The sequence below is a fragment of the Eulemur rufifrons genome, chromosome 17 (assembly GCF_041146395.1).
Source record: "Eulemur rufifrons isolate Redbay chromosome 17, OSU_ERuf_1, whole genome shotgun sequence".
NCBI classification, from domain to species: Eukaryota; Metazoa; Chordata; class Mammalia; order Primates; family Lemuridae; genus Eulemur; species Eulemur rufifrons.
In genome coordinates this window covers 65,655,842-65,773,506 of record NC_090999.1, presented here as the reverse complement: position 1 = coordinate 65,773,506, position 117,665 = coordinate 65,655,842, and the positions used below count along the sequence as shown (strand labels likewise).

General features: G+C 42.0%; 2 protein-coding genes across 3 annotated transcripts; one reads left to right on the top strand and one right to left on the bottom strand.

Annotated features, from left to right (window-relative positions):
- Window positions 1-35,061: 35,061 nt before the first annotated feature.
- GLRX (glutaredoxin) lies at window positions 35,062-43,539 on the top strand. Of its 2 annotated transcripts, none has more exons than XM_069492157.1 (3): window positions 35,062-35,330; window positions 40,890-41,009; window positions 42,522-43,539. In XM_069492157.1, exons 1-2 carry the CDS (start codon window positions 35,124-35,126, stop codon window positions 41,001-41,003), a joined length of 321 nt encoding a protein of 106 aa, XP_069348258.1. In that variant the 5' UTR covers window positions 35,062-35,123; the 3' UTR covers window positions 41,004-41,009; window positions 42,522-43,539. The 2 variants fall into 2 exon arrangements, with proteins under 2 accessions (XP_069348258.1, XP_069348257.1); XM_069492156.1 differs by having other exon boundaries at window positions 42,517-43,539.
- A 15,586-nt stretch (window positions 43,540-59,125) lies between these two features.
- RHOBTB3 (Rho related BTB domain containing 3) lies at window positions 59,126-115,622 on the bottom strand. The gene is made up of 12 exons (XM_069492839.1): window positions 115,115-115,622; window positions 114,720-114,945; window positions 109,951-110,137; window positions 100,954-101,108; window positions 97,659-97,770; window positions 93,999-94,364; window positions 85,314-85,426; window positions 81,949-82,069; window positions 74,241-74,414; window positions 71,858-72,024; window positions 67,221-67,317; window positions 59,126-61,946 (listed from the first exon to the last, which is right to left on the bottom strand). Coding segments are annotated over exons 1-12 (1,836 nt in total). The 5' UTR covers window positions 115,117-115,622; the 3' UTR covers window positions 59,126-61,830.
- Window positions 115,623-117,665: the final 2,043 nt, after the last annotated feature.

Below are 117,665 nucleotides of genomic sequence, written 5' to 3'. Positions count from 1 at the left end.
GGGTCTATATATGCAACTGGGGAAAAGACCCATTTATTTATTCTCACTAACCTATAACTGAAGTTTAGCATTTCTTTCAATTATGAAGGTGGGTAACAAACCAAAGTAGTTACTTGTGACTTTGTCGTCAAGAATTGTTGCCAATGCCTCGAAATATCATTTACATTCATCACTATTTTGAAGGTATAATATTTATTAAACCCATCAGTACATATTATTTATTGTACCAATAAAGAAGCATCTATGTAACTATATCACGTATTTTTTAAAGTTTTGATAACTGTTCTTCAATATAATTGGTTTCCTTGGCATCCTATGTATTTTGTTTTATGCTTTTAAAAACATCATTCTTAGAAGGGGTCAAGGGCTCTACCAGACTTCTAATGGGGCCCATGCTTCAAAATCAAAGATTGAGATTCCCTGTACTAGGTTTCACAGATGAAGTTGAATTGCTGGTTATAAATTCATCAATCGTAATAGAAACATGGCAGATAATAATGATCAATGCTTACAGAATTTCATTTAGGTATAGGCTTCTGATACTGGTTCAACCCTCCTGGGCCAAGACACTTCAATGAAAGGGTGGAGAGAAAGAGAACCTATCGTCAGCAAAGCTTTCAGACCTGCAAGGCAAACGATTGCTTAACCATGGGCTGGATTCACTGGTTGGCCTCCTTTATTCAGCTTGTGAGATTATGATATTCTTGTCTTCAAGGATGATTATAGGTTACTAAGCCTGCAGGTTCAAAATTGCCCTCCACAGCTTTGGTAAATTCTTCTGACTATTTATTGCCCATTGAGTTCCCTGGTTCTTTGCCCTAGAAGTCATAGCTTATAACTTTGACTTAGGGTTTCATTTAGAACTTTACAATGAAAGAAGATTCTTTGCCTCCAACAGAAATTGACTCCATAGTGTCAGGTCCTATTGAACTTGAGGTTATTTTTCCATGAGTTTCAGCTGATTCATGTTCTCAATGGCTGACTCAGTCATGACTCAATAATGATGACATCATTTTAAAGTTATAAAATTTAAAGAGATCCATGGACGGAAATAGAAGGGGAAAACATGTGAAATGAATGATAGGAATAAAAAGAAAACATACCAAATTAATGACTACCAGTATTCCTTTGTCTTGGTATGAAATAGAAATTTTGCTAAAAATAACACATGATTAACATTTGAGTAGTGCTTTTATTTTGTTTGATGTCCATAACAACTCTGTGAGGTAAACAGTTGCAAAAGCTGAATTACAGAGACCTAAAAGACCAGCTGGAGGCCACAGACTAGAAAGTGGGACTTGAGTCAGGGCGGGGGTTAGGCCTTCTGTTCTCTGGGCATGGTCTTCTCCTCACAACACAAAATCTGAAGAGCCTGGAGCCCTCGAGGTTGCTGCTCTAGTAAAACTAAGTAAACAAGACAAACAAAGAAGAACTGTGTGCTGTTTGAAAACTAAATGAGCCTCAAGAGCAAAGTAGTAAACACGGGCACCATTCCCAGGTTTTCTGAGAGAGAGAGTTCTTCATGTTTGTAACACTCACAACGACAGCAAAGGGCAGAGAAGGATCACTGGCCATTCTAAGAAACAAATGATGATACACGTGGAAGACAGGATCCAGCAAAAGAAAACTGGAGGTCAGAAACAACTGAGAATCTGCCTTATGTTTCAATTTTCAACAAGTTTACTGCTGATCAATCATACGTTTGTTTTGACATATATATCATATATATATTATATATGTAAAATAAGTACTTATATAATACAGATATTTAATGAATTCCCCATGCTGCCATAGGCAGTATGATCTATGATACCAACAATAATGTCTTGGTCTTTTAAAATACATTTTCTATATAGTTTGTTGGATAATATCCAACAAAAAGTATTATCTAATTTGTTTAGTTCTATGTACAAATAAGTCAATAACTTCACTTTTGGTTGTTTTTTATTGCAGTGGGGACAGATTTTTGTTTAGTTTAGTTTTATTTTTAATGATCTCTTTCCCAACTATAGGGAAACCTTAGCTCTCATAAAAAGAAAAAGAGAAGAAAAAAAAAAAAAAAAGAGGCAGGAGGGCCCTGGCTGGTCTCTAAGCAATGTGCATGCGGGTGGTTGCTACACAAGTTTCCAGATCCTGATTTGAATCTCAGGGGCCAGAGCTGTGTGTGTTCCACAAAAGGCCCTTTGAAACTCCCTTCTCTTCCTGGTCTGACAAAGCCCTAGATGACTGACCTTTGAGGGACAGACGCATTGGTTTGGCTTGGCCTCTGATCTCTCATGAAGGACTGTGAGCCACACTCGTCTGTCCAGGATCTGCTGCCTACTTCCTCCATTATATTTAGCTCTCTGGTTATTTTCCTAATGAGCTGTCTGTTTGCCTCCAGCCTTCCAGCCAGAAGATGAATGTGTGCAAATCATAAACTAAGTTCCCCAGCACTCAGGACCCAAAAGGAGCCATTCCATACTTGTTGAAATCAACCCACCTGGAGCGTTTGCTGGGGCTGTCCCTTTATTCTGTTTGGCCCTTGGCCAGACAGGCCTGCCACCCTCTATCAAGAACTGTCCCCAGCCTTGCACTAACATTCTCTCAACTGACCACCCCCATAGCTGCTCTTCCCCACCTCCCCCTGCCTTGCCAGATGTGCTAAGGTAGCCAACAGGCAGACCGAGCACATGCTTAGGACAGTAGCAATTCACAGAGGGAAAGGGAAAATTAAAAATATTTTAACTAACCAGGTGGTTACCATGGGAGAATTTTTCATATTTACGTTGTGGCTTTGAATAGTCTTTAATTTGAGGGTGGGGTAGCAGAAAATGAATCTTAATATTTTGATTCATGGGGACTTTAAAGGTACTGCTTTCTAGAGTCCTACAGATTGGTTTTTGTTCCTCCCTGTTCCCCGGTGAATCTTCCACTCAAAGTTGACTCAGAGAGTTAAATCTTGCTGAAAATCTGGAACTTGTCAAGCCTCCATCTACCTTAACATGAAATATTTAGCTCCTACCACTCCATCCTTGCATGGCCCCAATTAATTAAGGCAATTGTAGAACCCAGTACTTTCACGGTCTTTAAAGCCAAATTATAAAGCTTCATACCGTAGTTTGTTGGTAGTTTGGAATCTTCATCTTCACAGAGTCAATGGACACTAACTACATATGGTAACTCTTCACATACATAAAAAAAATTTCATGAGCCCAATTTCTCATGTCTTCTAAAAAACTTATGTGCATATTTTAATTAGGTCCTATGTAGACCCACTATATAAAATGGGCATCAATATTTTTATTTTAACACCTAGGAGGTGCTATATAACCAAATTCTCCCTAAATTGTCAGAAGGAATTTGTACAGCAAGGGGAAGAGCCTGTGGACCATACGCCCATGGGAGTCAACTTGGGTGGGTACACATTTGCTGTGCAATGTGGTTGGACATTTCTGCTCTAGGCCATACCAGATTGGGAAAAAAAACCTCGAGAAGATGTGAGGTTGATTTAGCAGCGCTTAGGTATCACCAAATACTGTATGGGCACTTGATTTTAAAGAACTTTGATATATATAAATATATATATCTATAAATATATATAAATCTGCACAAAAAATAAACCAGGTGGAAAGTATATATCTTTTAAAAGAATCACAACAGCATTTTTAAAAACTACATTGCCGAGAGCATTTATAATACAGTATAGGTATTTTTTTTAGAAGTACAGGTATTTTTATTGTACAGCTTTATGAACTTTTGAAAAAAATAAAGCTGTGTGCAGAAGACCAATTCCTTTGGTTCAAAGTAAGAAGTTTAAAATTATATTTTCAGAGCCCAAGGGGACAGAAATTGCAAGATCGACTCAACATTCTGTACCTCCTCCTTTCCCTTCTGCCCTGGCAGGAAGAAATCATGGGGCCTGGAACTTTTGTAAACATGAGGTTCTTGCTCAATTCTCTGGGGAAGGTAAACCCCAAGCCCTGGCACAGGGGCAATCTCCTCCCAGTTTCTAAAACTGGACAGTCAGGCCTAGTGTGAACCATGGGATCCGGCAGCTCTGGAGCAAGCCTGTGTGGTCACACCGCGGCCACATCAAATCAAAGCACACACGAAATTTGGGTACATTTCCCCTGCAAGTTTTGGATGGAAAGGAGAGTGGGCGGAAAGGCCGTGAGAGCCCCAGCCTCTCACCCTCCAGGTTCCCTGTCACCGCCTTAGGACCTCCAGGATAAACTGCCTCACACGAGACAAAGAGTTTGTTTAGCCTCACACATGAATGAAGCACATATGGAGAAGCAAACCTCACTGACCACCGCTTCCCCAAGTGACTTCTCTCCCACGCCCCTCATGGAAAGCCCTACAAAGGGAAAATCAATCTTCTGGGCTTTAAACCTGCCTTCTGTCCCAGTCAGATGTTGCCAAGCACAAAGCTTTTCGGGGGCTCCTGTCACAAAGCAAACAGAGCCAGAGCGGCCGGAAGGAGAGATCTGCTCTTTAAAAGCTTTTAAATGCTGTTATATTTTTAAAACCACTTACAGAAGAGGGGAGTTATTTTCTACTCCTCCTTCCCCAGAAGCACAGACATTAAGGTTACCTAGAAACCTGTGCAGGAAGCATGTGGCAAATAGCAACCATGCAATAGAAACATCCGGATTTGTCATCTAATAGGAGATGGTATCAGCAAGGTCATATTTGGGTAGGGGTGGAATATGAAACTTAATTAGTTTGCATGTGCCGGCTATTTTGGGGGCCGTTCGTATGTGCTTCGGGGGAAGGAGACTGTGTTCTGCTTGGCTGGCAGGGCATTTGGCTGGTGTAAGCCGGAATTAAGATCTGACGGTGGATGCTGCTCACACTGAAGACCACCTGTGGGAAGGAACAAGCAGAAGGGGAAACTAAAAGACATTAGATGGGCTTTCCTTTACCCTGGGAGAGCTTCCAATCTGTTGGAGACATGACATACTCAGAGAATGGCCTGAGAACAGCACTTTTTTTTTTTTTAATTTCAGAAGTACAATAATATACCGGGAAGGACAAGAAGGGGACAAGAAGACTTCTCAGTGAAGGATATTTTTGAATAAGATCTCGAGAGACAGCGAGAACCGCAAAGACGACGGGAGAGGAGAAGGGATGGAGGTGCCTGGGGTGGAATGCTAGCAAGTCACGTGTGCTGCGGACACGGAACAAAACAACTGGAAGACACGTTGGTAGAACAAGAAATCTGCAATCCTGTTTACTTGATATTTTCATTTTCATTTTTGTAGGAGTGGGAAGGAGAGATGACTCCTCTGTGTCTTTATAATCCCAGTTCCAGACCCTTGAAAAACGCCTTCCTTTTATGAAAGCAGTTTTGCTGTTTCCAAAGAGCGTCTTCCTAATGTATATTTCATTTCCAACCTCCACCCTTTCTGTGTCAGCTGAGGTGATAATGTTTGTAATTGTAGAGCAGCAGCAAAGTTGTGACTCAGCTGTTTCCCCGTGCAGCCTTTGCTGCAGACGTGGGGCTTTGGGGAATCCAGCTGGCTCGAAAACAGTAGCAGGGAGCAACCGGCCACTGAAAAAAAACGACCTATGAATGTTTGCTTCACCCAGTTCCCTTTGTCTCTACCCCAGAAGATATCCTTTCCCCAATTCAGCAGGAAGAGGGGTGACTAGTGAAACCAGAATTCTGTAAGTTAAGCCATTACAAACTTATTGTGAAGAATCAGCACAAACCAACAGGGCAAGCTATGGGGCAATTCCTGGGCTTTCCACGCTGACTTCTCTCCATTCACTAGTCATCAGTTCTGTCGGGGCACCAGGGCATCTGTGTGAGTCAGTAAAACATGGCTGAAGGGACTTGAGCAACCAGGAAGAATTAGAGTCTCCATGTGACCTTCTGCATCCTTGAGTGCGGCCTTTGGACTAAATCCAAATTTCACGGACCAAATCATTTAATAAAGGGAAGTTTGAATTTGGTCGAGGGGCCACACTTGGGGATCTGGAAGGCCACAGGTGGCCTTAAGACCACAGATTCCCCACCCATGAATTAGACAGTAGAAATATAGACAGAAGTTTCCATGTGCCGACCATCCTCAGGAAGGAAAGAGGGGTGCGTGATAAAAGTCTGGCTGAAATTCTACACTCCCCTCAAATTACATATAACCAGTGCTGTCAACCTGAGAATACTGAGCAATATTCCGGCCATTCCTGTTGTGCGAGCTTCTCGAATCCTGGATTCATCAGGCAGTAGCACTCAGGCGTACAACACTCGCCTGAGAGCTGGGGAACGTGGTCATGGCCTTTTGGGCAAGACTTTGACTTGTACATGGCACCTGACCTAGCTCCTGTGAAAATGGAATGAGGCACTTTTCAGACCTGTCCCTGGTCTTCCCCAGGCACCCCGCAAAGGACAAGAGGCAGGAGTTTAAAGGCATGAATTAGAAGCTGAAAGGCTTGATTGCACTTCTGACATACCGTGGTCTCAGGAAATTCACTTAAGCCTTCTGTGAGCCTCAGTTCTCCCATCTCTAAAATGATGCGAATCTACCCTACCTGCTCTGCAAAGGTCAGATAGTAAAAAGTGCTCGACCAGAGCATGGTTCTCTGTGCGGGAGAGTGTGTGTGTGTGCGCGCTGATAACAGTGGCTTTCTCTTCTGGCCTTGCTGTTCTCTACCACCCTGATGTATCCAGATCAGTCATAATCTATTACTTAGCAAAGTTTTCGGTTGCACTTGTCTCCTCTCTCTCACATAAAACACACAAAGAATCAAAAATCTTTCATTGTCTTCAGCCCCAATGTTTGTCTGAGTGAGGAACAAAGGCGTAAAATTTACACAAGCCCAAAATTCCTCATGATATTGCATACATCCATGAGAACATTTTACGCATGTGAGCATCATTTCTCTGTGTGCTGGGGGTGGGGGTGGGGTGGGGGCATTTAGTTGGACAAAGCTAAGTTCTGCTGGACTTGGTTTGAAAGCTGTTTGGCTATTTTGTTTCTGTGTTTGCTTGCTTACTCACCTGGGACGTGCGAATCCTCGTGTCTGAAAGGTGTCCGGTGCGTACACTTGCCTGCTGCCCCTCAACCCTCACCCAGTTCCACTGCAGCCAGAGGTCAGCAAGGCAGCCAGAGAGGCCAGGAAGGAAAAGAAAGCTCATAAGAGGCCACCAGAAGGCTTCCTACCTTATCCAGTCCCCAGAGATTTTTTTTCCCCTGGAACCTAAAAGAACCGAACAATAAACAAGCACAAAAAATTCAACCTGGCATAGAGATTTCTGTAGTACAACTGGGGGGTGGGGGGAGGCAGTTTGATTTGAGATTTCACCAGTTAAGAAACGGGATTGAAAATCAGTAGAAAAATTCCCGGGGAACTAGGAATGGCGTGCAGGGAACCTCTTGGGGATGTATTTGCCCCTATGTAGGGGTAGCGGAGCAGCAGAAGCAGGGTGCTGGAGAGATGCACATACGAGAATCCCCCTCCCACAGCCCAGGCGAGCTACCTGGTGCACTTTCAAGTTCAGGCCAGCCGCTGTTTCTGTCCCCGTCCCAGAGATGAAAAGGTTCCCCTGCCCCTCCTGCTCCCAAGTTAATTCTCTCCAGGTGCTTCTCCTGACGGGCATCCAGGGTGTTATTAGCCAGGCTCCTTCTTGTTCTCTTGGCCAAATCCTTTCCAGCCCTCCCAGCTCTGCTGTTCCTAATTTCTAACCCTCATCTTTTCTCTTTCCCCCGATAATCTGCCATAATCCTCAAATCAACTGCTGTCGTCTCCATTTTTTTTTTCTAGGTGTCAGAAGCTTCTGGACTTTAGCTCCCTCCCCCTCAGCAGCCACCTGTCCTCCTAGTCTCCAGAACAATCCCCTCCGGGGCTTCCTTGCCAGAGAAATATCTTGCAAGTTTCACTTGAATTTCTACACAGCATACTTTTGAACACGTAAATAATATATAAGGAGCTAAGAGTGACAACAATCACACACTATGGCTCTGTCCCAAGTTGGTGTTGCCTTAAAAAAAAAAAAAGAAAAGAAAAGAAAAGAAAAAGAAAAAAAGAAAAGGAAGCTCTTATGAAATACTCAAATCTCTTTGGTTAGCACAAAAACAAATGGTGACCTAAAAATTCAAGTAATAGCCCAAAGTGAGGGGAAGTGTCACGTTGACTCTGGTTTACAGAAAGTGAATGTGAGTCACGGCCAGGTCCCGAAGTTTCACATGAACTCATTCTGCCTGTAAATGCCCTGGTGAGCAAACGTGCACTCTGGCCAGCCAGGCAGAAGCACTTTGTTTTCCATTGTGCGGTGACGCCAGATCCCCATTGCGTCTGACAAAGGCCCTCGTCAAGCCTGTGTGTCATCGTTTGCGTGCGCCGCAGCGGCAGCCGGGTGCGCAGACCCACTTCCCGGCGGCGCGGGAGCTCCGGGGCCTGCCCGGGGCGAGGCGGGCGGCCGGTGCGCGGGGGACAGCGCCACCTGCTGGACTGGGCGTGAAGGAGCCGCAGCCTGGCGTGGCGGCGGCGTCCAAGAAGTCGTTTGTGCCGGGGCCTTTGAGCCAGCAGCCAGGCCTGACTGCAAGGAGAGCAGACGCGCTAGCAGAAACGTGCACCCTTCATCCAAACCAGTCCTTAAAGCCACATCCTTTCCTCACTATAGAATGTGGTGTGGCGTGTATGTGCGCACAAGTATGTATGTGTGTGGCATGTGCGTGTGTGTGCATGTGCGTGCGTCTGTACATGACCTCTCAAAGGTAGGGACATGATGACATCATGGTCATCCTTGTCGGATTTGGAAGGAATTCTGCAGTTTGACAGAGACTTTTTTCCCCACTTAATTCCTCACTACTCCACACGAGTAGATAAAACAGTCTGAAGCGAATGAATTGCCAGTTCCCTGGCTCTCCCAGTAGAATTACTCATGACCTAACCACGTTGGAGGATGACAGCTAACTAATGATCTTTCCCTCTTTTCAAAAGACTTCATCCACATGGGAACAAAGCCTGTCACGCACGATCCCCTGGCCACGCAGAGCTGGCCATTGGCGCTGGGAGAAGTAAGATCCAGCCAGCTCTGGGGAGAAGCCTGAGACCAAACCCGGACGGCCTCCACGAGGCTGGCATGGGTGTCTCAGAAAACTCAGAGAAGTCTCCTGTTCAGGCTTTTGCCAGGCGCTCTGGCCCTTTAGAGATGTGCTCACGTGTCACCATCATAAGGAAACTTTCCCTGCCTAAACCCAGGGACCTGTCTTGAAGCAGGAGGCCCAAAAGACAAAAGTAAAGGTGTTCAGGGGCCCTGCTGTTTTGGCAATGGGAGGGTATTTCCTGGCAGTTCTAGGAATACCAGGGGCCCAACAGATTGGGTTCTCTGTATTTTCCTGGCTCCCGAATAATAAAAACCACAGTATCTTGAGGGCTAACTTATGCTAGGCAATAGGCTAAGTGCTTTACCTTTGTTTTTTCACAGAATCCTTGCAACTGCTCTATAACATATGTGCTGTGATCAGCCCTGCTTTACAGATGAGGAAACTGAGGCCCAGAGGGGTTAAGTCGCCTGCCTCAGGTTACACAGCTCAAAAGGTGTAACAGGAGGACTCAAGCCCAGGTCTCCGTGGCCCAAAGCCCGTGCTCCTAATGTTGAACCTACTGCCTTGCACTGTTAGTGCCCCGCTAGGCCCTGAACTACAGTCTGCTTCTGTTCCTCTTGGGGCCAGACTGACTCAGCAGCCACGTGACTGTCATTTTCACTGGCCCCCTGAGCCTGAAAGCGGGGTTGGAGGAAAGAGCCTGCCCTCGCTTAGTTTTGAGCCAGGACGACAGACTGGGGAATGGTTGGAACACATAGTTCTGGGTCAAAGGTCAGGGGACAGGCAAGACTCCGAGGGCAAAAACAAACAAGGCCTCTTGCCGTGGCTTTGGCTGTGTTGAGACCCACAGGCCGGGGCTGGCAAACCTGTCCCCAAATGGGACAGACTCTCTGAAGGGTGGCCCGGCCCGTTCTTAGGTGGCTGGGGCAGATGAGGAAAGCACTGTCCTGGATTCGGCTTCCAGTTCTGCCACATACCAGCTGCGGAACTGTAGGACAGACCTGAAGAGCCGCATATGACAGCGTCACCTCTCGAGAACTCCAGGGACTACAAGGCTTCTGACTGTCAAGTGGCAATAATGACAGCCACCACACAGAATTGTCGTGGGGTAATGAGTGGGAGCCAATGTATGAGAAAGTGCTGTTACACTCCAGGACTCTGCAGATAACGAGTTTTATGGTTCTCAGTTCCACGGCATAAAAAAAAGTAATATTATTCTCATTAATTCTGGTGTGCACTTACATGAGAAATAGCAAAGTGATATTCTGCTTGCAACCTTCTGCCCTCTGGTGCACACCTTCTGGACAATGACAGAGTTTGGTGTTTCTGTGACGCAGTTTGATCCAGTGGGTAATCAGGGTGACATGTTTTATTAAAACCTTCCTGCATAGCCTGAGTTCATGTCCACCAACACCAGTGCTATTCCCCCATTAAGCCAACGAATCCTAAGAGCAGAAGAAGATACTGTAGTTCAAGGTTTAGGTCTAAAGTGGGTGAGAGTGAGAGGAGAGTGAAGGCTGAAGCCTGGTCCTCCCTGCAGGAGCAGGGAAGCTAAGATGGAAGCCAGCACTGTCTCCCCCTGCCGCCTTCCCCCTGGGGCGCAGGGCAGCCACGCGGAAACTGGCACTCGCTAGACCAGTGCGGCTCAGGCCTCCAACCTTCGGACAAAAGCCTTTTGTCTGGGAGGTGCTGGGGGACGCCACACAGTGCTGTTTCTTTCTAAATTAATTTTTTTCCTCTGAATGCTATCTAGATCCTGGATAGCTTTCTCCATGAATTGATTTTGAAATACCCTGTATGATAAGTGAAAAGTTGCCAGCAGCGTGAATGTCCAACATTAGCGGGTTGGTTCAGTACAGGATGGTGTGTCCCCTGATGTGTATGAGAGTTTATAAACTTGTAGAGGAAGAGTGCAGTAGCATGAAGGAAGGCTTGTGTTAGGCTCCTGAGTGAAAAAGAAACTAAAAAAGCTGCATGCAGAAGTGCATTAAGGTAGGATCTGACAATATAAGAGATAAATGATGAAACTATTCAGTATGATACTGAAATGGTCGATACTGACCTGCTTTTGTCAAAACCTGTAGAACTGTGCAACACACAGGGTAAACCTTAATGTAAATTTCATTTGATAACAGTATATCAATATCAGTACATTAATTGTAACAAATGTACCACACGAATACCACCTGTTAACAAGAAGAGGGAACTGTGTGCAGGGAAGGAGGACATATGGGAAACAGCTGTACTATCTGCTCAATTTTACTATGAACCTAAAACTGTTCTTAAGAAAATGAAGTGTATTAATATTTTTTAAAACTAAAAATAAATAAATAATAAATAACCAGAAGGAAATAAATCAAAATGTTAATAGTACTGTTTTGGGATGGTGAGATTAGGACTAATTTCTTTTTTGTGTTTTTACTTTTCTAATTTTCTCCATTCTAATTTTATTTATGTATCACCTTATCAATCAGGTAAAACAAATGGAAAGTTTTAAAATATTGTCTGAGTGACTATTCTGTGAGGCAGGAACTGTGTTGGCTCAAAGCGGTCTGTTGTCTAGTTCCCTGAACACAGTGGGAACTTCATAGGTTTTGCTCATTGAGTGTGAGCACCTTTAAATATATCTTCAGGTCTGTCTGCCTAGTAGCCTGTAAACGTGTCACCTCATGGCCCAAGAAAGGGCAGTAGATTAAAGTGATTATTGTGATAGGACCATATCAGAGCATCTGAGGAGGATTGATGGGGTCATCGTAACTTGCAAATCTGTCCTTACATAGCTAGAGGCCTATGTGGGCATCTCAAGGAGCATCTATTAAATGGCATCCCTGGGTAGGTAGTGGTAGGTGCTGATATAAGATAGATCCCAATAGGACCTATTGGACCTTACTTAAGGCGACCTGAAGATATATTTGAGTTGCTGTGAGCTAGGCTGACGCCATGGTACTATAGCTCGGACAACAAAGCAAGACTCTTGTCTCAAAAGACAAGCAGCCACATAAATGTCATAATGAGTGCTGAAAACATATGCTCTTTGTTCCAGAACAGATATCTCCCGGGGTTCCTCCTAGTTAAGGTTTGTTTTGATAGAAGAGTAAAACAGGACATGGGGGAGGGCATGGATCGGTGACAAAGTCTCCTCATCAACATACCGCTAGATCTGGTTATCTAGAAGGTGTAAAGATGGAGCCCCTGACCCTTCCTTTTGAAGTTTAGCGTTCTTAGAACATCACAGTGGATAACAGCAGCCCGCTACGAGGCCAGCAGACTGGCAGCCACGCCAGGGGAGAGGCCCATGAGGGATGATGCAGTCTGGACCTGTGACCCAGGCTCAACCCTGAGGACAGGTCCTTCTCAAGGTGGACTTGTCCCAGCATGTGTCAGGGCTACAGACATCTCCTGACTCGATCATCTGGAACTGTGGGAATGCCTTGGGAAGAACGGCTCTGTGTGTGTTTGCATGCGTGTGCCCCAATGCAGAGATGCTAACTAAAATCTGCACACCAGTATCTTCAGCTGTGGTGTTGTGTAGAATGACCCAGCTGAGAGTAAAGGGTTGAGGAGAGGGGTCTTCTCTTCGTGCCCCACAGCACGAGCAGCCACTGCTAGACCAATCACAGGCCAAGCCTCAGGACTAATAGCACCTCTATGTCTCAACCCCCACAGCAGGGAGCGGGGACTCCCGGCTCAGGGCACAACCTGCAAGGCAGCAAGAGCCCCAGAGCAGTAAAGGGGCTCGGCTGGCGGGAAACTGATGGGACCAAGTGGTCTTTGAGGTTCCTTGGACTCATGATAGGAAGGGGAAATTCCAGAAGAGAAAAGAAGGACGTTCTCTTGACGGTAACATGAGGGCTCAAGCTATTTTATTTGAATATTTTTTTAAAAGCATGGCATTATTTTATACTCCAAGCTGGAGAAACAGGAAATATGTTGCATACTTTGTCCTCGAGTTGGAAGAAACCTTAGAGTGACGCACATGATGAACACTCTGTATACTTAGAACAGTGGTTCTCAAACAGGGTGATTTTGCCAATGTCTGGAGACGTTTTCAATTGTCACAACAAAGGCAGGGGGTCCTTCTGACATACAGTGAGTAGAAGTCAGGGACACTGCTAAACCCTACAGTGCACAGGACAGCTCCCCACAATAGAGAAACATTCATCCCAAAATGTTGATCTAAGGTTGAGAACCCTGACTTAGGGCGAAGGAGACAACTTCCATCTGGTCAAGACAAAAACCAAGGGAAAGACCAGAAATGTAGATGATACCATGTCAGGGAAATATGTTTTCTGGACTTGAAATGTTTAGGAATCGACATACTCTTGTCCGAGGACTTACTGATAAGGTGTTGCCATGATTACATGCTGTCAAGAAACAGTCAGTGAAACGTGAGCTGAAGAAATGAAACTATAGGCTCAAATAAAAGCACATGTGTTTAATGGAATGCTAGAAGGAGGGAAGCTGTGGCTACAGATACCACAAGGAATCCTTTTTTTTCCTGATGATTTGTATGAATTCTCTTCCCTTCCATATCATATGGATTGTTTTCCTCTTATGGCTTTGCCAAAAGCAAAACTATCCAACCCAACCACAGGCCACTTAAAGAAGAGGAGATTAACTTTTAGACAATACTAACTTTACTAAGGTAATTGATGACCCCCCCATCTCTTTCTTCCTCCTGCATTTGTTTATTTTATACTTGAAAACTTCCCCCCAAAGTGTTTTCAACGTGGGTCTTTGTGGCAAACTTTCTTTGAGGGAAAACCCTCCCATTCGAATGTGGCTGGAGTATAAGATTCTAAGTTGAAAGTGGGTTACTGCATTTGCTAATTATATCCAGTGCTCATGTGGGAGGTCCTCTGTCATCTGACTCGTGTTCCTTTACAAGATGATTGCCTTTTTTCTAGGAGCCTTTAGACTTTTCACTTTGTTTATGACACTCTTAATTTCTGTACAGCATATCTAGGCGAGAGTTTTTCTTGGTCTGTCTGTGGGGTTTTCCATGGGCCCATGCAATCTGAAAACTTTCAAAGTTCCTTAATTCTGGAAAATTTCCCTCCATCATTTCTTCAAATATTTCCTGTCTCAGTTTTTTGTTCTCTGTTTTTCTGTGATTCCTGTTATATGGATGTTGGCATTTCTCCTTTTATCCTTCTTATATCTTAGCTTTCTTTTTATATTTTCATCTCTTTATCCTTTCCTGCTCCCTTCTGGGAAAGTTCTTGTAGGCCTATCTTCCAACTTATTAATTTGTTCTTCAGCTGTATTTACCCTATCTCTCTTATCTATTGTGTCCTTTATTGCAATTATTTTAATACCTAATATTTCCACTTGGTTTTTTTTATGATTTCTTATTCTTGTTTCAAATAACTAATATAGTCTATGTTCTTCAGCATATATATAGATATGTATATATCTGTATTTATTTACTATATATTACATGTAGACACCTACATATATACAGTCAGCCCTCAGCATCCATGGGTTTCACATCTGTGGATTCAACTGACTGCAACTAGAAAATATTTTTTTAAATGGATGGTTGCATCTGCACTGAACACGTACAGACTTTTTTCTTGTCGTTCCCTAAATGATACAGTATAATAAATATTTACATAGCATTTGCATCACATTGGGTATTATAAGTAATCTAGAGATGATTTAAAGTATATGGGAGGATGTGCACAGATTATATGCAAATACTACATCATTTTGTGTAAGGGATTTGAGCATTCATGGATTTTGGTATCCGAGGGGGGTCCCGGAACCAATCTCCCATGGATACTGAGGGACGTTGGCATATATGTCATACATACACAGATATATATGTATAGATACACACACGCATATCTCAAACTTACTTTAAATCCTTGGTCTGTTTGTTCTAATACTTTTGCTTTTGGTGGTATGTATTGTGCCGTCTTGGTCTTTCTTTTAGTATACGTTTGCTCCTCGAGTGCTGAATTGTTCTCTCCTGTGAGCTCATGCTGAAAGGGGGCATTGGCTACTCTGTGGCTCTCTGCACCAGGAAGGGGGTTGGAGGAGGAGAGCGATGAGCCCCAAGCAGTAGAACCGCTGTTCCTATTCCTGTTTGCCAACATGCCCTTTTGCAACTGCTCTGGCCAGGATTCACCTTCACCCTCAGGAAGAAGAACAATGAAGGTAGGTGGTTTGTTGTCAATTTCTAGAATCCATGTTTCCTTCTTGCTTCTTTGGTTTCTTCATTGTTGGTTTTCAGGAAGGAGCTGCAGCCATGCCAGTCGGACAATTGGCAGGAAGTGGAGATTCTAAATAAATGATTAATTTCAACTAAAGGGACAATTAGAAGAGGACTAACTCTTGCGTGTGAAGCAGAGCTGGGTCCCTGTTTGTGATGGCCTGGGTGGTTGGCTCTCTCAGTGATCCTGCTGTCATCCCTGCTAGTCTTCCGCCCGACCTCCAGAAGCTGATGCTCTGACTGTGAGGCAGGGGCATCTAGAATCCCTGACCTCAGGGACCCCATTCATGTCTGTGTTTCAAGTTTCTGCAGACAGAACATGAAGGCTGACTCAAAATTGCCCGAGACCCTTCTTCATTGTTAGGTTCAAACATGTGCTATGACTGCCTAAGCAAGTAGGAAGGGAAGGTGGACATCAGCTATGGGTTGGACTTCACCAAGGTTATCAGCTGGGCTGGACTCACCAAGGAAGGCCTGGAATGGCAGCTGCCACCATAACTGTGATTGGCTAGAGGGGCAGGGACGGGACCCAGAGCTTCAGGTTGCAGAACAGCAGGTCTTGGCCAGGTACAGTGGCTCACGCTTGTAATCCTAGCACTCTGGGAGGCCGAGGTGGGTGGATCTCTGCAGGTCAGGAGTTTGAGACCAGCCTGAGCAAGAGCGAGACCCCGTCTCTACTAAAAATAGAAAGAAATGATCTGGACAGCTAAAAATATATATAGAAAAAAAATTAGCCAGGCATGGTGGTGCATGCCTGTAGTCCCAGCTACTCGGGAGGCTGAGGCAGGAGGATTGCTTAAACCCAGGAGTTTGAGGTTGCTGTGAGCTTGACGCCATGGCACGCTAGCCCGGGCAACAGAGCGAGACTCTGTCTCAAAAAAAAAAAAAAACAACAGCAGGTCTGGGAACAATACAGCCTGTTCTGTGGGACTTATGGAGAAGTGTCCTCAGTATCTCTTTCCTCTGAAAAGCAAAGCCATTTCCTCAGCAACAAAAGCTCACACTTGTGTGCTGTGCAAAAATGTTACAGTGCAAGGCCAAGGCTGAGCTTTGAAACAGGCCGTGCAGATGCCAACAAACTACCTTTCGACCCTGTTTCCTTAATGAATAAGAGTTATAATTTTCAAAAGCTTATAAGTTAGACAGAATCAGAGTAAATAGTCTTTTAAACTTCAAAGTCTCTCACCCTGAACGTAGGCCTGACTATACCAGCCTCTTTCTCACTATCGAGGCTCAAAATCTTCCCAGCCATGTCTCTAGAAGCTAAATATTGTATCCCTGAACACCACGTCAGTACTTAAGACTTGGGTTAGAGACATTCTATTACTGAGGTTTATGTATTACTATTTACATATACTTCTATAGAGATATAATTAACATATTTCAGTGACATGTTATTCTTCTAATATATACAAGATACCAGTGAATGAATAGATAAGAGCTATCACTTGTCAGTGCTTAGCATGTACTAAGTTGTAAGTGATTTACATATAACCATTTATTTAGGCCTGTCAACAGATAAAACAAAGACAAACAGAACTAATAAATAACTAGAGACGGGTGGATGAATGAATAGATGGGCAGGTAGGCAATCGGTGATAATAGACTAGATAGATCGATTAAAATTAAAAGCTGAGCCTATTGTCTTGCCAGACACAGGAACACAGGCCAGGGAAGAAATGCACTGAGTTCAGTTTTTGCTCACTGAGAGGGAACACTCAGACTTACTAAAGCACTCGCCAGAGGAGGTTCCTGTGGTTATTGCTAACTGAGGATTGACATCTAGTACTCTGGGGAGAGCCGCTGTTCCCATTCCCATTCGCTAACATTCCTTTTGGCAACTCCTCCAGTCAGGATTCACCTTCACCCTCAGGGAGAAAAGCAAAGGCCTAAACACAGTGGCTTAAGACAAAGCCCGTTGCTCACTGTTGAAGAAAGAATCTTCAGTTGGGACCAGGGAGAGTCTAGGGTCCCACGATCACTTCAAGTGCGTGACCCTCTATCGGCTTCTGCTGGTGTAGAGCTGGCCTTGAGAAACACAGTAGCCAACTGTGATCTCTCCTCAGCAAATGCTGCTGTGAGCAGAAAATGTTCTTTTCCATTCCTTGCAATGACCTTTTAAGGGGGTGAAATTATTATCATCCTCATTCTACAGAGCTGGGGACTAAGGCACAGAGATGGCATCTAATTCAAACCTGGAGGGTCAAACCCACACTCTTAACCCCTCCTATCAGCCAGCAGGCACAGATCTAAAACCAACTATTGATGGATGTTGCTTATTTAAAATAATTCAAGTTATTAAATTATACTTATGAAGTTATTTTTAATTTCAACTAAATTAAATGAACAAATGTTAATTCAAAGAGTACTATGATTAGTACTTTGAACATTAGGTAAACCTGAGATCTGACTTTAATCTTTGTAAACTGCTTGGTAAGTGTTGGATATTTTATGAAGAAAATAAAAGAATATATTTGCCTGTTGTTTTTTTACATGTTCTATTGTCATAGCAAACACCTCTGTCCCTCTATAATCGTACACACTATACCAAAACCAACCTGAAGGAATGAGTCTTTACAAAGTCCCCCGTGCAGAGCCCTTCTCATTTTCAGCACTTCCGCTCCCCCGAGTCTTAACTTCCACGTCACTTTAAAACTCTTCTAATTGGAAATTAGAGGAACGATTTCTGATTGGAAATTAATTGCACTTGTTTGCCCATTGCCCTCTCTCTCCTTTTATCTGCAGACCATACAAAGGGTGTCACCTTCAAAAGTAAAACATATGCTAGAGTTTGAGAGAACGGTGACATACTGCAAAATTTGTGGCCATTGTCTTCTCATCTTTTAGGGAGATTTAATTTTTAGAAATAGGTACTATCTGATAAATCTGATAACTAAGAAAGTTGACCGAGCTGTATAGTGCTGTTTTGAATTACAAAGGAGTAGGACCCAATGTAATACGATTTTCACACGAGCACAAACTGCTACAAAGGTCATTCCAAAAGAGAAGTCCCCAAATTGTCTTGATCCGTGCTAGTACGATTTGAATAAAGGTGCTGCTTTCCAAGATGATTTCTTTAGTGGTAATAATTTTTACGTATATGTTTTAGTATGTTTGTTGAAAAACTCAGTACAACCCCAGCATAAGTTGTACCTCATATGTACATGGAGTTCAAACATATAGATAACTGCATGGCTTCCCTTCCTGAAAACTCTAAGGGTTGTAAACCTAAATATAGGTGGAAGAATAACATTTCATTAGAGGAAAGAGTTCTATGGCTAAGAGAATGTTAAGCACAGGATTAGAGTATCTTTGAGACTTTTCACAATACAAAGATTTTAAGATTCAACATTTCAAAAGAACATCTGGCAATCTGAATTATTTTCCAGCATTGAGTTTCCATTGAATTGGCCACATTTTTTCTCCTAATTCCTCTTGTACATGATAGCAACCAGTATAGGCTGTTATTAAGAATTTTATCACTGAGAACTCTGTAATAATTAGTCTTTATTATGATAACATTGGCATGTCTTTGGAATCATTAGTGAGACTAAAAAAATATATCCAGTATAGGTTTTGCCTTAAAGCATATTTTGAATGGAGTTGTTTTTGAAGAAAGGGAATCCCTGATCATTGTTTATCTTGCTATTTACCTATTTACCCCTCACTGGAAAGATGACATGCATTCATCACACGCACTGCTCTTCATTGCCACCAGGTGGTGCTGCAACCATAATGTCCCAACTCAGCCCCGGTAACCTGTCCACAACATGCAGTCCAAGGGCAGGCCCCACTGTGCATGGCCAGTCTTAGATAAACCACATCCTGTAGGAAGGATATTTCTAAGCCCTCTAAAGGTTACACAGAACCCCAGAATGAGGATGACAGGGAAAAAGCACTCTACTCAGGGAAGGAGAACTTGACCCGTGGTGGCAAAGAAATGACAAAGGTAGGGGGGTAGTAGTGACAGTCCCAGGCTTTTACTTCACCTGATGTCTTTAACAGTAACTTAATCACCCACTCCACTGACTGACACCAGGGATGAAAGGTGACACGCAGACATCTTCCATGACCTTCCAGCTACCGCAGCTTGGCCAACACGTACACCAGGGAGAAAAGATACAGGGTAAGGACCAAGTATGGGGGCCATAGGTCTGCACTGGCCCTCCTGTGTCCTGGTATCCACGCTTAGCATTGAACCGGATTTTATTTGCTCTAGGTTGGCATCTTACCATTTGCCAGCCTTTCCCCGATCTGTGAACAAAATTTCTCTCCATTTCCTGGAGTACTTTCTTTCAGTTACATTCTATAACTTGTAAGTTTTGAGCCACTTCCCAAAAGAATCACATGGAGACACAAGTTTCAAAGAAAGACAAAACTCCACAGGTGGGTCAGTTTACAAGCATGGGCCAGGGTGTATGATATATTCACAAATGCTGAGTGGCACCGGAAAAGAAGCAGCCTGCATGATCCCAGGCATTTAAAAGGCTTCATAGAAGAGGTGGCACTTAGAAATAGAGGACTACAGTGTTTAGAGCTGGAAAAAGTCTTTTCTTTTCTTTTTATTTTTTCTTTATTTCCCAAGATGTTCAAGAGAAGAAGGTCTTGGAGAATATCTGGTCTGGGCCTTCAAGTAGCTTACCAAAGTCCTAAGGGTTCATGAAGATACCTCAAGAGCCATCCTGGAGACCAACCAGGGAGAATTCCCAGCCACCAACCCACTGCAACCTAAACAGCTCCATTTTGATCTGTTTACTCTATTGGGGTTCTGTGTAAGCTTTTTTGAGCAAAGAATCCCATTCCTTTTTTTTCCTCCCTTAAGTTGGAACCACCGATCTAGTCCAAACTGCCCATTTTATAGATGAGATCACCGAAGCACATTGGGGACTTTTCCAAGGTCACACGTGCCTTGAACTGAATCGTAAAGGAAGGGAATACTTTGGATATGCCAAAGAAGGAAGAACATGTTTCCATCTGCATGGAAACATGAAAGAACCACATCTCCACCTGACCCACACTTGGAAAAGCATGTTTGTCAAACCACATGAACCTAAGACAGTCTATTTGCTGCCCAGGCTCTATTCAGAGGTATATATTCTCTTCCCAGAGACACAGACATGCAACACATATTAATACTAAACACCAAACCCATACCCATAGATCTTCACAAGTAATAGCATACTCATTTCCATTGTCAAGATGCATTTTTTTCTTTTCCATCATTTGACTTCCAGTTATTTACTATTATTTCTCAAAATGCCTCCAATACAGTTAATAAAAAGGCATTACTCCCTCCTGGAGATCCTAACCCGGGCTTGGCGATGGATATACAGGTAGATGTTGAGCAAATTTTATATAAATCCTATCTCATTGTAAAATGCTGACTTTCTCACCAAATTCTGTTTCCTCCTTATTTTACAAAATATGGAATTAATTTCAGACTAGTTTCAAGAGCTTGAGTCAGGCACGTGAATTGGGAAGATCAAGGGTCAACACAGAGGCTAACTCTTAAAAAGAGGTGGGTAACCTATAATTCAGGCCACAAGGAAGACTGTTGATTTTCCACTTTGCTGGTGAAGAGAAAACAGGTGTCCCCTTAGTTTCCTGCTGTATTTAGGTGAAAGAAGCCCACGTCAAACCAATCTAAGCACAACAGAGAATTTACAAGCCCAGGCAATGGAAAATTGTAGGAGCAGATCATGTTCAGCTGGAAGAGGAGGCGTTCAAATGGTGTGAGCAGGAATCCATCTCTACCTCTCTTGTCTCTGCTTTGTCCTGTGTTGTCTTCATCGTCCCTCAGGCTCTCTTGGCGGGAAGGCAAAGCCCCAGCAGTTGCAGACTACAAGCTCAAAGCCCTCCAGCAAGACAGCACCTCTGTCCCAGTAGCTCCAGGTATCAGGAGTTGCATCTCACTGCATTGAGTTTCCTCGTGTGCCCCTCCTTGGACCTACTGCTTTGATTCTGGTTGGTCAGGCTGCATCACATGCCTAACCCTGGCACTGGGAATTGAGAACTTACCAGAGGTTACCTTCTGGTAGAACTGAGTCTTAAAAATGGAACCCATGCCAAGGGCTGAGACTAAGGCAGGGCTGGTTCCTCCAAAGGAAAAGATAGGTTCTGTTGCAGGAAGACAGTGAGCCGGTAAAACCACAGCTATCTACTCCCATCACCTGCCCAGCTCTGCTGCTATCTGTGCTAATGTATAAGGCACACCTGATACATTTGGAGGGTTCTAGGGTAGCTAAATTATAGACACTATTAGCCCAGCCAGCCTGCCCATTCAATTATATGTTCATTAAATGCTTATTTATAGTAAGCCAGAAACTTAAACTGAGCCCATGCAAGGGAGTGTTATTGGGTAAACTGACTTCCAGGAACCACTGTGGCAGGAAGTACTACAGGATTCCTGCCGGCCACATCCTCAGGGCTACATTTGGAGACTTGGCTGATTTTCAGCTACTTTTTCTTCCTTCCTGCAAGCCCCAGGTTTCAGCCTTTCTTTTTCTTTTTTCTCTATTTCCTGGGAGTTTTATCTTCTCCTACCTTTGGCTAGGCATAGGGCATGTCTTTCCAGCTACATGTGACACTCTTGAAAACAAAGAACAAGATTTTCTTCTTTATCAGGACTGGAAGTACACTGAGAACTGAGAAGTGTTCAAAGATTCAGAAGCCTTACTGTTTTCGTATGGTCATTTTTTCTGATCATTGCCCTCTTCAGGTTTCTAACCTTGGGGGGGGTCCCTGACCTTCATGGAGTTTCTGTCTCCTCTTCTGTGGCTGAAGCTGAACTCACAGACTCTGTCACTCCTGCATGTTGGCTGTACCTGCTACCAGTTACTGAGCACTTCCTCTGGGCCAGGCGCCGTGGAAATCTTTAGTGTATCATCTCTGCTCTGAGGTGGCTCCTCTTCCCAGCACCAAAGAGGAAACTGGGGGCCCAGAGACTAAGTCACGTGTCTGAATTTACCCAGCCAGTGAGTGGCAGCCGAGGGACTGGAACTGGTCTGTCTGGCACTGCAGCCATGCTTTTGACTGCCACACTGTCCTCTATGGGCCTCTGCTTCGGGAAGCGCTTCTCCAGCACGGGAGCCTGAAGGCACAGAATGATAAGAACAGCAAGCGTGCACTGGAACGCCACTCAGGAGCCCCCAAAGACTCAGGAAGGCCATTGGCACCTCTGATGACCACAAGGCTAGGTGATTTCGATCTGACAATGCACTCTCCGCACCCCCACCCGCATGCACAGAAGAGGTTACAATGGAGGGTTTTTTCATGCATTAACCCAGCCGGTACCTAACCAGAACCACCTCTATTTTATGCAGTTGAGAATTTCTCAAACTTGTTTCATCCATGTGCTTTTCTGACTAGTGCCAAAGTCTTATTACCACCATCCCCAACTCTGATCTGGGCCCAGTGGTTTCTCCCTTCCCATTCTGGCTTTTACACTTCTCCGTCTCACCAGCCAACAGACGTTGTTGAGCTTCAGTTCCTATAGTTTGAATGACAAAAGAAATCCTCTCTTTTATTTTCCATGTATAAAATTATCATGTCATATTGAATATGATTTTCAGAATACACTCAAACATATTTAAAATAGTTAATGCCTCAGATGGCATGGGCTTCAACCAATCAGAACCATTGCTGACCTTTACCACATACTGGTGAACGCCAGCCGGACATCAGCCCTGTGTACACCCAGACAGGGGTCCCGAAATTCTTCCTGGGGGCCCCTCTCCCCCTAACACAACTGAGAATACTCAGGAGGGACCTAGTGTTTCTGCTAATGTTGCCACAGAACTCCACTAGGTGAGGAAACAACAAAAATGGAAATTATGTAATTATTCCTCCTTTCTTTTATGCAAACTTTCCTCCCAACCAATTTCTTCATTATGGTGGGGTTAATCCTACTCGTTCAAGGGACAGAATGTTCAGGGATAACTAATGACAGCCAGATGTGTCCCTATGTGTCAGAAGGATGCCCATGGCCCATTATGCTGCTATTAAGTGGCATTGCCCTTTGCTCTTTTCAAATTCCAACTGTCAGGAAACTCCGCAGGTGTCTACACAGCAGCCACCCACTGATTCCTCCCAAGGGCATTTCCATTTGCTTTTCAGGCCATGAGGCGCTTGGTTTCATAATCCTTGAACATTGACCCAGTCATGGGAGAAGAAGCCAACACCCAAACTGGAACATTTCTGCTCTTGGCTGTGCTAGAAGAGAAAGATGATGACATGGCAGCCTGCTGTGAAGCAAGGCTCGCAGGGCAGAGCCTCCAGGGTGACACCGAAAGGGAGGGACACGTTCAGCCCAGCCAGATAGCAGCAGGGCCCCAGAGAGACCAGGCCAGTGTCTGGAGAAAGATAAAAACAAATTAGGTGCATGTCAAACACCCTCTGTTGATTCCCCCAAATAATTGGAAGGTCTTTTACAAGTGCTGCTGTTCTCCACTGGAAGATTCAGGGGAAAAAAACACAGTGCAACAAGCAACGCTGTGCAACAAGTTGCACATAGTGCAACAAGTGCTATATTCTTGTTCATGGAAGATAAGGAGTATTCAGTTCAATGAAATTTTATGGCGGGCCTAGGGCAATGCAGCAGGAAATGCAGAGGGGAGTCTCCTTCCTCCCGGCACTAATGCAGACACATTAGGGGAAATTAGTCAAGGCATTTCTGGAATTCTGCAGAAGGAGAAAACTGAATATTAGTCCTTGAGATCTTTTTCACCTCAAATCTCCAATGCCTTGCCTGGGGAAGCCCCAAAGTTCTCAGATATTAACAATTCCCCAGGATTTAATCCCTCTTGGTCCTTTCACTTCAAGCTCCTGAGTCCCCTCCAGCTATCTCTGCAAACCCACAGGCCTCCATTCCGCTCTGAGTTCTCCAAGAAAACACACACAACAAGCAAATTCATTGTTGCATCACTGCTAGCCTGAAACCCAAAACTCCAACTGTAGGAAACTAGTCAAATGTCTTATGGTACGTTCATGAAATAGAATAGTAAGTAGCATATGAGGATAAGCCAGAGCTACATCTGCTCAAGGTCAATTGTTAAGTGACAAGGGCAAGGGCAGAACAGCGGAGATATGATACTGTTTAAGAAAAATACACAAAGAACATCCACAGGAGGAGATATAAGAAGCTGGAAACAAAGGTTGCATTTGGAGAGAGAAGTTGAGGAGCGGGATCAGGCATGAAAGGAAGTACACATGTTTATATGAGTTTTTGTAATGATGAATGAATGACTTTAAAAAAGTTTCTAAGGAGGAAGGGTGAAGGAGAGAAGCCACCCACACAAAAGCATTAGGGAACAAGTTTCAACTTCACTGAAGATGTCCTGGAGGAGGAAGGGGAGGCCTTTATGTCCACCTCCTGTAGAAAACTTCAGAGATTCAGATCCCAAAGTTCCATTTAGAATACCTGCTGCCAGGAACTCCTCTCCTGGCCTTCCTGCATCACCCCTTTGGCTCTGTTGGGTCTTTTCACACGTTCTCATTTCTCCACACACCAAATTTCGATTCTACCCTCTTCTTTAAAACCACTGGATGGAAACACCTTTCCTCCATGATCTGCCGTTAAACTTACAAGTTTAATGTGTACAGGCTTTTTCTAGTCTGCCATCTTGCCCCCCCCCCCAACCTGCACAAATATTTCTAACCTTCCTTTCCCCAGATTTTTAATAGGGGGTTTAGAAGACTGACTTGTAGCCTTCCCCTGTTCTCAGCTTGTCATATGCCACAAGGTTCTTGGAAACCCAATTAGAGTCAGGTAAGCAGCTCTCACCCTGGGCAGAAGACCCTCAGAGACTGGGTCATTAAGACGTTCCACCAGGGGCTGTGTTTCACCACAACCCCACCTGCCCACGGGGCCTTGGCGTGGTCTTCTGCTCCTGAGGCATCCCCAGCTACAGAGGAACAATCTGTCTTCTCCAGAAGTCGTTCAATTTTTTAGTAATTTAGAGTCCAAAGAGGAAGTTCTAAAATTCCATAGTCTCCTGAAAATTGTAATTACTCTCTTCAGTAACCCCTATAATGTTGCCATTGTTCGCTTCCACCCCTGCCCTGGAGCTACTGAGGATGAAGACCTTCTGAGCTGGACTTTCAAGCTCAATCTCTTCACAGAAGTGAGGCACTTGGGCCTGGTGTAGCTACCGCGCTTCCTATTCCCTCTTCCTTCCATGACACCCAGTGTGGTCATGGATTGGTGGACCTGGCTGCGTTACCTCACGGCTGAATTACCTCCTTTGTGGTTTTCTGGTTTCCCGTGAGGGGATCAAAGAGTTGATCACATAGTTTTCATTTTTGGTCTTTATTGTTTTTATTTTCTTACATAAGTAATATATGAATATATCTTTATCGTACAAGTTTAAAATAATATAGACGTTTACAGAGCAAAGCTAAAAGCCTGCACCATCCTCCCATGTCCACTCTTCCCCACAGGTAACAGCGCATGGATCTATGCACATGTATTATTTTTGTCATTTTTTAGATATAGATATTACTTTGCAACTTAAAAATTTGGTATATTTTTTACTTAGAAATATTTCACATTAGGATATAGAGATATATCTCATTCATATATAACTGTACTCACACACACATGTAATACTCTCATACCCTAGACTTTTATCTTCACACAAAAGACATTGTCCTATGCACATGGTTCTGCACTTTGCATTTTAGACACTAGAAAACTCGGCGCGTCCATGCCTTCCTCCTTCCTGTTTTTATTAACAACTGCGTCCTCTTCCACCATTTGGATGTGCCAAAATTTATTAACCAGAAGCCCACTGGAGAACATTTTTGTTATAAATATACTTCTCATATATCTGTGTGACAGTCCTTTAATCGAGCCTCATATTCTGTGGCACAATGAAACGTGAAGGTTATCACGTGGGAAATGGTGCTGAGTGGAAAGGGATGGAAGTGGCTGAGAGGCTGCTGATTCCTCCTGATTCATTTCCTGAACTTTCTGGTGATGTCATTCCATAGTTACCATTAGCTCAGATTTTTACTTTCCAGTTTCAGCTTCTTTTAGTTTTACCTAAAAGCTCTTTTGACAAGTCATTCCAAATGACAGCTCCATCCACACTTGTACCCAGAGATTGTTTCTGGGTGGGACAAGCTGTCCTTTCTAATTAAAGATGTTCCATCCCTAAGTGATTCATTTCCTTTGAGCACCTTGGCTGTGTTTAATACATATTTTTTGCAACCAGATGTGCATGCATATAGCTGTTACTTCCGTGTAAGGCAGGTGTACACCTGTACACTCGATATAAATAAAAATACTAAAGTCAGAGTGATATGACGTGAGAACGCTACCCACCGTTGCTGGCTTTGAAGATGGAGGAAATGAGCCACAAACCAGCAAAGGTGGAAAGGCAAGGAGATGGATTCACCCCTAGAGACTCCACAAAGGAACAAGGCCTCGTTGACACATTGATTTTAGCGCCATGAGACCCATTTCGGACTTCCAAACTAGATAAGTGTAAGACAATAAATCCATGTGGTTTTAAACCAAAATAAATAAATAAATAAAATACTAATTTAATGTTTTGATGCATTGGTAACTTATCAGCCTGAGTGGTTTGTTTTCCTCTAGAAGTACACCTCCCTTGTTAAATAGACCTCATTTAGTCATTTTAACCAAAGTTGCGTTTCCCAAGAAAAGCTTGAAACTGATTTTTTTTAAAAAAGCTTTTATTACTTTGTTTCAGCATTTCTGACATTGCTGCACATATTTGGTCACGCAGCCGAGCAGCCAGTGAGTGCTTGCTTATGAGCCTGAATGTCCTGTCACTGATCATAACTTTTTTTAATATTATTATGTTTTTAATCCCTGCCACCGAACCAGTTTTTCAACTTCATTCTCGCTTTAACACCTGCCTGTTCTGCTCTTTCGTCATCTTCTGCTGGCTCCACTTGCCCCTCTCCAGCCTGGAACCCACAATTGGCTGTTTTGGACATGTGTGCAGTCTGGAATCCCTTGTCCCCTTGGGCCCACACTGTGGCCACTGGGCCCTCCCATCTGGCCCCCTCCCCAGCGCTCCCTCTGAAGCTGTGCCCCTCCTTCTCACCCAGGGGAGCCCCGCTGCCTGGCCTGTCCCCTCCCTCCAGCTCTGCCTGGGACCTTGCTCCATCATGCATTCTCTCTCTCTCTTTCTCTCTCTCTCTCCCCACCCCAAGCTGGTTGCTTTCTTTGCAAAAAGAAAAAAGCAGAGTCAAGTCTTCCTCTAAAGATACTTTTCTCAACCTGCTATTCCCATAAGCTATTGTTCTATCTCTTTCCTTCTCCTGCCAAAGTTCTTGAGACACTAGTCTGAACTGGTTTCTTCACCTCCTTCCCTCCCAATCACTACTTTATTTATTTATTTTTTTTTTTTGAGACAGAGTCTCACTCTGTTGCCCAGGCTAGAGTGAGTGCCATGGCGTCAGCCTAGCTCACAGCAACCTCAAACTCCTGAACTCAAGCGATCCTCCTGTCTCAGCCTCCCGAGTAGCTGGGACTACAGGCATGCGCCACCATGCCCGGCTAATTTTTTCTATATATATTTTTAGCTGTCCATATAATTTCTTTCTATTTTTAGTAGAGATGGGGTCTCGCTCTTGCTCAGGCTGGTCTTGAACTCCTGAGCTCAAACGATCCGCCCACCTCGGCCTCCCAGAGTGCTAGGATTACAGGCGTGAGCCACCGCGCCCGGCCGCAATCACTACTTTAAATAAATAAAAAATTAAACATAAAAGTGAACGCGCATGTGGTAAATATTCAACAAAGGAGAATGGAAAATAAAAAAAACCCACACCCATCTGACTGCCAGTCCTTTTCCTCTAAGATGATTGGGGAAATTAATTAGTTAATTGATTGATTAATAGGGTCCAGAATCTCTTTTCAGAAAAGAACAATATATATTGATTTTATATATTGTAGTGTGTATATATATAACATATTATATATATTATATACATACACCTGCAAATATATTTACAATCTTCTAAATTTTACACATATAGAATCACACCCTGTTCTGACCTTACTTTTTTAAAAAAAATCAATAAAATATCCAAGTCCAAGAAATATTATTGAATTTTTAAAAATTATCTGAGAACAGTGGGAATAGCAGGTGCCACTGGTAAGAGGATCCGATTAGTTGGGGACAAGGATAAAGGAGCAACTTTCTTTTCACTGCACACCCTTTTGTAGTATTAGAATTTTGTACTATATTCCTATATTGCCTATTTCATAAATAAATCACTTAAAATTATATATCTTGAATATCTTTCTATATTAGCATACACAGGTATAACTCATTATTTTAAATGGCTTCAAAATAGTTATATAGATGTGCCATGATTTGTGTAAATAATTTCTTATTCATGGACGTTTGGGTCGTTCTCGGGTTTCAGTCACTACTGTTTGTACATGTGCCTGCAGTACCGTGGCAACGCGTCTTCTGTTCCTGCTCCAGACCCCTTTCCTCTTGTGTGTCTGTACATAGATCCCGTGTGGCTCCTTTCTGACTACTCATCCTTGAATGGGGTGAATTTTCCTCTACAAGCCTTTGCAGGAGGTCTGGTTGGGGAGAAGGCCAGTGGCAGGTTCCAAGCCTTCTGGAATGTTCTCATGACTGAGGACGTGGGTGAGAGATTCCTTTAGGCAGCAGGACAAGCAGGTGGACGGCCGCATGCATCCTGGTCTCTGTTCTGCCTCCTGCCCCCAGACAGGCTGGTTCCAGCATGTGGCTTTCCTGTGAGCATCCTCATTCATCCTCACCTCCTCTGCCCCACAGGACCAAGCCGAGTGTGGGGTAGCTCCCCACCACCCCTGTGCCCCACTCCTGCTGGGATTTGGATTTTGTACCTTAGTGAGAGCCTGTGACATTAAAAAGGTAAACTTGTTTGATTTTTCTTGTGATCTAAGGGTCCTGTCTCCACGGCCTCCATCCGTCGTGTTCCATCTCACTACTTTGGCGTGGCTTTTGCCTAGTTTGTGGAATCGATGTATGTATATGACAACAAGCAAACAGAAACCAGCACAAAAGGCATGCAGGAACTATACCTGCCCTGCAGTTGGTCCCTGAGTCATCCCACCAGAGGCAGACTCTGCTACTTCTTTCCTGTGTGTCTGTCCAGAGGTGGTCTACACATACTCAGACAGGTGGAGCTGCAGGAAACTGACCTGAAATGGTTTTTACTTGTCATTGATCTCCTCCCCAACATCCATTTTCCTCTTCCTTCCTGGAGAATTCCTGTTTGCACAGGAATCCATACCGCCCCCCCACCCCCCAATTAGTGCTCCGCCCTCAGGAGAAGTTGAAACCATCTCCACTCCAGGGATGGGCCTTTCTTTCTCCAAAAGGGGCATCTTTTGGGCTAATCTTTGGGTTAGGAATGAGCCTGTGAAACAATTTTCACCAGTAACACAAGGTGAGGTTAGCTGTGGAAAAACTTCAGAATAACCGTTTCTCACCTCCTCTGGTTGAGCCGTTCACGGAGGTGAGGCACTCCCCATCCAGGCTGAGGGAGGACCCCACACAAGGAAAGGGGCGCAGAAATGCAGCTGGAGCCACCAGATTATGCCAGCCCTGAAGCCAATCCTAACTTGGGACTTTTGGTTTTTTGAATATCACTATTTAAAGCAGTTTGCATTGAGATTTCTGTCCCTGATAGCCAAGGGCATCCTGAGAGCTACAGGAGTGATTAACTAGTGGAGAAACCCCCTCACTTCTGGTGTAGCTGCCGTGGGAAGAATGCACCAGTGAAAAGTGGACCCCTGCCCTTGAAGGTAATAGGAGTGGAAGGCAACAGAATCAGAGTGCCACATGTGACCAAAAGTGACACTGAGTATCCAGCAGCCATGCTTTCGCTTCCTGCTGGCCCAGGGAATGCAGGGACCAGGCACCCAGCAGGGCGGTTAGGGAAGAGAGACATGGTCCTGGGGGGCGGGGTGGGCATGTGAACCAGTCCCAGCGCAGAGTGTACATGGGAAGTCTGCTGGAGGAATGCCCTCCTGTGCCACCTCTGCTTCCTACCTCTGAGCACAGGTGTGTGAGGACCAGATGTGTAGGCCAGCGGCAGCCAACTCACAATCCTGAAGGAAGGGCCAAGAGGACCTCAGAGATGACAGTCCAGAACCCAGGGGTCACAGAGTCTCTGCCAGCTACACCCAGACTTCCCCATAGATGAGAAAAATGAACTCCTCTAAGCAAAACGAGTTTTAAGTGGGTATTCTGTTCCTTTCTTTCTTTTTCTTTTTTAGAGACAAGATCTTACTCTGTCACCCAGGCTGGAGTGCAGTGGCACGACCTTAGCATGATCTTAGCCAAGGGCAGTCGTGATTAGTCAGGAGTCCTGAGGGCAGCTCCAAGCCAGGGAAGCCCACTGCATCCCCAGAGCTACCCCTTTGCACCGATTCAAGCCTCTGTGGGAGTCAGGATTGGGCCCAGGGTGAGCATGGAGGGACCCCGGGGATTTGCCTGCTCCAAAGCATCCCTGCCACTCCACAGAGCCCTTCTGTGATCACACTGAGTTTAGGAGCTCCTTGTAATGTGAGGAGATGTGACCCAGTCATTAATACATCAAACACGTAGCGGTAAATCTGTACCCACTAAAACACACCTATGAGGCTCCCCACCGCCTCCGGGCACAGCCCTCAGTCTTCAGGGGCAAAGGGCCCTGTGATCTGCCTGCTCTCCAGCTGTCTCTCCCCCACCTCAAACCGCACCCAGCGCCTAGTACCATGGATGTTGTTCTTGCCCTCGCTGCTCCCTCTGCCTTCCCGTCCTTGCAGGCTCACAAACTTCCTCTCATCTTGCAAAGTTCAGCCATCTCGCCTTGTTATTGGCCCTTTCCCTAACCGCCCTCCAGGGGGGAGTGACTGCTCTCTTTTGGTCACCTAGTGCCCACCCGTACTTCTGTTACACGGCCTAGAATACTTTATAATATTTATGTCTATTTTCCAGATCTGTGTCACCCACTGGACTATAAAATCCCGAGGACTGGGGCTGTGTCTGGCCCAGAGTAGCTGATTACTAAAGGTCTGTTGCGTGGATATATGGGTGGGTGTGCTGGTAAGGCCCAGTGTGTGCCTGTTCACCTGCTGGGCTCTCCTAATGCGAGAACAAAGGCTCTTTCCCTGCCCTCAAGGAACTCCTTGTAGATGACAGACAATAAAAAAATTAATAAAAAAGATTCATCACTTATGTGATGAGTCAGGGCACAGCTTGGCATGTGAGCTCAGCTGACAGGCGCCCTCTCCAGTGGGGGAAAGAGGTGTGTTTGTTGGGTACTTCCTAGAGGAGCTCACACGCAATCTGCATCCAGCAGGAGCCAGCCACGCGGAGACGGGACGGAGGGGCAGCCCGGACACAGCGAGCAGCGAGCAGCGAGTCCGAAGCCCCCAGGGTGTCAGCTGCAAACAGTGGAAATGGCTCAGAGCCCACGTAGCGGAGGAAAGGAGAAATGTGGGGAATGGCAGGGAGACGGCGCAGAGGCAGGGAGGACCAATCACGAGGGCCACATCCCCACTAGGGCATCTGGATTTTGTGCTGGAGAAATGTGGACAGGTTTTAAGAGAAAACGTGGTAGGGTTTGCATTTTCAAAGATCACCCCAGCAGCAGTGAGGGGTGCGCAGTGAGGCCGGGCGGAGGCTCTACAAGATCGGGTAAGGAACGGATGAGCGCAGACCAGCTGGGGCAGTGGGTGTTGGGGCCGGGAGGGACTTGGGCACACACTTGCTAGGGATTGGCCACTCTGCATCAGGGAAAGCGGAGGGCAGGGCAGGTGTCTCGGGTTCTGCCCCGGCCGACGGGGTAGGTGAAGGTACCTGCAGGAGGATGAGCAAGTACGGAAGAAAGAGGGGAGCTTCAGGTAGCTTCAGCTTTGGTCCCACAGAGGCTGAGGGGCCTGAGGGATTCCCAGGTGGGCCTTCTCCGGAGGCAATGAGATCTCCATCCCTGAGGCTTAGGAGCGAGGTCCAGGCAGGAAAAATCCATGTGATGCTCATCAGTGAAAAGGTGATAGCTGGGGCCATGTGTGGACACAGGTCTTTCGGGGTGGGAGGGGGGGTGTATACAGCAAAAAGATCAAGCCCCAGGATCTGCCTTATGTGAAGGCAAAATTCTTAAGAGGCTGAGACAGAATATGCAGATATACAGGAAGAATAAAGAGCTCATGCTGCAATTAGCGGCAGGAGGAAAAGAACCTCCAGAGGGATCCAGTGATCAACAAGGTCAAATCCAGCAAAGTAGGCAAGTCAGGAAAAAACGTGGAAAGTGTTCATCCGTGGCCAGGTTTTTCCAGCACTCATCAGCCTGTGGGTACAAGTGAGAGCACACTGATAGTGACACCACATATTTCACTGGCTTGTCGCCAACCATCTGCATAGCAGGGCTGCCTCTCCCCGGAAAAATGCCCTCGCCTCCCACTAAGTATTTCTGGGAGTGCCTGCGTGTCCCACACAAGCCCAGGGAGAGTCCACATGTGCTCACACACACACCCCTTTCTGTCCACAGCCCTGGAGGACGGGGCTGCTGCAGTCCCCACAGTGACGCCCCACGGAAATGCCCCTGAGGTCCACGCTGGGCTTCACCTCCTGATGAAAGCTACAAGCCTTCGTGATGCCAGCGCAGCAGAGCTTTCTTTGCTCTGAATTTTTCACTGAGCTGAAGCCACAGCATTTTCTGAGAAGTGGGGAGGACACCCCACCTCTGCCATCTGTTTGTACCGCATGCCTCTCATGGTGCCTCACAGAAGTGCCTTCCTTAGCTTGTGCCTCGTGGCCATCTGTCCTGAGGCTGAGAGAGTCCCTGGGGCGGAGAGAGTAGAGACCCGCGTACACCAGCCTCCGCCCCAGGTACCCAGACCAGCAGGTGGCCCTCTGCAAACAGGTCCTTTGGGAGGTTTACTCCACCAGCTCACCAAAACTTCCACCCAGGCTGCTGGGCGAGGCGCAGCGGGCACACCTCGCTCCCGGTGTAGCAATGTAGACAAGGGTCATAGCTGGTGTCGGCCAGAGGAGTTTCGGCAGAATGGTTGATAAGGAGGGCAGACTGCAATGCCATTGCTATGAGGAGAGAGTGGGAGGTCAGTAAAGTACAGGCAGCAAACGTGATAGCAAGTTTCGTGAAAGGGCGGAGGCAGGAATGCAGGCGCGGAGGGTGGTGGCGGTGGTGTAGTTCTTAATAAGGGAGACATTTGAACATAGTCACGTGCTGAGGAAAAAGGGGCAGCAGGAAGGGAGAAACTAGCAACAGACACTGAGAAGAGAAAGGCTGTGAGGGCACAGCCAGGTATAGCCGCGGGATGACCGCGGCCAAGGGAACCTGAGTCGGCAGCCTGGAGGGCCCTGAAGAGACCCTGGGCCCCACGGGGCCCTCTGGGAGGGGACAGGCCACAGGAGTCTGAGAGAAAGGAAGAAAAAGATGAGGGGAGACAGGACTCTGTCACTGAGCTCGTTCTGGAGGGAAGCGGAGCTGCGGGCCGGGGAGCCCCGAGCCCTGGCCTGACAAGCCACCTCCAGCCCCCCGGCCCTGCCACATGCTTGCTGACGACAGAGATCTCACTCAGCTGCCTCCCCGTGACTCAGAATCTGGGCTTCTCCTTCTGCCATTTTAATGTTAGTACCAATTGGAGTCACTTTTCCTCCCTCCTCTCTATCCCACTATGCTTGGGATTCCACCCACGTGACAGTGGTGGTGTCCTGCTCTGGCTCCGGCCCCACCTCTTTGAAAATACTCCGATTTCAGTGTAAAAACTCCTGGAGAAAACGATGATCCACTTTTAAAGGAGAGAGTTTTTCCTTGATTTGTTTATTTAACTTACCACACACTGGAGGGGTCCGAACTGGACCTGGGAGTAGAAGACGGTGCCTTTGCGGGAGGCAGACTGGGCACCCCGGGGCCCCCACCTCGCGCCTTCAGACACTGGAGGTCAACACGGGGTCGGGGTTATTACACAAACGGGGAGAACACAGGGTCAGAGGAAGGATCCTCATGTGATCTGTAGTTTGGAGTCAGGGGCTCCCTTGGAGTTTGCTTCCATGCTAAACGGCTGTTTAAGAGTCACCAAGTCTAATGCTTCAGGGGTGAAGCAGGTGTCTCAAGGGCGTGGGCCTACCAGGGGGGACATGGAGCAACCGGAGCCACCGCCTGCCCCATCCAAAGGGGACAGCAGGTACTCAGCCCCAGCTGCCGCCACTAAAGAATTCACGCTCTGTACCGTCTGACCTGACTTTTCAGAGGGAAGTTGCAAGTCCAGATTCTTTTGTGCAATCTTCAGATTTTTAACTACTTAGAATGAATTCCATTAAGACAATCACAACAACAAACACCCACTGTACAGGCCAAGCAAAACACCCTGGAAGAAACCTCCACGTGGGGCGCAAAGTCACAATTTCGATTTCATTTCCTCTAAAGAGATTTCAAAGCACTCTGTTTCTTGAGTGATTCTGTTTGCATTTTTAAGTCCCACCATATCTCCCAGAAGGGAAGCAAAGCATTGGCTCTAAGAGGTCACTGCCTCCACATCCCCCTCCCTGAGGCTGGTCTGTGCAAGCTGTGCTTCCCCAGGGGGTGACTTAACTCTGATCCTCGCCAAAGGGCAGGCACTCCCCAAAGGTCTGAGGATAACAAAGACATCCTGGCCATAGCTACTAACGATAAAATAGCAAGTATGCATTCACAAGCATTGCTAGTGAATTATACCACAGAAATGCCTTTGGAGCTGTCCCTTTAAAACTCGAGCATGCTACCAGGCTAACTCCTCCTCCAGGGAGGGTCCTTACTAAATGAGAGCCAGCTGGCCGGGGCCTCGGTTCAGCACCCTAAGCAATACCTGCAATTGAGGACTCCTCCCTGGGAGACGGCAGCCTGTCAGCATGGCTCAGGAGTTTGTGAACGGCAAAATCCAGCCTGGGAAGGTGGTCGTGTTCATCAAACCCACCTGCCCCTACTGCAGAAGGACCCAAGAGATCCTCAGTCAATTGCCCTTCAAACCAGGGTTTCTAGAATTTGTCGATATCACAGCCAACAGCGATGCAAACGAGATTCAAGATTATTTGCAACGGCTCACAGGAGCAAGAACGGTGAGTATGGGGTTTAGTTTTAAAAGGCTCCCGGGTTGCTTTTTCTCCTTGGGGCTGTGTCTTTCTCTAGGACACCGCCAGGGTTCCGTTGTTCAAGGCGTCTGGAGTGCTTTGCAGGGTGTGGGGGAGGGCGCCTGAGAGAAGACACTGGTCACTTGAATGAGCGGCTGGCCTGCAGCCAAATGTCCCCTCAGAGCAGAGAAAGCAGCACAGCTGATGTGTGCTGCGTGTCACAGTCAGCGGGCCCAGCAGCTTGTCTGGGAGTCTCTGAGGAGTCATCTGGAGTCTTTGTTTTAAGCACTGCTGTAAAATGACCATTTTCAGCCACCAGGGCTGGGGGTGGAAGGCGGGCTGGAGGGGCCGGATGTGACCTGTACCTTTCTCTTATCCAGCATGGCTAAATGCAGGCTTTATTTTGTTTTTGTGTGGCCAAGTGGGATTTACTGTCCTCAATCTTTTCTCTAGGCTTTTTTTTTTAACCTTAACCTAATTTATCTATCTTATCTATTTCTCTTATCTAACTCCTCCCACTGGAAAAATGGAATGCATCATTATCTGCCCCTTGCTCTTAATTAATTACGGTTGTTTCCAGGCCCTTCAGAGTAAGGAGTCCGTAGGTCAGAGTGCTGGCCTGGCTCTCACGGTGGCTTGCTATGTGATCCCGGGCAAGTCGCTGTCTCTGTGACCCTCAGAAATCCCAGGTGCAAGACCAGATTAAAGTAGGTGACCTGAAGGCCCCCTTTGCTAAGCACAGAACATGGGACCCTCTAAGAACTGCTGTCCTCCGTCTGAAAAGACTTCCCGCCCTCGGAGTCCTGGTAGGATAGTCTGCCAACCAGATCACCTGTGTCGGTTGTGGGGTGAGAAATATCCCACCAGCTCACCTAAATTCCCTTTCAGGATGCAATTCTAGGACATAATGTTGGCAGAAGCAAATATCCTATTTCAGTTTGGGTTTGGTTTGACTTGTGAGGTTTTCTCTGGGTTCTGAGTATAAAGCATGGAGGTGGTCTCTCCCCTTCTCTCCAATAAGAAAGCAGCATTTCGGTACAGAGGGAGACTAGATATGTTACTCTATTGCTGCAAGCTAAGGTCCTGGAGCAGACACAGTGGTGAGAGAGGCTCTGGTGGCTTAGTGGGACCACCAGCTACACAGGCTCCAGGCCAGGGCCCCCAACCTGGGTCCCTCTTAGCCGGTGCTTCCCAAACTTTGCTGCACATTAGAATCACCTGGGGAGCTTTCAAAACGATCCTCATGCCCAAATTATGCCCCATACCAATTAAATCACAGTGTCAGAGGTGGGAGCCAAGCATTAGTAGTTTGAAAGATCCCTGCTTGAGTACAATTTGCAACAAAGTTAGGGAACTACTGTTCTCAGCCCAACAGCATCTGATCTCTAGCAGGTAAAGCAAACCTCTTCATGCATTCATTTAACAAATATTTTTCATTTCTTTGTAAAGCAATGATATTTCTTGTAGTGGCCTTTTAAGTTTGTTTTTAATTTTTTAAAGACATTTTTCATAGATTCTTGAGTCCCGAATGCGATCCTCCAAGATGAAGAACATAAAGCTGTATGATTTATGATCCCCAACAGTGAATTGTTTAGAGCCTAAGAAATTGAGGGCAGTTTCTGTCTTAATTATCCTGTAATGACCTATGGTCCTGTGGGTGTAGTAGGAGAGCAGCAGGACTTAACTGGTTACAGGAACTTCTGCGTTCATTCAGGCCATGTACTTGGAGAAGCCTGCTTTGGTTTTGCTATAGCCAAGCTCCTAGGTCAGTACCTTCATTTATTTCTTCTCTAATGCTTTTTTCTTCATGTAGATCTGAATTTCTGTCCTATAGCATTTTTCCTTCTCCCTGAACAACTTCTTTGAGCATTTCTTCAAGGCAGTTCTGTCAGGAACAAATTCCCTCAAATATTGTTTGTCTGAGAAAGTATTTGTCCTGCATATTTAAAGGATGAATTTGCTGGGTACAACACATATTTTTAAGCACTTACTATGTACCAGGCACTTTTCTGGACATTGGAAACACAACCATGAAAAAAAAAAAAAACAAACGAAAATTCCTGCCATTTTTGAACCTACATTCTAGTGGAGAAGACAAACAATAAATGCTATAAATAAAATAGCACATGACACTTGCCATTTCCCTATTTACTATGAAGAAAACTTAAGTAGGAAAGGGAGGTAAGGAGTAGGCAGTAGGATACAGTTTTAAGTGGAGACATCTGGGCCTTGCTGAGAAGGGAACATTTGAGTAGATCTCTACAGGAGGTGAGAGAAAAGCATAAAAGAATTTAGGGGTAGGGCATTCCAGGCAGTGGGAACAGCAGGTGCAAAGGTCCTGTGGTAGAAGTGCCTGGCAGGTTCGTGGAATAGCAAGGAGGCCAATATGGCTGGAGCATTGAGCTAATTAGGAGAGTTAGAGAAGATGAGATCTGAAAGATAATGGGAGATAGGTCAGGAAGGCCTTTCAAGCTATCCTAAGGACGGTGGCTTATACTCAATGTGAGATGAGATGCCACTGGTGGGTTTTGAGCAGAAGAGTGACTCGATCTCAGTTTTGAAAGGATCACTCTAGCAGCCGTGGGAAGAAGAGATGGTAGGAGGGCCAGGGCCGGGGTTGAAGCTGGGAGACATTTGGAGGCTATAGTAGTAAATTGGGTGAAAGATGTTGGCTCATACCAGGGAGGTAGCCGAGGAAGTGGTGAGGAGTGTTGGGAAACAGCTGTGAGGAGTTACATCTGAGTAACCCTCCAGAGTACAGCAGATGCTGCCCAGCTGAGGCTGGGAAACCAACTCCCGGACAGAGAGGGCCCCAGTACTACCGAACCCGTTCTTATGGCGGCGGCTGTCCTTCCTCTCCTTTGACAGTAACAGACTCAAGTCCCTCCAGGGAGGGGCATGAGGCCAGGAAGGGAGGCAGCAGTGGGTGTTTCCTCTTCTTTCCGCAGCTGAACCAACAGTGCCTCTGTGCTTCCTGTTTCGTCACCATAGGCCCCCAGTGCTGTCCTGTGCGGCCTGTAGTTCCCCATTAGGGGTGATGTTAACCGGTGGGATTTAAGGTAGTTTTGCTGTTCCCCAGACTAGACAGTGGGTGTGAGGACAAAGGGGCCTTTCAGCTTTCAAGTGAAACCAGCTTCTTTGCTAGATGGTGTGCACAAAACTCCACCCTGGGGACAGCCTGATCACATTTCAGGGTCTGTCTCAGGACGCTGGGGCAGCTACAGGGCTGCAGGTGTTCAATGCCTCAGTTACCCTGAGAGGAATAGGTGGCTGCTCAGTGTAGACCAGTGGTTTGCAAACCCGATCCCAGGAGCAGCGGCAGCAACACCCGGGAACTTATTAGAAATGCAAAATCTTGGCCCCCAACCCAAATCTCCTGGATCAGAAATTGAAGGTGAGAGGGAAGAGGAGTCTGTTTTAACAAGCCCTTCCATGGTTCTGATGCGCTTTCCAGCTGGAGAACCTCTAAGGAGAGGACTCCTTGCTGCTCAGGGCGTTCTCAACAACCGAGTTAACTCAAGCCCCGAGGCCAGCACCCTGGCCGGAGGCGGAGATTTGGCAAGCTGCGGGAAGAGGGGTGATTACTCAGTTCTTTCTGAAAATACAAAAGTTCAAGAATAAATACATTGCGTCCTTGTTTAAAGCTCAGATGGTTTTTATTTAATTAGGTAAGTCCTTAAACAAAAGGAGCTCTGCAGTAGAATTACGTTAGGATAACACGAGGATCCTGTTATGTTTCCTGTTATAACTGACCACAGCCAAGTGTTACTGGGGAGATAGAAGCTGAAAGGTCCCAACAATTTGCTTAGGGGAAGCTTTGTTTTCTCTCAAATAATGTCCAGGACCCAGGAAAAAATTTAAGTTTCCCACCCCATCTTTCTGCAGCCCTTCTTGCAGATACAAACAGGGTCACGTTGATGACGCCTCCAATTTGCAAAGCCTCGTGCACGGCCGGTGCTGCAGGTGGAGACAGCATCTCTGGGACCAGATGGGACGTAGCCAGGCACACTCGCCGCACGGAGCCACACAGGTTTCTTCCCACTCTTAGGGCACAGGAAATAGCTGTGAAAATGCAGTGTGAGATTGCTTTTTAATTTTTAGCCTTTATTTTTAAAGCCTACTTCCACCCAGACCCCCTTCTGAATAAAAATACTGTAGGACCTTATCCACAATAATTCAGCCCCTTTTCTCATCTTTCTCACCTCTTTTTTTTTTTTTTTTTTTTTTTTTGAGACAGAGTCTCGCTCTGTTGCCTGGGCTAGAGTGAGTGCCGTGGCATCAGCCTAGCTCACAGCAACCTCAAACTCCTGGGCTCAAGGGATCCTCCTGTCTCAGCCTCCCGAGTAGTTGGGACTGCAGGCATGCACCACCATGCCCGGCTAATTTTTTTTTCTATATATATTTTTAGCTGTCCATATAATCTCTTTCTATTTTTAGTAGAGATGGGGTCTCACTCTTGCTCAGGCTGGTCTCGAACTCCTGAGCTCAAACAATCCGCCCACCTCGGCCTCCCAGAGTGCTAGGATTACAGGCGTGAGCCACCGCGCCCGGCCTTTCTCACTTTTTAAACAACTTAAATTATGCCTCCTGAGGAAAATCAAAAACTTCAAAAAATATTCTCACTGCTTTCTGCCTTCCACCACCCCCATCTTCTCTGGGTTGTCCCTAGTGTCTGGGGAGAGGGGCTGTGGCTTCTGATCACCCAGGTGACCCACGGGGTGCTTGTCAAGCACTCACTGCCAGTCAGCCTTTGTGTAACACCCCGGGCCTGGGAATTTTCTGAGCCCCAGTGAAGGGACTTCCTTCTGTCGGGATTCTGAAAGCCCTCTGGAATGTGCCTGCACCTAGCAGTAGGAAGGGAGTGTGTGACTGGAAAGAAACTCATTCAGCAGGTGCAATGACTGTGGCCGCTGGGTTTGCCCTGGATCCCCCCATGCCAGGTGTGAAGCTAAAGCAGGTGATGTCCTTGGTCCCAGAGCTGCAGCACTGAAACACCTTATGAAGGATGAAAGGAAAATCAGATGCCGCTACACTCTCCCCTAGTGGAGGACAGAGCTTACCTGTGTTTTAACAAAAGACAGAGATGACTGTATTTAATAAGAGACCTAATGCAAATACTTTTCCAGCTGCACGGAGCCACGAATTCCTTCCTGATTGCTGTGGCTTGGCGTGCAGTCTCAGGTGTGGGCCCGGCTGCAGAGAAACCAGATTTCAATCTGGTTTGACTTCAGCCAGGGTGGTCTGACTTCAGCCAACCAAAGTTCTCTCCCCGAAACGTGTTTCTATAGGGTGATATTTTTATTACATACCTTTGACAAGTTGGACAATCTCATGAACAACATACTCAATTTGAAAAATATCCTGTCTTAGACACATTCTTTAATAATGTTACTTTTATAACAGTAAGGAAGTTCTGTCCTGTAAGGAGGTTGTAAAGTGATTTGAAAAGTTTTGGAATCACGGGAAATATTCAGAGGAAGGATAAAAATATTCTTTCTAATCTAGTAATTAAATTCCTTCAGTGTCCTGGGTGGTTCACTTTTTCAGGTGCCTCGAGTGTTTTTTGGCAAGGAGTGTATAGGTGGATGCAGTGATCTAGTAACTCTGCAAGAGAACGGGGAGCTGGTGACGCGCCTAGAGCGGATTGGAGCTCTGCAGTAACTGCAGGTGAGTGGCAGGTGAGACGCCGGGCCCCCCACACTGGGAGACAGTGGATTCCACTGCCGTGGTTTGTTATAGCGTAGCGTGGCATTCTGGCTAGGGAAAGAACAATGCGGGGTGATTTGAGGAAGTGTGGCATTAATCATTTGTGAATTTCGCCTTTTATAAAGGCATTAATGATGTCAATGGGAGGAATCCTTTGACTCAACCTTCATTTAGCAGATATTTATCTTGCATTGAATTTGTGCCAGACACTGCACTGGGCTCTGGGAATACAGTGATACAAAAAAGATAATATGGAACTTGTATTCTAGAGCAGTAGACATATAATAAACAAGTGAATCATTCCTGAAACAAAAAGAACAATGCGTTAGAACGTGTGGGGAGGTGGGGAGCAAATTTGGCTAATATGGCAAGGGAGGGCTTTCCTTGGGAGGGGCTGGTTGAGCTGAGACCTGTTTGCCAAGATGATTGACAGCTACTAAAGATGAAGCAGAACTTTTCAGGCCCAGGGAATGGCAAGTGCAAAGGCTCTGAGGTGGCAAAAAGTAAGAAATGTTCAAGGAACAGAAAGAGTGAGAACAGATTGAGTGAGAAGGAGGCATCGTAAGAAACGTGGGCAGGAGCCGGAGCATGGTAGGCAATTTGCATTTATTCTAAATGAAATGTGAAATTGAGGTATTTTTTTTTTCTTTACCTGTGTTCACACAGCTCGATCTAATAGTATTTCCAAACACTGAAATGAAATTTTCTACAATCAGTAACCTAAAGGAGATCTTTGGCTCAGCAGAAAACCACAGGGTGATGAAGTCTTTAGAAAGGAATCAGGGTGCGTTCGCACTCTGACATCTCCTTTCTCTGCTGGCTTCCAAACAGGCCAGTTCTGCTGACTCATACGCAGAGAGACTCAAGTGTTTCTTAGTCGAGGGAGAAATTAATGGTTCTTTAATCAAAATGCTCTTTGAGAGGTATCTATTGCCCACTAATTAATGACTTATCCCTTGGGCGATGGGTATACACAATTTGTGATGGTTACTTAGAATGACAACAGAAGGGAAAAAAGTCTGAAAAAATACAACTGAGTCCCCTGAAATAAAATAGTCAATGTTATAAATCTTCTAATCACAGTTCTACAACCTCGTCACAGCAGGTGAACCCTGTGTCTGGGTTAGCTTTCAAGTAGTCAAAAAAAAAAAACCCAATTAGCAGCAGTACCAAATGTTTCCTATTCTGGAACATTTTAGCAATTTAGGCTTAATTAAGAATGAAAGCAGATGGAAAATACCATTTCCCTAACTCTGTCTCTGTCTCTGTTTTGGTGTGGGCATGAGAGTCCCCCATGCCCAGAAAGTCTCTCTGTTTGCTTTGCTGTCAGGATTTTGCGGGCAGCCGCACCTCAGGGTCCTCTGAAACAGTGTGTTTAAATGGCAGGAGCAGTTGTCCTGGCAATGCGAGGGACATGAGGATAACTTGCCTTACAGAAAGATCCAATTCTTTGTTTCTTTCCTGGCAGAGCAGGACCCACGACGATATCCCCCTCCAGAGCTGAACAGCATCACGAAGGATAACAGCACTTACCGGCCGACGGAATTTTGGGCACAAACAGCTTTTTTCTTCTTTTGGCTCAGTATTAAAAAAGTGAACCCACCTGCCCCTAACCACGGGCACAAGAAGGTTGATGGAGCATCTTGATTTTCTTCTGCATTAGTCCTTTGGGTTCTAGGAGGCTGCAACAAGTTCTGGCCTAAGATTCACTCACTGACCCAAAAGTTGTTCTTTCCCTTTAGCATGTGTCTCTTATTGTTCTCCCTGTGCGGGCTCCTCTACCTCTACCTCTACCTCTAAGGCAGTGTTTCTCCACCATGTTTAGCCAGACCCGACCCCCAGGATGCCTCTATAGTTGGTTTTCTGCTACTGCTGAAATTTTCATTTTGCTGAGTTCAACTTTATGAGTTTATGTGTTAGTGTTATGCAATCAGTGGGTGTTTCGAATGTGTTTTTTCAAACTGCGTGCAGCTCTGTACCCCACCTTGAGAATTACTGCCCTGAACCAGTGTTCTCAACCTTGCCATCTCACAGATCTCATAGAAAATGTCCAGCAATTCTGTGACGGGTCTAATGATTCAACCTGAGAAACTACGAAAAGTTAAGCATGGTTGGTTTTCACTTGGTGCCACGTGGATCAGAGGCACAAGTACAGAGGCTGGGGTCCTGTGGCAACACTCTGTTTAAGACAGTTACCCAGGTCATCCCAAACAAGCATGTGTTAATTTAGATTACCAGCAAAATGAAAACATGAAATGTAAAGCATTATCATAGAAAACTCGCAGCCCCCTCCCACAAGAGTGTCTCTGTGAAAGAGCCAAATCTGAGAAACACTGTCCTAAATGAGTCTGCCTTTTACCCGCCCCACCCTTTGAAAACTTAATCCCTTCCCATGAAGTTTGTTTGCTCTAGAATTACAAGATTAAGTTCATTTCATTCTGCAGTCTCTGGTGCAAATGGTTAATTTCTTTTCTAATAAAGAAGTACCTATAGATGACTCAATGATTTTTGTCCAGTTCTTTTGCCTGTTCTCAAGACCTTAACGAATGGTATTAATGTGAAATATACCAACTTGAAGCTTTATTCTTGTTAGTCCCTGCCATTGTATTGACACATGCTGCTGTCACTGAGTACAAATGGTTGATATAATTTTTAAATTTCCTGTTGAAATCAATATGTCAGCATTAGCCTACTGAATAATGTTTCGGGTTCAATAATAGTCTTTTTAATTTCATATTCCGTTTTTCCATTTCCCATCTAATACCCTTGTACTTTTGGCTTCTTTCCCTTGTGGGCCCTCGGCACTCCATTCAGCTAGGATTGCTGTGGATGATTGTGCGGGTCACACACTGCACAATACTATGAATGCCACCCCCTGACACTGCAGCCCCTTACCCACTCTGGACCACTTGCCTGCACTTTCTTTCACACTTCTACGTCCTTGTTCATTGTGCTTCCTCCTCCTGAGGTGCCTTTTCTTGTCCTTTCTTCTACTTTCAAACTCCTCCTTGTTCTTCAATGCCTGATGTAAAGACAGTCTTCCCTATACCTTCTCTCTCTTCTCACTGCTTTGTGACAAGAGTCATTGCTTTTTCTTCTGTAATCCAGAAACACTGAGCATTTAGGTACTTTACAACTCTTACCAGGCTATATTGCAGTTAATCATTTGTCTCAGTCTCTTGGCAGATTCAGACATACCCAAAGGCAAGAACCTAGACGTAACTATCATCGTAACCCAGTTTCTGGCATAGAAAATCTACTGTGTTAAGGCAATGCATGCATATGGTTTAAAAAGCCAAATTGTCTCGTGCTCCACCTCTCTCAAATCCCAGTCCTGGTCACACATGTATTTCATGGCTATTTAAGCCTATTTAAAAACATTATAAAATGTGTCAGACATATAGAAGAGTGTGTAGAATGTATAAGTCTATTTAACATCTACGTATCTACCTCCTAGGTTAAGAAATAAAGCTTGTATAAAGAGGTGTTTCTAAGGTACTGATAAAGCGCCCCTCCCCGAGAGTCCTTCCTCCCTCTCTCCCTCCCTCCATAAAAGTAACTGCTAGTTCATTTTTGTTGTAATTATTCAGAAACTTCTCTTTATGGTTTTACTCTATAATATCCCTAAGCAATGCATTTCACTTTTGAAAAGCAACAGAAAACACCAAGGTAGCTGTGAAAGGAAAGAGCGATACTGTCCCAGTTAGACGAATGATCCCAAGCGCAGATAAGCTGAACAAGGACTCTGAGTCATAGGCCAGCTTCAGCGTCCCTGAGAGTGTTCCAAAGCCTCTTCTGGGGAAGCCGCGGCTGGTCCCGAGTGAGTCCTTGGAAACGCAGGCTGCCCACGGTCGGGAAGGCTATTGTATGAACCAGGCACTGGATGGCCCCCAGAAACACGGCCAGTGGGAGTGGGCTGTTCTGCATTTCTGTCGCTTAACCGGCACGGCCCCACCCCCAGCTTGCAGGAGCAGCTCAAAGCACACCACACCCCTCACCTGGCCAGGGGTGTGGCACGGAGAACAGAAATGTCATCAGCACAAGGCAAGCGACAGTACAGATAAGGATCTGCTTCAGGCCCATTTGGACTTTCTGTCCTCAAGGGGGAGAATTACACGGCTCCAATCTGGACTGGGTATTCCCTTGTCTCTCTCCTGTGCTGGAGCTCCTGTGTCCCGTGACCCACACGTATTAGTTAGAATACCAGCTAAGCTGCCATAACAGAGACAGGAAAACATGATAGAAGCCTAGTTCTCTCTCTCTCCTGACAGTCCAGAGCCAGGCAGGTGGCATTTGCTCCAAGAAGGCGTGACTGACCCAGGACTCATGTGCATGACTTCTGCTCACGGCCCACCGGCCAGAACTTGGCGTCATGGCCCCACCTCGCTGCAGGGGAGGCTAGGCAGGGGTGCCCCTGGCTGGGAAGCCTCTCCCCAACTCAAACTCAGGGCGATCTATACCAAAAGAAAAAAGGGGAGAAAGGATATGGAAAGAAAATTAGCATATTGGGTCTTTCTCTTTTTTAGTCTTTTTCGTCTGAGCCCCTGTTTTCTGTCTCTGTTTTACATTTAAAAACCTTTCTCAAATGTCTAGAGATCTGGCTGTCTGTAAACATTTAAGAATGAGGCACTAAAAAACTGGTTGGAAGATTTGTGTGTGTGGATTGGGCCTGTCCACCGGTGGGAGGACAGGCTCTTCACCATAGGGAGAGTCTTTGTTCAAATGTCCCCTTCTCAGCAAGGGTTCCCCATCACCCTATCTAAAACACGGCACCTGCCCCTCCACTCTCACCGAGCACTCGCCGTCCCTCTTCCTTGACTTATTTTTCTCTATAGTAGGGGCCCCCAACCTATGGTGAGTTGTATAGTTATTTCATTATATATTATAATGTAATAATAATAGAAATAAAGTGCACAATAAATATAATGTGCTTGAATCATCCTGAAACCTTCCCTGGCCCCCTTCTCAGGGCCATGGAAAAATTGTCTTCCATGAAAATGGTCCCTGGTGCCCAAAAGGTTGGGGACCGCTGCTCTGTAGCATGTATCATTGCCTACTTTACTTATTTATTTTGTTTATTGTCTGTTTTCACCATTAGAAGTAAGCCCCTTGAGGTCAGCTGTTTGCATCTGTTGTATTTATTGCTGTGTCTGCAGCATCACGAGGACTGCTTGGCACATAGTAGGCACTTGGTAAAATCTGTCAGTGTGTGAATAAATAAATTAAACAATAAATGAATGATCAGGTGTGGATCTGACCGTTTCGCCGGGAGATCCCCCAACTGTTAGCTCCTGGATGCCTTTTCTTTCGAACCATTCAGCCTCTCCAGATGCACAGCTGGGGGACTGGGCCTTATTGCCAGGGTTCTGGCTGCCAAGCAGGGCAAAGGGACTTGGCAACTCCCTAGCCAGTGTGCAGACTGTCATGTAATCTCCCATTTTCTGCTGAGTAATTCTGTGTGACATGCAAAGATAGAAAGGACTGTCTTCCAAAGAGCACTGAGAGGTTGGCAGGAGGAGTTGGCAGAGGAAAGCCACAAGAACAACCAAGCAAAAAATTCATTGCCTACGCTCTACTCTTGCTTTCTGTTTACTTAAGGAAGCAAGTGATTCCATCTCCTGCGAATATCTCAGTTTATTACTGTCTTCTCTTGCTTCTGGCCTGGCTCCTGGTGCTAGACTCCTGATAGCCATTGCTCCCAACTCAAGGCTGTCCGAAGATGGCCCTGAAGGGGAAAGAACAGCCAGGGGTGATAAATGGGTCTGCATGGCCCCGACCTCACTATTTATGTCCCCAGTGAGTAGTATGAGGTCATTATCTGGATGTTTGGTTATAGGAGAAAGCCGTGCTCCCTAACTTACTATACCATAGTAATTGTTCACTGGTCCTGGGAAATATTTTAAAGAACTGGGCTCCTGAAATATTTTACTTAAAATTCCTTTCTTATATTAATAGCAGTCTTTTCCTATGAAATACACTGAACGTTTAAAGGGGCAGAATTTAATCTCACTCATTAGTGGAAAAGAATTTTGTTCGGCCTGGTCCCTTTAAGCACAAGTAATATTTAAATATGGGTCTATATTTATGCACAGGTTTATTATATTCCCTGTTCTCAGGGACATTTCTGGTGAGCTGTGCAGAGGTGGAGGGAGGAGAGAGAAGAAGGGGGTCTAGGAGAGCCAATGAAGCTGCAGAACATTGTGCAACTTGCGGCTCTGGGGTTTTATACCCACTGGCCCTTTCTGCCCACGCAGACTCCTCCCTCCCGGGCTGCTGGGCTAAAGCCTCTGGGGACTCGAAGCTGAGCTTTTCCAGAGAGCAGAGCAACTGCCTTTTTCCTTTTCTCTCGTGTGCATTGTAAAACTGGGAATAGTTTGCACATAAAGTTACAAGCTGTTTATAAAGTGGGGATTTGGCACTCCCTCTCATTATTCTTCCAAGGCATCCTTGAGAACTGGGTATAGACCGTCTCTAACACAACCTGCCCTGAGTTCTAGCCAGAGATGGTAAATAGCAACCAAAAGATCCACTCTGGGAATGGAACGGAGGACCAGAAACTCACACAGCTAGAACCTGTGGCCCTGGGGACTGTCCCCTCACACCTAGAATGTACCCTCCATGGTGGCAAGAGTGCATGTGTAACGCTGATGCCGGGTGAGGGTCACTGTGTGATTGGAGCGTGCCAGAGAATGGGGGTGGAGGGAGAAAAGAGTGGGCCCCAGGCTGACCCTACAAAAGGAAAAGTGTGGGCATCCCCAGACAAGAAAACCATGGTGAAGCCCTGGTTCTTCTCCCCACCCAGGAAGCCCACAGCAGACAGCACCAGGGAGGGGAGGATGTAGCTTTAGGCCACCTGTGTTAAGGGTGGCCCAATGGCTGATAGACTGTCCTTAATGTAACCAGAGGAATCCTCCTCCTCCAAATGAAGGAAGAAGCAAAGGATGCAAAGTGCCCCCTTAAACTCCTCTTGAGCAGGCAGGAGAGAGAAATCCCTCCTTTACAGGAATTTGAGGAGTAACGGACAAGTCTTTCCCATCAATGAGCATGATCTTTAGCATGAGGACTCTGCTGATTATTTTTGACTACGGGAGATTGAGCCCCTGTGAGCTGCAGACCCCTGGGGGTCGGGGGCTCAGGGCTATTGAGAGAGTCAGAGAATATATACATGCATTCTTATTTCCACAGATGTATATAAAGAGGTGCTATTCTACATAGTTTTCACTGCATCTATTTTTTTTCCAATATTTTAACAAAGGTGAGCAATTGATTTACCCAGTTAAAAGTTTTTCTTGGTCCCTATTCTGTATGTCAGCAACAGCAGGGAATAAAATAGCGACTCACTTAAAGGATCACTGTTATGTACATACAATTACCTATTCAAAATATCTAATTTAGTCTTAAAAAAGCATCCCAGCATTCAGAGTAGCTTTTGATCATCGCTGCTGTCTCAGTTGATGACTGAAGCACACCAGCACACGGGAGGAGGCTATGGCCCGCCCCATATTTTAATATGGAAAAAAAGGGGGTCTATAAGCTTGAAAATATTGGAAACTATTGCCCTGGATCAAAGAGGTGGCTACTACTGATGGTTCTCAGATTTACTGCTTATGTACGTTGGAATCTAGCAAACACCTGCAGTGTGGGATAGTGTCAAATAATGGTTAACTCTTACCAAAGGCAAAATATAATGAATCTTAATCAGCGTTTCCTAGGCATTTTGAAGAGGCTATATAATCTCCCTGCTGGTTGAAAGAAGATGAGTGTAAGAATCTTCATGCTTTGGCGGTAGACATGTAGAGAGACCCGGCTTCCTAGACCTTAGGTACTCACTAGGTGCCAAGTGCATTCTAAGTTTTGCGCATATTTTTGCTCATGTGATCCTCACAGCAGCCCTACAAGCCAACTCCTATTATCATCATTTGCATTTTACAGACGGAGAAACTGAGACACAGGAAGGTTAAGTAGGTTGCTCAATGTCTACCAGCAGAGCCAGGAGTTAAGCCCAGGAGGCTTCCAGGAGCCCACACTCACACCCATCCTGCCTTTCGTTCAGCCTTCCACTGTAGGGCCTGTGTTTTCTGGCCCAGTGGAACCACTGAAAGTCCTCCCTGGGCTCCTGGGCACTGAGCCACAACCTCAAAAGACAATTTGATTCATCTCCATAGCAAACGGTCTCTTAGCTCAGTGTTTCCCAAAGGAAGTTCCTCAGAATGCTGGTTCCATGGCACATGGATAAATGTTACATGAAAAAGAGTTTCCATGGTTAAATGAGTTTGGGAAATGCTGGGCTACGCAATGCAGGGCTTGTGCTCATTTCGAGAGTACATGCATTTTATCCAGAAAATTTTAAAATCTGATGCTCTTAGCCTCATCAAACCCCATAAGCATATAGATGTTCACTCCTCTCCCTTTGCTGAGCTACAGGAATAGGGCAACAAGGATGAATCGTGGGGAAGCTTCCTCCCTGAGGGGCACCTCCAGTGTGGAGGGGTGAAGTAGGGGTGGGTCATGCAGGGTCATGCAGCAGATGAGCTCAACTAGGGCCCCGAACCCAGTCTTACCCCTGGGACCCTCTGGTTGTGCTGTGATGTCAGTGATACGGCGTGGATGTTTGGCCCCTCCAAATCTCATGCTGAAATTTGATCCCCAGTTGGAAGTGGGGCCTGGTGGGAAGTGTTTGGATCATGGGGGCAGATGCTTCATGAATGCCTTGGTGTCTTCCCTGCCATAGATAATGAGTGAGTTCTCACTTATTAGTTCACACAAGAGCTGGTTGTTTAAAAGAGCCTGGCACTTCATCCCTCTCTTGCTCCTTCTCTTGACATGTGACACCATGTGACACACCTGCTTCCCCTTTGCCTTCCTGGATTGGAAGCTCCCTGAAGCAGATGATGGTGCCACATGATTCTCACATAGTCTGCAGAACCGTGAACCAAATAAACCTCTTTTCTTTATAAATTCCCCAGCCTCAAGTATTCCTTTATAGCAACATAAAATGGACTAAGACAATCAGTATCTGTGACATGCTAGTAGAAGTGAACGCTTGATTTGTCCTGGACGTTAATAGCAGAGTGAGGCGGCAGCAGGGAAAGGCCCCGAGATTGACAGCTCTACCCGGGGACACCCACACAGGCTGTGAAGACTGCCAGCATTCATCAGGCTCACAGCTTGACCTCGGAACTTGTCAGAGCCCTTAATATTTTAGTGTGCATTGTGAATTTCTGAAGTGGTGATAAAGTACCCATTATATCCCCAATTTCTTACCTAATAGTCCTTTCTTCAAGAAGCACCTCTCAGAATTCATTTAAGAGTCACAAGCATTGGAAATGCTGATTTATTACCCTCTCACTTTTCTTTGCCCTTTGCCAATCCTCACTTGCTTTTCTGTAGTTAGCACCATTTCATGCAAGGGATTCTGCTGTGGTCTGAATGTTTGTGTCCCTCCAAAATTTATGTGTTGAAATCCTACCCCCAAGGTGATGGTAGTAGGGTGGTAGGTGGGCTTTGTGGGAGGTGACTGGGTCATGAGGGTGGAGCCCTAGCTTGTCCTTTCCACCTTGTGAGAACACAGTGAGGGCGCCATCTACAAACCAGGTAATGGGCCCTCTCCAGACACAGAAGCTGCCAGCACCTTGATCTTGGACTTCTCAGCCTTCAGAACTGTCAGAAACATATTTCTGTTGTATATAAGCTACCCCATCAATGGTATTTTGTTATATCAGCCACAACAGCCTAAGACAGATGCTGAACAGGTGTATCATGTCAATGTTTGGCATTTCTTCTATTAAGCGTACTCTAACTTATTTACACTTTCAGCTAATGCCTTGATATAACTCCCAAAGTTCCCAGTAATGACACAAAATCCATCAAAGTCTTCATCTGCTGGTTCAAACCAAGCATGATTGTAGTCTGAAGTCTGTGCCAAGAGTTGTTGGAGCTGATTTATCAATACAGTCCCAAGCATCCGCAACGTGTAAATGCCATCCTTAAGACTGAACTCTTTCAGAAAGTCATAGATCCTAGGACCCTGTTAACTGCAACAAGCATGCCATTACCAAAAATAAACACACAAAAGTGTTTATACGTGCTATTCATGAACTGTAGAGTCCCTTGGTCACAAGGCTGCATTGTGGGTGTCACATGGGAGGTGGATAATAAATTCACAAGAAGTTCATGAGGGAGTATGAGAAGCATTTGCCAAGAAACAAAATTTTTCCATTTTTATCCAGTTCTGCAGTCCTTCATTGAACTCATGTCACTGGTCTACAGTGGTTACTGAACCAGTCAGAACACGTGTTTCTATTAATAGCTACCCATGATTTTCTCTCTCCCTTCTTCCCTTCCTTCCTTCCTTCCTCCTTCCTTTTGTTCTTTTCTCTTTCTTTTTTTTTTTTACAACTTCATTAAGGCATATTTATAGCTTATATAATTCAACACTTTCAATTGTATGCTTGAACAAGAGAATGGTCATCTAAGCTGCATAGCTTCTTACAGGAACTGCCCTAGGACCTGAAATTGCTGCTCCAAGGATAGATTTGTATGGTTTAGAAGCCACGTGGATGGAATTCAAATCCTGGTTAGACTATTTCCTAGCTGTGTGACTATAGGTAAGTAAATCTTCCCAGCTTCTGTTCTTATTATGAGAATTAAAGAGAATTAAAATTAAATTAACTAATTAAATTAAAATTAAAGATGATTAACAGAGAAACCTCACTCCCTAGCTGTCAGGGCTGAATGGGCCCAGACACCAGCCCCGCTTCTTTCCAACCACTTGGTACCAGAGTATGCTGTTTTCGTAGTATCCGTTTTGGAGTACAACGAATATCAACCACAAGGTTGGTGTGTTAACCGGTCATAACATTTAAAGAATCATGATCAAATTAAACTTTGGAATAGTTTCCTGAGGGGGGGATGGGAATGAAAGTGGGGAAGGAAGGATGACCTTGATGACTCCTTGACCTTGGAGTCAACCTTGAAAGTAAACTCAAAAAGCACGTCCCCCAGTAACATTCCCAGTCTTCACTTGTCTTCCTCACATTGCACAAAGACAGCCGTGCAGCAGCACCTTCCAAGGAGAGCGTCAGTATCGGTGTTAGCTGGATTATTGCATATTTTCTTTTGGAATGCTTAGGAGACTGTTTGCTAGTTGGTAGAGCATGTGAACTTTGGCATCAGGTCTGAAGTCTCAGCTCTGCCACTTATTAACTATGTGGACTTAGGCTGTTACTCACTGTGCTCATTTTAGAGTGGAGGTACTGACAGGCCCGGCTGATGGGCTTGCTGGGATGCTGCAATGATGACGATAATGAGTAGTAATATGTGCAGAGTGCTAACTCTGTGCAAGGCACTGGGTTCAGCACTTCCTGTGTGTGACCTCATTAACCCCTCCAATGACACTACAAGGTTGGCACGCCCATTAGCCCCATTGTATAAATGAGCAATGAGCAAGCCAAGTGCAGAGAAAGGCTTTACCTGTCTGAGGTCTCATGGTAAGGTGTGGAGCTGGGATTGGAATTAGCCCTGGGAAGTCTGCTCACCCCACCAGACTACTTTCTGTGCTGTATTATCTCTTCCAGAGGAAATAATGTATGCAAAATGTCTGGCCGTTAGTGAGAGCACAATAAATGGTAATGTTGAAATAATGAAGAATTATAAAAATAACTTCAATTTCCTCAGGTCTCACCAGCCTAATGGACTTCATACAAATACCTCTGCCTGCTCCAAACACAGGCTCCAAAGTCTCCCAGAGTTATTACTGGGGTGTCTCACATGGCTCTCCTGTCCTCCCTGAATCCCTGCCCATGAAGTCCCTTGAGGGTGGCACCTCACCCTGCCTCTGATGTTGTTGTCCCCTGGGCCCTAGGCAGAAATGGGGCACCTGGGCCATAACATCAACACTGTTGACTTGGAGACCAGCGACTCTGCAGTGTTCTCCATTAAGTGTGTTCTGGTACATTCAACAGACATTCCCGAAGCAACTATTATGTTTCAGAGATAGTACTAGAAGAAATACAAAAACAAAGTAAGACACAAGCAACAAGTATGTCCAGACTGACACCCGCTAGCAGCTTAGGACACCCTGATGGTCAGTAATACTGAGGTCCTATACTACTACGGTCCCCAACTTCCGGGCTGCAAATTGGTATCGGCCCACGGAACGAGGTGAGTGGTGGGTGGGTGCTCGCAGCTTCAACTGTATTTACAGCCACTCCCCATCACTCGCATCATTGCCTGAGCTGTACCTCCTGTCAGATCAATCACTGTCTCCTACCACCCTCAGATAGAACCATCCAGTTACAGGAAAACTAGCTCAGGGCTCCCACTGATTCTGCCTTATGGTGAGCTGTATAATTTTAAAATTATATATTATAATGTAATAATAATAGAAATAAAGTGCACAATGTAATGTGCTTGAATCATCGCCAAACCATCCTCCCTCCCCTCACCCTGGTCCATGGAAAAATTGTCTTCCATGAAACTGGTCCCTGGTGCCAAAAAGTTGGGGACTGCTGCTATACAAGATCAGCCTTCCTTACCATACTCATTAAAAATGGTGAGGGTTATGAAAGAGGTTTTGTTGGTGCTGGTGGTGGTGGTGGTGATGTGCAGCTTAGAAAAATGCTCAGGCAATACTTGATAGCACCTATTGACTTATTTATTTATTTTTATTTTAGAATATTCTGGGGGTACAAACGTTTTGGTTACATAAATTGCCCTTGTACCGTTTGAGTCAAAGACGTAAGTGTGCTTTGACTCAGAGAGCATGCATTGCACCCATTGGGTATGAATTTACCCATCCTTTCCTCGTCCTCCCACCTACTTGATTTCCAGTGAATGTTATTTCCATATGTGCACAGGAGTGTTGAATGATGAGTTCCAATTTAATGTTGAGTCATGTGGTGTTTGTTTTTCCATTCTTGTGATACTTCACTTAGAAGAATGGGCTCCAGTTCCATCCAGGTGTGTTAGTTCACCATTTTTTATGGCCGAGTAGTACTCCATGGTATACATATACCACATGATATTAATTCACTTATGTATTGATGGGCACTTAGGTTGTTTCCACATCTTTGCAATTGTGAATTGTGCTGCTATAAACATTTGAGTGCAGATGTCTTTTTTATAGAATGTCTTTTTTTCCTTCGGGTAAACACCCAGTAGTGGGGTTGCTGGATCAAATGGTTTCTACTTTTAGTTCTTTGAGGTATCTCCACACCACTTTCCACAGAGATTGTACTAGTTTGCAGTCCCACCAGAAGTGTATGAGTGTTCCTATCTCTCCACATTCATGCCAACATTTGTTGTTTGGGGACTTTTTGATAAAAGCCATTCTCACTGGGGATAACTGATATCTCATTGTTGTTTTAACTTGCATTTCCCTGATGATTAGAGACCTAATGAACAGTTTTTCATGTATTTGTTGGTCACTGGCAAAAGACATGAACAGAAACTTTTCAAAAGAAGACAGGCCGTTGACTTATTCAAATGATCATCTTTACAGATGAGTTCTTGCCTAGGAAGTTGTCTTAACTTTTGTTTCCTGTCTAGTCAAAAAAAGCATTTTAGCCTCACCTGGGCATTGCAGCCTTGTGCAATCAGCTTTCTGACGTATGACCAGGATTTCTGGAGGCTGGCCTCTTGGGAAGTCTGGTATGTAGTCACTGTAAACCAGAATGTCCTTATTGCCTCCGAGGCAATTCATTCCTCAGAGGAAGTCACTGTAAATTTAGAAAACCAACCCTACTCCTCTTCCAGCCAATGGGACATAAGCCCCAAGAACAATGAACGGAGTGTTCATTGACCCAGGCAAAATGGGGAGAGAATTAAACAAGAGATTTCTAGGAAAATAAAAATTGTCCATACAAATTTTAATTTTATGAAAATTGAAACTCATTTTGATAGCCTTAAACATAATGTAAATAAAGACAAAAGCAGGATACTTCCAACTGGGAGGAGGAAGGAAAAAGCTCTCGGAAGTTCCCTGGGAAGTTCCAGGCCAGCCTGTGTGAGGGGCAGTGGTTACTTAGTAACTTCCTGGCATCTGTGATTAAAAATACTGGTTTAACCAAATTTGAAATTGCAAGGCCCTTTGGCTTAAAAAATTATTTATGATTGCACTCCAATATTTCTTCTGATTCATACAGGGCAGCTGAATATTTTTTTAAAAAAATCAGAAGATAACAAAAAGGTAGATAACTCAGGGGAAAAAAGTATATTCTGAGATAGTAGCAAATTCTATCATTGTAAACAAAAATATCGAGGGACTCAAATTTCCTGTTTATACACCTTTAAAAATGCACAAGGATCCTAGCACTTAGGAAGGCAGGGGTGGGAGGATCACGTGAGGCCAGGAGTTTGAGACGAGCCTGGGCAACATAGCAAGACCCTGTCTCTACAAAAAAATAGAAAAATTAGCCAGGTGTGGTGGCATGTGTCTGTAGCCCCAGCTACTCGGGAGGCTGAGGCAGGAGGATCACTTGAGGCCAGGAGTTCAGGGCTGCAGTGAGCTATGATCACACCACTATAATGGGTAGTAGAATGAGATCCTGTCTCCAACAAACAAAAAAGTTAAAAAAAAAATAAATGCACATGGGACTGTTTCTAAGTCCTTTCAGAATTTCACTTTACATTCATTCAGTGGGAATTCATGGCCCCATGTCATCGATTGGGCAAAAGGGTCAGGACACGGCACTCGGTGTGAGCCCAGAGAAGCCCTTGAGCAGGAGGGGAGATGGGAAGGCCAACAAAAATGTGAGAGGAGGACAGCAGGCGGCTCAGTGTGTGATCTGAGCATATCCGAGTCCAGTCCCACCTCCCGTGCACCCCTAACAAAGGGAAATCACTGGGGAGTCTTTGCGTGGCTGCTTTACTGCCCAGGCCTCAGGCAAAGTCTGGTCTTTTGGTCAAACGTTTGTGAAGCAGAACCAGAAAAATGGGGGTGAGTGGTGGAACTAGAGAGACTACCAAGCAGACAGGGCAGAAGCTGGAGTTAGAGGTCAAGGGTCAGTCTGGAGGTGGGGGGCAGGGGAAGAAGCCCCTGTGGACTGGCCCTGCTGGGGGCCGGGTGCTGCCAGGGCTTCAGACCAGAGAGGACTGGGATTGTTTCATAGGTTCCCCCCAGACTGACTGAGGCCCAGCACCCTGAGTTTCAGGGAGCCCTGCAGGTGATTCTGATGACGGCTGCAGTTTGGGAACACCTGGTTTAACGAATGCTGTGTTTAAGGTATGGAGACACCACCCAGCAGTTCTCGAAACTGAGCAGACTGGGCTCCGAAACAAATTATTACACCTGTAGCGGCTTAAAACAACAGATTAATTCTCTTAAGGTTCTGGAGGTCAGAAGTTCAAAATCAGTCCTCCTGGGCAAAGTCCAGGTCTCGACAGGGCAGGTTCTACGGGAGAATCCACTCCCCTTCGTTTCCAGCTTCGCCAGGCTGTCTCCGGGCCGTGGCTCGGCCCCTCCCGCCTTCAACGGCAGCATCTTCACTTCTCGCCATCACACTGCCTCCTCCTCCTCCAACCCTTCCTCTGCGGCCTCCCTCCCGTAGGGCCCTCGTGGTTACGGTGCACCCACTCGGGATACCCTGCTGTCTCGAGATCCTTAATGACATCAGCAAAATCCCTTCTGCCATGAAAAGAAACGTCCTCACAGGTTCTAGGGATTACAATGTGGATGTCTTCAGGGAGGCCATCACTCTCTCTCCTATGGGGAGGAAGGTGAGAATATGCACATTCATTTGCTTGTATCCACATAAACACTGTTACAATGATCAAGAAATAAACGTGATTACCTGTGGTGGACGTGGGACACGGAGGGAAGGAATGGGAGCAAGGATTTCCTTCCCAAAGTTTACTTTTTACATTATTTTGAGCTTTGAGCCAGGCACATCTTACCTATCACACAATGTTAACCCTAAAAAAAAAAAAAAAAAAAAAAGAGAATGAGACCCCTTTTAGTTATTTCTGGCTGTTGAACTGTTCTGCTTGAACATGACATGTCAGAGACTAGGCCACTGGGAAATTTGGAGTCCTAGAGGTTACAAGTATTAAGAGCAAAAGCATCTTAGTGGTGATGCAGGTTCAGCAGGGGGAGAAACAGAGTCTTGCCTGAGTCTGAACCAAACAAGACAGGCACTAAGTCACAGAGGGACTAAGGTCGACCTTTAAGGAAAAGTCAATGTATCGGTTTTCTTTAGTTTGGTTTTGAGTTAAAGTTCTAAAGATCTTCCCAATCTAAGTGCCCAGCAAAGGAAGAGGAGCTGAGATCCCATTCCTTTCTGCTTAATTTAAAAAGAAAAAGTAATATATTGTGTTCACTAGATTGCATTGTATTTTCTTAAATGGAAGAAAGAGTTCAGAGCTCTTTGCTCTGAACATGTGAGAGAACATCAGACACTCTCAAACTAATGCTGATCATCAGCTCGTTGTTGAACATTTAACTGTAACAGAACAGGACAACTAAGACTTTGAGGTTTAGGCTGCCTCAGGACACGGAAATCACGTGCATGCAGTTGAAGGAGGCTTTGCACACAACCCAGCACCGTGTGTAGCACCGGGGGCACCACCCCCTTCTTTAGGCCCAACAAGAACTCCTCTGTCCCCTCATCCTGTCTTCCTGCCTCATCTCCAGTGGAGACTCCCAGGCAAAAGGGTCTGCCAGGGTCATTTTGTTTATGTTCTGCCTCCCCTCAATGGCCCATCACTTATCCATTCTTTATGTTCATCGACTCCTCAGGCCACCCTGATCACAGGTCCCACGTGCCAGCTGACTCTGGCTACTTCTGACGTAGGGCAAACCATTCCCAGTGTGAGCATGCTTTTCATCTTCATTTGCAGGTTTGCGATTATTGTTGCAGCTTGGGCAATCTGGCCTTTTCATTGCCATTTCTTACACATGTTTTGCCAGGCTCTATAGCTTGAAGGAGGGTTGGGAAGGGCATCACGAAGATAAATCAAAACATGGTCTCTGGCCTCAAGCAATAGTCAAGTAAAGATGATCAATATGCAAATACCGAGAAATACCTTAATGCCATAACAAAAGCATGAATAAAGACCTGTGGAGAGACACATGCAGAAACAATTAATTCTTCCTGAGTCACAGAAAGCAAACAAGAAATGATGTTTAAGTCAGGCTTTCTAGGAGATATGGGAGCTTGCAAATTAGACAGGGAATGGCAACCCAACCCAAGCCACAGGAAGAGTATGAGGAAGGCAAGTGCACAGTCTGAATGGACATCCAGTGTGTCAAGAGGGGGCATCTTTCCTGCCAGGAGGAGGAGAGCCCAGGCAGGAAAGACAGGGCTGGGTTACGAAAGGCCTTGGTGGTAATGCAGACTGTGGAGGTTCTTCTATAGGCAATAGGGGTCTTCTAGGAAGGTGTGTGCCCAGATTAAATTTGTGTTAGGAACATAATTCCAAGGAACTGTGGAGCCCTTTGTGAGTTTAGTAGACTTGCTGACAATTTGGGAAGGTTCAGGGGAGGGGCCACATGATACAGTGCACAACCTATGCTCAAGTTAAGGCTGCCTGGTCTCCCTACCCTGCCTATCTCAGCCCCACAAGTTCCAAATTCCTATCCCTCTACTATGCAGGGCAGCTTCTCCACTTCCCAAGTCTTGGCCCCAGCCAGCACTCAAGCCTGCAGGGGACTCACTTCTACGTTAAAGAATCACCAAAGCACTTCTTTGAATAAAGGCAGTTATCTCTCTAGGAGAAATTCTGGTGCCAGCTGTTAAAGGTAATATACATTTCTTTATCTCATCACACACATGAATCATCTATAAAGATCAGCAACATTCTAAATATTTTACACATAATGGAAACTATCTGTGAAACAGAATTGTGCTTGAGAAATGCAATGCAGTATTCCCAAAGTCATTTTAGCATTTCAACATCCAGGGTAAAATAACTACAGGACGCATCATTAAACTTGTTTTAAAAAAGGTTTATTTGTTACAAAATGTTAAATACTAAAGCTAAAAACATATAAATTCAGGTCAGGCTATATTAAAATACACACATAACCTTCTTTGCAAAATTATTAAAGGTTGAATTAAACAGATACTTTAAATAAAATAAAGTACTCTTTGAAGACATTTTTGTCTAATTAACTATATCAGTGTAGCGTAGTTTTCAAAATTACAGTTGAAAAGTTTAGCTGTCTTGGAAGTCAAATTCATCCAATTCTTCAGTCTTCTGTTACTACCCGATATGAAACCACTATGCAGGCTTGGATAGGATTAATTTCAGTTATGTTACTGAATGTTCTATATGACAAACCTAGTCCACTTTGATATGAACATGGAGTCGTCAGAAGTGTACAAAAGGTTAAATAGGGTGAAAACCTGGCCCAGAAAGAAAAGGGCTTAGTTCTACCATACAGTATCTTCTCTAATTAAAATGATTGGTAAATATATTGAAGCAGAGATCAGCACAAAGCATACACCCATCTAGAAATAATCTTTCAATTAAAAAAAAAAGAACAAACCTCAAAACCAGCACTCATTTCTCCAAGATAGTTTATAAGTATTTTAAAATTTCTTATTATTTTAAATTGAGTTAATTTAAAGGTATTCAAGAGTCAGTCTATATCCAAATGGATTTTAACACTAATTTGATTACTGTTCTAGCTCTGGAAAGCTATGACATCTGGGTGTTTGAGTTACTCATACAGATGGTAAAGAACTTTCACAATAAAAACTACATGCTCTACGCCAACTGAACACAAGCTTCCCATTCCTATTCCCATTCCCTTCAAACATCCTAAAAGAACTATCTATAGTCTAGTTAAGCATTAAATAGTATTTTCAAGAAAATATTTTGCTTTGCGAGTTATATTTTTCAATTTTCTAGATCAAGTTACTGATTTAGAAATTTCAATGCTGAATTCATATGGGGTGAGAATATGCTTAAGAACAAAAGGCTATTACTGCATCTTAAAACTTAAATGTAAATGAATTTCTAGAGATTTACTATAGTATCTATTCTTTACAATGCTAATCCTTGTCAAATGGTTGCCAATAGTTGATTAAGTGCTTAAAATACAAAAAAAAAAAAAAGAACCCATACAATGCATTCCAGTAATCTTCATTGACACAGTCCAATTAAAATCAGGTTTCTTTGAATATATCTATAGGGATGTTAACTATTTCACTCTGACAGTGTTGGTATACATACAAGGGCTGTTTGGGATCCTAATACTATGATATAAAACTGATCAAACCTTTGAAAAGTTGGAAAACTAAAAACTATGTGAATCCTAAAGTCACTGGAAATTAAAAGGAAAATATATATATATTCCAATACTGAATTAGAGATGAAAACGACGCTAACGATAAACAGTAATCTGTTTTTCCATCTCTAGGCTTGTGAGCTTCTGCTGTAATGATTTCTGTATACACGTGATACAAGAGAAACTCCAATTCTGTCCTCTATCCCGGTCCATTCTCTCTACATGTAGTAAGTCTTTGATTTAAATCCTTTCTTTTAACTTACTGGGTCATCTTGAGGACAAGATTCATGCTACTCCTCATCAAACCATCTTGAGGTCCTTGAAAACAATTCAAACAATTTAAGCCACTGGTATTCTAATGTTAGTAAACACTCTTAACAAAAAGTCTCAAGCCTTCCATAGCAAATTCTCTAGAGGACATCTTTTCCTATGAGTATCTTTATAAATGTGTATTAAATTCAGGCTGGCCAGTCACTCTTACCACTCTCCTGCTCTTACAGAACGATCAAGAAAGTATTTGTTCATCTGTGACAGAGCCAGATTGTGAGTGTTTTAAAGCATTTCCTCCCTTGCTAGCCGCTAGCCCAGGTGGCAGTGGCGGCCCTGGGTGGCTCAGACCTCCCCAGAGGTGGGGATCTCCATATACGCTCTTCCCTCCACCCTTTATATTCTACGGTGAGCCTCCTTCTCTTCCCTTGGTACCAGTGCCTCTTTCTGCTTTCAGAGAGAAAGCTGTTTGAGCAAGAAAATGTAATATATTTCCTGCCAGGAAATATACACGATTTGGGAGGCCTAGTGCAAAGAGAAACAGGGACCCTTCTTCAAACATCCTTAAGAATTTCAAGACAGTGATAGCAGAGCCCTGAATCAAGTGCAGGGCCTTTCTAAGTGTGGGGCCCTGTGGGCCTACCCAAGTTACATGCTGAGAAAGTCCACCCTGTTTAGGTTTCCTGCCTCATCAGAATCCCAGAAAGAGACAAGGTGGCTCAGTTGGGTTGTCCAGATAAAAAACAGGACTTTTTTCATAATGATTCAAACATTGTCACAATTGGGAACCAAGTGACAGTTCACTTTCAAAACCCCAGGTAAGTTTCTATTCCTAAAATCTCATGTTGGACTGATTACTCACTATAGAAACAGTTATACAGGGACTTTAAATGTCCCTTATTTTAACAGAGCAATTAATCAGACGTGATGAAATTTCTGTATTAATCCTACATGATTTTTTTAAAATTTAAGCATCTTAACTGGGAAGGGTCTTGATATCACTAAAGTAACGGAATATCTTAAAGGGAAAATGTAGCTGTACAACAGCTTTATATTCTAGGGTGAAGCCTTAGTTTTAGTCTATGATATATTTTGTTCCCTTTTAAGACCACAATAGTAGTTTTTTCAAAGAGAACTAATGAACATATTAAGCTGTATGGTAATTTTTTGTTTTTTGTTTTTTCAGAGCCCATATTGGTTTTGGTCATAACAATTTTACTGGAACCCAGAGGTATCCCATTCTTCATCATAATAAAAAAATGTCATGTATATAAAAGCTCCAGGTTACATTACTAAGCAACGACATTTCCGGGAGTGAATATACTTCCTGTATTCTGCAAGCTGCTTCAAGTACATATTCGACGGCCATCTGTGCTTTTCAACAAAACTGCGTTCTTCCACTAAAATTTTAAGAAAAACAATGTTACTTGAATATATTTTATTTTGGATCCAGTTAAGATATTAATTACTGATTTCCCATTTAATAGATGAGATCCAAGCTCTGCCATATACCCCCTACCCTTCCCTCAAGCCTTCCAAAATCACTTAATAACATTTAACATCTTGGTTAAATCAATCATCAGGATTCAAGTTATTATATGATACACAATTATATACATCTTGTCCACTGCTTCATCAAGTAGTATTTATTTTCCTTTTCTTTTTCAATAAAACTTTTGTTTTTCCTGGAGATAAGTGACTCATTTTCTCCACTTAGTTCGTTTTCTTTGTAGCTAACTCAATTTTCCAAACTCGTTAAAGTCCTCTCAATTCTATTTCCCATCCAGCCAGCCAGTCATCAGACAATCTATCCATTCCTGCTGTTGCTGAGGCTGCCGCCCAGGGGCCTGCACCCTCATCAGCGCTCGCCAGACCTGCTTCCTGCCTTAGTACTGGATCTCTCCATTCCTGAACTCTAGGTCCTTCATTTTGTTTATTCTCTAGTTTTGGCAAAGTACAACCTTTATTAGCTTCCTGAAAAAGGGGCATCTAAGAAGTATAATATTTTTGAGACTTTTTTTTTTTTTTTGGTAGAGATGGGTTCTTGCCATGTTGCCCAGGCTGGTCTCAAACTCCTGCCCTGTGTGTGATGAAATGTCTTTAGTCTGTCCTCACACATGATTGATAATTTGGTTTGGTATATAATTCTAAGATGAAAACTCTCCGCTGGATGTTAAAGACAGTAACCCACTGCTTTCCATAATAGTTCCCAAAGTTGTTAAGAACTCCACTGTCATTCAGATTCATAGTTCTTGGTAGGTGATCTGTGTTTTTTTTTAAATCCTGGAAACTTTTAGATTTTTCTGTTTATACTCAGTGTTCTTACATGTACCACTGATGTACACTGTACATTCACTACACAGAGCACTTAGCAAATCCTTCCAATCTGATGACTCGGGTCCTTTAGCACTGGGATAACTTTTGTATTATTTCTTCGATAATTTCTTCCCTATTGTTCTTTCTTTTTCTGTATGAACTTCTATTAGTCAGATCCTGCACCTCCTAGATTGAGGCTCCAATTATTTTTATTTATTGATTGATTGATTGAGACAGGGTCTCGCTCTGTCTCCCTCACTAGAGTACAGTGGAGTCAGCATCACTCATGGCAACCAATTTCAAACTCCTGGGGCTCAAGCTATTCTCTCTGCCTCAGCCTCCGGAGTAGCTAGGACTATAGATGCACCCCACCATGCCTAGCTAATTTTTTTTTTTTTTCGTAGAGATGGGTTCTTGCTGTGTTGTTCAGGCTGGTCTCGAATTCCTGGCCTCAAACAATTCTCCCACCTCAGCCTCCCAAAGTGCTATCTATGATTACAGACATGAGCCACCATGCCCAGCTCAATTATTTTTAAAAATCTCTCCTATGTTTTTATCTTTTTGTCCTACTTTCTAGAAGATTTTCTTACCTTTACCTTTTAAATCTTATTTAGTTTTTTTAACTATCATATTTTTAATTTCCAAGAACTTTTTCTCCTTTTATTGTTTTTAATTGTAGTAAAATACACATAACATAAAATTTACCATCGTAACCGATGTTAAATGTACAGTTCAATAGTGTTAAGCACATTCGCACTGTTACAGAACTAATCTCCGGAACTCTTTACAACTTGCAAGACTCCACCCATCACAGCTCCCTACTTCCCCAGGCCCTGGCAAGCGTCGTTCTACTTTGGTCTCTGTGAATATTATTTCTTTTTAACAATGTTCTAGTCCTTTGTAGAACATTATTAAAATCTCTTACTCTTTGAGGATATTAATTTCAGGGTTTTTTTTTTTTTTGTAGGTTTTCTTCTATTCCTGTGTCTCTCTATTCCTCTAAGTTCCTTCTCGTCTATTTTTATTTATTTTGTTTCACTTTTGTTACCTATCTTTCACATCAGAGACTGCTTCAAATATCTGTTGATCCTCAGTGATCTCTCTCTCATTTAAGAGAGAGATGCTGGAAAGCTCTCTGGAAACCTTTGGGGCATGCAAGGCTTGCTGACTGGTGGGAGACACCACAGTGTGACTGAGCACGAAATGCTGGAGTCACTGAGAGATCCCCAACGATGGCACCTGTACATTTTTTCTCTGAGGACAGAGAAGCGTGCTCCACTCATGCCCAGCGTACGGGAGGCAAGGTGGCAAGTCCCTAACTGCCAGCATTGCAGAACCTGGATCCGGAAGGGAGGCTGCCGCTCCCCTGAGCAGCCTGTGTGCTTTCACACGCCCCCAGGTGTCAGTCCAGCTCCTCACCCTGATCTCAGTTTACCTACAGTTCACGGTTCTGTAACGTTTTTCGTTTAATTTCTCCAGAAATAAACCTCCCATCTCCTATGAAGATGCAGAAGCAGCTGCCTGCCTGGGTGGAGTGGGGTGTGGCAGAAGCTTCTTAATTAACATTCAACTGATTCTACCGCTTTCAGCCCCACGCCCCATTCTGGTTTCTGAAACACCAGGTGCCAGGGATTTCTAAGGCTCTTTGGGATTTTGCTGGGTGAATCAGCTTGTTTTTCGTCAGTATCGGCTTCTGTAGGCACTTAGGTTTCCCTCTGCTGAGTCAGTTTCCACCTCTCCATCTGCTGTTTAACCTCATCTATTTTACTTTTGGATTAACAAGGTCTTGATCCAGGCTGCAGGACCTGGATACAAAGAAACAAACTAGCTGCTCAGGGAGATTAGTTCTAGGTTTCAAAGGTGACATGAGACTACTCCCTCAGTTAAGATAAAAAACCAGAGAATAGTCATTACAGATGAGCTCTGGCAGCCAGCAAAGACAGAAACAAATGAAGAAAAACTCGTAATATTTAATATATAATATAATACTGAGCTAAACTGAACTGTGAGACTAATGAATCCATAAATGCCATGAGTAACACATTCCTGTGCATTGCTGTTTGTTTTCAAGAGAACAGTATATAAAAATCTAACACTTGATGAGCTATTTAACTGGATTCTGATGTATCTGTGCCTGTTACTGGCACGAGATCTTCAGTCTCGTTTTCTAATTTCTAAATACCTCCAGGAATGAAAAATTCTCAGTCAAGAGAAAACAATTCTCAGAATTCCAGTAATAATTTGGTAACGTCTGAAACTGAAAATCAGCAATGCCACAAGGAGGCTGTAAAGTAACTGTGACAAGAACCTTTCCCAACTTCAAGTGACCAGGTGAAGTGAGCCAGGTATGAGGAAATGGAGAAGAGAGGTGACTGTGACCCTCTGAGGAGGACTTGCTCCTTCAGTGGGGAGACAGTACCCAGCTCCAGGTTGTTGTCATCTGAGAAGATGGGCCCAGAGCAGCCAGATCTTCCAGCTTTTCAAAAGAAGCCATAAATTTGGAGTTTTAAAATTCCAACTCACTCTCTCTCTCTCTCTATATATATATTTTTTTAATATGTGTGGTCCAAATAAAATCCCTTGGCAGGCTACATTTAACCAATGTAACTGCTGATTTAGACAATTAAATTCCCCCTTATCCAAAAGAGGCTTTTTTTTTTTTTGGTCTGCTCAAGAGGATGACACATCACAGCAGGCTCCTGGCCAAAGACAGGCGCTGTAGAGTGACAGCTCTCAGGATTCCCTTTTAGTTCCCATCAAAGGAACAGAAGACAATCAGGGACACAGCCTCAGCCCCTCAGCTTGCCACCTCACATGACACCCTGGGGCCCTGTTTCCACCATGCCAGGTGGCCATAACATACTTGATAGGCAATTGGATAAGTAATAAAACATAATCAAAATTAATAACTGAAAGGATTTATACAGCACATTTCTCCCTAGGCTGTAACAGTACTCCACATATACCATACATCTACACAAGATTGGAAGTGGAAAAGAATCTTACTCTTTTATAAATAAAGGTGACCGGAGGCATAATGAAGGTGATTCTAAGGCCAAAATGCAGTGTACTTTATTTTTAATTGGCTTCTTAAAGAATAACTATATAAGAATGTCACTTCTCATTGACAGCAAGTAGAAGTATGCCTTATCTTTAGGAACAGACTTTGGTTTTTCCTGCACAAAGTAGATGGTTAAGAAACACTTGTTTTGTTTAGATGTGATCATGTGTCTCTACTATATTAATAGTTGAGTTCTATGTAAGGAGGATGAAGTTTGTTGACCTGCTGAATACATCTGCCAAAAACCGCGTGTTCCTTGCTTTCCTTAACTGCATGAGTAGATGAATGAAACCAAGAGATTTTGACATCTTTTATCAGCAGAATCTTTTTTACAAAGTAAAATTTTATGTAGAACTCTCAAGATACAAAAGACAGCACAGCAGAACTACTCTGATAGAAGGCAGGAGGGAAGAGACTGAGAGCTGTACATTTTAGCTTCTCTTCCCTCACCCTGATTCCCTCCCTCTCCCTCTCTTCACTCTCTCCCTACTTTCTGCCCCCTACCCTAGAAGACCTTCAGGCATCTCTAGGGAGATTTCTTTGTCCAGAGTTTGACTACTTGACTGGGTAATCTTTCATTTCCTTTTCTATTTTTCTTTGAGTCTGTGCTCGGTAATAACATGAGTGAACCATTGTACCTAAACTGACTGCCTACTCTGACAACTACTATATTTTCATTTTTCCCCCTCTTAGGCAGTACTAAGAAGCTTCCCCTTTGATTGGTTTTAATCTTTGTAATTTACCTTGCAAATCACATCACATACACTCTCTGTTCAGTAAGTTACATAACACTCTTTGATAAATAATTGTTATTCAAAAGTAACATGACAGATGCCTATATAGATATACTTAATAAATATAGATATCCAGAACAATAAAATTATACATTATATAGTTAACAACAGTTAAATTCCTTTATAAAAAAATTTTAAATCCACACTGTTCAAATTTTGCTTCTGACTTAGGTAGCTAAAAGTAAGCTCTTGTTTATCACAACCAAATGCCACCTAAGGACACACTTCACCACCTTATCTATTTCAGGAAAAAAATGCATTTAAAAATGGATGGGAGCTATAAAATAGTCATTAGAAAACTTCTTGTGTAACATAAGTCAAGCTGCTTATGTAACACAGGTGACTATAATTAAGTGTCCTCAATTACCACATTGGATAATTTAAAAGAAACATATTACATTGACTATTCTTATTTTGGTAAAACTAGTATTTCTACAAATTATGTCTCAGACCTAAAAGCAAATAACAAAGTCCTCTTTTCAAAACAGAAATTGACGATCTACCTGAAAGATCCTGAAATTCAGGCTTTTGACTGAAGATGAGGTAGTTAGTGGCAATGAAATGAAGTAGCCAGGTTGAAAGGCAATCAGAGTGGTGAAACTGCAAGAAAAATGATAAATGAAACAATACTGCACATAATGACCATCAGTATGATGAGTACATCAAGAGGATGGTCTGGGAGAAATCACGGAGAGCCCACACCCATGTCGAATGTGTCTATTTACGATGCAGCCTTCAGTCTGCTGTGATAGCAGAAAGGAAGAGGAAGCATTATTAACAAGTACCAAAAATACACCATTCAGTGAAGAAACCAAATCCACAGGGAATAACAAGCGAACGCTGCCGGAGTGGCCAAACATCTTTACGCAGATGCAGGGCTGCCTCTGTGGTCAACAGACTGTTTGAGATTCTTGAAGATTTACTTGAAGCCTTTAATCTAAGTCATGGACTCCACTGACCACACTTGTATCTGTGTAGCAGATTATGGTGAGCAGTATCTAAACAAGTTCGCCTGAGGAGCAAACCAGAAATTATTTTGAGGAGGAAACATCATTGGCCTAAGGGTGTGGGTTTCGATGTGTAAATATTTCTAAGAGAAAATTATGTCCAAATAGTTGCTTTTAACAGGTGGTAGGTACTGTTACACTGAGCAGGATTTCCAGCTCAAACCTCCTCATTCTGAATTCCAACAGCGGCTAGGGGAGGGGAGACTCAAAGTCACCTGGCCACTGGCATCACCTTGGTGCCAAGCAGTGACAGTCACTGACCCATCCAACTGCCAGTTCAGAAGACAGTAACTTGCTGCCAGGCAACTTTGGTACGTAAGTATAGCTCTTTTAAAATTATTACTATGGTGGTACAATATGCATAATAAAATTTACCATTTTAACCATCTTTAAATGTACAGTTCAGTGGCATTAAGGATATTCACATGATTGTGCAGCCCACATCACTATCCATTTCCACATCTTTTCTATCACCCCAGACTGAAACCCTGTACCCATTAAACAATAACTCCTGCTTTCTTCCCACCCCAAGGCCCTGGTAACCACTATTCTACTTTCTGTCTCTATAAATTTGACTATCCTAGGTACTTCAGTAACTGAAATTGTATAATATTTGTCCGTTTATGTCTGGCTTATTTTACTTAGCATAATGTCTTCCAAGTTCATCCACGTTGTAGCACACATCAAAATTTCATTCCTCTTTAGGGCTGAATAATATTCTCCTGTATGCATATGCCGCATTTTGTTTATCCATTCATCTGCTGATGGACACTTAGGTTGCTTCCACCTTTTGGCTAAGGTGGACACTCAAAAATATTAAATAAGCAATGAGTAATGCTAAATTGAAAAGAGACCTGTAATCTCAGATCTTAAGGAAATAACCCAAGGATTTGTTCTTTAAAAAAGCTATATAGTGTGAGAGTATTTTAACACATAAATTCACAAGTCCCTCTCATTTTCATTATGTAAAATTGGAAGTTTTGAATTAGAAGGGACTTTATAGTTCATCTAATCCCACGTCACATTTTAACAGTCTTCTAGCAGATTAATGTGAGTGATCTCAAAAACCTTCAGCTATTTTAAGCTATCTTTAGCTAAACAGCTATTTTAAGAAGCCACCACTATTAATAGATGATTAACCCAGAGCTGATAACATCCCACTAGAAGGTCAGGACATTGCCTAAGAGCTGAGACTTTGGAAGAGAAGGGATATCTTAGAAATGAATAGCTGTCTACAAAAACATTCTTAAAATGCAGAATTTTATTTTTGACCAAGAGTTAAGATATCATAATTGTGAGCTCTTGGCAAGAGATGGAATACATCTCACTATAAAGACTAGGTTTATATGAAAGCGTATGTTCTGACCTAAGAAAATAGGTTTAAACTAAAATAAGCAACAGACTAAAAAAGAAAGGCACTTAAAAAACCATAAACCAAATGCTACTATAGATGAAGAATGTGGAGAAAAGACCCAGCAACTCTCAGAAATAAAGTTGTAGCCTCAGGTAGCCAAATATTAACATATAGCTTATAAGTAACAAAATGAATTTAATGGTTTTTGTTTTTTCTTTTAGAGATAGGGTCTTGCTTTGTCACTCAGGCTACAGCGCAGTGGCTCAATCACAGCTCACTATAACTTCAAACTCCTGGCCTCAAGCAATCCTCCACCTTGGCCTCCCAAAGTGCTGGGACTAGAGGTGTGAGCCACCATGTCTGTCCAATTTAAATTTTTAATATGAGAATAAATGCGACTTCATAGGAATCACCAAAGCTTGAACAGATAGGGTTTCAACACGAGTAGAGATAAGGAATGTCTACCTCAGTCTGAAGAAATTGATCTGATTAAGGGAAACAAGCTTCTGTATTTTAAGATTTCACTTTAATGGAAATACAGGAACCCTGGTAGAGAAGTGAGAGAAGTCAGGGGAAAGTGGATGCAGAGGTGAGAAGATACCAAAACTACTCATCTCTGTAAGAAGGTATGCATGCATGCTGCTTCCCTGATACACAGCACAAAACTGGCAGGGATGACAAGACAGTGATTAGAAATTTTCATTATTCAGAGAGCTACTGGGAGTCTAATTCTGCTAAAAGACAATTTCACCTCCTAAACGTCAGAGAAATGGCGAGGGAAAAGTTAACCAAATTCTGACGGAGAGGATGAACTGGCGAGTGAAGTAAAACCTCAAAGTAGGAACTTCAAAGAGAACTTGTGAAGAACATTATGTATTATCTGAGATTCATAATTGCCAAGTTAGGGACCACTGAGAATAGAATAAAGGAAAATTGGTAAATTTAGGCTTAATCTGAGCAAATAAAAAAGTCTTCAGAAACAAAAATTAAAATTCAAAATGAACTGGTATCTTAGATTTTTACTTAATTCAGGAGGAAAAATAAGGATAATCACAAAGTCAGAAACCAGAGGATCAGGGAAAACAAGTCAAGAAGAATTTGTGACAATGCAATCATAAATAACGCTGAAGAGGAACCAAGTGTGTGCGCGGTGTGGGAAGGCACCTAAAGAAACCAATGTGACCACACAGAAGTTCTCTAATTCATAAACTATTTAAAACGATACTAAAAGATAGGGCAAAAGAAGCTTGTGTCCATTTTTTTAAAGTATGACAGACTTGTTAGAATAGTATGAAAATGATACATCAAAAATGCCAAAAAGAATGAAAAACAATTTTTAAACTAAATTTAGAGGGGAGCTATTTATTTATCCTAAGCTTAATATAAATATATTACAAAGACAGATCAGGGTTACTTCATTTTTAAATTTGTTTTTATCCCTAATATTAAACACGTATGATCGTAAGACTTGATTATGAGAGAACTCAAGTCCAAAATAGTTAAGGAGCTAGTAAGAGAAGACCTAGAATGCTTTAAATATATTCCCTTCTATGCCCAGGAATGTGAGTGTTGATTAACGGATTCATCTCAGCCTGGAGACAAGCTTTTAGCTGCCACAGAGCTCTGGCCTTTGCTACGTCATGTGGCTCCACTGTAGCAACGTGGATGCAGACAAAGTTGTCATGCCTTTTTAACCTGGGGTGTCAAAGATGACAGGGATAGACAGTATGTTGTATGCCACACAATATTTTAAGAAGTCCTGACAGTTTGTAGTGATGGATCAAATATATTCCTGTGATAAAGGCCTGGGGGGCTCAGCTGACTGCAAGTTCTGTACACATCAACTGTGTGCCACGGCCGCCATTGTCTCAGGCAACAGACAGAATGGCAGAACAAATGCCCCACCTGAACAAGCCTTCTGCTTCTAGGAATAAAAGAGAGTGGCAATGAGGAGATGTTAGATTTCTGACTGGGACTACCTCTGGGGGTTTGGGAAGTCGATTTCAACACAGCAGTCCTATTTTATTTACAGACCTAGCCCAGACTCATAATCTCAGGTCTCTGTAACTACAGTTTCTCACAGTTAATTTAATTGTGGAACCCCTCCTGTTCCCTAGAATGAGCAGCAGTACAATTCTTAAAAACAAAAAGGCCTTGAACTTAGAAGAGGGTCTGAAGAAGTGTGGTATATACTGCAGTGATTCTTACCCTAGAACGTTTTTTCTAACTAGATTCCTAACACAGTGAGACATACCAACAAAAGGCATTGGCAAGGGTTAATGAAGTTCACCAGTGTCTCCTACATACAACTGGAACTTCAAAACATGTTCATGAAATGAATGAAAAAAAATGAAGAAATAAATGAGTTTAGCTTAACCATTTCTATCAGTATATATGGACCAATCTTGTAATTTTCCTTTTAGGAACCCTAAGATGTGATCTTTTGGGGAAATCCAATGGATATTCTATTTTCTATAATGCTTATGGGACACAGGATAGCACCACTCTCAAATGACTCTGCTAGGAGCCACTCGTAAGTTGAAAAAAACTCCATCTCCATTAACTTTACCTCCTTCTGAAGGGACTGCACAAAAACCCTAATGCTTCAAAATTACCGAGCCACAGAAACTGTTGTGAAGGTACTGTAGCTTCATTTAGCCAAACTTCCAAACTAAGATGAGTAATATATCTTAAAATCAACAGAAATTTTAAAATAGTATCATTTTAATAATATTTTATAAAAAAAAAATCAGACAACCAGACACAGAGGGCCAATTACCTTGGCCTTCTTGAGCAGGTCAACTATATCAAGGTTCATGGACGCCAGCTCCCTGCTCGGCATGCTCTGTAGCTGGGTGATGATGAACAGCTCACAGATGTGCTGCAGCCTGGACACTTGGTACATCTCAGCACAGATCAGGAGACACATGGCCTGGAAAATGCCAGCTGATGAGAGAAGGGAAATAAGAGAAAATGGACAATAAAACCATTTCTTTAAATGACCTAAAAAAAAACACACCCACACGACAAAAACCAAAAACACACGCCGACTGTAACCTCCGGTGTAGAAGAGAATGCCTAGGAAAAGCCTCAGGGAGTCCACATGCTACATTAGATTCTGCCACATTTTTAAAAGCATCCTTTTAAGGCTCCATACTCAGAAGTGGATCTAGTCTTTTTATTTTTTTAATTCTCCAGAGAAGGTGATGTCATAATTGCCCTTAACTATCAATTCCAGGACTGTCAGGTAAATCTTTCATTAGCTAAACTAAATCCTTGCAATTTTTCTTTCTTGGCTTTAGTCTCCAGGTTGTTTTTATTGTGGTAAAATAAAGATAATAAAATTTGCCATTTTAACCATTTTTAAGTATACAGCTCAGTGGCACGAAGTACATTCATATTGCTATGCAACCATCACCACCATCTCTTTCTAGAACTTTTTTCATTTTCCCAAACTGAAACTCAGTACCCATCAAATAATAACTCCCCATTGCCCCCTTTCCCCCAGCCCCTGGCAACCACCCAGTTTGGTTTTCTAAAAAATACTTCCCTACAAGTCTGATTTTTCATGTAATTCTCTTTCTTAACTCTCCTTAAATTTCTTACAATCTTCTGTGGCTGTGGAACCAAGAACACTGTGTATGGTAAATATTTAACATCATGAATAGATTACCTTTCTTTCTGCGATCTTCCCAATGCATATATGCCAGTATCTGGCTTAACTTTTTGATTATTGATTTTGACTCATTTTCCCCCACAATTTTACCACTTTTCAAAGTACTTTGTCTCATATAGTTATTACTGCTTTCCTGAGCAAATTTTTCTAATTAGCAAGATAAAACTTAAAACTAGCAGCTTCAATTATACTAGTGAGAGGATTAAAAAGCCAAATTTTCTGATTATTTCAAATCTGGTCAAATTTTTGATATAATATGCAAATTTGCCAATAATGAAATAATACACAATAACCCTCATTTCCAGTAAGAACCAGTGCTTTCATTTTTATCAGGCAAAGATGACAAGCCAGTCTTTAACACTGACAGAAACAACTGTTAACTGGCTCCAAAATACTCTACAGCTTGCTGCAAGACCAGAATTAGTTCAATTTAAAAAAGGAACTTTCTTTTTTGGAACTTCTAAACTCTTTCAATAGAGGGCTTATGACTTGTTTAAAACTTATTTCAATAACAAACACAAGAAATCTTCCCAGTCTAAAATTAAAGCAGTGACTCTGAAGAGAGGTATGGTCTGAAATGTGTGTTTGCTTTTTATATTTGCCAGGGTGCTTGGCTAGGTTCTCTCATCAAGGTCTCAGGCTCCTGGACTAAGCTACCTGGGGCTTCCCTAGTTGTGTTTGTGGTGGGAGCCATCTGGTGGCCAACGGGTGAAGACTAATCAAAGAGGGCTTCCACACTAGCACAGCCCAAAGCTCCAGGCCTGTTAAAAGGACTTTGCTATTTCTCCAAGGTGCCTCCAGCTGGGGGAAACCTGCAAGATCCACTCCAACTAGGAGCTGCCATAGATGGTTGGTTCCTGGGCAAAGACAGTCCTTGGTCAGTGAATTTGGAAATAAATCCTACCGTCCACTGGACATTCTAAACATCTTAGGAAAAGTTTTCAGAAAAGTCAGCTTTAGGAGAGTTTGACTTTAGGAGAAGTTAAAAGGAGGCCTTTAAAAATCCCACATTCTCTGGATGAGAAAAAAGACCAAAAGCTCTCAGAATATTGAAAGTCCTTAAAAGTGCCTCAATCAGAGAAGTCAGAGTCATAGAAGCAGTTGCCGAATCCTCTTCTTCTTGTGGAAGATACAGTGCTCCAAGGAGTCTGTGATCCAATCTCCAGAATTAAAGTAGACACTGGACCACAAAACACCTCCATTTCTAGGGTTCCTACAGTGACCCTATGCTGTTGGTGCTGACTGGGACATGTGGACTCATGCCAGAGTCCGACAGCCCATAGAGACACTCCATTACTGCTTTTCTACTTGAACTGACTGAAAATCCATTGTTGTCCCAACATCACCTCCAACCACTTAGCACATTCCATGATTTCAACTCCAACCAATCTTAAATGGAAACAGATTTCACAGAAAGCAACTTATCAAAATGGGTGACAAGAAAAGAAAGAACTGTGAGTTATGATATAGCATTTATACCGCTCACCTGGGCAACAAGAGTCTGTGTATAGGTATTCTAAAAATGACAGGAAAGTCTCTTTGGAAACACCATAAACTGGAATCAGGACACTTTTTGCTTCCATGTAATTCCCATTGAACATGGCTGCCATCACTTCGCAACGGGCCACCAGGATGGCCCTGTGGGCTGGCACCGTCGTACCTGAGAGGGTCAAAAGGGAAACAAAGACAAGTAAGATAAACTTGCAGAGTTATTATTCGAGCAATTTTCCTTCTAATCAGGTATTGCATTAGGCACAGCTAGGCTGATATGCATAAACCAAATTTCGGGGTGATAACCACCATTAATCCAGAGACTTCTTAGTTTTTAAACTGAACAATAGAGTTCAAAAGTTGACTTTGAAACTAACAATTTGCAAGTCAGGCAACTATTTGTTACTTAGTGTATATTTCCTGAAGCTAGAAACATGGAAATGAAATATTTTGTTTCATGTTTTTATAATGAAGCATCTATCTTTTCCAATTGGCTTGAAAGAACACCACCTACACCTATGTACCTCCCAAGAAAACCATTACCCTCTTGAACAAACTCACATTATAGTCTCGGCCAGGCTTCCCCATATCAGAAACAGGAAAGTGTAAAAAATAAAAACCATAAGCAGTCCACACGTCACAGGAGGAGTGGCAAGTGAACCTCTTGTGGAGCCAAGGAGAGCATTTCTGACCTTATGAAAATCTGGAAGGGGATGACCTTAGCCCCCTCTGTCTCCCAGCACAGTTCCTCCCCAGGAAACCTCTTTCCCACATGAACAATGCCTGCTTCTGGGAGAGCCAGCACCACTCTGCATTTTAAAGGTCCCTTCAGCCCATGCTTCTCATTGAAGCTCATTAAACCGAACAGATTCTAGGAAAAGCTTGCTAAGCTCTCCAGCTATTGCTCCACCACTAAAGGCAGTGCCAGATGGGGGTAAAGGTGGCCTGTGACTCATGGGGTGAAGCAATTCTTACCACTCTTACCACCTTAGGAAGCCACGAATCCCACTGCCAGCCCAGATCTGTTCAACAGATCATTATCAGGCATCATCCATGTGCTAATCTTTGCATTTGGAATGGAAGATATAAAGATGAGGAAGACAAAGCTACCCCTGCTTTGGAGCAGTTTTTAGTTTAGTGGAAGACACCACAGCCAGTGTGAGTGCCAAAGCAGCCCCCTCCAAGAAAGTAACTCTACGAGCCAAACCACTCTGCTCTGCCCAAGAGTTTACCTACATATCCCTAAAATCCCATACTTATCAGGGGTATATGTTCTTCCCTAAAATATTTACAATGATTGGGTTCTTCATCCCCTTCAAATTCAAGCAAAACATCTCCTGACCCAGGAAAGAAGGAAAGAGTTACATCTAAGCTTAGCCGCTTTCTCCAAAGCCAATAATCTCTCAGGAGCTACACCTGACATTGCCACCTCTGAGCCCACTACATGGCACTGTGATTTTCACAGCCGTATGTCCCCCAAGAGCAGAGAAGCAGCTTTAGGGATCCCTCCCAGATGGTCAACACACCTACCATCAGGCATCCTCCCCTCCCAACCTCACTGTGACAGGGTCCACATACCAGGGAGGATCCGTTCCCATAATTAAATCATGCAGGATATACTTGTGTACAGCAATTCACAAACAATTCTAACAGGTAATGCCATTTAACTTATAATTTTAAGGTTTTAAAATTTTAAAGATATTTGGGCACTATTTTTAAAAAAAGAAAGAAAAGAAGAAAAATTAGAAGCATGACAAACAAGCTGGATGACCTATCATTTGGGTTAAGCAGAGGAATTTAAGATTGACCCAAAATACCAAGTGGATAGTAGATGGGGGTGGAACTTTAAGAGAAATTTTCCATTGATAATGTGGTTACAAGGGAATTGCAAAACTAGCTATAAAACACTCAGTACACTCAGCTCTCCATATCCATGGGTTTCACATCCAGGGACTCAACCAACCAAGGATTAAAAATCCTTGGGGAGAAAAAAAACTGCAACTGTATTGAACATGTACAGGCTTTTTTTTTTCTTGTCATTATTCCCTAAACAATACAGTATAACAACTACTTACATGGCACTTTCATTGTATTAGCTATTATAAATAATCTAGAAATGATTTAAAGTATACAGGAGGGTATGCATAGGTTATATGCAAATACTATGCCATTTTATATCGGGGACTTGAGCATCAAGGATTTTGGTAGCTACAGGAGGTGCTGGAACCAATTCCCCATGTATACTAAGGGACAACTGTACTTTAAAACATTTTTGAGCCTACTTTAAGCTTGGAATTTAGTTTGGAAAACCATTGTACTTCCAGTTAAGAAAATATCAACTTCTGTTTTTCACCTTTTAAAACTGGTGTTATAAATTATTCTGTTGTGAAACTATAATACAATGTCTCAGTATAGTTACACTTTTAAACACTCTATATAAAAATATGCTGAATGAACATAATGTAGTGTTTACTTACTAACCGGCAACTGGATACAGGTAGACTTACTTAGGGGAAAAAAGACATCAATTTTCTAGTTAAAAGATAAACATGTTCCTTAAATATGTCAAGGCCAAACTATCTTTTCTTGGTAGTATTCATTTGATGTTACAGTTTTAAGAAACGTTTTCTAAGGAAAAGGACTAGAGGAGTGAAACAAAATTTTAAAAGCCCAAGTTTTCTAGTCACTTTATATAGATTATCAAAGATCTTTGTTTTATTGTATATTAAAATAAAATACTACATTTGTCCTATCTTCATACTATTTTCCAGGTTTCAAAAGTGAAATTTTTAGAACTATTTCCGAAAAAAGAAAAAAGATACTTGTCTAGCTCAAGAGACTTAGAATATGTACTATGTAAGTAAACAGGGAAGGAATGTAATTTTGTAACAAACTCTTCACCAGTGCAGAGACTCACACCTTAAAAGGAAACCCATACCTTTCTATATTATGTCTAAATATGTACCAAGACTAACTTTGAAAAAAAGTTAAAAAAAAAAATCATGACCTAACTACCTCAACAAAAAAAAAGAAAAAAGTTTTTTTTAAAAAGACTAACTTCAAAACTACCATAGTAATTTTTTTTTCTTTTACAAATCCAAACAACAAATTGGGAGTGGTAGGAAAAATATATATTTGATGACCACCTATTACAGGGATAGTATCCCATTTTATATCCTATGTCAACTCCAGCCAGTTGTTGGTGACAGCCTGAACATTTTAAAAGAAGGACTGGCTGTGGAATCTGGGTTCAGCAGGAAAAAGTACAATGGTCCCCCACTGCTGGCTGCCATCGCAGGGGGAGTAGAGTCTACAGGTCAGGCCTCTGCTGGGTCTTTTTTATGCATTGTTTCAATCCTCACAACCACTCCACAAGGTAGAAATTAGTATCTCTATTTTATAGGTGAGCAAAACAAGGACTTAGAAATATAAAGTAACACAGTCAAACCTACAGTAAATATGTATCCAAGCAAAGACTCCATCAGGTCTTTCTGGCCCATGTCACCACCACCTCATCAAGGTGTATCAGTGTTATCGGTTCTGGTCTAAATTGTTCCATAGATTCTTTTCTCACTTAGGTTTCTTTAAACCTCTCAAGAGGTTGAGTAATATTCAAAACTGGAGTAAAGAAGCCAAAGAATTATTACATGTGACTTCAAATATATTATTATTGTATGAAGAGAAAACACTACATTTAGATGGATAATTATTTAATTTTTAAATTATCTTGCCCATTACTTCACATAAATTTATGAGTACCAAAGTTACATCCGTATGTGAATTATTTCTCAAATAGGAATCTTTCAAAATGTGTATTTTGCATCATATATGTTTTAGGTAAAGTGTATAGAGAAAAAAATTGTATGTTTATCTGAAAATTTCACTATAATTAAAAAAAAATTTATTATTCAGATTTGGGACGTGTTATTGAGTGTAGGTCTTAAGTTCAATATGAATTTAAAATAAAGAATATTTTTCTTCCCCATTTTTGGTGTAAAACATTTAAATGAACAAGTCAATCACAAACTTAGAAATACTTTCACACTTCAAACAGCTATTTCCATTTACACCAAAAAAACAGACATTAGATAGTTTTTCAGAATGACATTAAAATTTAGCTGCCTATTAATTTAACTACAATTAAAAACCATATCCCCAAATGTTGTCACACTGAGAGGCATTAACATGACCTGAAACACAAACCTTCATGCCTGGTACAGGTTGAGTATCCCTTATTTGAAATGCTTGAGATTAGAAATACTTTGGATTGGATTTTTTCAGAGTTTTGAATATTTGCATTACGTGTACACTTACTGGTTCAGCACCCCTAATCCAAAAATCTGAAATTCAAAATCCTCCAGTGAGCATTTACTTTGAGCATCATGTCAGTACTCAAAAAGTTTCAGATTTTGGAGTATTTTGGATTTCAGATTTTGAGATTAGGGATACTCAACCTGTACAAATTTTCAGAGAATGACAAGAATATAAAACAGGATACATGAGACAATGCATTTTGACTTTAAACAGAGCAACAGTTGTGACTAAACCATTCTGAAATCAATCTAATTTTTTCTAGTTGCACTAACAAGATGTTGTAGGCACACTCTCTTGTCCTCACCTTGGAGTTAGAAAGGTGCAAATCTCTGCTCCAACATCACTTGGCAACCAAGGCTGTGCATACCAAGACCAAAATACAACATTGTTTCAAGACTTGAGCTATACATATATGATCTCTAGTACAGTTGCTGCCAGAGTCAGTGCTATTATTATATATTATATTATAATAAAAATAATATAAAAATGTCTCAATACTAAAAGCTTCAATGGATCAGAACAGATGTGGCTTTTGATTTGCACAATCTGGGCTTCTTGATTCTAGATTAGAATATTAAAAATAAATAGTCATATCAAATTTGCAATAAAAATTAAGATAGAAGCATACTTAATGCTGAGAAAGATATACTAAAATAAGCACTCTCATCCACTGCCACTGGGAATGTAAATTGGTACAACCCTTCCAGACATACTCAATTTAATAGCATATATGGAGTCTTACAGATATTCATATCCTTTCACTAAGAATCTATCCCATAATGCTAATTTCAAGGTATTTACACTAAATCTACAATGCAGCTATTATTTCTAATAGTGAAAATATAAGAAATCCCTAAATTTATACCTATAGTTTTAAAAAGGATATAATCATATAATAACATTAAAAATGCTAACAAAAGGTTTTAAATACCATAAAGTGCTATGATAGAAGTTTAAAAATAAAGGATACACAATTGGCTAAATAGTATTTATTACCTACCTCCTATTTTTAAACAGAGGAAAACTGACTAGAGGAAAATATGATAAAATCAAACAAATAGTGATTGTCATTGGGGAATAAGATTATGGGTGACTTTTTTCTTTTGCATCTTTATGTGTTATCTGACAATTCTACAATGAGCACGTCCAACATTTTTCTAATCACCATCATCCCCATCTCATTTTCTAAAGATAACCACTGCTCACAATATGGTATATATCCTTCCTGACCCCTGCCATACATATGAACAAAATAGACATATTTTCTATAAATGAGATCATTCTGTGCACACTAGTCTATAACAAACATATAGGACTTTTGTAATCAGAAAAAATAATAAAGTTTCTTCATAAATATATACTCAACTGTTTGTTACTCAAAGAGCTGAATTAGATCAGTGATTCTCTAAGTCCTCTGCTTCTTTCCTCATTTAAAATGCCTCTAGTTTTTCTACTTTTCCCTAGATATTTTAGAAGAATTCCATCAGAGAACTGGCCCTCGTAAGCTGAGCCTGCTGCCAGAGTGACCACACTGAGGAGAATTCAAACATGCTCCACTCCATTCCATTCAATGGGAGGATGGACATATATTTTACCCTCCGAAAGGAACAAGAATTCATTTAACTTCTAACTCAAAATGTCTCCTTAGTTTTCTCTCTGCTACCCCGCAGGTACATGAATCAAAGAAGGGTGGCTACTAGTGAGCTATACAACTCTCAACACTGAAAAGGACCTTTCAGAATCGGGGTGGTTCATCCTCTTTGCAAATGAGAAGACTTGAAGGCCAGAAATGTCAAGTCACTTGCCCAAGGACACACACTGGTTAGGATGCAAAACCAAAGCCAAAGCTGGAGCAGGGGGCTCCAGACCCCAGGCTCAGCCTTCCTCCAGAGGAAACAACACTGCTGCCTCTCCAGGGCCTCTCCAGCTCTCAGGAGCTAGGCTTGCCTCCCCTGCAGCTGATGGCAGAGAAACTAGTGCCAGGTTCCATAAATCTTTAGCCTCTTATTAGCTTTTTTCCCCAGTCTTTTTTTTTTTTTTTTTTTATGTGTCCCAAGGTCACTTTTACTGTCCCATTTGCAGTGTCCCAGGCTCACACTGCGTAAGGTGCTGATGGTAGATTGTCGGAAGGTACTCTGGAAAGTTTCCAATTCACTGTTTGTCTTGGCAAGTGACCAAAGTTAAAAGTAAAGCGAATCTTTCTGGGGAAAGAGTTTTTTTTTTTTTTTCCTTTCCAAAAGCTCTTCTGGAAAGGGGAAAGATTTTTTAAAAGTAAATGACTATGTTAGCTGCCACACATTTCTACCCTAAAATGAGAATTATTATCTTCCTCGTAGTAATAGCCCATCTAAAGTTCTACTTAATTCTTTTTGGAAACACCTCCTTCTATCGTTCCTGCATAATTGAAGGTATCTGACAATTGATTCCTAAGATTTTGCTTTTAATCTACCAAAGGGACAAAAATTATCCAAGCGAGTAATCAATAATGGGCATTAAAACAGCTCATCTTTATTTTTTTTTTTTTTTTTTTTTTTTTTGTTGAGACAGAGTCTCACTTTGTTGCCCAGGCTAGAGTGAGTGCCGTGGCGTCAGCTTAGCTCACAGCAACCTCAAACTCCTGGGCTCAAGGGATCCTACTGCCTCAGCCTCCCGAGTAGCTGGGACTACAGGCATGCGCCACTATGCCCGGCTAATTTTTTCTGTATAGATTTTTAGGTGTCCATATAATGTCTTTCTATTTTTAGTAGAGACGGGGTCTCGCTCAGGCTGGTCTCGAACTCCTGACCTTGAGCAATCCACCCGCCTCGGCCTCCCAGACTGCTAGGATTACAGGCGTGAGCCACCGCGCCCGGCCGTCATCTTTATTAAAATTAGGCAGCACTACCTTCCCAGGGAGATAAACAGCAGTTCTCAGGGTGCTGTGAGGATAAATGCAGCAGTCTCTGTGGGTGTCCAACGCAGGCCAGGCACAACCCTCAACCCTTTTGCTCAAATCAAAAGGAAGAGAACTAAATAAAATAAGCTAGAGGTAATTTAATTTTAAGGAGATTGGTTTCAAATGGATCAAAAACTAGGATCTTAAAGAAATACACAAACAAAAATATATGAGGAAAATATTACAGATCACACCATCCCTTGCTGGTCTCTAAAAGTTAATGAAGCATATGGAAAGGGAAAAGTAGTAAGGAAAATATAAATTTCTTTTCTTATTTTAATAAAATACTTCGTTTCTCTGGAAGATTTTGTTGAATTTCAGGTAGTATTAATCTACATTCCGCAAGAGAGAATAGTTATTCCCTCACACCAAACATTCAAACCTGAAAGAGAAAGTGAGGAGAGAAAACAAGAAATAAAAATGAATAAGGAACTTTGTTAAAGTTGAGCCATACCTTGTATTTCGAAGACAACATCAGCAAGCATTGGTTTATTAAGAAAAAACTTGAGCGAAGTGTTATAAAACCACAGAGGTTTTCTGGCTTGATAGGTTTTGCAATTCCTTAGGCAATTAATCTATAAGGAAATACAAGGGGAAAGGTTGCTTAATATGTTTTAATAATAGATAGGCTGGGTTGAGGATTTGCAAAACTGTGCTAAATTTCTAAAGAAACAATGGTTACCTACCCTATGGCTTCCCTGATCACAGCTTTCAAGGGAACTTATCTTCAAGAACTGTATCTGCTACCTGTTAATGAGCAACACTCCTCTCTCCAACATTCATAGCAGTAAACGAACTGCCTCCCTGGAAACTCAGCTCTACAGCTAAGAAGCTGTAGGGTCCTGAATCCTGGAGTCTTTGGCAGGAAACAGACAACGGTAGTCCAGCCTCACATAAATGCCTACTAGGATATCTTTACACACACAACCTAATTTGTTCATTAAGAAAGCACAAAGACAAACATTTAATTTGTAGTTAGGAAAAATACATTTCCCCTTATCATACCATGTTCTTTTACTGGCTACCAGCTCAACATTTTCTCTTAAAGGAATGAACATTAAAAAAATGCATGAGAGTGAGGAATTGCTTCTTCTCCATCTTAATCTCCAATTTTATATCCTGAAATATCCTTCCTACCCACAGCAGAGGCTACTGGAATCAGAGTAGCCTGGATGTCTGTTCTGGATCTCCAGAGAATCTCTCCCTTGAAAACACCACACCTTGCTGGAGCTGGCAGCCTCCAGGAATGGCACCTCTGTCCACCCCAGGCTTTGGTGCTTTGCTCATCCTTCCTGTGGTCTCTCCAAGCATCCCCTCGTTCCAGTCCTACAAGTGGAGGGCCAGCCCCACTCTCCTCACCACCCACCCATTTCTTCTCATTTTATTTACTCTCTTTATTTACAATGGATAAACAAAGCCTGAACAACATTTTCAGGTAGAGTTACCCAAAAGATGAAGAAATAATAAATCATTTTAAATGCTAGGATTCATTAGGACTATAATCTTGCCTAGAGTCTATATTGGGATACTATAGCCCCTCACTGGGAATGATTTAGTTATGATTTTTATTTAAATATCCCATTTTACTCATTCCTGATGGCTTCACTCATTTCCCCTGCCAAATCTCAGAACCTCAGCTCTGACCCTCTGGCTTAGCTAGGGAACTCAGAAAGCTTCGTTCCTAAGAAATAATCAAAGGTACAACTTTAGCATTAATGAGAATGAATAGCATCTACTCCCCACTCTGGATTAATCTACTACAGTGGAAGGTTTGAAAATCTTTGGGGAAGAAAAAAAAAAATGATACTATACTAGCTCATAAGAAAGAAGAACACACACTCCAGGATGGTATCCACAGCAAGGCAGACAGGCAAAACAGGATCATGTGAATCAATTTCTACAAGGCACATTCTCAGATCCTTTACACTACATCCCATAATACACACTGAAGGAACTGGGGGATAGCAGTCAAGTGACAGCCACACGTGGAAGAGAGTAACAGTCAAAAACCATCACAGAATTGGACAGCTAGCAGGGGCTTCAGAAACCATCCAATTTATCCCTCATCTTATAGGAAGCCCTGACTTGCTCAAAGCCACAGAGATAATTTGTGGCAGACTGACAATTTTAATCTACGTTTCCTGAGTCCGAATTCAGTGTTACATCATGTGTGGTACTTAGTGAGTGAGAGAGGCCCTTTCCCCAGGAAAGCACAGCAAGAAAAGGTGGAAGAACTCTTCTCTCCTTCTGTGCAAAGGAGGGAATTTAGTTCAAGAGCATGGAATCATATAGTCCCAGCTCCCCTGTCCCCAACAAGAGTTCACTTTATTCTCAGTACTCAAAAGAATATGTTCAGAATTAGACTCAAAGAAAGGTGCAGGGTCAGAAAAAAGCCAACACTTCTGTCCTTATCATTTATGTCAAGGTTATGAATTTGCATATTATGAATATTATGTAGATGTATATTATGTATGAATGTGTATATATGTGTGCATATATATACACACACACACACACACACACCCCCACAAAGGGAGAGAGAGAGAGAGATGAATAGAGGGAGGGAGAGAGAATAAATCTGTATAAAGAGATTCCCTTGTCACTTTTGCTTTGAATTTGAAAAAAAAAAAAGGGGGGGTGGAGGGCAGAAGTTGCAAGAGAATACAGATGTACATGATATATATTTAACTGATTCATAAATGAGTTAATACAGAAAACCAAATTAACTTTTTAATGCAGGCATATGTGTGCATTTTTACAAAAGGATTATTTAGTCGAATTGGATTTCAAGAGAGCTACTGTCCCACCATATACCTGTACAACTGGACAGCTTCTGTATATCTGCTTCAATGTGTTACTGAAACAAAAGAAAGATCTTGCCTCTTAATTCCATGTTACTTTGTTTTTTTTTAAAAAAAAGACCATTTTCTAAATTAAAGAACAGTTAAAAATCTTCACTTAAAACTACTACAGTTTTACATTTTTTATATATTAACTTTAAAATGTTAATAACTTAGGCTGCAGAACTGACAAAGTCACCTGTATTTTAAAAAATTAAGGGAATAATCTTCCTTTACATTTAATATAAACCTGTATTCTGCTAGGCATTGCACACAACTTACCTTGTTATCTACTGTAGCCAATTTGTTTATCACAGAATCTGAAATAAGAATACTGGCTAAATTTTGCAATGTCTTAAAATTTACCAAATGTACTTTTAAAGCCCTTAGAGATTCAATGCAATCTAAGTTGTTAGAGTTTTAATGTGCACAAGTTTATGGTCATATACAAAGTTTGTATTTTTATAACTTTGAACGTAATTTATAATTTTGAACCTATACTTGATGAGACAATCCTTAACTGTCAACTTGTTTAAATAGATTCCTCAGAACTCCTGAAAAAAAGCATGTGCAGAAACGGCCTTGCTCCCCAAAACTATTTGGGTTTAAATTGTGAGTAAGAAAGCACTCCTTCTAATAACCTTAACTGTAGCTGGAAAATTAAACAGCCCTCCATTCCTGACATGGATCGTGTATTCCCAGAGCTCCAGGGGAGTGTTTCAGAAGGAATTCACAAATAAACATTTTAAAGAGATGACTCACATATATTTTAATTCTTAGATAAATTAAAATCTAAGATAGTAAGAAGTAGCATGTGTTTATGCTTAAAATATTTAAATGGCAGAAATGTAGTTAAGGAAAACATTTGTATTTATATAGTATTTGACTGTTCTCATGACCCAATACTGTATTCATCATAGTATATCAATTACAGTTCAGAGAGAGTCAAAGTAAACTAGCTTACAACAAATTAATTTACCTTTCCTGGTGTTTTTAAAATGCATTTAACTTTCTCAATTACATTTGAAACATCCCCAGAATCTTTCAACTTCTTCCTGATATCTTCTTCCAATTCTTCCCACTGAAACGCACCTGTAAACAAATTAAAACATGTTGGATTTTTCTAACTGTTAAATCAGGAGGTAAGAAAAATAAATCTCTTTTTTGATAAAATATCAACTATCCCCTTTCAGTATTTTCTTTTAATTTTTCTTTACCAAATATATATCCTTCTATTTATACTAAAACATTTAAACATTTCTCACATTTTAGAAAAATCAGTTTGCCTTCTCCTAAATCATTTCTCAAAACCTGAAGTCTTCTTCCTAGGACAGCTGCCACCTCTCTGTAATAGGTGGCCAGCTAGTGGCAACAGCAATGGCCAGAAAGTGAGTTACCATCAAGACAAGTGGTCCAACACCCAAATTATCTAGTTGCCCTGGGTAAGAAGGTATTAATAGATGTGGTCTCTTTCCCAAGGCTGAATTAAATCTTACTAATCGTGGAGAGCAGTGGCGATCCGCGGCAGAAATAGAACATATCCAAAAGGTCTCATGCACTGTCAGGGTCAGATTGGGATGGCTGAGCGCCAACTCTACAACACCAACCTGAGGAAGGGAGCTACATGGTTTCCGGATGAGCTGCATGCCCGTGCCCCTGGAGCAAAACCACCCCACCTTCCCTTGTCCTCACCTTACCTCCCTTCAAAGCTCTCTCTTCCTAGGCTCCCTTCATGTCTGTCTCCCACTCTGCCAGCCCCTTGTCCTCTATGTCTTAAAAATTCCTATTTTTTAATAGGAAAAGGTCAGCAAAAGTTGACCTTTTCCCCAAGCGCTCCTCTCATTTGGCCTGCAGCACTTCCTACGCAGCCTCCTGCTCCGGCGTGGCCTTTTCCCCATGGAATCTCTCCCATTACTCAAAGCTGGCAAGTTTTCCAATCCCAGAATCGGAAATGATATACTGGCTATATGTGGTAATGTCTTAAAATTTAACAAATGTACTTTTAAAGCCCTTATAGACTCAATACAACCTAAGTTGCTGGAGTTCAGATGTGCACAGGTTTCTGGATCAAGGATTCCCATCATGATATTCCAAGAGATTGCCCTCATCTATCCTATAGGGTATAGAAAGTCCTAACTTCTAAAAATATAATATAATTCCAGCTGGGCACACTGGCTTACAAAAGGCTGAGGCAGGAGGATCACTTGAGGCCAGGAGTTAGAGACCTGCCTGAGCAAGAGCAAGACCTCGTCTGTACAAGAAATAGAAAAATTAGCCAGGCGTATTGGCACACGCCTGTAGTCCCAGCTACTTGGGGGGCTGGGCGGGAGGCTCACTTGAGCCTGGGAGTTTGAGGTTGCAGTGAGCCATGATAATGCCACTGCCCTCGTGCCCAGAGCAAGACTCTGTCTCAACAAAAACAACAACAATTTAAAAATGAAATAAAATGAAAAAAGAAAGCAACACAGTGAGACCTCATCTCTCTAAGAAAATAAAAAGAAAAATATAATTCAAAAAGTGTAGGCCGGGCGCGGTGGCTCACGCCTGTAATCCTAGCACTCTGGGAGGCCGAGGTGGGCGGATCGTTTGAGCTCAGGAGTTCGAGACCAGCCTGAGCAAGAGCGAGACCCCATCTCTACTAAAAATAGAAAGAAATTGTACGGACAGCTAAAAATATATATAGAAAAAATTAGCCGGGCATGGTGGTGCATGCCTGTAGTCCCAGCTACTTGGGAGGCTGAGACAGGAGGATCGCTTGAGCTCAGGAGTTTGAGGTTGCTGTGAGCTAGGCTGACGCCACGGCACTCACTCTAGCCTGGGCAACAGAGTGAGACTCTGTCTCAAAAAAAAAAAAAAAAAAACAAAAAGTGTAGTGTGAGCAGTTATAATTAGGAGACTCAGAATCTAGATTTCTGCTATTATCTACTGGTGCAACTTTAAGCAAGTCACTTCACCTCTCTGGGTAATTGGAGATCCTTTTCTCTTTGCTCCCAATCTGTTTTTTCTGTTTCCCTTCCTGTTTCCAGCACTCTGCCTGATGCCTTCATGATACTGGGGGATGAGGAGGGCACAAAACAAACGTGGTTCGTTTATTTCAAACTTATTGAACCAATGAGATCAGGCACCTGCAGCCAGTCTGCACCAACTGGAGCCACAGTCCAGCGGAAGGGGCAGACTGGGGAGTCCAGCAGCTCTCAGGCACCTCACAGCTGAGCCCTGCTGCACTCTGCATTCCTGTGCATCCTTTAAACTTCTCCTCACCTGGCCTTCCCGGACGACTACAGTGTATCCTCGTGGAGGGAGGAGCCCTAAAAACCCAGCATTTGCCTTTTCTGTGGTGTAATTCTCCCACCACGGCCAAATCCAAGCTACCAACGTGACATTATGGAACACGAAATCAGGAATGAGAAACACAACTGAGCTTTCACAGTCTAGTCCCAGCTCCAGACACGACTGCTTCTTTCTACCTTTGCTCTTTTTTCTGCCTTCACTGTTAGCTCCCTTCCTCCCCAAATTCCCAAAGGAGTGTAGTCTGGACGAACTCTATGCTTTTTGCTTTCCTCTTCCTGCATGAATGCTTTTTAACTTTGAGGTCACATATTCTTTTTACAATCTGATAAATTCTTTGGGTCATCTCTCCAGAACATTTCACATGCACACACACAGATGTTAAAGTTTGTATAAAAATGTATAAGAATCCCTTAGAAGCTAACGAACCCCAGATAAGAAATTTACTATATGCTAGTGCTTCTCAACCCCAGCTGTGCATTATATTTACCTGGAGATCTTTTATAAAATACCAAAAGAGGAGATCTCATCCCCAGACCAAGTAAATTAGAATTTCTGGGGCCGGAGCCTCTAACATCAATGTGTCTTAAAAGGCTCCCAGGTGACTCCCAGGTGCCCTGAATGCTATTGATGAACACCGCTCTTCCTTTAGAAATTTCATCCATCACCAAAACCCAGGGTTAGTGGTATATAGCAAACAGTAAGAGTGGGTATTTTGGATTGTATACATTCTCACAAGCTAAAGGAGAACCCAGATACTGTCTCTTTCTTCTAACATAATAAATAATGTTGTATGTAAGTAAAAGTTATACTAAGTTATATAAGTAAAATTATATTAACTAAAGAACACCTATACGATATCTAATTCAGACTACCTAAAAGAAAGCAAGCATCAAATAATCTAAAAATATGGGATTAACAGCAGGTGAATCCCCACTGGCATACTGATGTGTTTGAGAACAGAGGGAACCAATAACTGAAAATGAAAGTAAGACTCACTGGGCTGTTTGCATAATTAGAAATGGTACTCAAGTCATCTCTGACACCTTACGTCCTAATAAAGCAATAATCCTTAGGCGGGGAATTCCCTTTTGTGTATATATGTGTGTGTGTGTGTGTGTGTGTGTGTGGTGAAAACATTTAACATGAGATCTACCCTCTTAACAAATTCCTAAGTATATAACACAGTGTTGTTAATAGGCACGACAGCATGACATCATACAACAGATCTCTAGAGCTTATTTATCTTGCATTATTGACTGGGATTTTCTTTGGTTAACTCCTTGAACCACTTAATTAGACTTTAAGAGAGTATGATGTACTCATGTATACTAGGCTGTGTTTTTACGCAATGCAGAAAAGAGCATGCCACAGAGTAATTCCAAGATCTGGACAATACCATGCAAACTGAAGATGAAAGCTTATTTCCACTTATTCATCTACTCTGGCAGCTTTTCAGTTAGTGATGTGAAATTCTAAGGGCCATCTGTGGAGGGAAGAACTGAAAGCTAAATTCTTGAGGCTCTTACAAACATTTCAACTTCTAACCATCTAAGATCATGTGACTCAGGAATTTACAAGCATAAGACTGTAACAAGTATTGTAAGAATGTGACAATCGTATGCCATGTGAGGATTACTCCTTGAGGACTAGGAAACTGCTGGCCTCACTTTGCAGATTACTCCTTCTTTAGGGTTAATCATTAAGTACTTAAACAGTATGCAGTGTTTGTCGTTATCCAATAGAAAACTGACATACACAAAACAGACATGCCTTGACTGTGTTTATTTACTCAAAAACTTGAATAGGAAAATAAACTGAAGCCTTATATATCGGTGTAAAATGTTAACTGGATTATTAAACAGGTCTCTCCTAAATATGAGACCAAATGTCTATGGTGACACAATATATACAAAATTTCAAATTTCTAAAAGTTAAAAAAAGAATGTTATTTAAAAAGAATTAAAGTAGTCTTTATAATTTGGTTCTTTTTTTAAAAAAAGCGACAGGAGATAGGGTTTTTATGGTTTTCTAGCCCATGTTTGCTCAGGGCAAATGTTCCTGAGCACTGCACGTCACGGATGGAGTTCTACCTCTGCACGACCAGTCCACCTGGTGTGCATACAAACAAAGGGCTCCTGTCCTCAATGGTTCTCTGACATCACTCAAGGGGAGGCCACAGTGCATTACAAAGTGTCTTAAAATTTGTGTTCTGTTCAAAGGTTTTAAAATTTAAAAAAAAAAGAAAAGAAAAAAAAAAAAAAAAAAGGAGCCTGGCCACTGTATTGAAGTCTTTGAGAAAAATGTAGGTTTAAAATTTTTGTTGGATAAAAAAAAATACAAAACATTTTTTTTCTAAACAGTTAACTATTCACACATATAGGGTAAAACAAAACATCAATGCTTATGCATTTTCTTTTGATAGCGGAATCTGGGTGATTTTTTTTTTTCTCGTAACAAATTTTCTGCATTTTTTAAAATTGTCTTTCCTATACAAATATAGCTTTAATATTTTTTAAAGCATAACTTAAAAGATAACTTGTGCTTGAGTCATGGGTTATAATCTGTAAATAATTAAAGAATAATTAATTGGTACCTGCAGAACCAGTTATTTTCCCTTCTCGACCAGCGTCAGGGTCTCTCTGCAGCCCCAGGTCAATGGTCTGTGCCCCACTCCTACCCGACACCACCTCCGGCCTTGGCGGTGGTGTGCAAGGAGAGATCGGAGCAGAAATGGGCAGTTCAGTGTCAGGTTAAGAAGCCGGTACACTCTGAACTGGTTGAGGACCTATAGCTCAGCAAGCTCTTCATACCTTCATGCCCATCTGCCCTCTAATCTCTATTCCAGGCTCACTGAGTTTCCACCCAACCGCTAAGCATCCACTTTCCCCCACTTCAGGCAGGGGACACAACAGTGCACCGAGAGCCCCAGCTCCAAATAGCTCTGCATCAGTCAGCCTTGCAGCTCACTCCATTTTGACGATGGACCCTAAATGGATTACTTGGCCTCTCCCAGGCCAAGCCTCTGTGTTGAATGCTAGGCCCTAATTCACTGGTTCCCAGTTCTTCCAAAAGCAGGTGTTTCTGGTGGTCCAGAGCAGCGGCACCACCTGGGAGACTGTTGGAAATGCAGAATTTCCCGCCCTGCTCCAGGCCTACCGAATCAGAATATGCACATTAATAAGACCCCCAGGTGATCTGTACATACTTTAAGGTTTGCAAAGCATCGGTCTACATGACGAAAAAGAGCCAACAGCAAGACCACCCATTGTCCTAGGGCCTCCTGACTGGACTCCATCCTCCCACCATCACCAGAGATGAGCTTCCTAAAGCCCAGTCTGATCATGCTTAAAACTCTAGCACAGGTTCTAAGAACAGCAGGAACAACTTCCCCAGGCCTCACCCGCCACGTCTCCCGCCAGCCATCACCTCCCACTGCCTGCTCCAGCCCTGGGAAATACCTGCAGTCCCTAGAAAAGAGCAGCTACCAAAGAGTACATTTTCATTAATGCAAAATTCCCCAGTATACTAATCTCTTTAAATAGTATCAGAGTGAATACATACACAACTTATAACAGGTAAACGACTCTGGGGAAGGAGTGCGGGGTACAAGAACTTTTTTTCTTTCCCCTTTGTTTCCAAAAAATCACTCTGTAGGAGAAACCTAGGCAGGTTCAGTCACTGGAGATACTTCTAGCTATTTCACTGCTACCATATTAAAGAGGATATAACCAACTTCAGAGTGTCCATGTGTCTTTGAAAGTATTCAATGGAAATTGTGGCAAACTTGCTAAATAATTCATATAATTTCAACAGAAAAATCATCAAAAAGAAAAGTCAAACATATCCTTCACAGTTCCTTAAACATAGCATTAAAAACATTTATTTCTTTTGACATGTAAACATGTTAGTTTTTCAAAATGAGTCTTAAATTCTGAACTGTGAGATTCTAAGTTTAAACATTAAAATCTGTAGTACTAAATGAAGTCCTTGACTAGTCTGGCTTATTCATATGATGATTCCCCGCTGGGAGAGCCTACTCCTTAACGGAAATGAAATTTAAGGAGGACTTTCCATGCTGAAGGCTGTGTGCTGGGTGCATACTGTACAGGTGCTTATTTATGCCTTTTTCCAGCTAATACTCACTGACCTGCCACCACATTCTACTCCAATATATATGTTTTATCCACCTAAATCTGCGAGTTGCAACTGTACTTTTCAAAACCATAATTTATATTTTAACTTATAAAACGATATAACCACAACCCAAATGAAAAAGTAGCATCTTATTTTTAACATTAACCATCTAAATGAATGATGGCTACCCCAAATTTTCTTACCTATATGATTCTTGTTTTATTTGCAAACCTTTATAAACTTATCTGTTTCCAATCTGAAGCCTAAAAACAGATTATAAATGTTTCTCCAGATACATTCCAGAGGGGTGACCTTAGCCTAATATCTCATCAGTACATGATTCCAAGTAGGAAAAGAAAACTTAAGAACAGAGGAGCTCTCGGAAAACTTACATGTAAATGCTTACTTTAAAAATCATTTTACATCCATTCTTTCCTATTCTTATTTGGAACACTTAGACGCAAGGCCTTCAATTCATTTGCTAAAATGACTCATAACTTCCTATTCTTTAGAATATAGTTGCTACTGAGTTTTTAAAAGGACAAAAAGTAAAGTAACTGATAAGATGAATCTTAAAAACAAAGGGCACAGTAAGGGAAAAAAGTAACATCTAAGACAGTCATAGCCAAATTTGATCAGGTCTCAACTAATTTTAGATACTGATTTCTAGTTCCTAAACTGAATGCAATTTCTCTCCTTGATTTCCTCCAAAATATATGAGACAAACCAAAGAGTAAATATCTAGGTTTTAAAGTGTAGACATGCAATTTAATATACTCTTGGAAATTTTTATTTCTTTAAAGTTAAACTAGACAATAAAGTCTCATATTTTAGATTTAAAAAAATATTAACATACCTGCTCAGATTATTATTTTTACAAGTAGATTTAAAACCAAGTACAATAAGCACATGAAAAAATGATCAACATCACTAATCATCAGGGAAATTCATATCAAAACTACAATTAGATACCACCTCACACCTATTAAGATGGCTACCATCAAAAAAACCAGAAAATAGGCCAGGTGTGGTGGCTCACATCTGTAATCCCCAAGCACTTTGGGAGGCCTAGGGGGGAGGATTGCTTGAGGCCAGGAGTTTGAGACCAGCCTGGACAACATAGCAAGACTCAATCTCTACAAAATAAAAAAGGAAAGTTAGCCAGGCATGGTGGCACGCATCTGTAGTCCCAGCTACCCAGGAGGCTGAGGCAAGAGGATCTCTTGAGCCCAGGAATTTGAGGCTACAGTGAGCCATGATTGTGCCACTGTACTCCAGCCTGGGAAATAATAGAGTGAGACCCTGTCTCAAAAATTAAATCAAGCAAGAAAATAACAAGTGTTGGGAAGGATGTGGAGAAATTGGAACACTTGTACACTATTGGTAGGAATATAAAATGGTATGGCCATTGCAAAAAAATAGTAGGACAATTCCTTAAAAAATTAAAAATAGAATTATTGTATGATCCAACAATCCACTTCTGTGTATATACTCAAAAGAATTAAAAGCAGGATCTTGAAAGGGATATTTGTACAGCCATGTTCATGGCAGCATTATTCACAATAGCTAAGACAGTGGAAGCAACCCAAGTGTCCATCAATGGATGAATGGATAAACCAAATGTGGTGTATGCATACAGTACAATATTACTCAGCTTTAAAAAGGAATGAAATTATGACATATACTACAACTTGGAAGAACCTTGAAGACATTATACTAAGTCAAATAAGCCAGTCACAAAAAGACAAACACTGTATGATTCCATTTATATGAGACACTTAGAGTAGTCTAAATGATAGAGACAGAAAGAAGGATGGCTGCTGCCAGGGTCTGGGGAAAGAGGGCAATGGGGAGTTATTGTTTAATGGGCATAGAGTTTCAGTTCTAAAGATGAAAAGAGTTATGGAGATGGATGGTAGTGATGGTTACATGACATTAGAAATGTATTTAATACCATTGAACTGTACACTTACAAATGGTTAAAATGTAAATTCTATATTATGTGTATTTTAACACAATTTTTAAAATTAGCAGATAAAAAAGGCAAGTAGATTTGTAAGGAGGACAAAGTTTGGACCAATTCCTACATATAAAGCTGTATTATTTCACATATAATCTTCACCTCAGATGGTAGGAAAAAGATCACTGTAAAACTAACCAATCCTCTTGAGCACCATAGGCATACTTCATTTCAAACGCTTAAGAGAGTGTAAGTAACCAGAACCACGTGACAAGATACCTGAATAAATGAAGCGCAGAATATCTGATAAACAAGAACAGAAGAGGACGTCCTTAACAACGACTCGGAGTGGCGGGTTGCCGGAAGACTCCTGGCCGGCACCTGGGAATGCAGTGTCTCTGTTTATAGCAAAGAGGTCCTGGGTAGTTCGGATGATACTGGAATCCTGAATGTCAGTGGGACTCTTCACGTTGAAAAGCAGCATGAAAACATGGCTTACGGCGCAGAGAACGATCTTGTGGGCCTCGACGACTTTCCTTAGATCTGGGTTGTAAAATACCACGTCCACACACTGGCAGCAGAACAGCAAGTTATTTAAGTCAGAGTTATAATGCGATGCTTCAGCCTTTAAGACAGGCATTTTTTCTGTTTCAAAAAATAAATAAAAATGATAAATTCCTCTTTAGGTCTATGAATCCAATAATTTCAGGTTTACTTTAATATAACAAAACAATATTTCAAAAATAATATTAGGTTGAATCATAAGAAATTGCCAATATTTGACCATTTCTGACCTACGAAAGCAGCAATTTTGTATAACTTAACCTAATTTATAAATATATATAAACTGTTCAGGGATTAGAGAATTTTAGAACATACACACACTAATACTGTATTTACATTTTATAGTATAACTGAAAAACCTACTGACATAAGGAGCAATAAAATGACACTTCTCATTTTTTGTGTGTCCCAAAATAAAATATTTCTCCGAATACTGAACTTTAGTATTTTGGTAATCATCATTCTTTACTTCTGTCTGATTAAAAAAAAAAATTCAAATAAAGTATTGAGTAAGTTCTGAAGAACCCATCCTCCTATTTGAAATCCTTTCCCTCCTGGGATAGGAAGTGGAGGTAGAGGGCTAAGCTGTTAAAATTCTACAACTTCTCAAGCCAGGCCTCAACGTCTTAGCTCTATTGTTTGAAACCATTTTGATCGCTTTATTTAGATCATAAAACTAGTAATTTTTTCCTCCTAGTTAAACAATATGCTTCCCAGAACCAGCTCTTTGCACTCAGCACACCTCAGGGAAAGTGCTGACTAATTTCCAGAAGAGCATGTAACCTTCCATTTACAGTTTGAGCACCAACAAAGAGTAGCCCTCAGCCAATTCAGAATATCCACACGGCAGGTCCTCATCATAGACCTTAACTGCAAAACGTCTGTTGTCTCATTTTTATCCAAAGACAAGCTGGGGAAAGTGATATTTGTAAAAGGTCGCTTGAAGGATATGCAAGCATCTAAATGAGTGGAATTCAAACTTCTTTAGCAATGAAAATCCTTTATTTTAAAGTCCGGCCCAGTCTATATAAGGAATAATAACAAGGTCCTTTGGGGGCCAGGCGCTCCCTGCTCTATATCCCAAGACATGCCCTTTTCTGCTGACTGTGGCACCTTCATAGAACCTTAAACACCACGTGCCCCAGAGCCCAGGTTCCATCCTCAGAACAAGTCAACCCAGAACTAACAGATAACCAGACAGTATCGTCCTGGACCCGTGGGTTATACTTAGTGTCATGCCCACAGCTCTCTTAACAGGAGGGTACAAGAAACAGCCTTGTGAAAGTTGAGACTGCATTTGCTGAAGGGACACTTTTGAAGGCCCTGTCTACTATATCATGTAGTGCGCTCAAATGAAGATCCACACAAGAAATTTCTTCTAGCACTAAATGGCAGGAAATGTTTTGCTTTCTCTGAGGAACTATATTTTCACTTTTTATTGTTTGTTTTTTTTGTGTTTCTCTCTTTTTTTTTTTTTGTTTTTCTCAATAGTTTCATTTTTCTGAGGATGTTTTCTCTTCTTGATCAATAAGAACTAAGAACCAGCTATGTACATTGTTTATTTGGTCATTTCTCACCCATCTTCTAATCTAGAAAGTACTTAAGTCCCCAAGGTTTGCTCCATGACAGACTATGTCTCCTCTTTCACTTTGCAAACCGGGAAGTTCAAAGCCAGGTATGTATCATTTATGGCCCATATATCTGCATCCATCCCTTCCTTCCTTCCTTCCTTCTTCTTTTTCTTCTCCTTCCTTCCTTCCTCTTTTTCCCTCCCTCCCTCCCTTCCTTCCTCTTTTTTCCTCCCGCCCTCTGTCCCTCCCTCCCTCCCTCCCCTCCTTCCTTCCTTCCTTCCTTCCTTCCTTCCTTCCTTCTGATTGATTGAGACAGGGTCTCAGTATGTTGCCCAGGCTGGACTCCAACTCCTGAGCTCAAGAGATCCTCCCACCTCAGCCTCCCAAGCAGCTGGGGCTACAGGCATGTGCCACCACACTCAGCTTTATAGCTGCATTTTTTTAAACCTGGAAATGATCTCCCACTTTAATTCTTTTTAATTCCCATCCTCCCACCTCCCCAGTCCATTCTAATTTATATTTTCCTGATTTTTATTTATATTCATTTATTCAACATTTATCAAGTGCCTACATTTTAAAAACAATATCTAAAACAAATTAATCTGATAGAGTACCAGTCTACTATTTCTATCACAAAATTATGCAAAAAAAATTCAGATTAACAGTTGATATAATTTATTTATAACTTTATTTTCCCCTAATTTTGTTATTTTTTATTTTTTTATTTTATTTATTTTTTTTTTTTTTGAGACAGAGTCTCACTCTGTTGCCCGGGCTAGAGTGAGTGCCGTGGCTTCAGCCTAGCTCACAACAACCTCAAACTCCTGGGCTCAAGCGATCCTCCTGCCTCAGCCTCCCGAGTAGCTGGGACTACAGGCATGCGCCACCATGCCCGGCTAATTTTTTGTATATATATATTTTAGTTGTCCATATAAATTTCTTTCTATTTTTAGTAGAGACGGGGTCTCACTCTTGCTCAGGCTGGTCTCGAACTCCTGACCTCGAGTGATCCACCCGCCTCGGCCTCCCAGAGTGCTAGGATTACAGGCGTGAGCCACTGCGCCCGGCCGGTTTTCCCCTAATTTTGCATTAAGAAAATTTTCAAACACTCAAAAAAGTTGAAAGAATGATATAATGAACACACATATATCCTCCACTCAGATCCTGCAGTTATTAACATTCTGTCATTAATGTTGCCTTATCTCTAGATAGACAGAAACACACACACACACACACACACACACACACACGCAGCTGAACCATTTAAAAGTAAGCTGCAGTCATCAGGACACCTTGGCTCTAAAATACTTTCACGTCCATCTCCTAAGAATAAGAACATTCTCCTATTAATCATATCACCATGATCATACATAAGAAAATTAACAGTAATTCCATATCATCATCTGATTTCCACTCCATTTTAAATTTTGCCCGTGTTCCAAGAATATCATTTAGATGTTTTTTTTGAACCAGTATCCAATCAAGGTTCACGCATTGCATTTGGTAGTCATTTTGCATTGGACTTTAATCTAGAATAGCTCCACCACACACACAATTTTTAAGAGGCTGTAGGCTCAACTTTTAAGACAGTATTTCTCAAAATGGGGTCTAAGTACCAATCTGCTTCAGCATCACCTGGGAAGTTTATTCAAGCAGATTCCAGGCCCTTTCCCAGGTTTACTGAATCAGAACGTTAGGAAAGTCCTGGTCGTACTCAAATTTCAGAACAATTGCACTAAGACCTCTGAGAAATGGTCTGTAATAAGTGTTCACTGCATGTCCAGACAGACGCTAATAAATGTACCTGGTTGTTCGAGCTGAGGCGGTCTAATTCCATGGAATGAGCTGCTCATTTTTCTTTTCTTCATCTTTTCACTTGTCTTCTGATTTAAGGCTTGAATCATAAAATACTCCAACTAAAACATGAATCAAATTTTAATTAGAGGTCCAACAAGATTACACATCTAACATGATAATTTGGACCCCAAATCACATTTGTCAAATGTTTTAAATGTCCGTGCCATGTATATGTATGCATTAGCAAACACCTGTAAGCAATTTTTTTAATTAAAAAAATGTATCTAGTGGAACAGATTGGGCCTTGCCTGCACACAAATAAACAATCCATTCAAGAATAAATTGTTTATTCTCTTTTTTTAGAGATGGGGTCTCACTGTTTTGTCCAAGCTAAACTCAAATTCCTGGGCTCAAGGGATCTTCTCGCCTCAGCCTCTGCGTAGCTGGGACTACAGGCACATGCTACCACACCAGGCTATTCTTTTGAATAATCAAAAAAAGTGAAGCACTACAACTGTGCGGCTATCAGTAATTTTCTCAGTGAGTAGCCACCCAACCACCGCAGTTAATACTAGTGAAATTCAAAGCAGTAACACATCTGGTTCCATGTCTATAAATGTTCCTATCAGCTAGGAAACTTCACTTTTTTCTCTTGAAATCTGTTCTTTACAAATTAAAAATCTCATCCACATGCACTTACATAGCTCCAGGCCTGTGCCCTCCCTTGCAAGGCCTGGGGCAAAAGTACAAATGGAGGTCCACCCACCATATACCTAAATATTTAAATGCCGTAAATCAAGAAAACAAACTGTTATGTAAAAGATATTCTATACTCCTCCTTTGACAAATACATTATCACAAAAGCCTGGCAGGCCAGATTTAGATTTAAATTCCAAGACTCCTCGGAGGTTCATGCAGTACAGGGAGAGCTGGTCCTTAACTCCTGCCCCAAGACCACCCCGCCTTTTCTCACCCTGTTCCATCCCATGCTTGGAGGAGCTTTGTGCACACAAGTGGATGTCTAAGCTCCATCCACTCTCCCCTCTCCCATTCCTCATAAATAGTCTCCCTGGCCACCTCTCAGGCCTAGGGGTGCACACACCAGCAATGTGGTCCACTTTCAGGAGGATGGACCCAGGAAAGTGTCCTGAACAGGCCCAAGAAACAGACTGAGGACCAGTGGTTAGAGAACTCTGGCATTCCAGGTTTAGAAGCACAGTCATAGCACTGTCCAATAAAAATTTCTGTGTTGATGGAGATGTTCTGTATTATCTACACTATCCAATTCAGTAGCCACTAGCCATATAAAGCTCTAGAGCACCTGAAATGTGGCTAGCATGCTCGAGGAATTGATTTTTATTTCATTTCAATTAATTTAAATATAAATAGCCACATGTGGCTAGTGGTTCCATACTGAATGGTATACATCTAGAAGGGGGATACCAGCTCGAGGTGGGCACATCCCTTGGCTCCATTGACTTGTGTGTGCCCTGTGGAGAGGGGTGCAACTAGAGGAGGGTCAGATGGGGGTCTCTAAAGCTCAGGGCAGGTGCCCCTCTTGCCCAGGGATGTGGCTAGCACTGCACAGCTCTTCATCCCTGATTCTTAAACAGAAAATTTTAAATGATCCTTTCATTCTAACATTATCATCTCTAACCATGTTCTTGCAAATGCCATTATTTCTTACACTCAAGATCCCATTGTACTTTACTAGAGAGTAATGGATCTAAAGAGATCATCCTAATCTTACTTCCATATTTTCATCAAGTCCTGAGTTAAGGAAAAAAGAAACTGCCATGTCTTTCTCCCAACCTTGATCACAACTTCAATCCTCAACATGCCTCTAACCCTAACTGCAACATTAGGTGTTAGAGAAAAAGAGAAACAAGGAATGGAGAGAATAGAAAGAGAGAAGAGAAAGTGGGAGTCGGAGGGTGGAGGAATGACCCTGAGATTTCAGGTTCAGGATCCTGGAATGTGGAACAAGGAGACTTAAGGCTCCCAAGGGAACCAGCCTTCTCTTCACCAAATGAGACCAAATCCAACCGATGAAACTTCTCAACAAATGAAACCAAACCATCTTTTTTCCCCCAACTCCCTAGGTGTTTCAGGGAAATGCATCATTCTTGACCAAATTAATATATTTTTTTAAGCCACCACAATATCATCTGCTAGGAAAGTTAGATTTCACCTCTCTGTCTTTCTGCCCACTGCTTATCACTATAAACAAATATGACAAAAGTTTTCATATGTCAAATATGACAGTTATTGATAATATCAATATCGTAAGTAAATCTTCCTTAATGCCATAATATTAATGTTTATATTACTAGGTGAAAATAGCCATTTGTATTTGATAGAAATTAGCACCATTTATATTTGGTCTTTATTTTACCCAGTGTAGTTAACTCCAGAACAAATAAAATTTCTGTAGTCATCTGTAGAAACCTCAACATTTCAACAGGAATGTCTGTGATGACCTTATGGCGTACTGGAAACAGCACTTGATGAAGAGCTAGGGAACTGCTGGAGGATGCCAAAGTGCTCCTGCTGAAGGTAGGGTTTTCTTTGGTTTTAACCTCTCATCATTGTTCATCAGATTTGTTTGTTGAGAGGATTCACTTCTTGGAGGGTTGGAAAGATAGTTTCCAAGTCAGTAAATTCTGAAATGATACAACCCCACAGTATTCTCCAAGGACCCTACAGTCCTAATATTATAGGGTAGGTGCTATGTGTTAAGATGAGCCTCAAAGCGACCGCAGGACCCAGTAAATGCCACTGCAGTCGAGCGTGCAAACCCTGGCTCCCCACATATCCAACAAGAAGCTATTTGTACAAGTAGTTCCTCTGACTATGGTTGAGCTATGACAAGGTTAGGAGGATATAAAATCTTGCCAAAGCACACATAGTGAAAGAAAAATTATTCTTTTCAACTAGTAGATGGAAAGAACCAGGGCCCACTGGTTCAGGCTGCCAGGCTTGTTCAGCCGTATAAAGATTACTATTAAAACTGACATCACAGGTTTGGGGAAGTAAACAGGTTTTTGCTATGTATAACAAAGACCAGCCAAATGTCACCAAATGAAAAATTCCAAAATATCATATTAGACAATAGAAAATATTTCATTTGGAGGAAAAAACCTATAATTTTACTCCAATAAAACCTTTGCTACTTACTACTCTCATTTTATTTCTCAAGGGTAAGACTACTCATCCTTTTAAAACTGAAGTTCTAATTGATGTCCTACAAAATAACTAAAGGCTGAAAAAGGACTTTACACATAACAGGAATTTCCACTTACCACTCCTCCAAAATATTTCCCTATGTAGAAGTCATCAAGGCTATGGAGTTCAAGGTAGGTAGCTCCTAATTCTTTAGCAAGTTGGATCCCTTCGGTTGTACTAACACAGCTCCCTCTATCTGAGGTACATAGTGGGCACGTACAAGGTAATTCTTCTGAGAAAACAAATTTGAAAACAAAGAGCTTTGAAATTAAACAAAAAAAAAAAATGTAGACAATCTGAATGTTAAATAACAAAGGGCTCCTACCAGAACCACAGTACAAGAGCATTCAGTACATCTACTATCCACTAGACTCTGAATAATAAGTGTTAATAATAATACAAAGGTCCCTAAATAAACAAGCATTAGCTGCAAGAAGAATAAATACTATTTTAGAAAATAGAAGAATTTAAAAATAGGTGAATGAATATCATCAAGGCTACTATAGAAATTAGACCTACCAGCCAATAATGGCAGCACTGCTTCTTTCTACATAACCTTGACATCCAGAATATCAATATCTCTAGGCAGGTAGAAAAGATTACAAATTTAACAACTTGCTTGCCATAGAAAGCATTGAAAACAGTGGACTCGCACTTTTTCTGTAGTAAACTCGAAATATATTTACAAAGTTTGAATAAACCTTATAGTTTTATTTTAATCGAACCCTCAATTTGACCTGATTTTCAAGGCTTCAAACTGTCACTCCCTTTGTAAATTTCAGAGACATGTATTCTTATTAATGCATACATTTCAATCATTAGGCTCTAAAGCATTGAACTTCAGAGATCAAATTCAATCACTATTTTTTCTTTAAAATTAAAAAATTTAAAACTGACAGAATAAAAAGTATTTACTCAAGATATACAACTATTATGTACCCATAATAATTAAAAATTTTTAAAAAGTATTTATTCAAAAAGTGAAAAGTCCCAAGATTCACGGTTGTACCATGTATAGACCTACAGCTGGGAAGGTGGCTGATAAACCTATCTACAAGAACACTTCCTTGTAAGGCTAAAAATATGTGCTCCATTCCATATTTGTCAGCTAGCTTTGTTTTGCTTCACAACCATATCATATGTGTCACTGTTCAAAAGGCTGCCAGGTCACCGGGTCAGAAGAGGGTAAATTTATTTTCAGAAATGCATGTTGTTGTAGGCTGGCCTTCCTGGGAAGCAGACTCTGAGATGGAGACTGGCGTACTGGAGGTTCATCGGGGGTGATCTTAGGAACAACTTTTCTCAGGGGTGAGGGATGCAGGACTGGGCAGAGGAAAATTTGAACTGCAGTGCAGTCGCAACCCAGACCACAGCTGACCCTACTGCACAGGGCTTGGGAGCTTAAATGGCCTTTTAAAGTTGTTCCACATTTGGGGAAAGGCAGTTTTATATCTCATCCCTAAAATGACCAGTAATTAGACAAGGGCTGCACCTGTGGAGGGGGCATAACTTTGGGCAAGACAGCTGCCAACAGCAGAGAGTAAAGCCTAGAAAGGGACTCCACTGTGCACCATCAGCAGCCAACATGCTCAGTAACTGAGGAAGTAAGTACAGCGACCCTGAAAGGGCATTTCAGTGACTCTCCATAGCCTGCAACACAAATCTCCTACCAATGAAGAGGGAGCACATATATGTACATAGACGTATATACTAAGGATATTTAGTGTACATGCATACTATATATGTAAAAATGCATGCATGCACAGATACACATGACTTAGATAATTTTAGCTTAATTGAAAGCATTTTAGAGCTCAGAGACCACGTATTCACATCCTCATTTTACAGAAGAGGAAATGGAGGCTTTGAGAGGTTATGTGACTTGTCCACATCTCCTTGTGAGTCAAAGACAAACAAACAATAATAAAACTATCACTTGCTCCACCTGATAAAAGTGACATCAGAAGATAAGATAAAAATTTAATTTGAGTAAAGAATTACTGATTCCAAAGATACAGTGACTTAAAAATTAAGCTTGGGTTCTCTAAATTATGCTATAAATTCTAATTTGAGCTTTTGCCTTTACTTTTTCTAAGATCATTTTAGGTTTAGGGCAAATAAAGTTTTCATGCAGAATTTAGCCTGTCTTGAAAAATAACACATTGGTATTCTGCATTCTTTACAAAGCCCTCATAAACAGTGCCTTTAATTTTCTGAAGACAGAGGCCTTCTTATATCTACAAAGCTCTCCTTATGTCCGTGGAATGGGGTGGGTAGGCAGATCATCTTATTAAACTTTATTTCTGCACAAAAATCAAGCAAAGTCAGTAGTATTTCAAGTGAACACAATGTAAAATAATTTTTACCAAACAATCTTAATTTGAGGTAAAAATACAACTAATTTCAGGTTTCAGCCAGCTGAGTGGGGTTTCCATTGTGTGTAGCTATAACCATCTTACCGACACACGTTCCTAGAAAATGCCTCCTTATGGCTAATCTTTGCATCTCTTTTATGTCACCAAAAGACATTCTTTTTGTTCACTCACCAAAAAAGAAAAATACCTAGTCATTACACACCATATTGTGCTGTAAATCAGCAGCCACTTAGCTACTTACCCTTTATCTGGATTCTAAAATATTATTTGTTAAATCCTTCTTCACAGGCTTTTGTTCCTAATTAGTTATTCTGTAATTCTCTTTGGAACCATTCCTATATTCTTCCGTATCAATCAACTATATAATCTTAGATTCTAAGTGCAAGTCTGACTTGTGTTGGTTCTAGCAGGAGAACCAACAAAACATTTCTGGATTAAATAAATTTACCCTGAGTATTTTATCAGGAACAATCAGTGGACCCAAAATAAATTTAACTTGTGGTGCCTCATGGTCACAGGAACTCTGAATCAGGGTGCTACATTTTTCTAGCTAACACTGTAGTCTTTTTTTTTCTTACATGTTATCTTTTAAGATATTATCATAAAATGTCTACTTTTTTTTTTTTTTTTTTTTTAAAGCAAACACAATGTAACTCTGGCATTCAAATGAATGGCATCTCTTTCAAAGTAATGGCCTTGGGAACCTGCAGGGTAATTCTTACAATGTTGCCACTGCTTGAAAGTTTTAAAAATTCTTTTCAAAAATTCTAGCCTAGCAAAGGACGAGGCTCCACCAGAGCTTCAAAAATAATGGAAAGACAGGATGCCTGTCTTCGAGAGATTAAGGCTATGAAGACATCCTGGGCATATTCTAAAAAAATTTCTCCTTTAAAGATAGATTCAATATTTAGTAAAAGCTAAAATTTATGCAGAGCCAAGTATGATGAAGACATCCACGCAGTCAGGCTTATCAAAAACATATGTAACAAAGGAGAGATGAAACTGATCATATTTGCTCAACTAATTCTAAAAAGAGTTCCAAGAGAATTAGCAGGAGAGCTCCCAGCACAGTTTTATGTATTGTAAAGGATATGGGGGCAAGGGGAAGTGTGTGTGTTTGGGGGGGGGGGTGGCGAAGGCAGGGAAACAAAGGTCTTCAAGTTGAATGTTGAATAGCCAGATTCAGGTTTGTAATTACTTTGTAATCATATGATAAATTAATTTCATCTTGTTAGTGAAATTGATTTTTTCACTTATTTAGATCATCCATAAAACCATTCATTCACTCATTGAACAAATGTTTCTTGAGCACCTACCTGCCATCAGGCACTAGGGATATAAAGATGCAAAGATAAAAGAAACTCACAGTCAAACTGAGATGAGATAGACATGATTGCAAACAATTGTAACGAAATATAATAAGCACTAAAATAAAGGTATACAAAGTCACCATGGGAACAGAGGAGAGGAAATTAACTCTGTCTAGGGGGAATTACAGAAGGCCTCACAGAAAAGGTGATGCTTTAAAGGACAAACTCAAATCTGCTATGCAGATATGATAGGGGCTGTGCAGAGGGGGCTATATCCAGACTCCAGTCAGGATATAACATATGTAGAGGCCTGCATGTGAGCAAAAAGAGAACACATTCATTTCCAGGTTCAAGATGGCAGCTGAGCCCATACTGCAATCTCCCTCCCTGCCAAAGTACAGAGATGATGAAATAAGAGCGGGGGAGGGAGGGAAGGAGGAAATAATGAGGGGAGAGGAAAGCATGGAGGCAGGAGAGAGGGAGGAAGGACTGAATATACAGCAACACTCAAAAACTAGAGGAGAGACCTCAACAGCTCAGAAGCTAGGAGTGTCTGAGAGAATGATGGCAGGACCAGAGAGGAATCCTGAAGCTCAGAGCACAGGTACGCCCTGCAGCAACGTCAGGAGTGCTTGCTGCCCAACAACGGGGGAGCAAGAAGTGGGAGCAGGCCAAGGGCGCTGACTGGAGGTTAGCTGGAGTGCCCAGTAGAAGCAGCCAGGCCTGCTGATCCTGTGTGTAGTCCCACTTCCACCCCTCCCCAGACAGCAGGTGGGCAGCAGAAGAGGAAGGCATCAATCCAAAAGGGAAAGGAAACTGCAAAAGTAGACAAATCAAAACTTACCCAATGTTTGAGAAGCATCCACACCATGAAATAAACTCCCATCAACTGGAAAGACTTAGAATGACCACTCAAAACCAGACTTAACAGACCAATCAAAACAGAATTATTATGTAGAATTAATTATCCTGAGAGCTTTTTTTTTTTAAAGTATTTGCATCCTTAAGACAGAAACAAGAAATTATGAAAATAATCAATCAGCAATCTTAGATATGAAAAATCTGTTGAAAAAAAAATTTAATAAAGCAGAATAGAACAGACCCAGTAGAACTAATGTGTGAACTGGAAACAAAGGCTATGGAATTCTCCCATAATGCAGCATAAAGAGATAAAGGGAGTTTAAAAGAATCAGAGGAGAGACCCAGAAGTTTCCACATTAGTCTAGCAAGAGCCCCAAAAGGAGAGAATAGAGAAAAAGGAGGGAAGGTGATGTCCGAAGAAATTAGAAAGTTGACACTTTCCTAGATCTAAATTAAGACATTAAGTTCTCCAAGTAGTTCAGTGTGGTGCAATAAAAGATTGTGCCCTACAAGGTTCTAGAAGTAGTCAGAGGCTAGATCATGAAGGATCTTGTATCTCAGGTAAGGATTTTATAATAGAAAGTTATTGAAGTGACATATGAATACTGGACTAGAATAAGAGTATCAGTGGGAACCCACGATTTAAAAAAATATATAATCCCTGGCTCTAACCAATGAAAGGGCCTAGAAGCAATGATACCTAAAGTAATGGGCATCCAAGAGCCCAGATTTTGGTTTTAAATATCATTACCCACTAAAAGAAATCATAGCTCCCTGAAGAAATGGCTGATTCCAGGGCTGAGACAGGGAAAGTCTAAGATTAGCCTGGAATGTCTTATGCTGGAAAATAAGGAAGGGCTTAAAAACTGGAGCTACCTTGAAAAGGCCCCCTCTAGGCAAATCTGGGGCAACGTGAATATCAGAAAGAATAATCGTAAGAACAGATTATAAAATAAAATGCAAAGCCGTGAATCCTAATGATTCTAAAAGAAACAATGCAAGAGCAGAGAGAAGGGAAAGCTCCATTTGCAGAAGAATATCAAATAAGAAGTATAGAAGGAATGATAGAAAATCACTATTTTGCGAGCACATTTATCATAAATGAAGGAATTATGCAAAACAATGGGCCCAGGTTCTTTAAAAATGCCAATGTCATGAAAGACTCCAAAAAAACATTGGGAAACTGCTCTGGATTAAAAGAGGCTAGAAAGATATGACAACTAAATACAATGTGTAATTCCTAATTGTATCCTGAATTGGTAAAAAACAAAGCAAAACAAAAAAAAAATAGCTACAAAACACATTACTAGAACAATTGGGAAAATGTAAATATGGATTATATTTTAAATATTAATAGCATAATAGATGACAGTATGTGAAATTTCTTGAGTGATCGTTATATTATGATTAATAGAATGATCTTGTTTTAGATGATATCTGAAGTAATTAGGAGTGAAAAAAATCCATAGTTTATAATTTATTCTCAAATGGTTCAGATAAAAAAAGTGTGTGTGTGTGTGTGTGTGTCTGTGTGTGTGTGTGTGTTTATAACTTCTGGGGTTCAATTCTTGTCAATTGTCTTAAGTCTGAAATTTTTCAAAATGAAAGTTAGGGGAAAAGAAGAAAGTTCTGGAAGAATTGAAAGCATTGAGTGTCATGATCTGACTGTATTCTAGAATGATTATTCTGAGAGAATTTATTTCAGAAAGAGGCAAACCAGGAATAGGACACCAGAGGCCAATTTACCATGAAGCTGAAGATGCCTAAGCTTCAAGCCCTTTTCTTGCAGGTCTTTTTCAAGCCCCAGGAAGAACCTGAGCAATATATTTTTTCACATGGTCATGTGCTTTTGTAAAATTTACAAAATAAGATATTTAGTCAAGACCATTATCTCTTTTCACTCCAACTTGCTTCACCTTGTATCAGGCAGCTCTGGAATAATCATGGGCATTTAGGACTACTACTAAGGAAAATTTAACATTGGGTTTAGTGAGCTATTATTTGTGGTTTACAGTCACTTCCTTGTACAGGTGCTTGATAACTGTCCTAGCACAAGAATACTTCTGCTGCCCACAATGCAGACTTATTTGGCATCATGACACAAGGATGCTTAGCTGAAATACTAATGTAACACAAATTCTGATGCCCAGGACCAGAAAGACGTGGAGAGTGGAGAAACACGCTGGAAGAAAAAGTGATTATCATTCTCTTCTCTCTGCAGAAAATATCACAAAGTGGTTATCATATGAAAAGGTGATCAAAGACTACACAGCCCAAAAAATATAAGAAAAGTAAAGAAGTGTCAGGCTATTAAATAATAGAAACATTTTAATAACATTTGTGGTATTTGACAGCTGTTTTATATTTGTAATGTACTGTGCTTTCTTTTCTCATTCTAAATAAATATTTACTTTTGTACATATAGGTATCTGTAATTTTATTGGCTTTTTTTTCCCCCCTTACAAAGGACTTCGCAAATTGTATAAACTTGAGATCCTACAAAATCTGGAACTTCCCCTTTAGGAGACCAAAAAGAATGCTGCTATGACAGATAATTAAATGACTAGGACCTGAAACCCAAATGGGAGTGAAGAGAAAGCAATGAGTTTGAGATTTACTTAAAATGTAAAATCAAAAGAGTTTCCTAATCAACTGGATATAAGGAATGGGAGAGAGTACTGGGTCTAGGATGATTTTAGTTTGAGTGAATGGATAGGTCTGGCATCATTCACCAAGCCAGGAAATATATTTAAGAGGTGTTATCTACGAAGATGTGGGTCAGGAGAGAGACTGGAGTCAGAGGAACAAAATGGACAGTCAGCAGTGTGTATGCAGGAAAAGCCAGGGTAACAGGTTAGCCGGGTCGTGGTCTGGATGCAGAGCCCTTTGGATGCAGAGCCCACAGTGTCCTGGTGTGGGGGCGGGTGGGCAGACAGTAAGGAAGGCAGGGAATTACAGGAACCAGTAAAGAAAGAGTAGCTTTATTAAGTGGAGGAAGAGGTGTGTTTCAATAATTTGAATTGGAGAATTGTTATTACAGTGTATTAAATTTGGCAGTAAGGATATAACTGGTGTCTCCCAAGATAAACTACACCCAGGATAACTAACCTACTCCAGGGATAACACGCAGAGCCCTCACGACCTAATCACCTCCTAATGGTCCCATTTCTCAACACTGTTGCATTGGGGATTAAGTTCCCAGAACACGAACTTTGGGAAACACATGCAAACCACAGCAACTGGTGACCGAGTGAGAACTGGTGTAATTGCGAAAGATGAAGTCCGACTGTAGTGGACTCAAGAATGAATAGGAAATGGACTCAGGAAGTGTGGATAACTCAAGAATCATGGCCAGAAGGAAAAAGAAAGAAAAGAAAGTAGATGGGATATGGGGTCAAGGGTGGGTCAAGCCTGCTTTATCTGTATCTACTAATGCTAAACATACCCACCCTGTGACTCAACAATCCCACTCCTAGGTCACAACCTAACCATCATCAAAAGAAGAATGAACAAATAAATTATGGCATAGTCATACAATGGGATAATATATAGTAATAAATAAAGTACAGATAAGCATAACATGAATCTCAAAAGTATTATGCTAACTGAAATTAGCCAGACATAAGACACTACATACTGTATAATCCCATTTGTAAAAAGTTCAAAAATAGATAAACCAAATCCATGTTGTTAGAAGTCAGAATAGCAGTTACCTCTGAGGAGGGGTATTATTAACTGGGAAGAGGCATGAGGGAGCCTTCTGGAGTGCTGCAAATGTTCTATATATACCTTGATCTATGTGATGGTCATTGGATATATACATGTGTAAAAATGCATAAGCTGCACTCTAAGATGAGTGAATTTTATGTCCTTTACTTTGCTATACTTCAATAAAAAAGTAAAAAAAGAAATAAGAATAAAATTTTAAAGACAGCTTTACTAAGAAAATACCACTAAGAAGATCTGTGAAATACTACCAAATCAAAGCGAATTCTGAGTTGGCCCTAAGATATTTGACAATAATATGAAAAGCAGCAATGGCTGAAACTGTCTGAACCAAAGGAATCCATCAGCAATCCTTTCTCTTGGGCAGTATCGTCAGTGTTTTCAACTCACTCATTATTATCTACCTAAAAATCTGGCTTGCAAGCCTGCATCTTTATATGGATCATCTGTCCTTCCCCATTGGATAGACTTTTACATTGTCAAAAAGAGTTTTCTAGGGCTCCGTGTCAGCTTAATACCTCTCATATGTCAAAAGAATGCAATCGCTGACTTCCTTCATTACTGTAGGAGAGCCATTCAGAAGACAGATTTGTACCCATCAGAATCAGCAGGTATTTGTCACCTTCTCCTTTGTTGTCTTATTATCATATCAAATGATGAGGAGATAATAGCTGGCAGTTGAACCCAAGTCTTTTTGGTTTTCAAAAAAAAAACCTGTATTAATCATTAACAAACTTAGCCCTAAATTAAAATTAATATGGTACCTGCATGCTCACTATAAAAAAGAAAATTAAATACTTACCATTTTGTCTGGTACCAACGGCAGCAATGATTACTGGAACTGAATTTAATGCTCTTTTTATCACTGGAATATAATTATCCTTTACTTCATGAAATGAAAACTTGTCATTTACGTTGTATTTGATCACAATGATGTCGGCGCCCCCGATTAGATTTCGAGAGGTGTACCAATCACTGTCAAATATGTCCTAAACCAAAATGCAAACAGCAATCTTTAGTCTTTTTGTCTTCAAATCAATCATGAAATAAACTATATTAGTTTAAACATTTTGCTATATTTTAATTTTTAGAATTCATAAACAGAAATTCATATTCAAGTAACTACATAAAATTAAAAATGTTTGAAGTCTACTAACTCTATTTTTTAAAAATTCTACTTATTCATTTAGCCCAGGCTAGTATTTATTGTTTAAACAGGAGATCTAGAGAATTTCTGAGAGACTGATAAAATAAGCAACTCTTTCAATATTTGTACTTAAAAATAAGCACTTGGTTTTAAAGTTATACTAAGTTTTTATCACCTAATAGTTTCAAAAATGCAATGTTACGGCATTAGATGGAAGAACATCAGCATGAGTAACAAAGCTTCAAAGGACTTCCTGTGACCCAGTTAGACACTGCAGGATTTTTCAGTGTTTTGAACTGCAATACATTATGAATTCTGTGCAACTCCATATATTTTATTCTTATTTGCAAAATTCATACATATTTTTCAACTTTATCCATCCTTTGGACAGTACTGGATATGTACAGTGTGTACCTGGGGGTGGTGGAAGTATGCCTACATAAAAAGATACAGTGTATTACAAGGTAACATGGTAAGGAATATATGTGCAATTCAAGTATTTTGCTCATATAAATTAAAAATTCAGGATAAACCCTTCTAGTTCTGAAATCTTTACTTCTGTACTACAGTTAATAACATTTATGTTTAGAATTGGACCCATAAGTGATTTATTATGAAGCCTATTCCTTTAAAATGTAGTGCTTTGATATTTTAAAAATAATTTTTTAAAAATAATTTTTCCAAGTTTTTGTGTGAATAGTGGGTATAAGGAAAATATCTTTATGTATCTTAATTCCACTGCCAAATATGCACTAGTAGCTTTTTTCTCATACTCTAGTTAACTATTAATCATTATTTGTCCCTTCATGTGGCCTTTGGTATGTATTTCTAGGATGTAATAAAGCTAGCTTAAGGTAACAGACAGCTGGATGTGGCTAACACATCCAAAAGCTGTTGGGCGATGAAAGTTTGCACTTTGAAATATGAGTCCAAAACAGGGTTAATAGTGTTTGACTCAACCAAAGTCTACGTGACAGAGATTTTATCCCATGACGGAAAATTCTGGAGGAGTGTTCCACAGCAATGCCCTTTCGCAGAGAGAGCTTCTGCTTACCAGTATCTCCCCCAATTCCCTACAGCCTCCCAACTGCCCATCTCCCACAAGTACACTCAAAGCAACAAGATTTGCAGAATTTTTAGGTGTGAATACCCTACTGAAATAAAGTAGGATGGAGAGAGCATTTTTGAAGGACGTTTAACAGAATCCAAAAAAATAAAAGGCAAAGCGTGGCATATGAGCATCAAAGACAAAGGCTTGAACTTGGTGGAGGGTGTAAGCAGGGGAGAAATGAAGTGGAACACAGTGCAAGAAGGTGGGAAAGCTTCCCAGCAGAGCTCTCCTCTAATTTGCAAATCCCAAACCACAAAACGTATGCAGCTCCAACTGTATCTGTTATAGTGTTCAAGTTCTAAATATACAATTATCACAGAGTACATAAGGATTACAAAGAAAGAGGACAAAGTCAGATAAATGGGATAAAAACTAAATATAAGTGGTACTAATATTAAACAGCCGTTTAACTCTGAGAGAATAAATCAAAAGTAGCTGCTTTTTGCATTCTAAATAGTTAAACATTCCAGAGTTACTGACGAGGTATATGGGGAGGGAGAGGACATTTAAGGGAAAATGTTGAGGAAAAAAATGGGCTTAAGCATCATTAACTCTGTGGGATTGGGAATGTAAAGACTATAAATACTTTTATTTGTAATACAAATCAGAGCGTCAAACCCGGCACAAGAAAATTATGAATCTACTACCTCACTGCTTTTTATGGAATGTTTTTAATAAACAAGAAAAGACCTAGAAATGTGAAATGAAATAATACTATAACTGCACAAAAAAAGGGATGGGTAAGAGATAAAGACATACTAAATATTTAATAATAAGCTGCCACTAATGAATGCAAAGCACATTTATTTTAAAAGTGCCAAGTACATAAGGCAAGGATCCAGGGTAAGGTCAAGGATCTACAGAAGAGAACTAGGGAAGAGAAACACAACTATCTCATTCCAACTCGGAGGCAATAACAACACATTTCATCTCCAAACTATGTCAAAGAGAAAATGTTCCGCTAGTTTCTAAAATTATGAAGGAAATCAAAGTCTCCCACCCCATGTAAATCAGTTCCAGGATTTCCTCTAAGAGGTTATGCAACACAAGGCTTGAAGCCACATTGGAGAACTGAACTCATCTTTAAAAATTTCTACGTTGAAACAATTTTATTCTACTTGATTGTGGGACTGCAAATACAGTACCTATTAAGTGCTAACATTGCTGCCCCCACATACTGTAGCTGCATAAATCTTGAATGACATGTAGGGAAACTTTACTTTTGCTTAGTATGATACAGGACTATACTACAATTATAATAAACACTTATTATAATAGCTACCACCTATACAGCACGTGTTACATGCTAACCTCTACACTTAGAACTTTGCACGTACCAGTATCTCATTTACTCCTCAGCGCAGCTCTAGGAGGAAGGGATTGTTATGATTATTTTACCAATAGGGAAAATAAGGCTGAGAGAAAGTAAGAGATTTACCAAGGACATACAGGCATCAAGTGGCAATGTGGGGACCTGAAATCAGATCCTTTTGATACCAAAACCTATGCTCTATCTGCTCCGCTATATTTAATATTCTGATTCAGTACACATCAAATAACAGATGATTACTGCAATCAACTTTAATATTTCTGATGGGCTTTACTTACCACCAAGAGAAGAAAAACACCTTGTAAAAAAGAACTCTACGAATGTAATCTACTATGTCTGAAGATCAATATAACCTAGAAAATTGTATCTGGTTACAAACTCAGTTCCTTAAATAGGGCCAGAGTCTAACCAAACAAAAAGTGGTTATCATAACAAACCATAACAATCAGTATATGGCAAAAACCCAGCTATAGAGGCTTACTTTCTTTATCCATTTGGAAGATTTCATTTTAGTAGACAAAATACATGGGATCACAAACATTGCTTTTTGTGAAATCAACATAAACAGGAAAGGGTTAACAGCTCAAATTAAAAACAGGAAAAGCAATCCTAAGGTAATTTAGCTTCTTTTATTTCCCCTACATTTATTCACTGTAGTCACTAAATATTTGTTCAACTGCGTGTCAAACTGATAAGTTTTTACACTGTATGGTCATTCACAATGAAAGGGCCAAAGTAAAAGAAGTGTGTCATTTGCTTGCATAGATGACAGCCAGTAAGTTCTCCATCAATACTTCTTATGAACAGCATTATCACTGTCATAACCAGGGGTTTAATAGCATCTCTTACATTGAAAAGGCCTGTTTTTAGTTTATTTTAGCATATTAACATAACTTTCCTTTAACTGAAAATTTACATGGGCCAGGGATCTTTTTCCCCATAATATGGAAATTGGCATAAATTTTTTATGCATTTTTTAGGAAGGTATGCTTGTTTCCTACAGCCCTGATTCAGTTTTTGAAAATTGTTGTTTAAATGTAAAATCTCACATAATGATAATTTGTATTTTCTTTTTCAAACACTAAACTTTCTTCTGTTATACAATGCAATCTTTAGGTGAAATATATATAACTCCAATATCAGTAAAGAATCAGAATCAGAAATTTTCAAATAAGATTAAAGAAAAACATTCAAAATAGAATGTTATTGTGTACTTTAAATAGCTACATGTGTCTAGGAGCGGATTCCTTTTTCCTTTTATCAAACACTCAAAAATCAGACTATAATTTATCCACTTCACTCCAATTTTGTTCAATTATCACAAATTTAATTTTTACTTTTCCGAGCAGTATTAGTAATACTATTTCTGATTCATGAATCACTAAAAACAAATGGGTAATATACCAAGAGTATTCTGCATTATTAAAATTAAAAACTAATTAAAAATTTTCAGAGGTTAATTAATAGTGCTATAAATGAGTCGTTTAAAATTAACTCAGTCCCTTTCCCCCTTTTCCAGGGGTCCTATTTCTGAACTGTCCCAGTGAAAAGTATTTTTGCCTGCCTTGAGCTTTCAGGGGGCTGTATTTTTAGAACACTAATATTACACTATCACCCGCAGGGTAGGCATGAAAAACACTGCTCTTTGCTAGTGAAACTTAGTGACCCTGTCCCTTGGAGTTGGCACATAGAACCGCCAGCTGTCTACCAAGGGACAACCCACAGTGATAAAGTGTAGGAGCAAGTGCTTCACATTCCTGCGGGGGCTTTTTACCTCCCAAGAGTGTTCTCTGACGGGGCTACCACCCCCCTCCCCCATGAACAAAGGATCCAAGATTCTCTCAAAAAATGTTTAAAAACTCTACCCAGGTAACACGGACACTCCACATTCACGGAAGTGGGCAAAGGGGGGGCGGGAGGAAAAAAAAAAGAAAGAAAGAGAAGCTCCTTCAGCCTCGGCACGGAGCAGCTGCTGCCCCTTACCCAGACGGGACAGTCGTGGACCACCAGCTTGACGTTCCCAAACGCACTGGCCTGATACTCGGTGAACACGGGACGCGCGACCGTGCTGGTCGCGTTCAGCAACAAGCTGCTTTCGTCCCCTGAGACCAGAGGGCTTCTCCCCAGGTAAGTGCGGATGAGCCCCGACGGCCGATTGTCCTGGTGGAACGCGTCCCCCTCGTTCCCCAGCGCCACGATGTGAATGGACCTGCAGGACAGACAGGGGAGAAAAGGAGCACGGTCCGCGCGCTGGTCACTTTCCTCGGAACAGGAAGTGCGGGGGACAGCGCGCGGCGAGGATGGGCACGAGCCCCTCGGCCCGGGGCGCACGACACGCGCTCGGGGCAGACAATGGCAGGTCCGCGACGCGTACGTACATGATCTCAAATCCAAGGGCAGGGCGGCGACTCGGCGAAAAGCAGCTGCTCACGGTCTCTCGGGGCCCCTCGGCGGCGTGTTTACCCGCAATCCGCTCATCGCCGGCCGCGTCCCCCTCGCGCGCCTCCACCGCGGCGCGGCCGACGCAGAGCCGGGCCGCGCGAGCCAGCGAGCGGGCGAGCGAGCCGGGGGCCGGGGGCGTGCGAGTCGCCGAGTGCGCGCTGCCAGCCAGTCAGGAAGTGCCCGGGAACATCCCCGGGCGGCCGCCGCGAGTCGCCGGGCGCGGAGCCGGCGTGCGGCCGCGAGTGGACTCAGCTGACCGCAGTCCCCGCTCCGCCGCGCCTCCTCGGCCGGGCAGCTGTCGCCTCCCGCCGCTGCTCCTCCTCCTGGCAGAGACGGGGGTAGGAAAAAGCCAGGGCCTCCGCCCCCTCGGCGGGCCCGCGGGGCGCAGCACGTGCCGGCCCCAGGGGTCGGGCGGACGCGGGGGACGCGCTCCCCGCCGAGGCCCCAGAGCCCGGGCGGCTGCAGCCGGATACAAAGGAGCGGCCCGCGCGGGGTGCCGCGGAATATAAATTAATAAATACACCGCCCAAGCCGGAGAGCTCCCGGCCGCCAATCCGCCTGCAGCAAGTTTGTTCAACTCGAAAGGCTGTAACCAGAGCCAGGAAAGGGGGGTGGGGCGAGGAGGCCCCCGCTCGCCGAGGACTGGAAAAAAGAGGTTAGGGAAGCGAGGGATTCAGACCCGTTTGCCGCTCCGGCAACCCAGTTTACCCCCCGCTTGGCCTTGACCGAAAGTGTTTTACCACGTCTGCCACTTTGTCATTTGTCAACATGCGCTACAGCTGTTTTCCAAAATCATACTTGTGGGAAAAAATAAAGGCAACATTCATGCCGCTGCAGAAAGGCTTCTTTGTTCACACGCCAATTAATTTGCTAATGTCGCTTTGGGGGGATTATTTACTACTTCAAGCTATATTTGGCATATTTTACCGAAAATGCAGGATTTTAAGTGCTGGGATTTTTAGTGTGGTCGTTTTTAAAGGAAGTTACGTATAGGGATTTAACATGTTGGTGAGCTAAACGCCAGTTTACTTGGAGATTTTTCCATACACATTATGGCTACATATTTAATAATAGCTCCACGGACCAGCTGAAAAATAACGATATGGTAATGCAAGGATACTTAAGATTCTTTCATGGTAACACCCTGAAGTAAAGGTTATGAAAGCCCCTAAAGGGCCTCAACTGCCTCAATACAAGTAACATCGGAATCCACTCCCGATACCAAGAAGGGCCAGGGTTGACTCTGGGGCTGGACTCCTCCGTGCAACATTGAAATTCTGACAAGTACGGTGCTCTATGTTGAAAGAGTTCTCGTTTATCTTTTTTATTTATTTATTTATTTATTTATTTTGCCCTACTTTAAAACTGGGTGGTTTCTTTTCTCCCCAGAACTATTTTGAGGCTATGAAATGGGAGGTTACGGAGGAGGGCAGTAAAAACACTAAGTACGAGGCCTCTGGCATGTCAACAGCTTTCTATATGGGTCCTTATTAGTCAGCTGAAAGTAGTTTAATAGTTTCTTGTACACAGATGGATAAAATAGGAGACATTCTTTATGAGCTCACTGCTTTTTAACAAATCTAATCTCCCTTTCTGTTCAGTGTAATTTCTCTTTTAGGCACTAGAACCTAAACCATCCTGAAAAATTCAAACATACAGGATCACCTTTACTCTTGGATCAGTAGAGAATATATTTTCTCATCAGTCCCCTCCAGAAACCCGCAAGTCAAAAACAAAGACATCAGAATGAATAAATGGATAAAAACAATGTGGTACACACATGCAATGGAATATTAATCCGCCTTCAAGAAAGACGAAAATCCTACATAAGCTACAACATGGATGAACCCTGAGACTATGGTGCTAAGTGAAATAAGCCAGTTCCAAGTCACAAAAAGTGATTCCACTTATGTGAGATATCTAAAGTAGTCAAACTCTTAGAAACAGAAAGTAGAATAGTGGTTTACCAGGGCCTGGGGGAGGGGGGAAAGGGGAGTTGTTCAATGGATATAGAGTTTCAGTTTTGCAAGATGGAAAAGTTACGGAGATCTGTTGTACAACAGTGTGCATGTAGTTAATACTATGCTACTAAACAATAAAATATGATTAAGGTGATAAAATTTATGTTGTTTGTTTTTACCACAACATAAAAAATACAAAAACAAAACAAAAAGACATTAGAGGTGTGACAACTGAAAAGTGGCAGAAAGGGAGAAAGTAGTAATTTTCTTCTTCAGTTATTGAGTATATTAGCCAGGCCTGTGCCAGACAGGTATGGGAGACATTAAGGAACATAAGCCTCGGTTCTTGTCCTTGAGAAGCTAAGGCAATTAAGTCACTAGATTGTAAATATTAACACACTTAATCCTTTTGAAAACATGCTGGTTCCTTAAATAATTATGATACAGGCTGATGCATTCAGTAATAGGGATAGGTACAAAGTAAAGGATAAAGTTCAGTGAACATTAGGATGAGATCTGTGCCGCT

Coding starts and splice junctions, on each gene's coding strand:
- GLRX (XM_069492157.1), top strand. CDS start 35,124: ATGGCTCAGGAGTTTGTGAACGGCAAAATCCAGCCTGGGAAGGTGGTC. Junction 35,331..40,889: donor GGCTCACAGGAGCAAGAACG/GTGAGTATGGGG, acceptor TCACTTTTTCAG/GTGCCTCGAGTGTTTTTTGG.
- RHOBTB3 (XM_069492839.1), bottom strand. Junction 110,138..114,719: donor TCCACGACTGTCCCGTCTGG/GTAAGGGGCAGC, acceptor ATTTTGGTTTAG/GACATATTTGACAGTGATTG. Junction 67,318..71,857: donor ACCTGCTCAAGAAGGCCAAG/GTAATTGGCCCT, acceptor TTTTTCTTGCAG/TTTCACCACTCTGATTGCCT.